The sequence below is a fragment of the Megascapheus bottae genome, chromosome 4 (assembly GCF_031878675.1).
Source record: "Megascapheus bottae isolate mThoBot1 chromosome 4, mThoBot2.hap1, whole genome shotgun sequence".
Lineage (NCBI taxonomy): Eukaryota > Metazoa > Chordata > Mammalia > Rodentia > Geomyidae > Megascapheus > Megascapheus bottae.
The window spans coordinates 3,951,343-4,074,121 of NC_143512.1; the positions used below are offsets into that span (position 1 = coordinate 3,951,343).

Sequence of the window (122,779 nt, forward strand, 5' to 3'; positions counted from 1 at the left end):
TCACCTTTATGATAACAATAAAAATAATGTAAACATGGTGTCGGTTTGTTCTCCTTTCCACAAAAACATTATAGATCAGAAATGTGAACAGTGGTTATGTCTAGGTGGTGGAATATAGACATACATGCTTTTCTGTTTGTCTCTATTCTAAATTTTCCATAATGACATTTATATGTAGAAGATAGATAGATAGATAGATAGATAGAAAGATAATGAATGGATAGACAGCCAGATAGTCAGGTGATAGACAGATAGATTAATCATTAATAGATAATGAATGGTTAAAAAGCCAGATAGATGACATTCAGATGGTTAGGGAAGATAGATTAGATAAATGATTGGATAGATGAGACAGACAGATAAATAGATAAGAGACAGATAGATAGACAGACATAGATTTTGCCTGTACTAAGTGCTACAGTAACAGAGACTATATTTTTAGACGTCTCCTTGCCTCTAAGGTCTCTCCCTTGTGTTTCTGTTTTCTCACCCAATCTTAACTTGGGCCACCCTGCTGTCTTCCCAGGTCCTTGGGAAAAGCTGAGCTGAAATGAGGCGCAGCAGAAGCCAGGACAGGGCCCAACCCACCACCCACCCAGGGGTCACCATACCCCGGCCATTGCCCAGGGTACGGTTCCAATTAGTGGGGTCCCAAAGCAGATCCAAAGGCAGAACTATAAACACCAGAGCAGAGAGCCAGCAACAGCTGGCTGGCCAATGGCTTCCATGAGCAGGGTGGCGTCCACACTCAGAAGTGGAGGGGGAAGCTAAACAAAGCTGGGAGCTCCACCCAAGAGAGGGCGACACCAGAGCCCTGTCACCTATGTACATGGGCCTCAACTTACCTGTCTGTAAAGTAAGGAAGAGAGCGAGTAACAGCCTAGGTGTGCCTTCTCTGCTCTACAATATCATAATGAATTCCTAAATCTGTGCGCTAGGCCTAAGGGCCCATATTTATAGATAATATATAAATACACAGTGTGTGATCATGTAAACATATGCACCATAAAATTATCCCTAATATGACTCACATGTTATTGAGCCATATTCTTTAATACTGCTTTTTTATTTTTTGTGCGGGTCCTAGGGCTTGAAGGCCTGGGTGCTGTCCCTTAGCTTTTTTTTTTTTTTGCCAGTCCTGGGCTTTGAACTCAGGGCCTGAGCACTGTCCTTGGACTTTCTCAAGGCTAGAGCTCTACCACTTGAGCCTCAGCACCACTTCTGGCTTTTTTCTAGGTATGTGGTACCGAGGAATCGAACCTGGGTCTTTGTGCATGCTAGGCAAGCACTTTAACCACTAGGCCAAATTCCTGGCCCCTGTCCCTTAGCTTTTTTTTTTTTTTTGCTCAAGGTCGGGTGCTCTACCACTTGAGCACAGCTCCACTTCCAGCTTTTTGCTGGTTACCTGATAGGATTATAGGTATGAGACACCAGTATCCAGCTATGATTTTTGTTGTTGTTGCTGCTGTTCAGGTAATTGGACTTGAACTCTGAGCCTGGGCGCTATCCCTGAGCTCTTCAGCTCAAGGCTAGCGCTCTACCACTTGAGCCCAGCTACAAAATACATTTTAAAAACAGCACTGGTGGCTCAGGCCTGTAATCCTAGCTACTCAGGAGGCTGAGATCTGAGGATTGTGATTCAAAGCCAGCCCAGGCATGAAAGTCTATGAGACTCTTAGCTTCAATTAACCTCCGGAAAGCGGAAGTGGCGCTGTGGCTCGAGGGGGTTAGAGCACTAGCCTGGAGCTGAAGAGCTCAGAGACAACACCCAGCAAGCCCCACAAACAGGAAAAAAAAAAAGTATTTTGTAATAATCATTTCCTACAATGAGAAAGGAGTCCATGTAAGGAGAATTTCCTGTAGGAAGGGCAATTTTAGAATTATTTCAGGGGAAACGAGGGGAGGAGAAACAAGAGGTTTGAGGAAAGAGGATTTCTAAGGTTATTCGGGGGAATTGTCGTAGGCTCCATGGTTTCCTCATTTGTAATCATGTCTAGGATAGTCCCAGCAGAGGACCAGAATAGCTCAATAGCTCTGCACATGGGATCATAGGATGCTAAGCAAAATGAGTTCCAAGATATGGAAACAAGAGGTTTTTCTTACCTATTGTTATCTTTAATGCACTCTATGAAGTTATTTTTTCTTTTGTTTTTCCTCCCCTTTGGCTTATCCCGAGTTGTCACTGTTTTTGACTCTGGTACCCTGTGATGTGAACCAAGGCAACAGCAATGCTCACTAGACACTAGGTTGGAAATGAACCTCACAGCTTGAGGGGAGGAAGTGAGGAGGGAGAGAAAGTGGGAGAAAAACGAGGGGTAACACTGTTCGACAAGAAATGTCCTCATTACCTTACTTATGTAACTGTATTCTTCTGTACATCACCTTTACAACAAAATTAAATGAAGAAGGAGGAGGAGGAGGAACAGGAGGAGGAGGGAGAGAAGTAGGAGGAGGAGGACGAGGAGGACGAGGAGGAGGAGGAAGAGGACGAGGAAGAAGAGGAGGAGGAGGAGGAGGAGGAGGAGGAGGAGGAGGAGGAGGAAGAGGAGGAGGAGGAAAATAATAATAATCCTGGACTGGCTGGGTACTGGTGGCTCACATCTATAATCCTAGCTACTCAGGAGGCTAAGATCTGAGGATCATGGTTCAAAGCCAGCCTGGGCACTAAAGATTGTGAGACTCTTATCTCCAATTAACCACCAGAAAACTGGGAGTGGTGCTGTGGCTCAATGGGTAGGGCAGTAGCCTGGAGCTGAAGAGCTCAGGGACAATGCCCAGGCCCAGAGTTCAAGCCCAGAACACACACACACATACACACACACACACACACACACACACACGCACGGCTGAAATAAGCAAGACTTGTCAGCCCCAGTAGCTCTCCCACAACAGAACTGTGAAAGAATCTGACAAAATAAAGATTCCTAGGCCCTTCCCAGAGGGTCCAAGTCAGAATCCAGAATAGCAGGCTCTGAATATCAGAGTGTTTGATAAGTACCTGGTGAGCTCCAAGGCTGGAAATCTGGCCTGGTGTGCATTTGGGAACCTCTGGCCCAGAGTTCCGCTGCATGAATACAATACATGTGGTGTAGGCTCAGATCAACTGACCACAGAGCATGGTCACTGTTAGGCAGCCAGCCACCTGGGCTTGGAGCTTGGAGACCCTTGGAAGGTCCTTGTTTAGTGTAGACTCTAGACCGCTACATTTGCCACCTGAGCTCAGGGCTGGGAGCTGCAAGGCTATCAAAACTTAACCTCCATGATTTATCTGCTAAGAATCTAGAATCTTGTACTAGAGCCTGGGATACCTGCCTAAGGCTCTAAACTCAAACTGCAACACCATTAAAAAAATTTTTTTTAAGTACCAAGAATATAGGAAGGGGCTTTATTTTTTCCTGGAAGCCAGTGACTCGTCCCTATAATCCTAATTACTCAGGAGGCTGAGAGCTGAGAGCACTGTTTGAAGCCAGCCTGAGCAGAAAGTCCTGAGAGACTCACATCCAAATAGCTGAGAGTAGAGATGTGGGTTCAAGTGGTAGAGCATCAGCTTTGAGTGGAAAATGTAGTGCCTAAGCCCTGAGTTCAAGCCCCAATACTAATGTGCATGCAAACACACACATACACACACACACACACACACACACACACACACACACACACACACACACACATACGCACACTCTTTAGAATCTTACAAGGGAATGAAAAACAGCCCAATCCACAACTGGGCATTTAAATAAAGCTTTCTCTAAAGGGAAATGACCAGAAAGTTCATGTTAAAAGATTAGCATTAGGGAAATGTGAATCAAAACTACAATCAGATACTACTTCACACCCACTTAGATGACTAGAATACAATAAATTAATGAAAATAAGTTTTGGTGAGGGTATAGAGAAATTAGCATCTTCACACATAGTTGAAGGCAAATTTGAGCTGAATGTTGTAGAAAATATTCCTCAACATGTTAAACATAGAATTCTATGCTTACCTAGGGCCAGCAATTCCCCTTCTGAGTGCATGCTGACCTAAGGAAACCTCCACCCACGCATGCGCAGAATGTCTCATCAGGTCACCATGCACAGATGCCGAAGGGAAAACAACTCAACTGCCATCAGTCAACAAATGGACAAAATGTACTCTATGATGTATTTTATCCAACCATTTAAAAATGTACATTTTATGGGGGGTATGGGGGGGAGGGTAATGGGTACCAAGACATGTGAAAGGGTATCAATGTATGTGAATTAATGCACCTTCTATCTGGCAAATATCATGTAATCCTTTTACCAATTACAATTTAAAAAAATGTGCACTTTAGGCTGGGCACCGTGGCTCAGGCCTATAATTCTAGGCACTCAGGAGGCTGAGATCTGAGGATCGAGGCTCAAAACCAGTCTGGGCACTAAAGACTGTGGAACTCTTATCTCCATTTTTTTAAAGTACATTTTAAATTGTGTAGGATATATATTGGATTCTTGACTGCTCTTCCCCTCTTCATTTGTCAACTCCTTTTCCTTTGACCCCACTTTACCCCTGTGCAGTCAGTACCTGCTTCCTGAATGTTTTATTTTTGAATTTCGACTTTGCCTTTCTAAGGAATTATGCTATTTGAGTTCTCTCTTGAACCTGCTGTATTTCAGTGAATGCGTCTGTATATTGCCCAACATATTTACTTTTAAGTTTATAAGCTAAGCCTAGCTTCTACGTATTAGGGGAAACATGAATCCTTTGTCTCTCAGGACCTGACTCACTTAACTTTTCCCAGGTCTTTCCATTTCTTTACAAATGGTATAATATCAAGAAGACTGAGAATTTTCTCTTTAAGACTTTTAGCTGGTTTTTTAATAGGGCTGTGGTTTTGGTTTAATTTTTTGAGCTCTGAATATATTTTGGATATGAGGCCCTTGTGTGATACATAGTTCTCTCATTCTGTGGGCTTTCTATTTATCATACTACCTATGCCCTTTGTCATGCAGAAACTCCTTAGTTTGATATAGTCCCATTTACCCAGTCATTCTTTGATTTGTTATGATTCTGGATCATTGCTTGGGAAGTTTTAACCTGTGCCAAGGAGCCCTAGTGCTTCCCCAACCACTTCTTGTAACATTCTCGGGTATCTGGTATTACACTGAGGTCTCTGCTCCACTTGAAGTTGATTCTGGTGCAGGGTGATACGTAAGGATCTACCTTCAGTTTTCTGCATGTGTACAGCCAATTCTGCCAGCACTATTTGTCCTATGTTTTTGGTTCCCTTAGCGAAGATTAGATGGCTATTGGTCTGTGGGATTATTTCTGAGTCTTCTATTCTATTCCACTGGTCTCAGTCCTATTATAATGATGCGTATAGAAATGAATGCCAAGAAATGGAAGCAAGAGGTTACTGTAGTGTTTTCTATTCTTCTTCCTCTTTCCTTTCTTCTTTTATTTCCTTGTCTTTTTATTACTATTCTTTCTGTACCCTTTGTCTTGTCTATGCTTACATGATTTCGGGAGGGGGAGAGGAAGCACAGAAATGGTGGGACATTCAAGAAGTAATGCACGGGGCCGGGAGTTTGGCCTAGTGGTTAAAGTGCTTGCGTAGCATGCATGAAGACCGGGGTTCGATTCCTCGGTACCACATACATAGAAAAAAGCCAGAAGTGGTGCTGAGGCTCAAGTGGTAGAGCTCTAGCCTTGAGAAAGTCCAAGGACAGTGCTCAGGCCCTGAGCTCAAGCCCAGGACTGGCAAAAAAAAAAAAAAAAAAAAAAAAAAGAAGTAATGCACCCATTACCTGATGAATGTAACTGTAACCCCTCTATACATTATCCCAACAATAAAATTTTTTTAAATTGCAGGAAAAAAAGAGAGAGAGAAAGAAATGGTTGGATAAAGAGTGATCCAATTCAGCAGTGAAACCCACTAGGCACTATACTGGAAATGATCTATACATCCTGGGGACAGCAGAATCAGGGAGGGAAAAAACTGGGAGAATGAGGAAGGGTGACAGGGTTCAAAAGAAATAAATTCATTACCTGGACCATGTAACTATAACCCCCTCTGCATATCACCTTTAGAGTAAAAATTTTTAAATCTACAAAAAAAAATCAAAATAAAAAAGGGAGTTTTGGCCTAGTGGTAGCGTGCTTGCCTTGCATGCACAAAGACCCGGGTTCGATTCCTCAGTACCACATTCATAGAAAAAAAAGCTGGAAGTGGTGCTGAGGCTCAAGGGTAGAACTCTAGCCTTGAGAAAGTTCAAGGACAGTGCTCAGGCCCAGGACTGGTCAAAAAAAAGGACTGAGGGAAGGGGTGAGGAGAGGGTTAGATGAGAATGTTGAAAGAAGCGATGTTGCTCTAGATATAGTATATTCATAAGCTGTTTTATTAACTGAAAACTCCTTTGTACAACTACATACTCATTATCTAATGAGAACTATCAATTAACTACCCAAAAAAGGACAGAAGTGGAGTCATGGCTCAAATGGTAGTGTTCTAGCCTTGAGCAAAAAAAAAAAAAAAAAAAAAAAAAAAAGCTCAAGGACAGTGCTCAAGCCTTGACTTCCACAAGAACCAACATACTCTTACACACACGAATGTAATTGTGTGTGTGTGTGTGTGTGTGTGTGTGTGTGCACGACAGTCCTGAGGCTTGAACTCAGGGCCTGAACTCTATCCCTAAGCCTGTCTGTACTTAAGGCTAGCATTCTACCATGTAAGCCACAGCAGCACGTCAGGCTTTTTCTGTTTATATGGTATTGAAAAATCCAACCTGGGACTTCACGCATGCTAGGCAAGCAATCTACTACTAGAGCACATTCTCAGCCCACAAATGTAAATTTTGGCAGATGCTACAAAATGGATGACCTTCGAAAACTTTAGGCTAAATGACAGAAACCAGACACCAAAGCCACATATTGTAGAATTCCATTTTTGTGACATGTCCAAAATAAGCCATCCATCGAAAGAGAAAGTAGTTGAGAGCAGCTCACAGGCTGGAAGCAGAGGATGGGGAAAACCACTGGTGGATATGAAATCTCTCTTGGAGGTGACAAAGTGTTCTGGAATTAGAAATGCTGGTTGAACAACTTTATGCACATGCTAAAAGACAACTGAATCCTACACTTGAAAGAATTACGTATTCAAAATTTAAAAATGGAGCTCCCTTGAATGTTGCACATGTATTTTTACTGTGGTAAATACATACAACATCGAATTGATCCCTTAACCATTTACAAGTGTAGAATTAATTGGCATTAAGTGCATTCCTGATGTTATACAACTATTGCTCCTATCTGTTTCCACACAAGAACTCTGGACCCATTGAGCGATAATTCCCCCATTCCTGCTCCCCCAGCCCCCAGAAACCTTGCATCTATTTCCTACCACTGTGAATCTACCTTCTCTAGCTATTTCCTGTATGTAGTGGCATACCATGTTCTTGTTTCTGGCTTATTTCACGCTGTACCATGTACCAGAACTTCACTCCCTTTTTAGTTAATGTTCCATTGTATATGTTCCATAGTTCATCTGGTTTTGGACAGTTGGTTTATTTTCTGTTATAATATTTAACTTTTTCTTGTCGTGGACTTGAACTCTGGGCCTGAGTGTTGTCCCTGAGCTCTGCTCAAGGCTACCACCACACCCCGTGAGCCACAGCGCCACTTCCGGTGTTCTAAGTGGTTATTTGGAGATAAGAGTCTCACAGACTTTAGTGCCCGGGTTGGCTTTGAACTGTGATCCTCAGATCTCAGCTTCCTGAGTAGCTAGGATTACAGATGTGAGCCACGGCGCCTGGCTCCTAATATTTAACTTCTTGAGGAAGCATCCCTTTACATTCCTACCAGCCATGTAGGAGGGATCCAAAATTCTTCACATCTTTTTCAAAATTTATTTTCCTGGCCAGACACTGGTGGCTCACAGCTAAAATCCTAGCTACTTAGGTTAGGGGTGAGGCTGAGAGATAAACACATAGTGGTACCAAGCCAGTCATGGCAAATTCTGGAGACTTTCCAATAACCAGTAAAAAAAAAAAAACCCAGAAGCAGAGATGTGGCTTACATGGTAGAATGTCAACTATGAGTGGAAAAAGCTGAGTGAAAGCTTCAAGCCGAGCTTAAGCTCTAGTACCAATGCATGAGCGCACACACACACACACACACACACACACACACACAGAGAACTGCGTGTAGTGATACATATTATTCCTTGTCCATTTTGCATAAAAGGCCTAGACATATGCTTAGCAAATATTTTCTGCCACTCTGTCTTACTCTCTTGACAGTTTCATTTGACCCAGAAAGACTTATTAATTTTTTTATTTCTGCTAGTCCTGAGGCTTGAACTCAAGACCTGGACACTATCCCTGAGCCTCTCAGAGCTCTAGCGCTCTACCACTTGAGCCACAGTGCCACATTCATCTTTTTCTGAGTAGTTCATCGGAAATAAGTCTCCCCAGGTTGGCTTTCAATTTGCCATCCTCAGATTTTAGCCCTATGAGTAGCTGGGATTACAGGCGTGAGCGACCACACCCGGCTAAGGTCTCATTTCTTTTAAAAGTCTAATAGTTCTAGCCGGGACTTTGGCCTAGTGGTAGAGTGCTTACTTAGCATGCATGAAGGCCCAGGTTTGATTCCTCAGTACCACATACATAGAAAAAAAGGTCTGAAGTGGTGCTGTGGCTCAAGTGGTAGAGCTCTAGCTTTGAGAAAACCCAAAGACAAAGCTCAGGCCCTGAGCCCAAGTCCAGGACCAGCAAAAAAAAGTCTAATAGTTCGAGCTTGGTGAGTATAGGTACATGAGAGGTATTCAACTATTCAGTGTTGGCCCATGCTGTCTTAGGGTAATGGTAGTCTTTTCTTAGAAATAGCTGGCGTCTCTGAGAATCTGGTTTGGTTTTTGAGATAGGGCTTCATTATTTGCCTGTCAGCCTCAAACTGCATTCCTATCTGCATCTCCCCAAAGTGGCTGGGATTACAGGCATGAGCTAACATGCTCTTTATTTTGACTGCTACAGATTAATAGCAGAAATCACAAAGTGTGTGTCTTCCAACTCTGTCCTTTTCCAAAATTGCTTTGGATGTTCCAGAGTTCTTGGAATTCCATATGACTCTCAGGATGAATATTTTCATTTCTGAAAAATAACATCCCTGTTGGAATTTTGATAGCACAAGCACTGTCTCTGTGCTCCTCACTAGACCCCTGGGCCAATTACACTGAATTTGCATATGCCTTAGGTAGTATTATCATCTTAACAATGCTAAGCATTCTACAATAAACACAGAAAATCATTTCCTTTACTCAGGTGGTTTTATAGTTTTGGCATATGCCTTTCATATCCTTGATTAAATTTATTCCTATCCCCTTATATTTTGATACTATAGATGGATAGACTCCATTTCCTTTTTGAGTTGCTCATGACTAGTGCAAAGGTATATACAACCGATTTAATGTATCCCACAATTTTTCTGCTTTTATTAGTTGTAATTTTTGTGTGTACACTCATTTTTTTTGTTTGTTTGCCTGTCCTGGGGCTTGAACTCAGGGCCTAAGCACTGTCCTTGGGCTTTCTTAAGGCTTAGAGCTCTACCACTTGACACACAGCACCACTTCTATTCCCCCCCCCCCTTTTTTTTTGGCCGGTCATAGAGCTTGAACTCGGCCTGAGTAATGTCCCTGTGCTCTTCAGCTCAAGGATAGTGTTCTACCCCTTGAGCCACTGTACTACTTCTACTGTTGGCTTTTTCTGTGCATGTGGTATCAAGGAATTGAACCCGGGTCTTCCAGGTAAAGGCAAGCACTCTACCACAGGCCAAACTCCTAGCCCAACTCACTCAGTTTCTTTCCCCTTTTTTTGTTGGTCATAGGGCTTGAGCTCTGGGCCAAGGCGCTATCCCTGAGCTCTGCAGCTCAAGATCACTGCTCTACCACTCAAATCAAAGTGCCACTTTTGGTTTTCTGGTGGTTAATTGGAGCTAAGAGTCTCATGGACTTTTGTGCCCAGGCTGGCCCTGAACCTTGATCCTCAGATCTTAGCCACCCCCCCTCCGAGTAGCTACAATTATAGGTGTGAGCCACTAGTGCCCGGTGACTCACTCATTTTCTAGATATGAACATGGCATTACCATGTGGAGATAATTTTACTTTTTCCTTTCTAAATAGGATGGCCTTTATTGTTTCCTTTTCCTTAGGGTACAACTTCCAAGGCTGTACTGATCAGAAGTTCCTGGATATAAGTGATGACTACAGAGTCTCTAGTTCCTGGTCTTAAATGTCCGTTTTCTAATACATACAATAGCATTAGCTGTGAGTTTCCCATACATGACCTTTTTTATACGGAAAGAAACCCATCCCACAGTTTGAGAAGTCACTAGTGAGAATATACTCATTTGTGTGTGTGTGTGTGTGTGTGTGTAAAATTCTTTTTCTGCATTGAGATGATCATGTGAGGATTTCTTCTTGTGTTATTGATGTGGTTTAATCCTCATTGGCTAATTCTCATTGGCTGAATTACCTTTACATTCTAGAATAAAACCCACTTGACCATGGAATATCATTCTGTTAGTATGCTGCTGAATTTGATTTCCTAGTACTTTCTTAGGGACATTTGCATCTGTATTCATAAAGAATACTGCTTTATAGTTTTCAGCTAGTCCTTGCCTGGCTTTAATATCAAGACAATAAATGAGTTAGAAAAAGTTCCTTCCTCTTCAAAAAGTTCACGAGTTTGAGAAAAAATGATGCTAATTCTTCCTTATCTGTTTGGAATTTACCAGCAAAGCCATCTTGGCACGGGGTTTTTCTTTGCAGGGAGTTGATTGGTGATTCAGTGTCTTCTGATTTGTTACAAGTCTTTCCAGCTGGTCTATTCTTGAGTCAGTGTTGGTGTAGGGGAGCCTCTGGGGTTTGCCCCTTTTGGCTTTTATCCAGTGCATTGGTGTGAGCTGTTCTCAGCAGTCGACATGCTCCTTTTCATCTCTATGGGGCTAGCAGTTACATGCATGTTTGGACAGTCCTCTGTGGCTGGGATATCCCAACCTTTCCATTCCAAGGGTCTTGGGAAGTACAATCAAATGGAACGAGTCTATCTACACCCAGTGGGCCTGGAGCCCTTCAGTCTCAGGCTCAGGACAAAATTGTCAGTGGTAATTCCCAGGGCTGAGGCTCAGCAGGAGCTGCCTCTGGACTCCTCACCACACCCCCCCAGGGCAGCCTCTGACACTCAGGTCCTATCACTGAACAATTTCTGGAAGAGCTGACAAGGGGGACCAAAATCAGGGACTTGAGACATCCCTCTGCATGTCCCCTGGTAGGAGGTCTCAGATTCATGAATACATTTAATTCAGGGCCTTGGGCAGCTCCCCAGGACCACCCAGGCCTGGCCTTGACAGAGGAAGGCAGGGCCAGGCTCAGAGAGCTACCTGGCGCTATCCCAGGGGCACATCACAGCTCAGCTCCCAGTGCCATGGCTCTTTCCCACTCAGGCCTGGGGCCAGGATCTCTGACAGGACTTCAGACTGTGGAGTACCCACGGCAAGGACTCCTAATGGCGACCCAAGCATTTCCTAACCTCGCTGGATCTCAGATTCATGCTGTGTACGGTGGGAATGGTGACCATATACAACCTGAGAGCAGTAAGGAGGATTGAGAGCCCGGAGAAAAGAGTGCCTGACAGACATAGGGAGAAATTCTCTTTACTTACCCCTTCTGGGTCATTTAATGATGTGACATTATATTTTTAACCCACTCCCACTTCCTGTAAGCCAAGTCTTCCTGAGGAGGCCATGCTGAAGAGCCAGTGAGAGGTTGGAGCGACAGTGCCCCCTGGTGGACACATCTCTAACTGCACCACATGGAGTACCAATCCCAAAATTCAGGTTCATTTTCTTGAACATCAGGTTATGGTCTTAAATAATTTAAGCGTTGCTACCATGAAAATTTATATAGCTATATATGTGATCGATACAAAATCTATCAAATATCTATACACACTATATATCTGCCTTAAAGACATCAATATCTATGTATCTATCAATCTGTCGATAATGTAGACTTACAGAAACTTCCCTGAAAGGGCTTGGAGATATGAGATAAGTTCTGATGGCTTCATATTTTAGAGTGTGGACACACCAGAGGTTATTTAGCACACCCCTGCCAATAGACAGCATGATTCCAGCATGATCCAGGATTTCTCCAAAGGACCAGGAGGGCTTGAAGGGCTTTTATTTACTGAACCCATTAGCATTACAGGACTCCAGCTGGAATGGATTTTCCCTGTTTCTAAGACTCTTAGGACTCCAAGATAGCAAGGAAGATGAGGAGTTGAGTTGGTCAAAGCCCAGACCCTCCAACAGAGCATGTCTATCTTTCTGTGGCTTCCTATGAAGTCTCTTAGGAAACTTCAAAAATTCAGAACTGGGGCTGGGAATATGACTTAGTGGTAGAGTGCTTGCCATACATGCATGAAGCTCTGGGTTAGATTCCTCAGTACCACATACACAGAAAAGCTGGAAGTGGCACTGTGGCTCAAGTGGTAGAGTGCTGGCTAGCCTTAAGTGAAAGAAGCTCAGGGACAGTGCCCAGACCAAGTTCAAGCCCCAGAACTTGCCCAAAACAAACAAACAAACAAACAAACAAACAAAAACCCACTTCAGAACCCTCTTATGCAGGCTCACTCCTTACCTGGCACAGCATTTGCTCCTGGTAGGGCGATGCCTCACGACCCCTACTGTGTTTCCAACTGACAAACCCAGAGGGCTCTGCAGGTGGGAGTTTGGTGGGTTCATTCTGACCCCATTTTTTCCTCTCCTGAATACTGCTGAGATTGTCTCTGGGGAATACTTGGTGGCCTCAGTCAATGTGCCCAATGCTTTCCGAGCACCAGGCAGTGTGATAATATACTCCCAGAGCTTCTGAATAGTAGATTTGTGGGGTGTGTTTAAATTTCCCCTAGGAAGATTTGCAAATGGCTAGCCAGGGCCTCTCTGCTGAGAAGGGCTCTGGTCCTCACCAGGACACAAGTCTGGCCCTTAATGAGGTTGGGAAGCCTAGAAAGCCACTTATTTCACCCAAAGTGCTCCTGGACAGTAACACTCTCTGTATTGGGGCCCCTGAAGGGTCCTTATGATTCTTCAAGCCAAGCAAGGGCTCCTGACCTGGAGTGTGCCCTCCTGCTGCAGGAGAGTGCCCTCCTCACACCTGCTGGAGCTGAGTCCCTGGAAAGGGACTGGGAATCTGTGCTGAATTCAGGCTAAGTCTCCATATGAGACCACTAACTCCAACTCCTTCCTCACCCCTAAAAGACAAGGAAAACAGGCGCAAAAACTCAATGTGACTTTGCCTCCATCATAAGACAGTAGCTGCAAAAGCAGCCCTGGCTGAGTCTCCTCAGTCCAATGTCTACTCGCCTGCATTCTGACAACCCAGGATGTCTGCAGGCTCCTGGTCCCAAGATGCTACATGGCTGGTCTAGCACAGGTTTCCATTTTCTGAAATGGCTGTGTACAACTCAGTAAAAATGACCTGGCTTGACACCTTGTGTCCACAGATTCAGGCCACGCATGCAAACCTCCCTTTCCCATCTTCCCTTTTGAGCCATGCACAAAGGCCAGACAGACAAACAGGACCCAGCCATACAAATAGAACCCCACTTTATTAGCAGTTAGTTCGAGATTGTACATTAATGGAGAAAGGTTCCCACTTTCAACACAACCCAAAACGGCTGGTTCAAGAGCCCTCATCAGGTGAGCTGGGTAGCACCCCTCTCACTCCCTCCCTCCCTCACAGGGAAGGGAGCCCCTGCCTGCTCCCCAGCCCCCCACCCCCTCTGGTCAGCCCTCTCCTCTCCCTAGGAAACGACATGAATTTCATGCACCAATTACAAAAGGAGCCCTCTAGCCCATAAGAAAAGCTAGCCCAGCCGCAGCAAACCCTCTCCACCCACAACCCTGTCCAGGGCCAGAGAAGGAGGAGGAAGCACGGGAGGGATGAAATTCTCACAAGAAAATAGTCACAGCTTCCCCTGGCCTCTGCAGTGACCTCACCCAAGGTCCATACCCATCCAGCCAAGAAGCTAAAAGCTCACTGGTGCCCTGAGCTAGTGATAACATCCAGCCTGGAACTAGCAACCCAGAGGCCTGGAGAGCCTGGAGAGCCTGTCCACCCCTTCCCCACCCCATCCCCACCCCATCCCCCCCGATCTATAGCAGAGCAGCTTCCTGCTTGGACACTGAAAATCCCTGCTGCAGGCATCAGGCTGCTTGCTATGGATTGGAAGATGAAGTGCTGGCAGAGAAATAGCTGTGGTTTATCAACTGGATCCAATTAGGACAAAATTTCCTAGCTCCTATCTGTAGCCCAGGGCTTGTCCCCACATACCACAGCTTGGGGGACGCCTCATCCTGTCCGTGCATGCCAAGGGCTTTTCTCTGGCCCAAAGAAAATCCAGGAACCAAAAATCAGAGAGAGACAGAGAAGGAGCGGGGAGGGAGACGGAGGAAAAGGAGGAGGAAGAGAAGGAGGAGGAGGAGGAGGAGGAGGAGGAGGAGGAGGAGGAGGAGGAGGAGGAGGAGAGGAGTGGTGGAGGCTGTGTTCAGAGCCTGTGGGCTATCCTCAGGCTCAAAGCAGAGAGCCCACTCCTCCAAACCAGAGAGTTCAGAATCTGACCTAGCCCGGTTTCCACTAGTGCCATCTCTGCCTTGCTCCCAGGCCACTGTGTGGCTGCCTTCTACATGGCTGCCTCCTCTCCCCACAGCTCCTTCATCTCTCACTGACCCCTCTTGCTGGCTTGGCCCACTGAAGGTGGCAATGAAGGGGCACTTTGGTGGGTAGGAAATGTGAAGACAGCAGAGAGGCATGCTCACCACTGAAAACGCAGAAGATAAGGAAGGCGGGTAACAGGAGCCCACGAGGAAATGACAGATCTGGAATGTAGGACTTCCACATGACATCAGGCCTTAAAAACGATGGCATTCAAAAGTCAGAATGAGCTGGGTGCCATTGCCTCACTGAGCCAGCCCAAGTGGGAAAATCTGGGAGACTCTTACCTCCAATTAACCACTAAAAAGAGGGAAGTGGAGCTGTAGCTCAAGTGGTAGAGCACCAGCCTTGAGCAAAAAGCTCAGGGACATCATTCAGGCCCTGAGTTCAAGTCCCAGGACTGGCACAAAAAAAAAAAGTCAGAAGAGGGAAGACATTTTCAGCCAAGCGATTTAAAAACAAGTACAAAACATAATGTGTGTACCTTAACTGGATCCAATTCCAAAGCCTGGTTTAAGTTAGTTGAAGGTCAATTGGAAAAGCTCTGAGGATACACTGGGCAGCAGATATGAGGACATTACTGGTCCTGGCTGTGGTACTGGCATCATGTAGAAGGCCCTGTCTCTTAGGGAATGAAGACTGAAGCACCGAGGGGTAAAGCCTCCTGACATTTGCAACTTGCTTTTAAACTAGGTCCAAAGAACTTGTATATGCTGAAGGAGAAAGAGGGAGGAGAAACAAATGTGGCAGAAAGCTAGTCATTTCAAGACTGGGTGCCGGGTTGTGTTCACTCCATCAAACACTTGGTGAAACACTTCTGTATTTGCTATTCCCCTGGGGACAGCCCATACAGAGGTCATCTGTGGGTCAGGCCAGCATCTTCCTCTTCTGGAGACCCACCACTGCCTCCCTGAATTCAGAAGTGCTGGCTGCTCAGAAGTTTCAGAAGTACTGAAACTTGAAAGGCCATCATCAAATGGTACACTCATCCTTTGGGAGATCAGATGACAGGAACACAGAAGGCTCTAGATGCTGAACGACAGGTAGCCACAGGGTACAGCGGCTGATCCATCTGCACTGACCGTGGAGTAAAAGCTGGAGAGGAAGGCAGAGTGGACAGTGGAGTGACCTGCACAATTCCTGTGTTCTCGCTCGCCAAATGCTTGCAACAATCCGTGGACACTGGAGACTGACATACTCCATTCGTGTCTGGCTTGCTCTTCTCAAAAGGGAGGCTCGTGTGCCCATTCGCTTTGAGGTCCTAGAACTCCCCTCCCTTTCCCTCAATACCTGAAGGTCCTGACAGGTCCTTGCAGAAGATTAGTAGGAAGAAACATAGCCACAGGGACCTACACAGAGAATAGGAGATAGGGCCAGCCTTCAGGCTAGAAGGGTCTAAGGAAAAACCTAGACTTTCTTCTCTGCTTTCATGAGGTCTCAAACCTGTCTGCTCCCACCTGAGGCCAGAGGCAGAGAGAAGAGGAGCTCCTGCTCCAGACAGCCAGGCTTGGTGTTCTGACCCCAGACCCCATACGCATTGGCAGATGGGAAGTAAGGCTCAGAACTGGTAGCTGGGAGATCACAGGCTCCAATTTGCTGGCGCAGCTTTGTGAACATGGCAAACAGGCCAGCCTCAGTCCTCAGGGCACTGTGCTCCTTATCCCTGCTGGGCCTATGACAGCCAGAGTATCAGGGTTAAAGGCCCCAACAGGAGGATGGCAGAACCAGCTCTCTGCGCACACACTCATCCTGCGAGCACCCAGTGCTCTTCTCCATCCCACCGAGAACACAAGAAGAGGACATCAGCTCAGAATGAAGACAGCTCAGGCCCCAAGAGGAAGGCCTGCCCCGGCAAGGAGGACACACAGGTGAAGCAAATGTAGATCTGAGAATGAGAAGGCTCCAAGGCACCTGGCTGGGATGGAGTGGTTTGTCCCTATATCCTGGAATGACTACAGCTGTGACTAAGGAAAGGTCAGGGCCCCAGGGATGGGCTCAGAGGCAGTGTGGCACTGGAAGAAGAGCACTGGACTCAGAATCTTGGGTCTTGAGTTCAATCAGCTCTGACATTAGCCAAGTAAGCCACCTTCCTACCTGGTCCTGCTCTATACCTGTCGAGGGACCCTTCTAAGCCCGAGATGCCAGTCTTCTGAACAGGGCAAGGCTCTCCAGGGCATCAGGTGGTAGAATTGGCAGTGGAAAGGGGCCCGAGAGACACCCCCAGCCTCAGTCACTTCACATTGTTAAAGGGGGGGGAGGAGAGCAGAACCCAAGCAGAAAACAGCCCAGGGATCCCGTGTCTGCAGGGCGCCTGGAGACCGTGGCGGGTCCTAGTGGGCATCCTCACTCCCACGACAGCTCCCAACCTAGCACCATGTGAGGGGCAGGGACAGGCCAACTCTGGGCCCAACGTTCTCATCCTAGCCCCGCAATTCCCTTTGACCACCCTCCCCCTAGGGCTGTGAATTCATGAGGCCAGAATTCTTGTACAGCTCATCTTCCCTGTTCCTGTCACCCCCTGATCCCCTGGGACAGCCCTGGGACAGCTGTGGCACTTGAGGGAGGGGACAGAGACCAGGGACACCTCTGTACTGACTCGTGGAGATCCAGACATGCGAAGATGCACCCTCCCTCCCTTCCACCTTGTTGTCTAGCAGTAAGAGGTGCCGCGCTTTGAGGCTGGGGCTTGCCATCATTGTGTATGACTGAATTAAAAACAAACCCAACCAAAAAAATATAATATATATATACACATTACATACATATATGTGTGTGCATATATATATGTGTATATACACACATACATATGTACACATACATATACACACACACACACATATATATATATATTTAACACAGTGCAACCCCAGCACCCAGGGTATAAACTCTGGCACCAAGAAAAAAAAACCAAAATATTAAAATACTTTAGCTTCTTAGTATTTGGGAGGTTAAGGGGGAGGTCTCTGGGGACCCTCAGCCACAGGTCACTGGGTGCAAAACTGCGGACATGTCTGCCAGCTCTGCCACGTCTGCGGGCCACAGCGGTGGGTGTGGGGATGGCATATGTACACAGGAGCAGGGGCACCGGCGGACCGCAAGCCCACCTTAGCCTTTCACCACAGGAAACACCACACGTCACATCCGGGGTGAAGAAAGGGGGCAGCCACGAGGCCCGGGGCTCTGGGCCCACTGGCTTGACACTGCCCCGGGGCCCTGCAGAACACCTTGGGCACTGGGTAGAACAGCGAAGCAACCAGAGGTTCTTTCTCCATTAAGGACGGTACGATGTGTCGGTGTTCTGCGCCCTCTCAAGGGGACACCCTCACATCCAGAGGCTGCCTCTGATGCCTCAGAAGGGCCTAGCCTGAAACACTTGGGGAAGTGTCCATGTCTTCCCCTGGCTTGGCAAAAAGGCCCTGCTAGGCTCTTCTCCCTGTTGTCTGCGGACAGGGAACTCTGGCAGCTAATACTGAGGAGATCCCTGCGGGAGCAGGGAAAGGCAGGATGGAGGAGAGGACAGGTTGGTGGAACACAGTGAGGGACAGGACTCCCTCTCACCGGAAAGTTGCCTTCCACCAATCGCACGTGGCCTCTGCAGCCAGGCTGTGAACGGAATGGACCTCTGGTGCCAGGGAGGTCCTGTGGGCCGCAGGTCCAGCAGCGGATGGTCAGAGGCGCTCACAGACCCATCCGGGCTTCTGCCAGCCCAGCCTGGGCCTCCACGGAGTATTGCTCATCCTGCTTGGCTGGCCTGGCACTCATCTCTGCAGGTCAGTCTGGCTCAGCTGAGGCAGCAGGATGCCCCTGCCGTCACAAGCTCACAGTGTCCAGTCTGCCTTCCACAGCCAAGGCTACCTGGTGTTCTGGAGGTCTTCCCGCAGCCAGGTGGGCAGCGTCTGGCCCATCTTGTAGAGCAACTTGGAAAGCTCGATGTTGTGGTCCCGGTAGTAGTCCTTCAGGAAGGCTCGGGACTGTGACAGAAAGGCAGGTCAGTGGAAGGCAGTGTTCAAAGGCAAGCGGGGCCCCTAACACGGTCCAACATGGAACTATTTAGGAGGAGGAGGACTAACCTAGAGCACGCAGTGTCAACACGCTTGCGACAGGAGAGAAAGAGCATTCATCAAAACTAGAGGTGCACAGGTTACAACCTTCCTTGTGGGTATTTGCACGCATTTCCACGAGGACAGCCCACCTTTCTATGGACCCCAACTCCAGGGACAGTGCCCATGCCATGGAAGCTTTCCCCACCACTTTCAGCCCCTTGCTCTGGATGCCCACTGCACACATGTATACCCTCCTGCACTCAGCCCTCTCTGCCTTGGGTCCTGGCCACTGGTATCCCGGTGCATGTCTCATCTGCCCTAGAGGAGTACCTACAGCCAGAGGGTACCATCTGCTTCATCCTCCAACCCCAGAGCCCCATCCTTTGAAGGTAGTGAAACCTGTCCCTCTCCCCCCGCCTTGCCTCACCCATATTTCCTCCTCCTCTCTTTCTGTCAGTACTAGATATTGTGCTTGCTTGACTAGTGCTTTGCCACTTAAACCAAGCCTGTAACCGTGCTGGCTTCAAACAAATCCTCCAGATCTCAGCCTCCTGATGAGCTAGGATTATAGGCTTGAGCCTCTAGAACCCAGCCATTTCCTCCTCTTGAACAGTGCCGCCTCCGACGCAGGCCCCCCTGCCCCCGCCCCCAGCTGCTTTGGACACCATGTCACCACTTACATCCAAGTCCATCTCTGGATATTTCCGGCCTTTGCTTTTGCCCAGACATTTGGTTTTTCCTCCTTCGAGCAGCTGGCACCAAAATCCTTTCTTTGGGTCAAACCTGTGGAAGTGGAAGCCCATGGGTGGGAGCTGGGGGCTTTGGCTCCCCACCTGTGGACCGCACCCCTGAAGAGGAAGCCTGTGTCCTGCCTAGTATTGCCCTGGGCTCCATTCTAGGCCTGGGCTCCACTTCCACAGCTGCCCTTCCCTGCAAAAGGGGCCTCCCATGCTCATCTCCTGCCCCATACCCTCCCAGGACTCATACATAATGAGGATGCTTCCCCTTGCACACAATCCTCAGAAGCGTTTTCTGAGCATCTTCTAACTCAGTGGTGAGCAGCACCTTTCTGCTCAAGAAGCCCCTTTACCAGTCCCAGCTTCACGATGATGACAGTGACACCGGCAGAGCACTTGCTATAGGCAAACTTAGACACAAGGCTTCCATTTGCATGCTCTCATTCAATTCAGCTACGCTGAAAGGATGGCAATTTTCTCCTATCCCCAAGCTACAAATGACACAAGTGAGGCTCAAAGCCTAAAAGACTGAAGCAGGCCACAGAAGAGTGCTGAGTCTGACTTCCTCACCCAGGCATCAGTGACACCATGGCCCATCCTTGTGGGACTGAGAGATTCTTGTTCCACCTTCCATCTCTAGTACAAAGAGGAGGGAATATTTTTTTGGGGGGATGGGTCCTGGGGCTTGAACTCAATGCCTGGGCACTGTTCCTGAGCTACCACTTGAGTGGTTCAAGGCTACCACTTGAGCCATGGTGCTTTTTTCTCAATGGTAATTGGCAATAAGAGTCTCATGTCTCATGGACTTTTCTGCCCAAACTGGCTCTGAATAGCAATTCTCAGATCTCAGCCTCCTGAGAAGCTAGGATTATAGATGTGAGCTGCCAGTGCCCAGCAAGAGACTATTCTTACTGTAAGACTTTCCCAAGAATGCAGCCATAGAGGGTGACTCACCCCTCCTTTCCTCAGGCCTTCAGCCTCTGGAACCTCTCCGCTCTGGGCCCCTCACACAGGCAGGCACTTATTTACTAGCTGTGTGGAGGCATTCTCCACACCTGCTGCAGCTGAGTGGGAAACCACACTTTTTAAGTCTAAACCTCTGTGGAGGCTGGCACTGCCCACTAATGCTCTAACCTACCTGACAAAACACTGTCAATGCTCAATCCAAACTGAACTAATGGAAGTGAACACTCCAGGACGGGCCAATCAGAGCAGAACAGGCTCATCACCTTAGCTTTTCTGAACAGCCACCAGCTCAGTGTGTGCCCTAGCACACCTTCACTAACGCCTAGGGGCCTTGGAGGCTCAGGGTTCCTCCACCGCTGTTGGTGTAGCTTGGCATGGGTGCATTACTCACGCCAAGGTTTTGTGGTAGTCGATGGTGTTGGTCACCCCGAGAAACTTCTGCACCGAGTCCATCACTTTGGCAGGTTCTGTTCGCAGCAATTTGCCATCCAAGACTAGAATCTACAAAGAAGGAAAGGGAGAAAGTGGACTAAGCAACCCTGGCTGCCAACGAGGACCTGGAGAGCTGAGTCGACTTCCTCCGGAACCCGGGAAGAAGTCCATGCCCAAAGCTGTCTTCTGTGTGCGAGCTCTGCTCACTGCTAGCTCCCCGGAGCCAGGCTGTCCACTCCAGAATTTATGTAAGCCTGCCCCTCAGAAACCTACAGCCTCTCCCTCCAGCCTGTCACCAAGCTTTCAGTCCATACCCCACCCTCTAGCCCCAACTGCTAAAGGCTTTTTAAAAAAGACCTTGTGTAGCCAAGAATGACCCAAGGTGACTTGAGCCCGGAAGTCAGCTACCTGAGAGATGAAGATTGGGAAACCATATTTTGAGGTCAGCCCTGGTAAGAGGAAGTAGCGCTGTGGCTCAAGTGATAGAGTGCTAGCCATGAGCACAGACAGGCTCGGAGACAGAGCCCAGGCCCTGAGCTCACGCCCTACGACTGGCAAAAAAAAAAAAAAAAAAAAAAAAAAAAAGTTAATGATATTCCCTCTCAAGCTATGTGGGGAAGAAAGAACAAATAGGAAGAGCCAGGGCCAGGCCAGTATAAAGCAAGACCCTATTGCAATCCCCAGTACCACAAAGGTGTGAAGGGAGACTTCATGCCAAGCACTGGTGACTCATGCCTATAATCCTAACTACTAAGGAGGCTGAGATCTAAGGATCAGGGTTCCAAGTCATTACAGGAAGCAAAGTCTGTGAGATTTTATCTCTAATTGACCACAAAAAAATTAATAACTAAAAAATAAAAGCCTTGAGCACAACAGTTCAGGAACAACCCCCAAAGCCTGAGTTCAAGCCCCAGGACCAGCCCAAAATACAGAAAGTAAGAAAGAAAGAAAAGGTTTCTTTCATGTGACCTCACCCTGTCACCATACCCTTTTGCTCTTCTTCTTCACTTCCCAACCAACCTCCGGGCTTTCTGGGTCCCCAGAGACTGAGATCAGCCCTCCAAGGGTAGGGGGAATGGCTACCTGGTTGGCGTGAAAGGCGCTGAGCCAGCGTTCGATGTGGGTGGCATACCAGCCCGGGACCAAGCAGCGGTTCTGGAGGGCCCGCAGCTTGGAGGACGTGTCGGGGCCAGCTGTGATCACCTCATGGAAAGTGTACTTCAGAGCCACTGGGTCATCGTGCGCCCGCTGGTGCTGCAGGCGAGAGAGAAGGGGGCCATGTCACACGGAGACAGCAGTGCTTGTGAAGGGGCTCGATCTGGGCCTCAGTCCCCGTACTGCCTCTCATTGCTGTTACGCTTCAGGAAAGTCACTAGCCCCAACATCTCAGTCCCCATCTCTTTTAAGATAACTGTTGGTCATTCACTCTCAGAATCCTGTGGCACCCACAATGTAAGCTGTTTTCTTTTTTCACTTCAATTTAGTTCAAAAGAAAAGTCAATGCTACCATCATAAAAGGAACAGGAATCACTGTCATACACAGAAGGCAGCCAATGCTAAACACAGGAAAAGCAAAGCAATGTTCTCAAATGCCAAGCAAAGATAAATATCTGCTCTAAGTCGTGTACCCAAAGCTCATATACTCTTTGTCGAAAAGGACACCAAACCACTCAGTTCTCCTTTATGGAAATCAGATTAATCAAGAAAAGCTGCAAGTATGAATTTACTGAAACATAACGCTGAAGGCCACTGACAGCAGTAGAATTTCCAGTCCAGAGCACAGGGACCTGTCCTCCTCAGCTGTCCACACTTCCCAGGGCAGGAAGACAAGGCAAAGGACATGAGAGCCTCTGGCTCTTCCTGGCCTCTCTGGGACAGGACAGCACCCTTCTTCTCCTTCCAGCTTTGCCTGGACCCTCCTGATATAAATGAGTCTCCTTTCTCCTTCTCTTAACTCTTGATCACAGACTGGAAGAAGAGAAAGGGGTTTAGATTTAGAAGACCTGGGTTCAAAATGCCACCCAATGAAACTTGCTGGATATTGATTTTATTACGTGTAGAGATACACACTCACACTGGTCTGTCTGTCTCCCTTTCTTCTGCCTTCTAGAAAACTGCTGTGGGGCTCCAGTGAGGTACCAGAAGTAGAGCATCATTGTGAGCACACAGCAGACCAACTGGACCCGTAACAGCTTCCTTGACACTGCCATCTCCCCGCAAGAGCAGAGGGCAGGCCTCTGCTCAGTGCCTGGCACAGGTAGGGAAGGGAAGGTGCCTGCCTGCTGTGCCCTCAGTTTCCTATAAAACTAGAGGCACGTTAATGTACTATGCTATCTCTCATCTCTTTTGCTGTCCCCTGGGTTATCTCATGTTGTTACAGTATTTTACCCTGTTATCTGATATATTGTATATATGTTTATTTGGTTATTTGAAATAGGATAGGGAAATGGGGACCAAGACAAGAGAAAGGGTATCCATGTTTGTGAAGTAATGCACCTTCTATCTGGTGAATATAATGTAACCCTTCTATTAATTACAATAAAAATTTATGAAAAAACAAAACACTAAAGGCACAGGGAAGGTGGACATCAAGGTGTAAGTCAAAGCTCTTCCCGCACGCTGAGGGAGTGGCTGGAGGGAGAGAGTTCTGAGGGACTAGGAGCCCAGAGGACCTGGCCCTGTACCTGCTGGCACTGCAAGGCACACAGCGAAGCCCTGCAAGCAGCCACTGGAACACACAGGTGAAGAGGCTCAAAAGTGGCCAGGCCAATACCCGAAATACATAAGGAGCTCAAAAAAAGTAACCCTATTTGAAATATGATGTAAAAATCAATGTTAATTAAATTCTTAAATAAAAAAACGTAACCCTTCCCCAAACTAATAAAGCAATCAACAAATGGGCAAACGAGCTGAAGAGACACTTCTCAGAAGAAATAAAATGGCAAACAGACACATGAGGAAATGTTTAACATCCTTGGCTATAAAGGAAATTCAAATCAAAACAATTTTGAGGGACTGTGAATGTGGCCTAGTGGTAGAGTGCTTGCCTAGCATGCATGAAGCCCTGGATTTGATTCTGCAGTACCACATAAACAGAAATAGCCAGAAGTGACACTGTGGTTCAAATGGTAGAGAGCTAGCCTTGAGCAAAAGGGGCTCAGGGACAGTGCCTCGGCCCTGAGTTCAAGCCCCAGGACTAGGAAAAAAAAAAATAAATATCTTTTAAAATGCCGGCAGGGATGTAGGGAAAGAAGAACCCCATTGCACTGTTGGTGGGAATATAAACTAGTACAACCATTCTGGAAGGCAGTTTGGAAGTTCCTCAAAAAAATTAAACAGGGGCCAGGAGTTTGGCCTAATGATAAGAGCACTTGCCTAGCCCTGGGTTCAATTCCTGAATACCACATACAAAGAAACGGCCAGAAATGATGCTGTGGCTCAAGTGGTAGAGCTCTAACCTTGAGAAAGCCCAAAGCCTAAGGACAGCACTGAGGCCCTGAGCTCAAGCCCTGGGACTGGCAAAAAATAAAATAAAATAATTAACAACAAAAAACTAAACATAGTGAGCCAGGGGTGTAGCCTAGTGGTAGAGTGCTTGCCTCACATGCACAAAGCACTGGGTTCGATTCCTCAGTGCCATATACACAGAAAAAGCTGGAAATGGCCTTGTGGCTCAAGTGGCAGAATGCTAGCCTTGAGCAAAAAGTGCCCAAGGACAGTGCCCAAGCTGAGTTTAAGCCCCAAGACTGGCAAAACAAGCAAACAAAAAACTAAACATAGATCTTCCCTGTGGCCTGGCTATACCACTCTTGGGCATCTACCTACAACACTACAAGTCAGGATACAGTAAAGGCACTCACACATCCAGGTTCACTGCTGCACCATTCACACAGCCATTATGGAAACAGCTCAGATGTCCTATAATAGTTGAGTAGATCAAGAAATGTAGTAAACACAACGGAATTTTACTTATCCATCATAAAGAATAAGATTATATCATTTACAGGGATATGAACATATCTAGAATGAGTCACCCTAAGTGAGCTCAGAGAGACAAATGGCATGTCTTTTCTCTCATCTGTGGAAGCTAGATCTAAAATACAACTAGACATGATAACCTATACAGGACTGGAGACACTCACATACACATAGACTAACGGAGAATACAGTTAGGGGAGAAACTCTCAAAGGGTTAACTTCTCTGAACATTAAGATACCATTTAACGGGGCTGGGAGTTTGGCCTGGTGGTAGAGTGCTTGACTAGCATGCATGGGTTCAATTCCTCAGTACAACATACACAGGAAAAGCTGGAAGTGGTGCTGAGGCTCAAGTGATAGAGCTCTACCCTTGAGAAAGTCCAAGGACAGTGCTCTGGCCCTGAGTTCATGCCCAGGACTGGCAAAAAAAAAAAAAAAGGAAAAAAGATATCATTTAATAAAATGAACCCCAGAAAATAGAAACATAGGATTTGTTGTTGTTGGTGGTGGTGGTATTTGTTTTGGCTTTTAGTTTGCTAAAGGGTCTGAGCACTGTCCTTGGGCTTTCTCAAGGCTAGAGCTCTACCACTTGAGCCACAGCACCACTTCTGGCTTTTTCTGTGTATGTGGTACCAAGGAATCAAACCAAGGGACTCAAGCACTCTACCACTAGGCTACACCCTTGCCCCAAATTGTGTATTTTTAAAACAACAAACTATATGTAGAATTTAAAGTGGCCAAGCCTCGCTGGCCAGGACTGTGGACACAGCCTAGATAACTTCAGGTTAAGGCCCACATGTCCTCCAATACCAAGAACAGCCCTGGCTGATGAGCGTGGCTGGGAGCGTGGCCATGGGTACTGGGGCCACTTCTGAAACCACAACTGTGGTAGTGCTCTGGGAGCCTAGCAGGTAAAAGAGGGGTGCACCCTCAGCCTCCACACCACGTCAGGAGGCCCAGTGAAGTGTACTGAGAAGAGATGGAGTCGGCTCACAGGGACGAAAGGGAATGTTTGGCTATTACACACTCATGAAGAGACTGGACTTCGTCCCTGGAGCCTGTCCTGCACTCTAGCTGTTTGCAGCACTGTAGAATGGTAGGCCTGTGTCTTGTCCTTTCCCAAATTCCCACTCAACCCACTGGGGTCCACTGGGGAAGCCACCGCCAGCTGAGCCCAGACCCCTTTCACCATGTGAACAGGCTATGTCAAGGTCTTTCCCACTGACACAGGAACGCTCAAGAAGCTGGGAGTGTGAGGTGGCCGAGAGCACCTCAGAGGCAGGATTCGTACTCACCCATCACCACATTCCAGATGCCTCATTCAGGGCTGCACACAGCCAGTGCTTAGTAAATATTTGCTGAGTAAGGCTCAGACAGAATCCATACTGACTCTGCACCCAGCCTGCTCACCTGGTACCACGAGTAGGCCCGGTCCGCTGGGTTGATGAGGATGGTGAGGATCTTGGCTTTGGGCAGGAGGGCTGCTGCCCGTCGTGGTGCCACTTCAGAATCAAAGTAGTTGGCGCTTTTCTCAAAGTAGAAGTCAGAGGTGGTGTTGGAGGGGATGGGGAAGAACTCCATGTACCTGCAGAAACCAGAGAGCGGGCCTGAAGGCATGACCGAGGAGGAAGAACATGGTGAGGGTCGCTGAGAGTAGAAATTCCTCAGGAAGCAAGCAGGCCACACTACCCCAACCAACCAGGACCGCTCTGGCAAGGAATGGCCATTTGACAGGCTCCTGTTCAAGTCTGCTCCTTTCAGTTGAGGCTACGGAGTCAGAAGAGTGGATGACACTGGGTGTGGCATGAGTATTGGATCAGGCGTGGGAGCTACGCCATCCTATCCTAAACTCTAGATGCTCCCACAGCCGTGCTCAGCGTGGCTCTCCCTGCAACTCAAGGGGGACCGGAGGAGAGAGGAGTGAGGCCTCTGAAGAGGAAGCTCTCTTTCCAGTCTGCTGGTGTGGACTTGATGACAAAGAGGACTGGCTTCTGTCACAGTACCCACACCCCTAACCTGCTGCACATGCCCAGGGCTTTCCAGACTACTGTCCCACCCCCCCACCCCCAGCTGATGACCACCATGGAAATTTAACCAATAGCCCAGACTCTTCCAGGGTACCTATGCATGTAAGGTAGAAGTGCCAACTGAGGATTCATGGGAAACAAGCGGCATCCCAATCAAGTGTGAAGAAACTCGACTCTTGTCTTGTCAAAGGAGTCCCAAGGACCCCTCTAACAAATCACCAGGGCTTGTTTGAGTCCATTAACCTCACTTATAAAATCAAGGAATCTTTCTGTCTCATTTTTCTGAATTTTCTTTCTAAAATCTAACTTGAGAAAGCCCGGAAAACAGAAGCTTTGTTTCCTAAGCTTATACCAAAGCCATTCGGCAACAAAAGTCAATGTCTTAATCTTGCAGTACAAATATTCACGGGCCTTGTCCCAGGCACGGTAGTGTATTTCTGTGGAAGATGTCACTAAGCAGAGAGCTCACACTGTATTCCCTTTCTAGACACAAACATACTGACTTCGTACTGATACATCTGGCCAAAAGGAGTTTTAGGTAAGCAGAGAAATGGTAGACATACAGAAATATGATAGGTGAGTGTATGGATAGACAGACACATGGGCAGATATACCAGGTGACAGACCAGATGGACAGAGAGCTGACAGGCAGATGAAAGACAGAAATACCAACAGAAAAAGACAAACACCCAATAAAAGGCCCATAATCTCCACCCAGAATGTCTAATAACAGGAATAGCAAATGAAGGTGATACATAAATTGAAAAGTAAAACCATCCCATGCTGGCCCACACACACTTAAGGTGACCTCTAGGGAAAATTCTGGTGGGGAAATTGTGACTCTACTCACTTGAGAAACCATCCAATACCTCTGGAGGTCTCCCAAGAACATCTTCTCCCCACATCTGGCCCATTACAGAGGGAAAAGCCAGCTCTTGGTTACACTACTTGGACTGTCACCAGAAGGCCTTGAAGTGTGGCGCATGCTCCTCCCCTCCTCTGGGACTCATATGCTTCTGTGCAAGCAAGGGAAGGGCTGAACTCCAAGTTTAGCAGTTTCTGACCCAGGTCATGTAGAAGGCCAAAGGACTTTCCTATCAATCACCCCATCTGTGATGAAGCTCTCTCACCAGGACTGAAGTATCACTGAGCCTTGTCCCTGTTTATAAAAACTTGTGCTGTGTGTGAGCAAGCACCAGCTGTTTCCTGTGTGGCCCCACGGGCCTCTCCAGAAGGCTCCATGAAGGCCTTCCAGTCCTGCATGGAGAGAAAGGCCCCCTTACCAGTCAATGCCTTTGTGGTAGTTGTGGCCATTAAAAAACTGGATCTCCTCAAAAGTCTCTGAGCTGGGGTAGTTGCTGCTTAGGTCTGGGTGCATGCCCAGGAACAGATAGAGGGCTGTGGTACCTGTAGAAAGGGAAGCAGCTGAGACCAGGGCTGAGCCCACAATAGAATCTGAGTTCTGGGCCTCAGTATCCACAATATTCACAAGGAGGTCCTAGAAAAGTGGCTTGTTTCTTCCAGGTCTTAAATTTCCACATGTGTACAAGAAACAAATTGTACAAAATCCAAGATGAGCATGCATGTGGACAACACCCCATCTTCTGTACCCCTTGCAGACATCATTAATCTATTACAGCATCTTCCACCAGAAAACAAGGACTTGACCTTGGAATCCTCTTACCATGGCGGCCATGTGAGGTTGACTAATGTCTCCTCTGGATCTCCTGCTGCTCCTCTCTAGCTCTGGACATCTACTCAGTCTGGCACTTGGGCCCAACCCAGGGAAGAGAGCTCTGACCATCCCAAGTTGTTAATGTGAGAAATGTGGGCGTTCATTCATTCATTTGTGTTAAGAGTCTTACTATGTCACTCTAGATGGCCTCAACTCATAATTCTCCTGCCTTAGCCTCGTGAGTGCTGGAATCACAGACATGCACCACACACAGTATTTGGCCAGTGTGAAACTCTTAAGAAGCCAAGAATTCCCATTCTGATGTGAGTTCTTAGAAGTGCCCTCCCCTTACTCATTTTCTCCCCTATTCTTCCTTCTACAAAAACCACTCATAAGCTTTGGAGTCATAAAAACCAGGTTTCATGACCTGGAGCCAACCTGCTTGATCGTTTTCTAACCAAGCATATTACAACAAGTTACTTAACTTTCTGAGCCTTGTTTGCTTCTCCCCCCACACCCCCCTGCCCCTTTCTTTTTAGTATTTTGAGACTATGTAGCACAGGCTGGCCTCAGACGCTCCATCCTCTGCCTGCACCTCCTGAGTGCTGGGATTGCAGGCATGCACCACTAATACTCAGTTGGAGTTCCCTGTATGTAAGATTGGAGCAACTACTAAGCAGCAGTATCAGTGCGTCTCCCCCTGCACCTCTGGCAGACATGGCTAATGGATCATTCTTTATCTGACACTATGCACACATGCAAAGCAGCTGATCGAGCTTCCTTTCTGCCTAGGCTCAGAGACTATCAGGAGGACCAAAGGAGAGCTACTAAGGCTGTGGTTCAAGACAAATAGGAGAATGCCAGACCCACACTCTGCCCCCTTCCAATCTCCAGTGATAGGCAATTCATGTTTACTTAAAGTTGACTCCCAGTGTTGGGAAAAGAAGGGCAGGTAGTCCCCAGAGTTTTGTGGCTTGAGGCAGCAAGAGTGGGGGGCGAGGGAGCAGATCATGGTAAAGAGACTTGCCTGTTTTCTGGGGGCCGATGATGAGGAGCTTGGGGAAGCGATCACATGTCTTCTCCTTGGACCAGATGTCTTTGTGGCGTTTGTCCTCACAGGGGTCCTAAAACAACGACGGAATAGGGAGGCCCAGACATCCATGATGAAACAGATTCCCACACAGCAAGTCTGTGGCCCTCACCACAGGCACAATGCCCACAGATGCCCTCATCACACCCTTACCTCTGGACATTAGCCATGACAGGCAGGGACTTGGTGTCATGTCCCTCACAGAGCCTGGCTAAATACCCAGCTGTGCAGCTAGCACTAATAGAACCTCACTGGTCTAGCAGTGTCTGAACCAGGGGTCAGTGAGCTTTTCCTCCAGAGTTCAGTAAGCCTCTTGGGAAATATTTAGTAAACACTGGAGGTTTTGGATCCTGCCTAGTCTCCCCTCTGTCGCTATGACATGACAACGGCGCCAACAGTACTCACAAGGAGGAGCAGGGGTGGGGCTGCTGCCAAGAAAACCTTCTCTAGAGAAACTGGCCACAGAATAGATTTGATCCAGGAGCTGTGGTCTGTGGACATCTGGTCTGAACTATGAAACTGCCACCAAGTCTGGTTCCTGCTTCCCACGTTTTTTGTTTTATTTTGTTTTGGTTTTTTTGGGGGGTGGTCAGTTGTGGAGCTCGAACTCTGAGCCTGAGCATTGTCCCTAAGCTCTTCAGCTCGCGACTAGCACTCTACCACTTGAGCCACAGTACCACTTCTGCTTTTCTGGTGGTTAATTGGAGATAAAGAGTCTCATGGACTTTTTTGCCTGGGCTGGCTTTGAACTGCGATCCTCAGATCTCAGCTTCCTGAGTAGCTAGGATTACAGGCGTGAGTCACCCACACCCAGCTTGCTTCCAACTTATAACAGCCAGGAGCTGTAGACTTTCCCTAGGACAGCTCCAAGCCACCCACCCCTAAGTCTTTTCCAGTGGTATCAAGCAAAGGAACATGAAAGGCTGCAGGGGAGTGCCCAGCCAGGGCTCGCACCCTCCACACTCCAGCCACACGAGATCATCTGCAATTCTTAAAAGCTGTCTTTTCCAAAGCTGAGTATGAAGCTCAGAGAAGGGAAGTGTGTACACAGGTGTACGTGTGCACAGAACACCCACACTGGTGGGCAAACAGTCATCTGAGCTGCTACTCGAGAGGGTGTGGAATGGAAAGGAGAAGGCTCAACCCATGCTGAAGCAAGGCACAAGGCTACCCTAACCCACCTGCCAGAGGGGGTCTTTCTCCTCAGAAAAGATCTGGAAGTACTTCTGAGCCAGCTGCACCGGGGGCAGGGTCTGCAGCCGCAGGTTGGTCCAGGAGTTCAGGAAGCGCACGAGGTGCTTAAAGGTGTACAGACCCAGGCGGTCATTCCCGTAGTTGGACAGGTGTGTCATGAAGATGCTGATCTGTTCCAGGAGCAGGGAGGGAAGCAGCGGCCAGTTAGCACCTACCTGCACCACCCTCACCACTGATCCCACTGGCTCTGCCTCGGACTGCCCAAAGACCAGGGCAAGGCACACTGGGGCCATCAGAAACCTCAGTGGGATAATATGTGTGGCAGATGAGGAGAACAGAGGATACTTGGAGCCACAGCTCCACTTCTGGTTTTTGAGTGGTTAACTGGAGATAAGAGTCTCATGAGGATTTTTTCCCCTGGGCTGGCTTTGAACCATGATCAGCCTTCTGAGCAGTCATCCATGCCCCGCTGATTACTTCCATTTCACAAACCAGGAGACCCAGGAAGCTCAAATGAAGATATGTGTTTGTGTTTGTGTATGTGTATGTATGTATATGTGTGTCTACATAAGTCTTGGTGCACACAAATGTGCATGTACAAGAACACATGTGCACCCGAAAAAGAATATGCACAGAAATGTAATAGTTCTGTAAAAAAGTCCATGAGTATGAAATGCAGAAAAGTAAAGTTCTGAGGTCTTCCCCCAGCGCAAGCAGCAGAGAAAGGGCAGGGCTGGGATGGGAGAGGAGATTTCCCAACTGCCAGGCTCTCCCTCTGACCTCCTGCTCTTCCTTCCTCATCCCAGGAAATCCCTGCACCTGCTAAGAGGCACCAAGCAGCCCCCACCCACAGCAGCAGGCTACACAGGACTCACAGGATTGAGGAGCACAGTAAGAAAGAGCTCGCCCCCATTGATGATCTTGTCCAGTTCGCTGGAGCCACCAGGGTACTCGTTGTAGAAGATGGTGTGTGTAAAGAGGCCACAGGTCTGCCGAGGGAGGACCTGGGGAAAGGCAGGAGAGGAGCTGTGATATCACAGGCATGGGTGGTGGTAGGCGGGCTCTTTCCCAGGTCAGAGCTACATCTCCTCAGAAACATGGTCTCCAATGGCCATACAGCCTTCCCCCTGGGGACCCTTGTTCCCAAACACTGCAACCTGTGACACTGCCCCAGGTGAACACGGGCCCTTGTCATTTCACTGATGTCCCCGGCACAGACAGAGCAGGCTCTAGAGTGGCAGAAAAACTTTCTGAAACCTAGACCACTTGCAGCAAAGATTCAGTAACATGGCTCTACCAGTGATTTTCTGCAGGTAATGTCAGCACATTGCCTGGTCATGCTCATAGCATGCATGAGCAGTCTCCCTTCTGGAAGGCAGGCTATAAGAGAGCTGGAATGGGCCTGTTTTGTCACCAATTAGTGCTCAGCATCAATGTCTCTATATTGAGAAAGTACATAGATGGGTGGATAGATAAATGGTTGGATGGATGGGTTTGTGGACAGATGGACAGATGGATTGATGGACACAGACAGCTGCCCGTTTCCTATCATGATAACACATCCATCTAATGACTCAGGCCAGAAACCTTAAGAGCCACTCTTGACTTCTGTCTTCTTCCTATATCTTACATACACCTGGACAGACCTAGTAGCTCCACCTTCTAACAAGTCCGATTATACAATTACATTCCCATCCTGCACTAGGATCTCTCTCTCTTCTGGGGGGCCGCAATGGCCTCCTAACTTGTTTGCTTGCTTCTACTGTTGTACCCTACTCTCTAAATTCCACTGAACGGGCACGGGAAGGATGAAGGAATGTTTTTTGTTTTTTTTTAATGTAAGTCAACCTGGGTCCCATTCGAAGCCCTCCCACGTCTGCCCAGTAGCTGAAGCCCATCAATGGCTACCATTCCATAGCCCTGTGCCTTCTGGCTTGTCAATGGGCTGACAACTATCATCTGCCTCTCCCTTCCTCCCCTCCAGGCACACTGGTCTACTAGTTGGTCCTCAAACACACCCAGCACAAGCCTGCCTCAGGGCCTATGCACTTGCTGTGTTCTGTCTTCAATGTTCTTCCACAGGTAACAGCATGGCTTTTCCCAGGAAGACTTTCCCTAACACTTACTGACCGCCCCTCCCCTACCTCCCTTCCCAGCCTCAGGTCCCTCTCCTCAGGGACCTATCATCATCTGTCATATACTTTACATCTCCATCAGCACATTATCTATTGCCATTAGAATTCCAGCCAGGTCTACAAGGCCAGAAACTTGTCTGCTTTTTGTACTTTTATGTCCCCAATCCCTGGAAAAGGAATTACACATTGCTAAAGCTCAAGAGTTTGTTTTGTTTTGCTGCTGCTATTGTTTTGGTGGGGAGGGTTGGTCGTGGGACTTGAACTCTGGGCCTGGGTGCTGCTCCTGAGCTCTTCAGCTCAAGGCTACCGCACTATCCCTTGAGTCACAGCACCACTTCCAGTTTTCTAGTGGTTAATTGGAGATAAGAGTCTCATGAACTTTAGTGCCTGGGCTGGCTTTGAACTGTGATCCTCAGATCTCAGCCTCCTGAGTAGTTAGGATTACAAGTGTGAGCCACTGCATCTGGTCTCAAAAGTTTTTAAGTGAGCAAATGGGTCTAACGGGCCATCCCATATCCTCATAGAAATCCCCTTCAGAAGACTGTCCACTCCTAGATTCTGTCCCAAGTGGGCAGACTACCACTGACAGATCCATCTGATGGATCCTCAGATGGCCAAAGGGGCAGCATAATCTGGCCTGTGGTACCTGTGCCAGCTCAGCACAGCCCTGCTTCCCAGGACAGCACCACACGAGCCTGCCTCCCACCATTCCCGCCACCCGCTGCCAGGCCACTTGCCATGATGCCATTGTGGATGAAGCCTCGGCGGTAACGGGCTGGCTTCAGGTGGGGGTACTCCTCTGTGCTGGTCACGCGGATGTTCCACACCTGCTTCCATGCCTCATACAGCTGCACATGCACAGGGTACACGCCCGAGTGATGGGGTGCCACTGCGTACCCCATGTCTGTGGGAATGCCATGCTCCTACGGGGAGGACAGCAGAGCAGGATGAAGGTGGGTCTTTCCCCTTTAGGCCCTATCCTCCCTTTGTTCATGTGAAAGAAAAACCCGAGGCAAGTATAGCAGGACAGATGGTCTCTGCTCTTACGATACCCATGGGAGATCAAGGCCCAGGAAGAAAAGGGATGTGGCTAGGATGTCAGACTGAGTGAGGGCCAGAGCTGCATCTCCCCCTCCCAATCCTTCCAATTTGTAAGAATCACACACCCTGTAGAGCAGGTCGGGAGGGGAGGGGGGAACCTTCTGCTCCTCTTGCCCCTAACTGTCCAGGAAGCAAGCCCAAGTGGGTCTACTGAGTACCTATCCCTTTCACTAGGTACCTCTTCTAACTTTCCAGAGTCACTCAAGGTGGTGAGAGCTTAATACCATGAGAGACACGGGACTGGATTTAAGAACTCATGTGCCCTGTGAGTCTCAGTTTCTTGATTATAAAGTTTGTCTATTCTCTTGAGGCTTTCGTGTGCGTGCATGCATACCTGTGTGCTAGTAGTGGGCCTTGAACTTAGGGCCTAGGTGCTGTCCCTTATGGGTTTTTTGTTTTTGTTTTTGTTTTTTTTGCTCAAGGCTAATGCTCTACTACTTGTGCCACACCTCCACTATGACTTTTTGGTGGTTAACCACAGAAAACAGTCTCATGGACTTTCCTGCTCTGTCTGGCTTTGAACACGGATCCTTCGGTCTCAACCTCTTGGCTAGCTAGGTTTACGGGCCTGAGCAAGTGAGCAAGTAGCTTCTCAAGGCTTTCTGACTGCTATAAAGGCAGCTTGCCCCAGGTCCTGGAATGGGGATGGGGTAACAATCCATCCAATAGAACTGTAAAAGTCGCAAGAGGCCAGCAGTAGAGGCCCCAGCCCAGTCCCAACTTTGGCCCCCTTCCCACTCCTCCGGCTCTGCCCTGTAGGGAATCTTACTCACGACAGCGAACTTCTTGTTCAGGGCCATCTGCTCAGCCAGCACAGACTGGTTGTGGAAAAGGTGGGGCTGCATGTGGCTCCACATGTGGGGGAACCACCAGAACTCCTTCACATAGGACAGCAGCAGATCATCCCCAGCATCCTCAGCATCAGTGCCTGCAGCACAGCCCGGGGAGCATTCAGTCCCTTCAAAGGAGCCCCAGGGGAATACACAGCCCACCCAGGAGCAGGGTGGACGAGTACAGAACACACAGCCCTACAGCACAGTCTACACTGCTTCCTGCTTCACCAGTGTCCTCCTTGGCTGAGACCTTTTCTTCTCGGGGCCTTTGGAGTCTGGAAGTCAACAATCCCAAGCCCAAGCATTCCCTCTAGTTCTCTCGTGTCTGTTCTGACCCTACTGCAATGATCCAAAAGGGGTCCCTCACAGAATGCTAAACTCTATCTCATGTGTATTATTGCAACCACTTACAGCAGGCTAATGGGTAAGAATATAAGAATGCAGGGGCCAGGAGTGTGGTCTAATGGTAGAGAGCTTGCCTAACATGCACAAAGCCCTAGGTTTGATTCCTTCATATCACAGAATTCTACAGAATACCACTGATTCCTTGGTATACACAAAAAACTGAAAGTGGTACTGTGGCTCACGTAGTAGAGCGATAGCCTTGAGAAAGCTCAAGGACAGTGCCCAGGTCCTGAGTTCAAGCCTCAGGACTGGTAAAAAAAAAAAAAAAAAAAAAGCTGGCACGGTGGCTCATGCCTGTAATCCTAGCTAGTCAGGAGGGTATCTGAGGATCAAGGTTCAAAGCCAGCCCAGGCACAAAAGGACCTGAGGCTCTTATCTCCAATTAACCTCTAGAAAATGGGAAGTGGGACTTGGCTCAAGGGTAGGGCGGTAGCCTTAAGCTGAAGAGCTCAGGGACAGGGCCCAGGCTGAATTCAAGCCCCATGACCCACCAAAAAGAAAGAAAGAAAGAAAGGGGGGGAGGGGGAGAAGGAAGGAGGGAGGGAAGGAAGGAAGGAAAGAAGGAAGGAAGGAAGGAAGGAAGGAAGGAAGGAAGGAAGGCAGGCAGGCAGGCAGATGAGCTGGGTGCTGGTAGCTCATGCCTATAATCCTAGCTACTCAGGAGGCTGACATTTGAGAATCTCGGTTCAAAATCAGCCCAGCAGGAAACTCCATGAGATTTAGCTCTCATTAACTACCAGAAAACTAAAAGTGAAGCAGTGGCTCAAACCACCAGAAAACTGGAAATAGAGCTGTGGCTCAAAGTGGTAGAGTGCTAGCTTTGAGGGGAAAAAAAAAAGTTCAGCACCTAGGCCCTGAGTTCAAGCCCCACAGTTGACCAAAAAGAAAAGAAAGAAATGCAGGTGACCAGGCATGTTCCTGCTTGGCCTGAGCTATGTCACACGTTCTGTACGTATTCTCCCGGCACCATTTAATTGCTGATCGAGGTGGTTCCATCTAGATGCCAGAGAGGCTATTCTCTCTCAGTGAGCAGAGAACAGGGAGGGGGAAGCCAGCGCAGTTGGCTAATCCATGGTTATTCACCTGCCCAGCCCCACAAGGCAACATGGGAGGAGTTTGAAAGAGCCTGGAGAAAAAGGCAGGCGTGAGCCAGCCCCTCTACCTCCAAATGAAATCAGGACCCTGGTCCTGCCAGTGGCTGGGTGACTACAACTACAGGGCACTTCTACTTTCTATGCCACATACTTCTGTAATGTTCTTAGAACTTAGCTGGTTTTTTGCATACACACAAATAATACAAGTCATTTTAAATGGTGGGAAGATAAGAGAAGACACCCCGCCGAGGACAGCACAGCCTGAACAGCCAGGAAGGGTACACGGGAACCACTGGAGCTGTTGTCACCATCCCCACATGCCCTCTGCATGGGCCTGGGCCTGCTCTTGTGACCTACTAGCATTGGGGGCCTGGCCCAAGAGGGTCAGATTTGTTCCTGTGTGGCCAGCAAGCCAACCTGGGCCCTGTGGCAAGGCTTCAAGGGGTAGCTATAGAGAAGGCTCTGGAAGGTACTGGTCAAGCTGGAGAAGGCCTCTTACCTGTGTGGAAGAATTTCCCTGAGTAGCCCAGGTTGAAGGTGAAGTTTGGGATATGTGTACGTAGTTCATTCTGTGTATCAAACAGGGCCTAGGAAACAGAGGAGAAGGGAAGGGGTGGAAGGATGTCAGGAACTCCCACACCTTCCCTGAGGCCTGCTCCAGCAGGACCAGCCACAAAGCTGAAAGATTATGAAGAATATTCAACAGGCAATTCAGTCATGGGACTCACAGGTGCAGTGGGAGTCTTTAAATTTCCCCGATTCCATCACTAGACATCATATGTGTCCATAAGTACATGCAATTGATGTTAAAATAAAAAACAACCCCAAGTTTAAAGACTTTTTTAAAAAGGTAACAGAGCATTCAGCCATGTACAAGTCCTGTCTACACAGAGGGCTCACGTCTGTGTTGGTTAGCACAGGTGCACCCCACAAAGCCAGACTGTGCTACAATCTTCAGCACTACAAGACCAGGACTCCCTCCTGGCTCTGCTGAATCGGTTCAAGACTGTGCCTTGATTTCTTCAACTGTGAAAAAGGACAATATCTCTTGAGAGAATAAAATGAGGAAAACTGGTGGTCACTGCCACCATCTGTGGTCAGAGCCTCTGTGTCTTTGTGAAAGGTTTTCTGCACCCAGCACAACACGAGGCTGGCGTTAGGATCCTGAGCATTCCAAGGGTGGACTGCATGTCTGGGCTGTAATGGCCCACGCACACAGCAGGCACAGCAGGGAAGTGAAGGGATGTTACCCTGTGGAACACGCATGCAGCTGAACTGTAGGCTGCTAGGAATCCGGCAGGAAGCTGCTTTCAAACCAACTCCAGATTGTATGCTGTCACCACGAGCATCTGACCAAGGCCAAGCATGCCTGTTCCAGCTGAGTGGCGTTGGGCACATTATTTCACCTCTCTGAGCCTCAGTGTGCCCCTTTGTAATATGACCAGGCTGCCTTGAGAACCAAATGAGGTAACACACAGAGGGCTGAGTAGAGCCTGGCACTTACCATACCCTGAAGACGTAGCTTCTATGGGTTCTCTGTAAGTTGTGCCACAAGCCAGAACTGTACACACTAATGAGGAGACATTCACAGCTCTAAGGAAGAACACAGTTGTCCACTGTGTTTGCCCCTTCTGGCTCATAAGCATGTTGAAGGGCAAGGAGATCCTGCTGCAGAAGTGTTTTGATATCTGCACTCTGCTAAGCGCCCGCCCAGAAGAGGGCGCTTCGATTTGTACGCTACTGCAGACCTGGCTTCTGCATGCTATCATACCTCTCATGTCAGAAATAGGGAAAAGCAGAGAAGAACTTTGGGAGTCTGGGGAAGGAGGGCCAGGAGTTCAAAGCCAGCCTGAACTACATGGTGAACGCCTGTCTCAAAATAATTAAGCAGAAGAAAGGGGGGAAAAAATAAAGTCAAGCTGAGTCTGGTGGCTCATGCCTGTAATCCTAGCTACTCAGGAGGCTGAGATTTGAGGATTGCAGTTCAAAGCCGGTCTGGGCACTAAAGATGGTGAGACTTATCTCCAATTAACCACTAGAAAACCGGAAGTGACACTGTGGCTCAGGGGGTAGGGCAGAAGCCTTGAGCTGAAGAGCTCAGGCACAGGGCCTAGGCCCAGAGTTCAAGTTCTGTGACCTGACAGCAGCAGCAGGAGCAGAGAAGATGATGACAACAACAACAACATGGGCAATAATAATGCAGCAAGTGCAGCAGCTACACTTCCTAGACCACAATGTCACAGGGAACTACCTGCCCTGGGCCTGGGTTCAAGCAGGAGAGAACCAGATTAGGACACTGAACGAGCATCCTACAGAAGAAGTGGGGCAGTCTACTTTATCAGAAGTCAGAAGTGGCATCGAGAGAAGATGTTCAGATGGCAGGCTCAACTGTAATAAACTTGTCAATTTTCCTTCAGCAAGAGAGTCCTTGAGGAAATAAAATGTCAGGAAGAAACACAATGCGTAAAAGCAGATCAAAGTCACTGGCCTGTCCAGCTTCAGCAGCCTTGAGAGCTGGGAGTAGGGAGGGGAAGGCGGGTGTTTTGAGGTTGCAGCCTGGAGGGTGGGGCCCCCTTCCTTCACACCAGCCGGCCAGGCAGTGCTGTGTAGTGAACCCCAGGTGCAGCAAACAGCAGAGTAGTTTCCAGCTGAGGCTCAGTGACGGGAACTTGCCCAAGTTGCCTAATCAGGGCCACAATGGGACTGAACTGACCAAATTAGGTCCCAGCTTGCCACCGTAGTGCCAGCTCCCTACCACCTCCAGTCTGCTCCTTTCTTCTTATATCTGGGATATGAGGAGATGTAGAGCCCCACCTGACCAAGACAGGACCCTTATTTTCAGATCTCAGGTCAACCCCACCAGGAGACTTAAGTGCATGAAGACCACAGCACAGCAACCCACACTGTGCAGAGGGGAACGGTTTCCTCTCTCGAGTCCATGTAAAGCCTCTTGGAGCAATGAAGAGGGGTTTTGGTTTGGTGCTAATATGTTTCTAACACTTGCTAATCTCCTGTAAGGAAGACACCCGGTCAGCAGACAGCAGTGTCTTAGAATTTAATCCCCTGTTTTGTTTCCATTGGATTTATTGTTATGGCTGCCCTCTGGCATAGCAACCCACACGGATACCCACTTCCACTAGCATGCACCACTTCCACTTGCAAATAACTTCCTGTAAAATGCTGAGTAGATGAAAACTGAATTTTAAATACTGCTTAATAGCCTTATCCCAAAGCCTTCCCTTCCCTTTCACATGGACAGTTCACATGTGAGAAAAACCTTGCTGTTTGTTAAATGCTTTTACATACAGTTCTGTTAGTAAACACTTTTGAATTCAATGTGTACATTCCACTACTTGTATACACCTCCATCAAAATACATTGCCTGTGGGATTCAGGCCATGTGTGATGACATAATCCCAGGTAGGAGGCCATAGGTAGGAGAACACTAGTCTAGTGCAGGCAATATGTATATAAACACATACATATATATATATATATATATATATATATACTATACTACACAAAATAGAACTCAAGCCAGGTGCAGTGGCTCACAACTGTAATCCTAGCTACTCAGGAGGCTAAGATCTGAGGATCAAAATTCAAAGACAGCCCAGGCACTAAAGACCATGAGACCCTTATCTCCAATGAACCACTAGAAAACCGGAAGTGGCACAGTGACTCAAGGGGCAGGGTGGTAGCCTTGAGCTGAAGTGCTCAGCCATTGGTCAAGATGGAATGGTGCCCAGGCTGGAACCACGATCCCCCCCTCCCAAGTAGCTAGAATGTTAGGCTTAGTCCACTGTGCCTGGCATCGGGGCTTTACCAACAGGCAGCCCAGGGGCCAGGCAGATGAGGAAACGCCCCCCCTTACCTTCACATCTTCCACCTTCATGCGAGTGCCCTCTTTGCCCACAAAGATGTCATCGATGTCCACCAGGATGTAGCGGTCCAAAGGCAGCGACAGGCGCTTGCCTGTGAGGAAGGCCACGGCATCCACAAAGACAAGCTTGTGCAGCCAGAAGTTGAGATTGTTGCCAAACAGCACGCGCTGGATGCCGTCATGGAGGCCCAGGTCCTGGACCACTGTGGCATGCAGCGCGGCATGCAGGCTGGCGTCCGCACCCAGGTGGGGAATGGACTCCGAGGACCGTGTCTTGGCCAGAAGCACCGGCTCGTACGTAGAGTGGTTCGACTGGAACACGGTCCAGTCCTCGCCAGGCAGCACGCCCTTCTCCACTTCGCTGGGCCGTGTCACGTAGAGCAGCGGGGACTTGGGATTGATGCTGCAGTCTTTCAGGCCCAGGTTTGAGTGCAGGAAGAGGGGAAAACCTTTGAGCTGTGCACTCAGCAGGCTGTTCTCGTTGGCCTGCAGCCAGAGTGAGGTGGAAGGGAAACAGCTGTCAGGTCCAGAACCCTATGCAAGCGGAGCTCACCACATCCTGGCCCTGCTCCACTCTCCCCAGCCAACCTTCCCAGTAGTCCTAGGACACGCATGCTGTCATACCCACTCCACAGAGAGGCCGACTCACACACTGCAAAGTCTAGCAGCTGACAGACTGGCAGACTACCGGGCTTCCTGGCCTCAAGCATGCTGTGTCCCTTCTCCAGCCTCAGTTTCCTCTGCCGTGAAGCATGCATACCACTGAGTTGAGGGAGGAGGGTCAACGCCAAGGAACTGAGCCAGGCCTGTGGCCTGAGCACAGGTTCCCTCAGTCCTCACATCCATCTAGCTACAACAAGAGAGGAAACTGAGGCTTGGCTTGGAAGCTGTTCTGAGCACACAGTGACCCCACTGTTCGGAGCCAGGTTCAGTATCCAGGTTTTCTGAACATGCTTTGGCCACGCAGCCCCTTCTTCAGGAAAAATCTGAAGTGAGTGCCAATGCAGAAGACCCTCTGGGGCAGGGGGGCAGGGACATGCTTCTCCCCACAGGAGCACGGGCCCCTTTGACCCTCACAGGCATGGCTCCTAGCCCATCCAGTGCCTGCTGGAGGTGATGAGTCTGGTCTCTGACTCCCTCCATGGCCTGCAGCTGCCCAGCTCCCTGGGGGTCTAAAGACAGGACCCTGAGCACCCCATCATCTCCTCCTAGCCCCAGAGCTCCTGCTCCCTCACGGCCTCCCTCACTCTCCCAGCCACCTAGGAAGGAACAACTGGCTCTTGATCCTATGTCAGTTGCATTCCGTTTGTGCTGCAAAATGCCTTAGCCTCCAAAACCCAGCACATGACTGTAGTTTATTAGTTTCTTTTGTTCATTCCATTACCCTTCATATGTTTTGTGCTGTGAGGAAACAATGTTTATAGTACTCAGTGCAGTGTACACACTGAGAAAAACAGACATGACCTCTGCCCTTATGAACATTAAAACTTTGCAAGAAGGGAAATATCCACTACAGCCACAGGAACAAACATCAAAGTCCACAGAGCACGTTACAGAACAGAAGTTCCAAGCTGTGGACATGTTGGTGCCTGGCTGTCAGCTGGATCTGGAGGCTCCTAGAAAAGGGACTTTGAACGAACATTTTAAGAATGAGTAATCCACTGAAGCAGACGTAGGAGCCACGTCCAAGAACAGTAAGTACAAAAGGCCTGAGGAAGGAAAAGAAAAGGAAGGAAGGAAGGAAGGAAGGAAGGAAGGAAGGAAGGAAGGAAGGAAGGAAGGAAGGAAGGAAGGAGAAGGAGAAGGAAAGGGAAAGGAAGAACAGGAGGCCAGCAGAGTGACCAAGAGGAGGAGATGAATCAAGAAAGGCCAGTGGGTTCCAGACCTGCAGAGTGAAAGGGTTCAGGCAGGGATGGCAGGTTACCATTTGCATGTTAGAAGGGTCTGTGCAATGCCACTTGCAGAGTAAGAGTATGGGGTAAAGCAAAAATGGAAGGAGGGTATGGCACAATGGGCTTAGAGAGCAAGGCAGGTCATGTTCAAGGCAGACAGTGGGGTAGTAGTGAGTGGTAGGATCTCAGTTGAGCTGTGCTATCCCAGAATGATGTCTTTTGCTAGTCTCCTCCACAGATGGTCTCTCTTTTTTTATCCCTGCAAAAGTTGTGGAAGGTCTGGACTTGTGAACTGTAACAAGAAAAAAAACTGAATTCTCCAAAGGCCAGGCAAGACTGTCTGTCAATTCCTCCATCTGGAGCCAGCCTCAGTGTTTAGACTCTGGGTTAGCCCTACCTCAGAGGTGCTCTACCCCAGAGCCCAGCTCCTTACCACCCTAAACCAGGCCTGACTTAGGGTGAGGCCTGGCCTGGACTGTGTGTGGGCCTGACCCATGTCAGGCCTATAGACACACTGGACGATGAGGGCTACAGGGTTGCATTTCACTGTGCTGACCCAATGCTGACTGCCAAGCACTCACACACCAAGGAAGAGAAAAGCCACGCTGCTGATAACTACCCAGCCAGGGAAAGGAAGGAAAGCCTGGGCATCACAGAGACCTACCCTACGGCAGGCTTCGGCTGCACTGGACTGAATCCCAATCACTCCTCAGCGCCAAGTGTCCACACAAGGACTCTGACTTTTCCAAAGGGACCACTCCAGCAGAGGAAGCAAGCCAGCCAAGAATGGGAGACGTAATCGTTAACTGCCTGGTGTCCTGAGAAACCCACATCCCTGTTCTGGGCCTCAGCTTCTCCAGTGGACAGATTTCTCACACAGTCTCCTCTGGTCAGATTAGAAGCAACAAGTTTTGTTATCAAATCTTACAAGTTTACAAGCTATGTAACTCTGGTAAGGCCATTTCACTTTTTGGGCTGCAGGTCCTAACCTGAAAACAAAATACCTGTTTCACAAGTGGTTGTAGAAACTTAACACTATAACACATGAAAAGCAACACTGGGGTCTACTACATCCTAAGTGCTCCATGAATGATGTCAGGAGGCCTTTGCCCAACCTCTGCCATAGTTCAGATCCAGGCATTCTGCTTCTAACAGTGAACCCAGGGTCTGGAGTTTCAAGCAGCTGTCTCCACAATGCCCTGAAGTATCTGACCTGAAGCCCACCTCTCAGAGAGTGTGGAGATGCACCTTGACCACCAGGGGGCGCACAGGAAAAAGTCCAGGTGGGTAGAAAGAGCACAGAAAGACTCTGAGCAAGTCCTGATCTATCTTCATGAGCAAAGAATTGGGGCTGTCTAGAGTCCCTGCTCTATTGAATCAAGTGTACCCAATGCCTGGTCCCAGAGACTGTGGATGTTCCCAGAGGCACATGTGGCCTCAGATGCAAACTTCTACTAAGTAATGGGTCTCATCACACAGTGGTTAAGACAAAGACCTCTTGGAACCAAACTACTCAGGTTCCTATCAGAGATAATATTTGGTTGAAGTGTGGATTTGATCGCATTTCTTAACCTCCCTCTGCCTCAGTTTCCTTCTCTCTTAAATGAGGATGCCATCTACTTGCCTTGGTTTATTAGTACGAAGTGAATTAATTTGCGTAAAGCAGGCAGGCAGTATGTGGCACTGCTAGAGCTCTCAATAAATGTCAGCCATTCGGACGATTTCCAGGCCTGGGGCTCTGAATCAAAGTAATGAAGTTCATGGCAGGAAAGGATACAGAGACCAGGAAAGAAAGACACACACACACACACACACACACACACACACACACACACACACACACAGAGTGTGTATTTCTGTGAAGCCATAAACCAAGCCAGCAGTCCCCAGAGGGTAGGTGCCCAGTAAAAGAGATCAAGCCAGCCGGAGGTGGTGGCTCACACCTGTAATCCTAGCTACTCAGGAGGCTGAGATCTGAGGATCAAGGTTCAAAGCCAGCCAGGGCACAAAAGGACCTGAGACTCTTACCTCCAATTAACCTCTAGAAAACAGAAGTGGAGCTTGGCTCAAGGACAGGGCAGTAGCCTTGAGCTGAAGAGCTCAGGAATAGCACCAAGGCCAAGTTCAAGCCCCATGACTCACCAAAACGAGAGAGAGAGAGAGAGAGAGAGAGAGAGAGAGAGAGAGAGAGAGAAAGAGATCAAGCCCGCAGGGTAGTGGTAGTCCTTGTTTTCCAGGCAAACAATGAATGGTGCATCGGTATATGGAGACCACTGTGAGAAGCCCCCACTAGGCCAGGACTGCCCAGCTCCAAGCAGAGGGCCTAAAGCAAAATGCACAGGATCACTTGAATCACTTGAGAAGCATGGAGCCCAGCCACTTCCCACTGTCCCCTAACATCAAACAAGGGTCTGCGCTAGGACCTGTGCACTGCGCCTTGCCCCTTTAGGCCACCTTTATCATCTTATCAAAATGAAAGTGAAATGCCTTCACAATACCTCTTTGTCAGTCTCCAGCTCTGCTCCCTTTTACATGGATCATCCCTGGCACACCCTATGATTTATCTATGCTGTGCCCATCACCCATCCCACTCCCATGAGGCTCCTCCTATACCTATACCATAAGGCCCCAAGTATTGTAAGTGCTCAATAAATATATAAGTACTCCAATGATGGACCGAATGTCCCCAAAGCACCCAAGCAGAATCAGTCCTAGCTCATGTCCACTCTCATGTCACATGACCACAGCCTCAGGATGCCCACCATTTATAGCTCCTGCCTTTTTTTTCCAAAGAACACCTTCTTATGACGCCCTTCAACAAGGACCCCAATGGCAGTGGTGGTTCTGAGAGTCCACAGAACTGGGAGCAGCTTCCTGCCTGCACACTAAGATTCGGCCTCCTTTCTCCCAATGCAAGCTGGCTGTGGTTTGGGAGGTTTGGGCCACGTCCCACTGCAGCTGGGTGACCCCACCTGTAAGCTCAGATAAGTAACTGAACCCTAAGCCTTTGACTGCTTGTCTGTAAAATGAAGGCGCACACCCTTCCTCTGGGAAGATTGCCATGGTGGCTTCCAGAGCCCCAGCGGAGCATGCCCTGTCTCACCTTACACCGCCTCATTCCCCCTCCTCCTCTAGGCAGTGCGTGCTGTGCGCTGCCCCCAGATGCAAAGGGCCACGCAGCCTGATCCTTGTGCAGCACTCACCCACTTAAGTCTTCAGGACAGGCCTGGGAAGCGAGTGCTCGAATGTGCCCATTTCACAGATGAGACAAGCCAGCCATGGGCTAGCGGGTGTGGGGTGGGGCTCCAGGCTGCGGGGAGCCCTGTTCCTGCCTACCTTGAAGAAGCCAATGATGCCCACGCCATAGGCCACGCAGTACTTGTCCAGCAGCTCTCGGTTCCAGGCATCCAGGTTGACATACTTGAGGATGTTCTCATAGACGATGAGGGCAAAGCGGCCGCGGCCCTTGTCGGTGAGCGTGGGCATGTCCCCCTTGCCAGGGGCAATCTCTGTGCGGTACTTGAAGCGGCTAGACTCCAGGATGGCCACCACCTCCTGGCCCAGCTGTGAGTAGAGACTTTCCACGAACACCAGCACCAGTGGGTCCGTGCGGGAAGGGGTAACGGCCTGTATAGGCTTGAGTGGCAGCAGGCGGCTGGGGGCCACAGGCGGTGGGTCCCCACAGTCAGACTCCGGGGCATCAGCTGAGGGCTCGAGGCCCCGCTTCCAGCCATATAGGTAGTAGGCAGAGACGAAGACGCTGAACACGCAGAAGATGAACAGCAAGAACAAGACAGCCTGTGGGGACAGGTGTCGACACAGCCTCCGGAGGCATGCCACAGCAGGCATCCTGGTCCAAAGACCTCGGCCACAGGAGGCCCAGCCTGCCTGCTCACCCCAGGCCCCACACAGGCGATGCAAGGGTAATCCACCAACCCAGAAATCCACAGGGACTTAGGAAGAGAGGCTCTCCGTGGGCAGCAGAGCGGAGTACTAGAGCCCCTGGCCCTTCCGGCCAGCCAGGGGCGCAGTCCGCAGGCTGGTCTCGCTCCTTCCTTCCTCTGCGCCCCTTTATGTCACCATGGCAAACCCCGACGTGGTCCTGCACAGAGCAAAAGTGCCCCAGGGTGTCAGGGCCTCCAGGGGTTGCTGGACAGCAGTCCACAGTCTGCTGGGCAGGCCTGGGGGTGCCACATGCCGCTCGCCCAGTCGGGCCCGCAGGGTTGGTTAAGGCTGTGGAGAAAGCAGGAGAATCAGAATGGGGACAGAAGAGGGCAAGCAAGCCCTGATCACCACATTCAAGCACTGCTGTTAGACCTGCTGACATGACGGGGCAACCAAGCTCTTTAACGCCTGAGCCTCATTTCCCTTGCATGAAATGGTACAGATAATAAATAGAACTCATCTCACAGTGGGTCGGAAGGTGAAGCCCAACAATGTACAAAAAATAAAACACTTAGAGCAGCACCTAACATATGGCATCTAAACACATAGCTATCATTTGCCCTTACTATGAGCTCAAGACTAGGTTGAGAAAAATCCAGAAAACAGGAAGGACGAACACTAAACAATTCTAAGACCTATAAGTAAGAGGTAGAATTAAATCTGGACCAAACACCACATCTTCCTCTCCTTCTTCTGCCTTTGTTTCTCCTCCCCTCTGCCCTCTCCTCCCCACCCCACACCATTCCTTCCCCTCCCTTCTTCTGCTCTTGCCTCTTCTCTCCAAGTTTCTCTGTCTGGATGACCCACCATCTCTATCAACAGATGAAAGGACCGAGTCTCCAGCAGAAGCAGCCAAGGCTCGACGCTGTGGGAGAAAGTCTCAGTGAGCTCCTCTGGAAGATGAACTCCCCTTCTCTGCGGCTGTAGTCAAGGTTAACTGAGTAAATGTGGCTAAGGAGCTATCACCATGTGCTCAAAAAGCAGCCCAGCACTGTTCTTCCTCAGGCACATGCATGCAGGTGCATGTGGCAGTGGGATACCAGTGACCCAAACGCCTGCCTGAGTAATCCAGGCAGCCAAGGGACAGGTGAGGAGTCGCCGGCACATCTCGCCTGTCTACTCAGCAGCCAGACTGAGTTGCCATTTCAACCCTCAGCTTAAACTTCCTATCAGGCTCTGCCATGACCAGAACAAGCTGACAGGGACCCACATGCAAAGGGCCTGAGTGGCACTGTGGCTCAAGTGGTAGAGCACTAGCTTGAGCAAAAGGAGCTCAGGGATGGTGCCCAGGCCCAGAGTTCAAGCCCCAGGACCAGCAAAAATAAAAAACAAGGAGCCTTGCCCCCAAGCATCCTTAAACATGAGTCAAAGGCACAGGATGAAATATCCCAGAAATCTATGTGGAGCTTTCCGACAGCCAATCCCAGCCCTGCTTATAACGACAATACACAGCAAAGAGGGTATTTAGACCATTTCTTTTTTTAGTGGTTCTTAGAAGCTGTAACAATGCAATGGTGGAATTCTAGACAGACATCAAAGAATAAAGAACACTTAACACATTGTTGATGTGGGAAGCAGTTATAAAACAGTCTGTATACACGGTCACAAATGTTTGAAAAACATTTTGTTAAACATTTTTTATGTGTAGGTTAGACACTGGTACTAAATTTTATTTTCAAAAACCATATTAACATGGATTGTCTCCGGGTGATTTTTAGTTTCTGTTTGTTTATGAAATGAAGTTTAAGAGCAGATTTTGTCCCACCTGGGCTGTGATGTGCTATGTGTCCCTCCCTGGGCTTCCTGCCCGTTAGAGGGGGCTCTTCTGCCCTGAGACTCTATACTACAGTCTCTTATCTGCCACCCTCTGGGAAAGCACCTCTCAAGAAGGCAGGCATTTACCAAGCCACAGAAGGAGTGTAACAGCTGGGGAAGGGAAAAGTGTTTGGGAGAAACCAAGGGTATGTACTCTCTGGAGGGGCTAGAGGGCCAAGGAAGGCTTCCTGGAAGAAGTGGTGTCTCAGCTGCCAGACAAGAATGCTGGCCAGGAAAAGAAGGAGGAAGGCACAGGCCACTACCTGGAGATAAGGGGCCATGCGGTTGGTGCCTTCCAGGGATCCCCTACAACTCTAGGTAAGAGAAGGGCAAGATGGAGCAGGTGTTCTGGCAGAGCCATGAAGGCAGGAGTAGCCAGTCCTGTTTCTGCCCAGGGTGTGCCAGCATTTACTTATCACTGATAAGGGCTGCCTGCAGCTACAACTAGACTGGCCTGCAGGCCTGAGCCAGTCAGGAATACAACAGGCAGAGAACGAGGGGTTTCCTGATGGTGGCCTGCCCATATCAGCCACTTAGCCATTAGGAGAGGAAGAGTGTTTCTGACCCTCTGTCTATTTTATATTTGTGTATGCCAGACCCTGGGCACTGTCTCTGAGCTTCTTTTGCTCAATGCTAACTAACACTCTACCACTTGAGCCACAGAGCCACTTCCAGCTTTTTCTGTTTATGTGGTACTAGGAATGAAACCTAGGACTTAGTGCATGCTAGACAAGCACCACATTCTCAACATCCTCTGTCTACTTTATTAACAGCCTTTCTATTAGTTAATGATGCAATCCACATCCTAAAGCATTGGGGGCCCCAGAAAGCTGTGGGATTCTGACAGCATTTTTAAAACATGCATGTTAAAAAAAAAAAAAAAAAAAAAAAAAAAACATGACGCCAGGCACCATAGCTCATGCCTAGCTACATAGGAGGCAAAGACCTGAGGATCGAGGTTCAAAGCCAGGCTGGGCACTGAAGACTGTGAGACTCATCTCCAATTAACCACTAGAAAATGGGAGTGGGGCCATGGCACAAGGGGTAGGGTGATAGCCTTGAGCTGAAGAGCTCAGGGACAGCAACAGCGCCTAGGCCAAGTTCAAGTCCCACGATCAACAAAAAGAAAGAAGGAAGGAAGGGAGGAAGGAAGGGAGGGAGGGAGGGAGGGAAAAAAGAAAGAAAAGAAAAACACGATTGCCAGAGATTGAGGTAGTAATGGGCAGAGAAATTCTGAGAACAGTGAAATTCCTCTGAATAGTTCTGCAATGGTGGGTATGTGGTCCAAACCCACAGATTGGTGCAACACCAAGACAGGCATATGGTGATACAAGCCTGATTAGGATCATAAGTCCCAACCAAGCCAGCCTAGGCAATACGACATCCTGCCTCAAAAAGTAATTAATGGAAGGCCAGGAGTTTGGCCTAGTGGTAGAGTGCTTGCCTAGCATGCATGAACACCGAGGTTGGATTCCTCGGTACCACACAGGTAGAAAAAGCTGCAAGTGGTGCTGAGGTTAAATGGTAGAGCCCTAGCCTTGAGAAAGCCTAAGAACAATGCTCAGGCCAGCCAAATTCAAGCCGCAGGACTGGCAAAAAAAAAAAAAAAATGCTGGGATAATGTATAGAGGGATTATAATTACATTCGTCAGGTAGTAGGTGCATTACTTTTCATACCCCTTCTCAATAACAAAAAAAAATTTTTTTGCCAGTCCTGCCATGAACTCCCATTGCTTCTTCAACATCCTCAACTCATACAGCAAGGTGGAGCATATTTCTCCGGCAGCCCTGGAATCAAGCAGGGGCAATGCTGGCTCCGAACAGGAAGAGCAAGGGTGAGCAGGGCAGGAGGGGAGGTGCCTGCTCTGTATATTCAGGGTCTCCGTGGGACCATGCAGCTGCTGCCGCCTCATCTCCCTGCACACCTAAGAAGAACCTCCATCAAAGGAGGCCATGACCTTTCTTGGGAGACTAAGGACACAACTCTGGCAAAACACAAGACACAGAGAGCAAAACAGCTCCTGGTCCCAGAGATCATCAAATATCCAGCGATGAGGGAAGAGCCAACTGCTTGGTAAAAATGTGCTGACCCCTCAGCTTGCTGGCAAGGGGCCTCTGTACAACCTCACTGCCCCCCACCCAAAACCCTCCCCAGATATTCTAGGCTCTTCTCTCCCCTTCTTACCCTTAAGAATCCCTATGTCTTGAAGAATACAAATCAGAAGACTCCTAATCCCCCAGGAAGCACCTGGGCCTCAAGCATGGCTAGGCTAGGCCTTGTAGCTCCCTACTGGAAGCCCCCATCAGCCCCTCCCCCAAACCACAGCTTACCCAGCCAGTCTCCCATCTTGGCATTCAGGCTTTCCCAGGCAAAGTTCCCATTTCAAGCAATGCTTCCCCTAACCACTCGGGACACTTACTCATCCTTCCCATCCCGGTTTCAATGTCAAGGCCTCTCTGAAGTCATCTGCAACCACCCCACCCTCCTGCCCCAGACCCATCTCTCAGACTCCACCAAGCCCCTCTCACAGTACTGAAGGCCCAGAGGACATGTTCTTTGGCTTAAACAGCATTTTTCTTTCATTTAGAATTGGCTATGAAGGGCCCGGGAGTTTGGCCTAGCGGTTAAAGTGCTTGCCTAGCATGCACAAAGACCCGGGTTCGATTCCTCGGTATCCCACATACACAACCAAGCCGGAAGTGGCAGAGACAAGACACAACCAAGCCGGAAGTGGCAGAGACGAGACTGCAACAAGCGACAGAGAGCAAGCAAGCGGAGCCCAACCGAGTGGTGGCCGGAGCGAGCGGGGCCAGAGCGAGCAGGGCCGGAGCAGGGCCAGAGCGAGCGGGGCCGGAGCGAGCGGGGCCGGAGCCAGCGGGGCCGGAGCCAGCGGGGCCAGAAAGAGAAGGGGGCCAAAAAAAAAAAAAAAAAAGAATTGGCTATGAACACATTAAAATCAGTTTACCTAAAAGTCAGAACTTCTAAATTCTCATTAGCGAGGGTGCATTCCAATGACACCGGACACACTATCAGTCCAGCTGTGAGCAGTGAAAGCACTGGTGGTGCTCACTGTACAGGGAAAGTCCCTTGTCAGTACAGCCTCTCTGCACCCCTCACAGTTCCACAAGCAGCCCTCTGCCCTCACTGGTCCTCTGGACCAGGACTGGCAGGCATCTGAGCTGTGGTCCCTGAAGAACTCATACTTTGCCCTCAAAGGCACAACAAGCTCAGTCTCTGTAATGCTTTCAATAGCTCTGGGTCTCCTTCCTAGGATCCATGAATTCAACTGAAGCCTATATAGGACCTTTCCCCATTTCTAATTCTAGAAAACTTGCTCTGTAAGAAGGCCTCATTTCTAAGGGTCCTGGGGAGAATTGTGGGGAACAGAGCACTTTTGGGTAGGGAAGTGGGGTAGGGAATGATTTTCAACTCTAGAGCAGTGGCATTAGTTACCGTGGTATTTCCCGAAAGTGCAGCGTTGCCATGGCGTCTCCATGACAACCAGAGCATCTCATTCATTATCTCTAGCACCTTGGCAGGAAAGGCTGGGACTGGGAGAATACAGTGGGAGCCTGGCTAAGGACTGAAGGCTTCAGTGGCTGAGTTCCCTCAAGTTTTCCCAACCAAGGGTCTTCTGTAGTTCTGGAATGTTCGCTTTGATGAGGTCTGGGTTCCAATTTCAGATCTTCCACTGACAAGCGGTCTGATTTTAGGTAAAGGACACAGCTCTCTGGGCTTCATTTTCTTCAACTTTAGATGTGGATAATAATAGTTGTAAGGATAAAATGAGAAAAGGTATGAAAAGTGGTTAATGTAATGCCAGGGTCAAAGAAGATGGCCAAGGTATGGTACCAAAATGAGGATAATTGTGATCATGTTAGTCTTAGATTACAGAAGCCCCTGATTTCTCCATGTCATGAAGGCATGAAAGCCTAATTGCGAAGTCAAGAAGAAACTGGTCAGAATGGAGACTTAGTGGTCCAGGTGGCTGCACCAAGTCACTTTACCTTGGAGTCTTCTTCTGCTCATCTATGCACTGGGAATAAACAACAGCTACTCTTAAATTCATACCGTGAGTCCTCAGTAGGACCCCACCCTGGGAACAGTGGGAGCTTCCGTAACAAACCATGACACTGGAGGCTTGGGGAGGATAAAGCAGGCGAAGATGATTTCCTGAGGGCCTCTGGGTGCCAAGTGCTTGGGAGGGCCTGTCATGAATCCTAGCCCTGCCCTAAGGTCCTGTGGTCTGTGGGAGGTAATAGCACCAACTGGTCCTGGGAAAGGGGTGTGTCTTCACTATCCTCCACTCCAGCCACCCCCAGGACAGCAGTTCAGTGGCCACTGCCATGATTAAGGCCCCAAGACTGGCTGAAGACAGCCTGCTGGGCTTTGAACCTTAGCTTCATTATTTTTAAGCCTTATGACCTTTGCACAAATCTCTCAACTTCGGAGCCTCAGTTTCTCTTCCACAGGAGGAAAAGTGTTTTGGTTTTAACCTGGCTTTCGTTATTGTTTTTTTTGTTGTTTTGTTTTTTTCCCCACTCAAGGGACAACCTCCAAGATTTTGCTCTATTATCAGCGTGGTACAAGGTAATAAAATGATTACCTATTTAACAGATTTGAAAACTGAGGCTCAGAAAGGAACCTGCCCAAGGACAAATATCATATCAACAGCAGATCTGGAAGAAAAAAAAAGAAAACAGGAAGTCAGGATGAAGCCAGACAGGAAGAGTAAGAGAATGAGCTCTAGGAAAGAGTGACAGGCTAGACATCACCTAGTGTTTGAAATGGGCAGATGACCTGTCCAGTTCTCTCAGTCTGTTTAGCAGCAGTGATGCTCAGACTTTCAAGGAAGTTTGCTAAAGGCTCTGGGACATACTGCTTTTAGGTCCTGGAGCAATGCTGACCAGGGTACTTGAGGGAAAGCACATTTTATTCCAGCCTGGGTCATTCCTGATAATGCCACGCACCCACCACCCTGAGAACATACCCAAACCATGTGCCATGAATGCACAGACAAGTTCTTTATGTCTAGACATGGACGCACTGAAAGCTGGCCATGGCATGCAGGCCATACAGATCTGGAGAGCTGAGAGAAGCCAGTGCAGGAAGAGCCCTGCAGGCAGCTCTGAAGCAAGCCAAGCAAGCGTGTGAACGGTACGGGCTTAGGCAGAGACCTAGAAGGACAGGGTGGCGGGCAGCTGCAGGCCCAGGGACTTGTAGTCCCACAGACACCCAGAGCCACTCCCCACAGCTGGCCCATTGCCTCCCAGCCTGTCACAATCACCCCACCATCCAGCCACACCCCAAACCCACCCACTCTACCAGCCAGTCTGCCTCGGCCTGCCCCACCCACAGCAGCCAGTGCTGTGTAGAAAAATCCTCCACATTTGCTTCCCAGCTGTGCAGGAGTTTCTCTGCACAATTACACCCCTGGGAGGCTGAGCCCAGAAGCAAATCCCTCCTCTGCTGGAATTCATGAGCCCATCCCCCACCACCCCCCACAGTGCCTTTCTGGGCCTGGCCTAGAGCCAAACTGCCACTTGTCAGTCACCCCACCAACACTAGGGTCACAGTCCACGCTGTAGCAACGGAAACCATATAATGACACTGAGGCACTAGGAGAGGAAAGGAAAGGACCCTAGCATTGTGCCAGCAGAGTGGCCCATTACCCCCCACCAGCCCCATTCTTGTCTATTAAACCACTCGCCCATCCCCCTCCCCGGCAGTCACAGTAGAGAGTTAGTCTCTGCCTGATGTGAATCAAAAGTCCATGCTGAAAGTCCTCTGCATCCCCTGTGCTGTGCCCAGCATCAAGTGCTCTCAGAGCTCCAACCCTGGGCACCTAACTCCGCCAAAAGTCTTCCAGGCCAGAGTAGTTTTGCCCACAGGAGGGGCTGAAACAGCTGCACCCTTACCAATTATCTCCCCCTTTTCTGAATCACACAGGTCTAAAGGCACTATAATAGCCACTGCTGTTTCTTAGACACTACTTTTGCAGCTTAGGCTAGTAGTTCATCCCTTCAAGAGTAACATGAGCTGGGCACAGTGGCTCACGCCTGTAATCCTAGATACTCAGGAGACTGAGATCTGAGGATCCTGGTTCAAAGCCAGCCCAGGTACTAAAGACTGTGAGATGCTTATCTCCAATTAATTACTAGAAAATGGGAAGTGGTGCTGTGGCTCAAGGGTTAGAGTGGTATTCTTGAGCTGAAGTGCTCAGGGGCAGTGTCCAGGCCCAAAGTTCAAGCCACATGACCCACAGGAAAAAAAAAAAAAAGAGAGTAATATGACCTCTATTCTCCCATTCTACAGATAAGGAACTAAAGCCCCCAGTGGAAGGGGAACTGGAAATCTCAGCACAAAGCCTGGCCCATTTCCTTCTCAAAGGCACAGTCCCCTCCGCTCACCTGACAGCCACACTGGCCAGGCACCCTGCATGTCCCATCTCTGCCCCCTCCCCTCCTTGTAGTGGCTTGCTCTGTTTTTGTTCCAATTCATGTAGTGAGTGTTTAAACATCACAAGCAGCAGCTAATGAGCCTTCCTGGAAGCAGCCCTGCAAGTTCTCCATCAATCAACAGGCTCACCAAGCATGAAGGGCTACATACTCCCTGGTTCTCAACTCAGGAATTTGTTCTGGACTCCCTGGCACGCAGGAAGGTCTGAGGGAAAACATAAGGAATCTCAAGGCCCCTTGATGAGACAGCGTGTTTTTTTTTTCAGTGGGATTGAGTGGAGAGCTTACCTTTGTACCAGCTCTGAAGAGAGTTTGCCCAGCAAATAAACAAACACAAAGCCCTATGGGAGAGTATGTGTGAGGAGCAAGACAGGTCAGGACCAGCTGCTGACCCAAGGAAAGCTCCCCCATTCCCACTGGGGGGGGGACTGTTTGTTCACTTCCCAATCCCAACTTGGGCAACCCCCCAAATCTGCCAAGGACAGTCAATCCACCCTGAATTGTTTTCTTAGGTCCAGGCACTCAAAAGGAAAAGAATATTTCCTTACAAAAATTATAACATCAGGCTGGGAACATGGCTTAGTGGTAGAGTGCTAACCTAGCATGCATGAAGCCCTGGGGTTCGATTCCTTAGCATCAAATAAACAGAAAAAGCTGGAAGTGGTGCTATGGCACAAGTGGTAGAGCACTAGCCTTGAGCAAAAGAAGCTCAGGGACAGACTAGCCCCCCCCCCAAAAAAAAAATCATAACATGATGTCCCTTGTTGACAGTGTCTTTCGAGTTCCTGTTCATCACTCCTCTGTGCAATAAGCATACCTGCCTGTCCAACTCAAAAATACTTGCTGTGTACTTGGCTCCAAGAGGACAAGACACTGACTTAAAGTCACACAGCTGGGTGGCAGTGGACCTGTAATGACTCCTCCAGCCCTCCATGGAGGCCTTGTTCATACGCCTGTAGGTAATCTCCTCAGCATTCCACAGCATTCCTGAGCCAGGAACACGGCTAGGAAGAGGCTCCTCCAGGCCACAGGCCTAGGACTGCTGACCTAGCTTCTCTAGCCATGGTGAAACTTCACTCCCAGCTCCACTGAAAGCTTGAGCAGAGGCAGGCACCATGGCTTCTAGAAAGTCAGAGAATCAGTCAGAGACCCCCACCAGCCCAAGAAAAGGGGCTCACCTCATGTCCCAGTCAAAGGTATCATACTAAGGAAGAGGTGGGGGCAGGAGCCAGGGTCAGAGATGGCAGACCTAGGCCAAGGACAAAGGTGACTAAGTATGTTTCATGGGCTTGGTCTGTGCCAGGCACTTGCCAGTCATTAGCTGGCTATTTGTCATTTGCTCCTAAGGAAGTAAAGATCATTTTATCCCTGAGCTTCTTCTACTTCCAGAGAAGCTGGAAACAATGTCCACTCAGCCCCTACCCCCAGCATGGCCAGTTCTGGGCTGGCAGCCATCCCGAGAAGCAGGCACACTCGATTTCACAGAGGCAGAACAAGCCATGTACAGAATCCACATCCTCTCCCCAGCCGTCCCCGGGCTGTGGACAATAAAGAGGATGAGAAGACAGGGTCCCCTGAAGCCAGTTAAGCCCCAACAGCCAGGAAGTTAAGTATAGAGCTCGGACAATAAGAGTTCCTCTGAGCCATCTCAAACCCCTCACTGCTCCTTCTCTAAACCTGTTTCCTCCGCCGCCGCACAGGTTGTGTATAGATCCGAGCAGAAGCTGGGGCCTGTGGAGTCACAGAATCTGTTGAGAAGTTTTGTGACAGTTGCTACAAGACTCTTTACAGACCCACAAAATCCAGGCCCCACCAAAACCAAATTTGGAAGCTGGTCAGGGGTGCCTCATGAGAGGAGGCCCTGCTGTCATGGTATCCCTGGAGCTGAAGCCACAAATGCCTCTGGGACATCTGAGTGGCAACTGAGTGCTCCAGAGCTCACTGTCCCCTGCATAAGCTCTCAACCCTTGGACCTGTTGGCTCCAGGTGGGTCTGTGGATACCTGGCTATCCCAGCTGTGAGAGAAATGAAGCCCTTCTCCACCTCCCTTTGTCACCTCCTCCTAACTCCTTCTCCCTCAGCAATCTGTCAGGTCAGCGCTGGGAGCTGCAGAACCTGCTTCTGATCCTGATTACACAGAGCCCTGGCCAGTGCCAGGAGCCAGTTACACACTGAAGGCCCCTCCTGGGCTGGGCTGTGCACACACACAGCAGGTGTGGACACAGTAAGAGACTAAGTACAGCAGAGAGCACGGGAAAGAGTAAGGAGACAAAGGGGAATGACAAGACGCACCACAGCTCCAGGAGTCCAGGCAGCCGCTGATCAGCAACTCTGCACTTGGCTGTGGCCTCTCAAGGACTCCACACTCCTTACTTACTAATCCCAGAGCCAGGACAAATGGCATTTCTGTCCACCCAGTCCCTCCCCGGGAGGGAGGGGACTAGCAGAGAGGGAGGTGGCTCTAGGGCACTCTGAGCCACCAACTATATTCCCGGAAGCCTCCTGCTCCTTACCCCATCCTTTCCAGGAACTCTAGCTGCTATCTTCTGGACCTCAGAAAGAGCAAGTGCTCCCCCAAATCTGTCTAGGAACAGCAGAAAGGGCCCACCTGGAGGTACCTTGCTTGCTAAAGGACAAAGTCTGTCCCCAAACAGAATGGCTACAGTCCTTCCACACCCAGGTGAATTCCAGGATTTCTTTGCAGGGATCAGCAGAGTGCTTGCCTAGCATGCATGAAGACCTCAATTTGATTCCTCAGTACCACGTACATAGAAAAGGCTGGAAGTGGAGCTGTGGCTCTAGCCTTGAGAAAGCCCAAGGGCAGTGCTCAGACTCTGAGCTCAAGCACAAGACTGGCAGCAAAAAAAAAACCTCATCTGAAGGCTGGGCACAGTGGCTCACACCTGTAATACTAACTACTCAGGAGGCTGAGATCTGAGGACCAAGGTTCAAAGCCAGCTCCAGAACTAATGTCCATGAGACTCTTATCTCCAATTAATCACTAGAAAATGGGAAGTGGGGCTGTAACTCTAGGAGTAAATTGGTAGCTTTGAGCTAAAGAGCTCAGGGACAGTGCCCATGCCCAGAGTTCAAAGCCCCATGACACACACACACACACACACACACACACACACACACACCCGCCACACACACAAAAATCATCTGAAAGCTGGGAGTTTAGCCTAGTGGTAGAGCGCTTACCTAGCATGCACAAAAACCCAGGTTCGATACATAGAAAAAGCTGGAAGTGGTACTGTGGCTCTAGCCCTGAGAAACCCAAGGACAGTTCTCAGGCCCTGAACTCAAGCCTAGGACTGGCAAAAAAAAAAAAAAAAAAAGTCATGTGAGCATCTGTGATCTCAGCTCTTGAGATACTGAGGCTGAGAATCAAGAATTCACAGCCAACCTGACCCTGTCTCAAAAAAGAAAAAAGGAAGCGAGAGGCCTGGCTTTAGCGATGGGAAGATTGCCCAAAGGATACCCCCCAAATCATCCAGCTGTAGATAACTTAGGAACATTGGAAAGCCTCAGGTGCAGTGGCTAGCAGCAAGGGAAAGTCAGGCAGCTGGGATGAATCAGAGCCAGAAAAAGGCCTGGAGGCATGTGGAGTCACGGAAACCCCCTAATCTCCTGGAGGCCTGGTGGGCAAACATGAGACCTGCTGAGACCAAGCAGGCCCACATGAAAGGGGCTGGTCCCTCCTGACTTGTGGGGGGGGGGGCCTCAGCACCACAAGAACCAACAGCAAGCACCTCGAGGCCTGGGGGCTTAGCACACACCACTGGAAGCCCAATTGCGAAAGTGGGCAAGGTCCAACTCCTCTAAAAATCAGAGGTAAGGGTAGAAAGAGAAAGCAAAGAGTACCAGTGTGACAGGCCGCAATTTGAAGCCAGCCTGGGCAGGAAAGCCTGTGAGACTCTTATCTCCAAATAACTATCAAAAAAGCCAGAAGTGAGGCTAAGATGTAGTTCAGTGGCAAAATGCTTGCCTAGTGCTAGCAAGTACAATGTCCTGGGTTCAATCCCTAGTACCAAAAACAAATATGCGTGTGTGTGTGTGTGTGTGTGTGTGTGTGTGTAAGCCAGAAGTAGAGCTGTGGCTCAAAGTGGCCTTGAGTGAAAAGCTCAAGGATGGTGTCTAGGCCCTGAGTTCAAGCCTCAGGGACAGGCACCAAAAACAAACAAACAAACAAAAACCAGCTCAGTGAGGAGACCAGTTTGCATGCTGGATTAGGCACTACCCAGAACCCTACCCAGGTTAGAAAAGCAAGTAAATACCATTACAGAAATCCTTCCTCCTCCTTCTCCTCTTCTTCCCTTTTCCTCTCCTCCCAATCCTCCTATTCCTTCTCCTCACCTGCAGCAAGTGCCTCGGGAGATTCAGAATATCTTACTCCACTCACAGCTTAGACCTAATCTTCCAAGATCTAAGGCAAGCACTGGTTGCAATGACTTACTTTGTGCACCTGTAAAATGGAACTGGGACAAATGATACTGTGGGCCTCAAGAGCCTCAGCGGGATGCTGATCTCCAGCACATCTGTTCACACTCGCTCACCTCACAATGCTTTTCTAACTGCTAGGCCTCATGGTAATTGGTTAATGGGGGCTAAGCTATTTGCTCAAACTCCCATTGGGAAACACTTCACTGAGCTCTGAATCAGCACCTCTCTTGCTCTTAATCCCCACATTCCATGGTATCAACCACTGGCATCCCCAAACCCACCAGGGCCTGGAAATGCCATTTGGGTCTTTGCACCTCCTACATGTTCAAGTATATAATGCTGGGACTAAGGTGTGAGGCAGCCAGGGACAGGTGGGAAGGGAAAGCCGTGTAGGCACAGGCGATTCTCAGACTGACCAGCCTGCAGCCACACCAGCTGCCCACCACTACAGTCACAAAGTCCCACCACTTACCAATTTTAATTGTTACGTTCTTACAAACCTTTCTCCCAGGCACTATTTGGGAATCACACGGCAGTTTCATAAAAGCTCAGGAGGGATTTCTTCCTCCATTCTTGGAAGAGATAAGTAGGTTCTCAGAGAGCTAGTGACTTTCCAGAAGGCACCGAGACACCATGTTTGAGAAATGCCTGAGGGTTGGGTCTTCCTAGTCATGGCAGGCCAGCTGGGCCTGATAGGCCAGCTCACCAGTGAGTGCTTTTCAGGGCTCACTCAGCAACACTGACACTTTGTGTCACCCAGTTAAGTGCTCCACCCCAGTCCTGCTTTCAGGAAGGTGGACGTTATACCCAGGGTCACAGGGCTTAGAAGGGGCACAGTTAGCATTCAAACCCAGGCTGAATGGCTCCTGAGCCCAGGACCTACACTTCAGCGATGACTGCTTTCTGGAGGCTTCACCACAAGCAGTGGCAGGAGGGGACGAGAGGCCAGACACATCAAGTAGTGTGTGTGCCTGGCAGGGCACGGCAAGATTACGATAATAGGAGGATAAACAAGTTCGTGAGGAGCCCACAAGAGGGAGGCTGTATAAACGTCTGGCAGTAAGCCAGGCGTCTGGGCAAGGGACACAAGAACAGAAGGAGGTGACAGATATAAGGAGGATGCCATGAGAGACCTTAGTCAAGTGCCTTGCTCTCTCGAGACCAGCTGTTAAGGAAAGCCCCTGGAATACCTCCAGAGCCCCCTCACTCCCTCTAAAGGCGCTTGGACCACGGGTGAACAATATCAAGCCATGCCCTGCCCAAAGCCCCAGAGACTCTAGATGTCCTTGGCTGCCCTGGCATAATGCAACTGCTATAGAGAGGCTTACAGAAGCACAGGGCTCAGCTGGCAGGCCCGGCACCAGTGAAGTATGGGTCTTGAGGGGGGCACATTCCATCCGTTCACATGCTGCCCTCTCCATGGCTCCACTGGAGACAGCACCACCCAGTCTGAGCCCAGACCAGAAGCTGAAGTCACATTCAAGTGCCCAGAGGAATGCCATGCCATACCGGTCCTACCCAGAATGCTACGTGCTTATTTTGGGTGGGTCCTGAGCCTGAACTCTGGGCCTGGGTTCTGTCTCTGAGCTCTTTGAGCCACATTGCCACTTACGGCTTTTTCTGTGAGTAAACTGGAGATAAGAGTCTCACAGACTTTCCTGTGATCCTCAGATCTCAGCCTCCTGAGTAACTAGGATAATAGGGATGGAGTGCCTAGTGTTTTCAATATCTTTTTTTTTTTTTGTATGTGCACTGGTCCTGGGGCGTGAAGTCATGGCCTTGGTACTGTAGGCCCTGAACTTTTTTGCTCAAGGCTAGTGCCTTACCATTTGAACCCCAACTCCATTCCTATGTTTTTGTTGCTGTTGTTTGTTTTTCAGATTTTTCTGTTCGTCATGGGGCTTGAACTCTGGGCCTGGGCGCTGTCCCTGAGCTCTTCAGCTCAAGGCTATCACCCTTCCCCTTGAGCCACAGTGCTACTTCCGGTTTTTCTAGCAGTTAATTGGAGACAAGTCTCACGGTCTTTAGTGCCCAGGCTGTGATTCTCAGATCTCAGCCTCCTGAGTACCTAGGATTACAGGTGTGAGCCACCACACCTGGCCTTCCAGCTTTTTCTATGTATGTGATACCGAGGAATCGAACCCAGGTCTTCGTGCATGCTAGGCAAGTACTCTACCTCTAGGCCAAACTCCCAGCCCATTCCTCTGGGCTTTTTTGTCTGTTTTTTTTAAGTAAGAGAAAACAATGGAAGGGGTGACACTTATCAAAATGCACTATACTCATAACCTGACTTGGGTGGAGAATTATAACCTCTTTGTACAAGTACTAATAATTTTTTTAAGTCAGAGTCTTGTCCAGACTGACCTCAAAATTCTTTTTTTTGGTCAGTTGTGGGACTTGAACTCTGGGCCTGGGTGTTGTCCCTGAAATCTCCAGCTCAAGGCTATCATCCTACCCCCTTGAGCCACACCGCTACTTCCTGGTCTCAAAATTCTGAACCCAAGCAATCCTCCCCCTCAGCTTCTTGAGTGCTGGGACTCAGGCATGTATCACAAGAACCCTGTGCTGGTAAGTCTCCTTGATGTCACCATCCCTCCAAGAGCCTCTCTGCCGTCTCCCTATAGCTAAGCACTGGGATGTACAGACAAGGTCTCTAGAGGCTGCCATGCCAAGTCACAGAGGATCCTTAGGGAGGGAAGCAGCAGGGATCCCCTAGGACCAGCCCTAGCCCTCAGCCCTCCTTCTCTAGAAGGTGGATAGGAACAGGGACTTGAGAGGATGACCCAGTCCTAATCTCTGTCCTCACAGCTTTCATCAAACCACTTGTAATCATGCTCACACTCAGTAACTTCCCATGCCTTCCACCACCCACCAAGCAAAGCCGCTGAACCTAATGGGCCGCAAAAGCCGTGGTTACTGATGCCCTCTGTGAACTGGGTGCCATGTGTCAGGGACATTTATTTATTTATTTTTGTCAGCCACGGGGCTTGAACTCAGGGCCTGAGACTATCCCTGAGCTCTTTAGCTCAAGACTAGAGCTCTACCACTTTGAGCCACAGCTACACTTGTTTTTCTGGTGGTCAACTGGAGATAAGAATCTCACTGACTTTCCTGCCTGGGTTGGCTTTGAACCCTGATCCCCAGCTTAGTCCTCTGAGTAGTTAGGATTACAGGCATGAGCCAGCAGCGCCCACTGCTGCCAGAGGCCTTTGATACATGCTTTCCTTACATTCCTCATTTAGCTGTCAAAGTAACCTGTGAAACAGGCATGATGAATGGCCCATTTTTCAGATGGCAAAGTTGAGCTCAGTGAGGTTTTGTCACTAGTCCAGTGGAGCTGACACTCATATGTGCCTGACTCCAAGCCCAGATTTCTTTTTTCTTAGAGTACTGGGGTTTGAAATGAGAGCTACCTTGTTAGGCAGGTGCTCTACCACTTGAGTCACACCTCTAGTCTTCTGTGCGTATTTTTTGATGGAGTCCCTGATTTATGGCCAGGCCAGCCTGGTCTTCAATCCTACTAATGCTCCCAGCATAACTAGGATGAAAGGTGTATGTTACTGTCTCAGCTTTTCATTGGTTGAGATGGGGTCTTATTAACTTTTCGTTCAAGCTGGTTTTCAAACTTCCTGTCCACCTAAGAAGCTGGGATTAGACAAGTAAGCCACCATGCCTAACAAGCCTAGATTTTTTTTTTTTTTTTTGCCAGTCATGGGGCTTGAACTCAGAGCCTGGGCACTGTCCTTCCTAAGCTTTCCCAAGGCAATCAGTCTACCACTCAAACCACAGCACCACTTCCAGCTTTTTCTGTGTACTGAGGAATCGAACCCAGGGCCTAGATTCTTCTTAACACTACGTTCTTCTAGCTCCACAGAACTCTGTGGCCAGCTCTGCCATGCACAAGACCGAGAGCTCTGTTGCCCCTGAGCCTGAGGCATCCAGTGTCCCCTTGGAGTTGTCCCGTGCCCTCCCCCAGGAGACAAGTAAGACAGAAACCCTTCAATCTCCACCACAACCATGAGTCTCCTCTATCAGGGAGGAAATGAAATGCAGGAGGAGGTTTGCAGCGAGGAAAGATTTGCACTCCCATAGTAGACTTTCAGAGTTGGGGATCCCACAGGGGCATGGAGAGCCCAGGATCCATCTCCATCAGCTGGTGTTGCTCCCTGACTAGCGACTGCAAACCCGCTTGTCAATAGCCCAGCCTTGTCTTTCAGTGACAAGGCTGTCCTTCCAGTTCCTCTAGTCAGACACCTGGCATCTAATCCTCACCCTGCCCCTGGTGCCCATCCCATCACACAGCTGTGTCCTCACTCATCTGGTCACCCTGCATTCCTCTAGCACTGTCCAGTCTCTTCTCCCTGTGGAGGTAAAGGCAGGCCAGTCCTCAGCCGCAGGCCAGGCAGCTTCCCCTCCACTCAGGCCCAAACAAAAGTCTTCCAATGGACAAGAAGCCCAAGCTGGGTTCCATCCCACATTCTCTGCCTAGTCACACAGCCTCCTTGCTGCCCCTCACCTCAAGGCCCTGGTGTGGCTGCTCTATCCTACAGCCAGGACTTGCAGCTTTTCCTTGCCTCTCTTCCACAGTCTGCAACCCCCTTCCCAGAGAAAACCATCCAACATGGCTCTCAAATCACACTAGCTATCCCCTACAACTTTTGATCTTCCGTCTTGCTCCCCAGCACAAATATTCACTTGCAGGCATACTGATTCCATCCCACAACTAGCAGGGAAGCCCTTAGTCCAACATAGGGGCATGGTCAGCTCTGTTCACCATTGTCACAGTTCCTAGAAAAAAGACTGGAGCAAAGTCAGTGTTTTGTTTTGTTTTTAAGTGTGTTGGATGAGGGATGAGGCACTCTTACTTCCCTCTTCCAAACCTACCTTTGCTCTCCCCTGAGGGCTGATAGGACACCCAAGCCAGCTAAAATCCCAAGGCTCCACACGATCAAGTTCAGACCAATCCCCAGTACTGTACAAGACAACCGACAAGCTCACGGCTTGAATTCGTGGTCAGGAGTGGAGCTGACCACACATCTGTCCCTGTCTGATCTCTCTACGGCTTCTGGTTCCTGACATGCAGGTGCCCAGAGGGCTTCTCTTCCCAGTCCACCATTGCTGCCCCATGCCTGCAGCAAGAGGAGGCAAAGGAAGGAGGCCAGGGCCACGCAGGCCCTTTTCCTGTTGTCAGCAGAAGGATGATAGAAGAAAGCTTTGTTCTTAGAAGAAGTTAATGCCAGTGCCAGGCGGAAGAGGGCATGGAGACTGCTGGCCTGTAGAATAAAGTTCAAGGAAAAACAAAGGAGGGGGGGGGTGCTTGAGAGGTCATTCACACACCCAACCAAGTCCATGCCTCGGGGTGGTTCTGCCCTCGCAGGCCCTGGCTTCCATGTCCTCACACACTGCCAATGATTGTCCCTTGGTGATCTGTATGTAGGAGAGCTGAGGACAGAGGAGCATGGCCTTGCCCAGGGTCAGAGTCTTGGATTCCGGTCCAGTTTTCCACACACTCATGCATGACAATGGTGAGTACCTCAGTTCACCCACATAAATGTCTTCTTCGGGCTTGCACTTGCCAGGCTTACGCCACAGAACCACACAGTGAGAGATCACAGCCTAGGACTGGGTCACTATTCCCCCAGGCCAAGTTCTCCTCTGATGCCACAGGAGTAGCACCTGCTTTCTGCAGCCCAGGTTTCTAGCCAGCCCCCTCTAGATCCAGGTACTCCTCTCCTGAGCTGGCACCTAAGGTACTGGGAACTCTCTCGGGCCTGGCTGAGGTAGGACAGGAACAGAGCCACACCAGTAGACATGACATGCCTGATGTGACCTGCTTTGTGTCCTGTGATAGCTGTGGTTAGCATAGCCACAATAATAGGAACTCAGCAAGCTGATAAAGAGAGTGAGAGACCCCTGAAGTAAGCCAAGGGTCCTCCCTACCATCCCAGGGCCCCAGAAACTAAGACATGGTCCTAAAGGTATGTATGGTGTAAAGGCCCCTGGTGTCTGGCTCTTCTGGGGAAGGAGAGGTGGTCTCTGGACTTCAATCTGGCCTAAAGAAACTAGAGGAAGGCCGGGAGTTTGGCCTAGTGGTAGAGTGCTTGCCTAGCCTGCATGAAGACCCAGGTTCGATTCCTTGGTACCACATATATAGAAAAAAGCTGGAGTGGTAAGGAGAATCAAGTGGTAGAGTGCTAGCCTAAGAAAGCTCAAGGACAGTGTTCAGGCCCTGAGTTCAGTCCCTAGGACTGGCAAAAAAAAAGAAAAAGAAAAAGAAAAACACCTGAATATTTGTATTATTGTGGCTCTGTTCAGAAAATCCAAATGATAGGATCAGCCAAGGTACAGAACCACAGATGAAAAAGATATGATGTATGAATACATGTGTATGTGCATTCATACACATTGATAGAATATTACCCTGTTATAAAGAAAAACGAAGTCATGTCATTTGCTGGAAAATGGATGAAATCAGAAGACATCAAATTAAGCAAGACAAGTCAAGCTCAAAAAACAAAAACAAAAACAAGAAATCGCTGGTGCCGGTGGCTTACGTCTGTAATCCTAATTACTCAGGAGGCTGAGATCTGAGGATCACAGTTCAACGCCAGCCCAGGCACTAAAGTCTGTGAAACTCTTTTCTCCAATTAACCACCAGAAAACTGGACTGGAAGTGAGGCTGTTGCTCAAGTGGTAGAGTGCTAGCCTTGCGCTTAAGAGTTCAGGAACAGAGCCCAGGCCCAGAGTTCAAGACCAGGAAAGCAAAGAAGAGAAAGAAAGAAAGAAAGAAAGAAAGAAAGAAAGAAAGAAAGAAAGAAAGAAAGAGAGAGAGAGAGAGAGAGAGAGAGAGAGAGAGAGAGAGAGAGAGAGAGAGAGAAAGAAAGACAGACAGACAGACAGGAGAGAGAAAGACAGACAGACAGACAAGAGAAGAGAGAGAGAAAGAAAGAAGGGAAGGAGGGAAGGAAGGAAGGAAGGAAGGAAGGAAGGAAGGAAGGTAGGTGATCGTGATTCAAAGCCAGTACAGGCAAGAAAACTCCAATGAAACTCTTATCTCCAATAAACTACTACTCAAAAATTTCAGAAGTGGCACTGTGGCTCAAATGGTGGAGTGCTCACCTTGAGCAAAAAAGCAGCTCAGGGCCAGTGCCCCCCATCCCAGTGTACAAGCCCCAGGACCAAAAACAAAACAAAACAAAAAAAAAAAAACAAGAAATATATATTTTTGCTCATCTATGGAAGCTAGAACTAAAAGACATATATATTCACAGACATGAACATATGTATTTATACCTGCATATATAATTATATACGCATAAACATAGAACATGTATACAGATAAAGGTCTAGGAGAAGGAAAAAGGGAAAAAGACATATAAAAGGTGAATAATTTTGAAATCCATTCTAACTATATATGCAAACAGCATAAAGAACTTCATGAAATCTATTCATCAATCAGGTGAGAAAGAAAAAAGAAGCAGATTCTGTTGGGAGGGGCGTTAGTGAGAATTGGGCTAAGGAGGGTGAAAGGATAGACTGTGGGAATAGACTGTCAGCAAGTATGAAAGCAGATCAATGAAACTTCTTCAAATTGTATTAGGAAGCAGGGAAGGGATGGAGTGACTGATTAAAATACATTATATTGGGACCAGGAGTTTGACCTAGTGGTAGAGTGCTTGCCTAGCATGCACCAAGAACTGGGTTCGATTCCTCATTACCACACTCATAGAAAAAGGCTGGAAGTGGTGCTGTGGCTCAAGTGGTAGAGCACTAGCCTTGAGAAAAGTCCAACGACAGTGCTCAGGCCCTGAGCTCAAGCCGCATGACTGGCAAAAAAAAATAAAAATTTAAAATGAAAAAAAAAACACATTATATACATGCATGGAAATGTCACAATGAAATTCAACCTTCTATGACTAATATATGTTCATTTTTAGAAAACTTGAATGGACAGACAGCTGGACAAGAATCTGGTAAGCGTAATTTACGGGGAGAAGCCTGGCACAGTAAACTAAATGCCAGCATGGATGTTTGCTCACCTGCACCCTCCTTCTTGCCCCAGGATTCACAAGTTAGCACCAAGTACTTCTGAGAACTGCTGAGCTCAGCTTGCTCCTTCTCAATCTCACCCAAGCCCCTGTGACCAGGCCAGCTGAAGGGGAAAGCTGGTATAAGTGCAGCAACACTATCTGGGCTCCTACCTGCCACTTAGACAGACTGAGTCTGTAGCTAATCCCCAGGAGATTATCTGGGGAGAGGATTGCAGGCCCTGGGCAGGCTGAGCGAGAGGTCTCTATACCACATGGAACCTTCACTCCTGGCAGGAACACACACTGCCATGCCTTCCTGCTACAAGAAGCACTTATTATGCTCCTGCTGCAGACACAATCCTAAACCTAAACACAATGCTTCAAGACACAGAACTGGTAACTCATGATTGTAATGCCAGCTACTTGAGAAGCCCAGTTCTGTGAATCACAGTTGAAGCCAGTCTAAGCAGAAGGCTGAGAGATTCTATCTCCAATTAACCAGAAAGAAAAAAAAATGTGTGTGGCTCAAGTGGTAGAGTGACAGCTATGGGTGAAAGAAGCTGATTAAGAGCACAAGGCCCTGACAAAACAGAATAAGGGGCAGGCAAGCAGTACACTACAAGCAAGAGAGGAAGTTATGTGCCTTAAGGACAAGACTGCAAACTCAGATACCTCAGGGACCCAGACATCCAGTAGCGGGCTGGAGACAAAAAAAGTGAAGTGCAGGGGCCAGGAGTTTGGCCTAGTGTTAAAAGTGCTTGCCTAGCATGCACTAAGACTTGGGTTCAATTCTTCAATGCCACATAAACTGAAAAAGGCCAGAAGTGGTGCTGTGACTCAAGTGGTAGAAATCTAGCCTTGAGAAAACCCAAGGGCAGTGGTCAGGCTCTGAGCCCAAGCTCAGGACTGGCCAAAAAAAAAAAAAAAAAAGCAAAGTGCATAAGTCTCACTGGCCACTGGAGAATGTAGGCCGAAGGTTTTTCAATATTCTGGCTTTGTAGTACAGCCAGAAGTCTGGATTTTTATGTAAAATCTGTTGGCAACCAGTTCAATATTGGACATGGACCAAACAAAAGCTGCCCATGGGGTAAAGGTGGCCTGCTAGTTTGTGACCTCTGTATTCTTAAAAGGTACAGAGGACACAGAATGGAGTTCTGCAGAAGCCCACTTTCAGCGTCTGAAGTCCCAGGGGAGGCTTCCAGGAGGAAGCGGCTCAGTGCTGGACAGCATGGATGGAGAGGAGGGGCTGGGTGCACAGGACAACCAGGGGCCCAAGCCACCTAAGCAGCCTGCCATTCTTTCCCTCCCCAAAGGAAGCACAGAAGCTTTAGCTCATCAGCTCTGTTCCCAGGTGACGGGAGGAGGGGCTCTCCGCCCAGCAAACCTCCAGACTAAATCAATAGGTGGCGGAATAGCAGGGGTCCGATTTCAGACCTGCAGCTTGAGGAAGCCAGCTAACTGCAGCTCTGCGGGGGAAGGGAAAGAAAGAGACAATGCAGGGATAAAATGAGGTTGAGGATCTTGTCCTGTCTGGCCAGTCTGGCTGTTACATAACCCTGCCACAGGACAAAGTCAGGGAGGGCCTGGGCAAGGAGTCTCAGAATGGAGAGGACGCCCCCTTCTGGTCTGCCCATGCTAATCTCTAATATATATATATATATATATATATATATATATATATATATATATATATATATATGAGCTGGGGAGGAGACTTAGACCCAAGGTAAGGCACTTGAAGATCACACCATAAATTAGTAGCAGGATGAACTCTTACTGAGTTTGTCCCAGGCACTAGGAGAAGCTCTTCACCTGCACAGTCTAAATTAAATATCCTTATTTTTTATTTTATACAAGGGGCAACTGAAGCAAAAAGTAACTTGTACAAGGTCATAAAGCTCCTAAGTGGAGAAGCTGGACTAAAACCTGGAAGCTGGCTTTTAAGCCACCACTCTGAACCACAGTGCTACAGGGCCCTGGGCTCCTTTCTGCCCTGCCACACAAGGCCACATATCTGTGAAGCCTCAGGTACCTGCGGCCCCTGCCTGCACCCCAGCTCGTCACAGGGATGCCCAGGCCCCTGCCGTCCTAGCAAAATGGATAGGATTCCTTCTGCAGAAAAACAATGTTCAAACTTTGGTGGTTCACAGCTGTAGTGCTAGCTTAAAGGCTAAGATCTGAGAATCATGGTTCAAAGCCAGCCCAGACAGAAAAGTCCATGACACTCTTATCTCCCAATTAAACACCAAAAAAAGCTGGAAGAGGAGCTATAGTTCAAGAGGTAAAGTAGTAGCCTTGAGCACAAAATCTCAGGGACAGCACCCAGGCTCTGAGTTCAAATCCCGGGACCAGCACACATACAAAGAATGTGCAGAAATAACTTCAGGGGCACAAAGGATACCCACTGCAAGATGGACATGGTAGTGGGGGGGACCCGGCGCAAGATGCAGGGGTCCAATTACAAAGTATTCTATAGAAATGAAGCACATGCTGGGGTGTGGTGGCTCACGCCTCTAAACCTAGCTACTCAGGAAGCTGAGATCGGAGGATCAAGGTTCAAAGCCAGCCCAGGCACAAAAGGACCTGAGACTCTTATCGCTAATTAACCTGTAGAAAATGGGAAGTGGGGCTTGGCTCAAGGGTAGGGCCTTGCGCTGAAGAGCTCAGGGACAACACCCAGGCTGAATACAAGCCCCAAGACCCACAAAAAAAGAAGGAGGAGGAGGAGAGGGGGAAGAGGAAAGAAAGAAAGAAAGAAAGAAAGAAAGAAAGAAAGAAAGAAAGAAAGAAAGAAAGAAAGAAAGAAAGAGGGAAAGAAAGAAAAGCAAGCAAGCACATATAGGAGGAGAAGGCACACCCAGGCCCTCTAGACCCCCTACAGACATGGAGCCCTTCATCCACAGACGTGGGCACTGCTTGGTGCAGGGCCTACTCATCCCTGAACGACTGGGAGAGCAGAATGAATCACAACACATGGCCTGTGCCTTGTACCCACTGGGTATGAGTCATAGCTCCCAGCTGCTGGGCAGACGGTGCACAGCTGGGTCTAGCATCTGGATGGGGGTGGCATTACCAGGCACTCTACCCCTTTTCCTACCACAAGGCCTGAGGCAGGATGTGTTAGGGAAAAAGAGGTCCAGTGAAGGCAACTCAGAAACACTTATTCAGAAACACAGAAGGACTATCAGGCCCAGCTGGCTGCATTAAGACCAGGCCTTATGCAACGTCTATAGAACAAGCATTTCCAACGGGTCCTGCTACAGCCACTGCCCATTCTCCAAGCCCTGTGGGTGAAAAGACGAAAGACCTCTTCCAAGGCCAAGAAAACCAGGGGTTCCAATCCCCAAGCCCTAAGTGACATCAGGCAGCCCCTCCCACTTCCCAGCCTCCCTATCCCCAACTGTAAGACGAGAAGACTTTCAGATGAAGTCCTGACCAGCTTCAAAGCCCTGAGTTCATAAACAATGCAACCTGACAACCTCCCAGGACCCTGGGGTCCTGCTTTCAGAGTTACATAAACATCCTTTAGAGAAACAAAAGTCAAACCTGCAGACATTACTTTTTTTTAATGGATCTCAAGAAGCCCTTTTTATAGTTCAGCTTCCCCCTTCCTACTTCCATTGTTCCAAATATCCTCTCAGGATCTAGAAAATGCATTTGGTTTCCGTCTGGCCTTCTTGATGTTCTTCCCTGTGGAAGCTCCCACACCCCTTCTTGGCAGCCTTTTCCCAGGGCACTTCCAATTTTGCTCCCTGCATCCCTCTAGGCCACCCTCAGGGCTACAGGTACCAGGGTGCCAAAGTAGGATGGGAACAGCTGTTTGGCAACAAACCATTCCCTGGGTGGAGTAGAGACAATACTGTGTTAGGGGCCGGGAATTTTGCCTAGTGGTTAAAGTGCTTGCCTAGCATGCATGAAGACCCGGGTTCGATTCCTCAGTACCACATACATAGAAAAAAGCCGGAAGTGGTGCTGAGGCTCAAGTGGTAGAGCTCTAGCCTTGAGAAAGTCCAAGGACAGTGCTCAGGCCCTGAGCAGTTCTGATACCCTGTGCAGCCTGGATGAGTCCCTGCTCCTGCCCGGGCACCAGTCCCCCAGTGGTGAGAAGAAGGGTTCTTCCACTGTCCGGGAAGCCTGGAAGTACCTTGGGGACATGGGGACATGTGTCCACTTGGGAGTTAGCCACTGAGTAGAATCTGGTCTTCACCATCCCACTTCTCCTGCCAGAACCAAAGGACAGGCACCTACTCTTATCTCCCTGACAGCTTGGAATCCAAACAGACAGTAAGAATGTCTGTTAGTGGAGGCCCCAGCATGGGCCACCCCAACACAATCAGCGCTTCCCCAAAGTCCAATTGATTCATTTGACAGAATATGTATGTGGAAATATCTTCAACAAACCATTCTCAGCTGTGCTACCCCCACCAGCCTTCTTCCAATGACATCATGCTTCTCAACACTTGTATGGGATTTTATACAATTCCTATCTCTAGCCCCATATGGCTTGCAGAATTGTTACAGGGATTACTGGAGAAGAGATGGTGTGGAAGTGCCTAGCAAGCACTGATAAGCCATCAATACATGTGAGTGGCAATTATGATTATCATTAAAACTACTGAGATGTTTAAACCTACTGGACTGCTGACAACTAAGGCCCTTTAGCCCTCTTAGCCCACATCTGGCCACTGCAATTACTTACACACACACACACACACACACACACTCACAAACATTCTCTAAGGAAAACCCACACTGCCCAACCTCTGTGCTGGCCTCAGACCCAGAACACAGCTGGCTTGTTCCTGTTATCCATCTTTATCACCCACAAGTGCGCACACACACACACACACACACACACACACACACACACACACACACACACACACACACACACACACACCGGCAACTCCTAGCTCCCCAGTACTGTCTTCCTCTGCACTGTCTCCTATCATCATGGTATTTCCAAGAGTAAGGGGCTCCTAATCCTAGAGCTCATGTGATTAGCATGTGGTTCAGGTCTCACTCAGACCTAAGTAGGCTCTAGGTAGGAAGTTGTGGCTCCTTCCAGATAGGACAGACAGAAACTGGGCTTTACTATGGGTCACCCCACAGTCTCTGCGGGTCTGATAGTGATGAAAATAGGAAAGCCCAAAGAAGAGACACACACTTTTCTGTGCCAGTAGATCTTATGCTTCCTGGCATAAGAATCACTTGAAGGATGTCTTAACCCCGACTACAGGACCCTTTCCTCTGAGAGCATCTGCCTCAGTAGGTTAGGGGAGGGCTATGATGACAGGTGTGAGCCACTGCTGCCTGGCTTAGTAATTTGCCCTTTTAACAAGTTCCCAGGGGCCGGGAGTTTGGCCTAGTGGTGGATTGCTTGCCTAGCATTTCCAAAGACCTGGGTTCGATTCCTTGGTACCACATACATAGAAAAAAGCCAGAAGTGGTGCTGAGGCTCAAGTGGTAGAGCTCTAGCCTTGAGGAAGTCCAAGGACAGTGCTCAGGCCCTGAGCTCAAGCCCAGGACTGGCAAAAAAAAAAAAAAAAACAGTTCCCAGGTGATGCTAGTGCTGCTAGTGTACAAGACAACTTTGAGACTCACTGGATTACCCTGTAAGTGAAGTAGGGGGAAGTTCTGTGAGCAGACAAAACTTTTAGTCCTACAAAGGCAGGAACGGGCTAGGCTCCCACGCTCACATGGTAAGCCTAGCTACTCAGGGGGCTGAGATCTCATGATCACAGTTTGAAGGGGGCGGGGGTAGAAGAATGGAAGTGGAGCTGAAGCTCAGTTAGCACGGCTCTAGCTTTGAGTGAACAAGCTTAAAGGACAATGAGTGCCAGGCCTTGTGTTCAAGCCCCAGTACCGGCACCAAAATAAAAACGGATGAACAAGGAGTGGTGCAGATGTGAAAAAGGAGAGCAAGCAGGCAGAGAGCACAGCATGAGTAAAAGGCCTGCTATGACAACACGCACGTCTCACCCAGTCTTTGCCTGGGCAGGTAGCGAGCTATGTGTAAGCAAAGCTGGTGGTGCAAACCAAAGGTGTCTACTGCTAAGCAATGAGGCCAACAAACCATCTACCACCACCTGGGGACCTGCCCAGACAAGCCAATCCTTGGCCAGCTTGGAAATGCTGATGATCCAAGCCCTCCCTTGTGGAGCCAGACCTCCAGGTCTGAGCAAGACCTGAACCACATGCTAATCACATGAGCTCCAGGATTCTGTTCCTACTTCCAGAAAAATAGAGAGCTTGCTCACTGCAGACACATGCCCTGCCTGCTGTGATAGTTTTGTTATTCCTTCCTTACACTAAGTTGAAGCCCTTCTCTCCTGAACCAGCTCCCCACTGAATCTGTTTCATGGGACAAGGAACTGGCCAGAGAAGCCCCAGAAATCAGCAAACCTAGCAGTGATCCCTGAATCCAAACTTCTCCAGGCTCAGCAGCGCCTCCATCTAAGCATTTGCTGCCCCATGGATGAAAGGGGATGCTATTTCCCACTGCTGTGGGATCAACTGAGCGTCTTAAGATTAACAGTACCAACCACATTAATTCGAACTGTTACAGGTTCTTACCTGTAAGAATCTTCATTGTAAGGCTGGGTGCAGTGGCTCACACCTATAATCCTGGCTACTCAGGAGGCTGAGATCTGAGAACCACAGTTCAAAGCCAGCCAGGGCACTAAAGAATATGAGATTCTTATCTTCAATTAATCACTAAAAAATGGGAAGTAGGGCTGTGGCTCAAGGGGTAGGATGGTAGCCTTGAGCTGAAGAGCTCAGGGACAGGGCCATGGCCCAGAATTCAAGTCCCATGAGACCCACAGGAAAAAAAAAATCTTCCTTGTATTTCTTTCTAAAGGTTTGAGTTCAACTATCCCTTTTGTAGATAATGAAGAGCTCAATCCTTGCCCCAAGTCACACAAACAGGATGTTCCACAGGGATGTGACCCAGTCTGCATGGCTCTTGGCCTCACTTCCTATCTTGACTCTGTTTGCATCTCCTAGTCACCATCTCAAGATCAAAACCATGCTGCATCCCCTGCTACCATCCACTCTGTCTTCCCAGGGCACAGGGAGGCTGGGCAGGAGGTCTCATGTGAGAAGGAGGTGGGTCCCGGGTCTCAGGGATAGCCCTAGGGCCACCAGGCAACTCACCTGACATGAGTCTCAAGGCAGAAAGACAGTGAAGCCTGTGAACTTGAGCATCCCTTTTTAAATTTATTTTTGAATTGGTATACATTACTATTACAAGGGAGATTGGTGTGATAGCTTCAAAGATGTGTACAATGTACTTGGAGCAAGTTCAGCTCCCTATAAAATACTCCTTTTTCAGTTTTTGGTGGATTTCCTTATGCTAGCTTTTGTTTTGTTTTGTGCCTGTACCAGGGCTTGAACTCGGAGCATGGGTACTGCCCTTTCGCTTTGTCAATCATGGCTGGCACTTTTATCACTTGGGCCAACACCTTCATCTCTGGCTTTCTAGTGGCTAACTGAGGCTCAGAAACTCTCTAGCCTAGGCTGACTTCAAACCACAATGCTCAGCTTCCTTTGTAACTAGGACTAAAGATGGAGCCATTGGTGTCCTACCTAGTTCTGTTCTTTGAGACAGGAGCCCATGATATAGCCCAGACTTCCCTTGAACTCTTGGGTCTCAACCTCCTGAGTGCTGGGATTACAGGCATGCACCTCCACACTCAGCTTGAATTTGAGCATTCTAACCTGGATGACAGAGTGAAGGGAGAGAGGGCATAACAATGGGAGGAAATGCTGCCAGCCTTCCTGGATGAAGGCTGTGGTTCTCGATTACCATACAACTGCTCTATCTATCCAGGCCTCCGTTTACTCATCTATACAAGTCTCCGCCAACCACTAAGCATAACGTGCAGAATCTACCCTCTCCCCACAGATTCTGGGGGGTCTCTCCTCCTTTGCTAAATGAACAGATGGCTCCCATCTGTACACAAGGAAAACTAGCTCTTTTTTTTTTTTTTTTGGCCAGTCGTGGGGCTTGACCTCAGAGCCTGACCACTGTCCTTGGGCTTTCTCAAGGCTAGAGCTCTACTACTTGAGCCACAGCACCATTTCCAGCTTTGTCTATGTATGTGGTACTCAGGAATCGAAGCCTGGTCTTCATGCATGCTAGGCAAGCACTCTACCACTAAGCCAAACTCCCGGCCCACCTTTGGGCACTTTATTCAAGGCTAGTGCTCTGCCACTTGAGCCACAGTGCCACTTCTGGCTTTTTCTGTGTATGTAGTACCAAGGAATCAAACCCAGGGCTTCATGAATGCTAGGCAAGCATTCTACCACTAGGTCATGCTTTTGGCCCCAAAACTAGCTCCTTTGAACTGTTTGTATCTACTGAATTCTTAGTGTCAAGTACTGAGTTACTCAATCTCTCTTCCAAAACAGGTCTGTTATTATTCTTATTTTGCGGCTGAGGAAGCCGATGACCAGGGAGATTTAGGTATTTTGCCCTTATAACATAGCTCATAGCGCTCACAGTTGGGCACCGCTCATAGTTGGACACTGATGTCTTACGCCTGTAATCCTATCAGAGTCTGAGATCTAAGGATTGAGGTTCAATGCCAGTCCAGAGAGGAAAATACATGAAATCCTTTTCTCCAATTAACTACCAAAAAGCTAGAAGCGAATCTGTGGCTCAAGTGGTAGAGTGGTATCCTTGAGCAAAAGAAGCCAGGGCTGGCACCAAAACAATAAAAACAAAAATAAACCCACAGCTCATGTTTAGAGATGGGATTTGAACTCAGGACACTAGCCTCTACTCTGCAGTGTTGCTCATCCTTCTAGTAATGGGCTGCAGGCAGTCCTTATCTCTGTCCTACAGATCATAGAGATGAGATATTCCCTTAAGGCAGGAATGCAAGGGCCCCTGGAGACTGGAAAAACAGCAAAGAAAGCAGCAGCAGCGAAAGCAGCAGCGCAAGATCTGGAAAACTGGGAATGAAAAAAGTGACACCGAAGCACTGACCAGAGTGTGACTGATGGAGAGGCCTGGGCATGGCGAGGGAAAGGGAAAGAGGCAGGCAGTAGCTCGGTACTTCAGACAGCTGGGCCATCTCTCATATCTTCCTTTCAAATAAATGAGTGCTCCTTCACCAAGCATTTTAAAATTTACATTAACTCAATTTATATCGAACAATGAGATGGCAAAATAACACAGAGTCTCTTGCACTAGAAAAGAACTTTGATAGCAGACTGACTGTAGCCCAGAGGCCATATGATCCAGCACCTAATCTTCCAAACTCCAAGATCTAGGATGGGCAGAGCTTTGAAACTGTCCCCCACGCAGGAGAAAACGCTTGCTGAAGACTAAGGCTCTCCTCCAACTTCTACAGCAGAGAAGAGGAACAAATCTGCTGTCCACTCCATCTTTCTCTCCTCGCTGCCTGCTGGATACCTATAATCCTAGCTACCTAGGATTGGGGCTCAAAGCCAGCCTGAAAGTTTGTGAGACTTCTGTTTTTTTGGCCAGCGTTAAGTACCATAACTGAGATTCTTTTGCTCACTACCACGTGAGCCACAGTACCACTTCCAGCTTTTTCCGAGTAGTTTATTGGAGATAAGCATCTCATGGACTTTTCTGCCCAGGCTGGCTTCGAATGGTGATCCTCAGATCTCAGCCTCCTGAGTAACTAAGATTATAGACATGAACCACCAGCACTCGGCTTGTGAGACTCTTTATCTCCAATTAATCTCCAAAAGGCTGGAAGTACAGTTGTGGCTCAAGTGGTAGAATGCCAGCTTTGAGAGAAAAAGCCAAGGGACAGTACTAGTTCAAACTCCAGTAATGGTACAAAAAACAAAAACCTTTCCCCCCAGCCCCTACAGGCCTTATGTGACTACAGTTTAGACCAGAGAGACCGGCCCTTTTCACCCACAGGGAAAAGCAAGCAGAAGGTTCAAGTCCTCTGTGAAACTCAGCCCTCTACAGCCCTGGCTCCAGCCACCTCTCCAGACTTTCTGAGGGGAAAGGCTGAGTGCACTGTAAGCATGGCCCTTCAGGCAGAGTGGGATCTGCAGAGCAAGTAGGTAGGGAACTTTCTGAGACATGCAGGAAGAGTGGCTCCCCAAGCTATGAGAAAAGCAGGGCCTGGACACACACCAAGCATTACCCAGGTGCTGAGATTCTTGGGTAAAAGGGGAAACAAGAGCAGTCACCCAGGCCAAACTCTGCTGGTCATTCCTCTCATCTCTAGGCATACCACTAACTAACTGGGGGGCCTGGCCTACTCCCAGGCAGCACAGTCCCAAGTTAGCTTTCCTGGAGTTGTCACCTTTGATGCTAGCTCTACCCGCCAAACCCCCACCATGTGCCAGGCATTGGTGGTTCACACCTGTCTGGCTACTCAGGAGGCCATGAGACTCTTTATCTCCAATAAATCACACACACACACACACACACACACACACACACACACACACACGCAGAAGTGGAGCTGTGCACTGTGCCAATGGCTCATACCTGTAATACTAGCTACTCAGGAGGCTGAGATCTGAGGTTCAAAGCTGCTCAGGCACTAAAGTCCATAAGACTCTTATCTCCAACTAACCACTAGAAAACTGGAAGTGGCGCCGTAGCTCAAGTATAGGAGCAGTAGCCTTGAGCTGAAGAGCTCAGAGACACCTCCCAGGCCCAGTGTTCAAGCCCCACAACCAACAACAACAAACACGATGGGTGACTCATGCCTGTAGGTGGCTCATACCTGTAATCCTAGCTACTCAGGAGACTGAGATCTGAGGATTAAGGTTCAAAACCAACCAGGGCACAAAAAGACCCAAGACACTTATTTATCTCCAATTAACCTCCAGAAATGGGAAGTGGGGCTTGGCTCAAGGGTAGAGTGGTAGCTTTGAGCTGTAGAGCTCAGGGACAACACCCAGACCCAGAGGTAGGGCAGTAGCCTTGAGCTGAAGAGCTCAGGGACAGCACCCAGGTTAAGTTCAAGCCCCATGATCCCCACCCCACCCGCGCAAAAAAAAATTGGAGCTGTGGCTCAAGTGGTAGAGGGCCAACCTTGAGAGAACTCAGCACCCAGGCCCTGAATTCAAACCCAAGTACATACATATGCATATGCATGCACATGCACACACACCTTAGTGAACCAGCTACAAAGTTCTCATCCTTCCCATCAGTCCCAGTGTGTGATCCAGCCCTGCTGAATCCAAGAAAGTAGCTTCTCTAGACTGCTGGCTTTGTCACCATCCTTGTCTAAAGGACCCTGTGGAAAGCAATACAAGGGCACAAAGGGATCCAGCTGTGGGTTCAAATTCCAGCTCTGCAAGTGATTACACCCCTCGAGCCTCCACTTCCCCATCTGAAAATAGGGCAGGGGTGGGGTTGCCAGCAGCAGCTACTTTGGCCGGTATTGTGAGATTTCAATAGGGTGTCTGTAAAGAGCCTGGCACAGTGCCTGACACAAGGCCTAGGAACAGGCTTCAACTCAAATAGCCGCTTACAACCCTCTGTCCTCTCTGCAGGCTACAGAATAAAACCCAAACTGCAGCAGCGTGCTGTAGGTTCCCCATAATACAGTCTTGTCCCAGTTTGGCCCCTCCCATAGCCCACGTCTCATAAACATCCCCCCCTCCAGGAAACCTTGGGGACAGCAACAACAGAAGGCGCTTCCTTCCACTGACCTGCCACAGCTCTCCATCACTGGCCACAGCTCACATCCTGCCCGAAGGCCCTCACTTGGATCCTTGTCTTCCCTTCCCTGCCAGACCAGGAGGCTCTTCAGCCAAACCCCAACAGTATCTCACCCCATTTTATGTCCCTTGTCACCCAGGCACAGACATTTTCCATACTCATTTAACAAATAACCCAAACATTCCACTTCGGGCAAAGCATGTCAAAGCCCTCCAAACAGTCCAGATATTTCAAGCCATACTCAAACCGAATTCCAATCCAGCAGACGTCTGCCCAAGCTCTAGAGACTTGCAGAACTGGCTTTGGTCCCAAAGCATAAACACGTGGCCCAAAGCTCAACCAAGCAGGACCTGAGCCCAGGATAGCGAGAGCTTTGGGCTGCTGAGCCCTGTTTCTAAGTTTCTCAGACGCAGAGTGGGTCCATTAGTTCCTGGCCCAACCCCAGTATGTGATTTGTCATTCTTGACCCTTTCCTCAATTGAAAAATCACACAACTGTCTCTCACACACCCCATGTGACAGGAGGTTCGCTAGGCATCTTCTCCTGCTTGCTGGCTCTTCCTTAACCTGTTCATTCTTCCACAGGCCTCTCCCCTGGCTCTGCTCACAAGGATAAAGTAAGAGGCTGGGAATGTGGCCTAATGGTAGAGTGCTTGCCCAGCATGCATGAAGCCTGGGTTAAATTCCTCAGTACCACATACACAGAAAAAGCGGGAAGCGGCTCTGTGGCTCATGTGCTAACCTTGAACAAAGAAGTTCAGGGACAGTGCCCAAGCCTTGAGTTCAAGCCCCAGGACTAGCCATAAAAAGGGATAAAGTGACCTCAGGACCCCTTTTCACCCTTTCAGCCCCTTTATCCCTCACATCTCTCAATATCCAGCTAAACAGTAGAATTTCTATTCTTCATCCTAAAGCTGACAGTGGTATCAGCCCAGGAGGGTTCCGTATACCCAAAACTGAACTGGGCTGCATGTGTGTGTGCGCAGACTTTCCACCTCCAAACATGTGGTCCACTATCTGCCCCACCCATCACACGCCCCTCAAGCCCTAGGTTTGAAAATGCCATTCATTAAACAGCAATTTGGGAAGTGTGCTGTAGCTCAAGGTGGCAGAGTGCTAGCCTTCAGCAGAAAAGCTCGGGGACAGCGCCCCAGCCATAAATTCAAAAAACAAACTAACAAACCAAAAAAAAAAACCTGTAATCTTAGCTACTCAGGAGGCTAAGATCTGAGGATCAAGGTTCAAAGCCAGCCCCCAGCCCGGGCACAAAAGGACCTTTCCTCCAATTAACCTCCAGAAAACGAGAAGTGGGGGGCCAGGAGTTTGGCCTAGTGGTTAAAGTGCTTGCCTAGCATGCATGAAGACCCGGGTTCGATTCCTGGGTACCACATATAGAAAAAAGCCAGAAGTGGTGCTGAGGCTCAAGTGATAGAGCTCTAGCCTTGAGAAAGTCCAAGGACAGTGCTCAGGCCCTGAGCTCAAGCCAGGACTGGCCAAAAAAAAAAAAAAGAAAAGGAGAAGTGGGACTTGACTCAAGGGTAGGGTGGTGGCCTTGAGCTGAAGAGCTCACTGACACCGCCCAGACTGAGTTCAAGCCCCATGACCCATAAAAAAAAAGTCTGAGCTGGGTCAGGGGTGTGGCCTAGTGACACAGTGCTTGCCTAGCATACACGAAGCCCTGGAACCACATACACAGAAAAAGCTGGAAGTGTCGCTGTGGCTCAACTGGCAGAGTGCTAGCCTTAAGCAAAAAGTATAGCCTTGAGCTGAAGAGCTCTGTGACAATGCCCAGGCCCAGGGGTAGGGCAGTAGCCTTGAGCTGGGATAGCACCCAGGCTGAGTTCAAGCCCCAGGACTGGCCAAAAAGAGTCTGAGCTACCCTACCAATTCCCTCCTGGGCTATCTCCAGTACTGTTCTGGCGATGCTCAGAAACTTTGAACATACATATTTCCCCCAGAATGCTGGGATTCCAACACTGACTCAAGGTCCAGCCCTGCTATTAGCCTCACAAAATTTTGGGGGGAGAACTTTGAAATCCAGCTTTTGCTTAGCTGAAAGCCCTGGGGCCAAGTCACCCAAGAAAGAGCACATTTGGGCTAGGTTTCTATCCGCCTAAGAGCTCCACCACTGGGCCCTACCTCTGCCCCCTGCTGATGGGAAAGTCACCTAAGTCTAAATGCAGATGAAAGGCTCCCCTGTCCCCTGGGTGCTGGGGAGAGGCCTGTTGACAAGGCCACCAGCTGTCCCCAGCCGCAGAGGCAAGCTCCTCCCTGCACCACCCACACTGGAAGAGCATTCCCGCTGGCCACCGGGCCAGCACAACTTGGACCATCATGAAGCCCCAAAGCCAGGCTCCATCTGACCGCCCTGCTGCTCCAGCTGTCCACATTAACAAGAGCCAGGACACACGATCTCACCCAGGCAAGTGCCAGGCAAAAAGGAGCCTCACCTGGGGTAAGGGTGATGGGGAAGGGAAGCAGGAATCCACACAACTGAAACCATGGGCCCTGTTCTAGGGAGACCTCAGGATGAAATTCTGGGCTGGGGAGTCAAACCCCAGCTCCACCACTCTGTACCTCTGTGCCTCAGTTTCCCTCGGTAAATGTAGCTTAAGAGTGATGTGGGGAATTAAGATAGCATAGGCATAGCAATTAACGAGCCCAGGGCCTGGCATATAGTAAACCTGAAATAAATACTTGTTGAATATCAGCATATGAACATTTACTGAGGGACCATGGTCTTATTCCTTCCTCTCTGACAGAGATTTTATTTTTCCCATTTCACAAGTTAAGACAAACTCAGGTTAGGGTAAGGTAAGGAACCAACTCAAGGTCACACAGCTGGGAAGTGACAAACACCTCAGTCTGTCTGACCTTCTAACCAGAGGACAGTAAATACTGCCCCAGAACGTTCTCTCCAGGGAACAACGTGTGTGTGTGTGTGTGTGTGTGTGTGTGTGTTGGGGGGGGGGGAGTCCGATGACCCCCGGCTTGGCAAAGGTTCCTGGCTCCAAAGAGCCAGGTGGAGAGCCCCCGCGTCCTACAGGCGTCCCCTCCTGTCGCCGGTCCCAAGGCATTAAAGAGCAGCATTGAAAGGGGAGTGCTGGCCCTCGAGAGCCAGGGGGAGGAGGGGAGCCAAAGACCAGGCCGCTGGGAGCCGGGAGAAAACCGGTCGGGCTGCCTGCCCCTTCCCGGAGCCGGGACCCGGCCTCGCACCCCCTCCCTCGCCAGACAAAAGTTTCCCCTGTTCGGGCGCGAGGAGGGGGAGGGGGCATTCCTCGTGAGTGACATTATCCGTGACCTGCGGCCGCCGCCTGCCCTCGCCCGCACCCCGGCCGGCCTGGGGCCTCCACGCGGCCCCCCACCCCTTTGTCCCCCCCACCCGCCCGCCCGGCGCCCGCCCGAACCAAACTTGCGCCGCCGGCCGCTCGGGCCCCGCGCGGCCTGCACGCCGGCTCCGGCTCCGCGGGCTGGGCGGCCGGGAGACGAAGCCAGTCCCGGTCCCCGCCGGCCTCCTACCTGCCGCGGCCGGGGCGCCGCCGGGGAGCGAGGTTCCGGACGCCGGGGTCCTCCCCGCCGCTGGCAGGGGTGCGTGGAGCCGCCGGCCTCTGGCCCGGGCCGGGGTTAACCCCTCCGCGGCCGCCTCCACCGCTCCCACCCCCGCGCCGCGGCGGCGCCGCCGCCCCACGCCGGTGCCCAGCCCTCGGGCCCCGGGCTCCGCGCCCCGCGGCGAGCAGGGGTCCTCCGGAGGATGCAAGTTGGGGCACTGCCGGGCCGCTCGGGCTCGCGGAGCAGAGGGGCGGACCCGCCTGCCAGGGTCTCCCCCACCCCCAGCCCGCCTCCCTTCACCCCTCCGGCCCCGCGCCTACCTCCCCGCTCCGCGGCCGCGGCGAGCGGTTGCGCCCCGGCGAGGGCGCGTGAGTGCGGGCCGAGGACGCGCGGCGAGGCCGGCCGGGCGGGCGTGCGGCGAGCGCCCTGGGGCGGGGGCCGGGGCGGGACCCGGCGCTGCTATCGGGGCTGGATTTCTCGGCTTCCACCCGGATTCTCTCTCGGCTCTCCCGGCCGATTCGGTGCCGCTCGGCGACCACGTGACGCGCTGCCTTTGACCCCGGCCTCGGAGCGGGTAGGGGGCGGGGGCCGTGGGGGTGTCGGACGCGGGACCCGCGCGGGGCGGGCGGGCGGGCGGCCGCGGCGGGGCCTCCGGGGCGGTGACCCCGCGCACACACCGAAACAAAGCCCGGAGGAGACCAACAAGTTATCCGGGGTCAGGGGAGGAACGGCGCTAGGGGTCGGAGAGGCGGCAGGGGAAAGAGGGAGACAAAGACGCGCGCCGCCGCGGCCCCGGGCGTCCCGGCCGGGCCCCCACCACAGGTCCCAGCCACAGTGACCCCTCTTGGGCAGGACCTTCTCCCACCTCCCCCACTTGCCGGCCCTCCCAGGAAAACCCTTTTCCTCTTCCGCGATCAGCCGGCTCACTGACTGGTTTCATTGTTTGCTAGGATGTCATCTCCCCTAAGTGGCCAGACAGACCGACGGACAAATCGCCTTTCCCACGGCGACTGCTTCCCACCCTCTGGGGAATCCCATCCCGCCCAGCACCCTGCGAGCCGGGCACGGTCGGGACAGTGGTCCTCCGGTGCAGACGGAGCACCGAGGCCCAGAGGGCGACACGACCAGCGGCTCACAGCCCCGAACAAGCCCACACAGCTGGTGCTGCGGTCTGACGGTCTCCAGCCCAGGGCCCTCTGCCCTCTGTGAGCCAACCTGTAAGACGGGGCCAAAGTGGAGGTGAGGGTGGTGACTGAACGCTGTAAGGACCTCACCAGTGACAAGGCGTGTCAGGTCTTCCCCAGCAGATCCTGATTTTGTGCTTCTGGGTCAAGGCTAAAATCAATCTGGGGAACAGACTGAATTCTTATGGACCTTCATAGGCTCCAAGGGGTGTGTGTATGTGGCTTGAACTCAGCACCTGGGCACTGTCCCTTGGCTTTTTTGCTTAATATACTATTTGAACCACAACTCCATTTCCAGCTTTTTTAGTGCTTCATTGAAGATAACTTTTTTTTTTTTTTTGCCAGGGCTGACTTTGAACTGAGACCCTCAGACCTCAGTTTCCTGAGAAGCTAGGATTACAGGTATGAGTGGCAGTCTGCTTTCAAGATTATTCATTGTAGGAGCTAAGCACAGGAAATGTAAGAGCAAAGCAGAGTACAGAGAGGGCAAACAAAATACTTGAAGTACAACATACCCATCCTCACCCCTCACCCTTGTAGCAAAGACTACTCTCATTCTTGGGTTTCTGTTCCCCATTGGTACTTTCCATGGAGAGATGATGGGACCAGGCTTCTGACTCCTGTCTGTGCCCATGTGACTCCCCTGGGAGCAGCACACATAGGACTGAGCCTAAGGATGGTAGCTGCAATTGCAAAATCTGCAGGCCACGCATAAATGAGACTTTGATTTTCTAGTACATTCTCCAGCCACCACCAATTTGGCCATGGTTCATGACATACATAATAAGGGGATTTGGAGGAAGCAGCCTAAGAACCAGATCAGGGAGAAGACAGTAGATGGGATTCGGAGGGGGAGATGAACACTCCCAGCCCAGGAGACAACCTGTGCACAGGCCACAAGGAAGTGGCCCTGGAAACGTTGTGTCACCCTGTGGGGGAGAGCAGAGGATGTTGGCAGGAAAGAGTGAGAAAGAAATCAATGTGTTGGGGGGGGTCAGAAGCAGAGGGCTACTAGCCGTGGGCAAGGTGGCTCCCTGGACTAGCCTGGCTCCTTTGGGCCTGGGAGTAAGCAGTAAAGGTGACTGTAAAGATGTGAAGGAAAAGGAGGGTGACATGTGCAATGAGCTAGCTGATCAGGGGTCAGGTCAAGGATCTGTGCTCCAGTCTTAGCTGAGCAAGCCAGTGTCCCGGCAGTGACTCCACATCTCTGACAGACTTTCCTACTTCCATGGGCTTCAGAGTTGCTGTTCCCTCAAGCTTCTCAGCTCAGGGTCATCTAGGGAGATGTAAGTCAAGGCCCAGGCCCCACCAGGGAGTGGGCATAGGCGATCTAGATGTGACAGAGGATCTGCTTTTTTTTTTTTTTTTTTTTTTTTTGCCAGTCCTAGGGCTTGAACTCAGAGCATGGGCACTGTCCTTGGGCTTTCTCAAGGCTAGCACTCTATCACTTGACCACATACACTTTTTCTGTGTATGTGGTACTGAGGAATCGAACCCAGGGTTTCATGCATGTTAGGCAAGCACTATACCACTAGGCCATACTTTCAGCCCAGAACCTGGTCATTTCTTCCCATACCCCCAAATTCTGAAGAAAGCTACTGCTTCTCTTCTGAACTTTCATACCAGGCCCTTCTTCAAACTCAGTTGACTCTCACGGACTCAATCACCATGTTCCTTCCAGAAACCTAATATTGCACTTTGCCCATATCTCACCCATGAATCCATCCTATTGGTCCTGGTTGCAATGTATTGGGCTTTCCCCCCTCTCATCCATTGCTATTTCTCTTTGTTACATCACTTTATCAACTTCCAGTCAAGGAGATGGACTCCAACCAGACTTCTTGGGTTTGGACACTGCCACGTGTAAACACAGTGAGGTTGGTTGGCTTCCCAGCCTGTCTGTGCTCAATTTCCTCATCTCTAAATGCAGGTAAGAAGCTAGGTGCCAGTGCTTCATACTTGTAATCGTAGTTACTTAGGAGGCTGTGATTTGAGCATCATAATTTGAAGCCAACCCAGGTAGGAAAGTCCTTAAAACTCCAATTAACTACTAAAAAGCCAGAAGTGGAACTATGGCTCAAGTGATCAAGCCCAGACTTGAGCGAAACATCTAAGGGGGAAACACCCTGGGCCTGAGTTCAAGCCTCAAACTAGCATAAATTACTTAATAATTAATAACTGTGTGTACCTCCTGGGGCTGCTGTAAAACTTTAAATGAGTTAAGTATGTAAAGCCTGTAGTGTGTAGGGTAGAGTCCTCCATTTCGTAAGTATTATGAAAACATTAGTGAATTGATTTGTTCCTAATCTCAGGTTAAACTTCATTTCTTCCTAGTCTTTCCCTTAACCCTAGATCCAGCATCCAGCCCACAGCTCCTGGTGATCACTTCACGTATGGCTCACCACTCTCCCAGTTCCTTGCACACTCTGTGGGCAGAGCTGAATTTGTCTCAGGCACCACTGAGCCCAGTATAAGCACATAGCAATTAGCTTATATTCACTGGCTAAACTGATGAAAATTAACATTCATTGCAAAAGAGAAGTCACTATCATCTTGTACAAACAAAATGTTCCCCGATGACACCTGAATCCGTCCTTCATTTGACATTTGTTAGTACTTCTTGTAGAGTCCAGGTAGAGAGAGAGATCTGGATGAACAAGACAGATGTGGCCTTTATCCTCAGGGACTGACTGTCTAGTCTACTATTGACAGGCACATGTAAATACACAGGACCATATAATCATGTTGTTTGAATGTTCCAGCAATTTTGTTGACCAGGAGATTTAAAGTGATTTACAACAGTGAAAGTAAAAACTAACTGGAAAAAAAAAGCTAAAGAAAATGTAATTGGTAATACTGTGGGTCACATGGTAAGAGTGCTAGTTTTTTTTTGTTGTTGTTTTGGGTTTTGTTTTGTTTTGCATGGGGCTTGAACTCTGCGCTGAGCTTTTCAGCTCAAGAATACCACCCTACTCCTTGAGCCAGAGCACCATTTCCTGTTTTCTAGTGGTTAATTGGAAATAAGAGTCTCATTGACTTTAGTGCCTGGGTTGGCTTTGAACCACAATCCTCAGATCTCAGCCTCTTGAGTAGCTAGGATTACAGGTGTGAGCCATCGCGTTGGCTAAGGGAATAACTAGCTTTGAGCACAAAGCGGCCCAGGGACAGTGCTCAGGCCCTGAGTTCAAGCCCCACAACCAACAACAACAAAAAAAAAGTGGCCCTTTAAAGCTTTGGCCCACGGGGCCGGGAGTTTGGCCTAGTGGTTAAAGTGCTTGCCTAGCATGCATGAAGACCCAGGTTCGATTCCTCGGTACCACATACATAGAAAAAAGCCGGAAGTGGTGCTGAGGCTCAAGTGGTAGAGCTCTAGCCTTGAGAAAGTCCAAGGACAGTGCTCAGGCCCTGAGCTCAAGCCCAGGACTGACAAAAAAATAAAATAAAATAAAGCTTTGGCCTGGGAATGTGGCTTAGCCTAGCAAACATGAAACCCTGGGTTCAATTCCTCAGTACCACATAAACAGAAAAAGCCAGAAGTGATGCTGTGGCTCACTGTGGTAGAGCACTAGCCTTGAGCAAAAGAAGCTCAGGGACAGTGCCCAGGCCCTAAATTCCAGTCCCAGGACTGGCCAGGGGGGGGTGGGGGGGTGGGAAAGAAACTGTAATTGATGGCTAGGCTGTGATGGTTCACACCTGTAGTTTTAGCGACTCAGGAGGATGAGATCTGAAGATTGTGGTTCAAAGCCGGCCAGGGAAGGAAAGTCTGCGAGACTCTTATCTCCAATTAACTACCTCCAAACTGGAAGTGGCTCTGTGGCTCAAAGTCATAGAATGCTAGACTTGAATTTTAAAAAAAGTTCAGGGACCGTGCCCAGGCCTGAGTTCAAGGCCCACAAAAAGGAAGGAAAACACACACATACACACACACACACACACACACACACACACACACACAAACATAAACAAGTTTGACTTTTGCATTCAGCAAAACTATCTTTGGAGCAAGAAGACTAAGGTGCATCCCAAATACATTCTGACCAACTCCTCTGCCTGCATAACTCCTATTCAGTCTTCAGTCTTCAAAGTCCCACGTGAACTGTACTCCCAGGAAAACTTTGTTGTTCCTGCTGAAAGTTTGAATGGATCCTGATCATGACTCTACTTATTTCCTGAGACTATAGCAAGATTCCTCAAGAAGAATCCAAATGTCATGTCATTTACTTCTTTAAAAAAAAAAATAGGTAATTCAGTGAATGTATAACTACATGTGATTTCACATTTGGACTTTAGCAGAGGCAGAAAATAGTCTCTGTGAGACCATGTGACCTGATTTGTGGTTTGGAGAACATGGGTCACCATAATTACAGCATTGACTACATGGTGTAGCAGTTTCCTCTTTCTTACCACCCCCCCTACAGTCATACATACATACATACACACACACACACACACACACACACACAAGTTTTTCAAAGACAAGGAATATTTTCCTTTTTACAAGCCTCAATATGTGTTGAACAGGAGACAATCTGTAAAACGGTCAGGTTTTCCATTCTTCAAATGGAAAATGGATAGGAAATGTTTAGGATGGGGGTGGCAGCACCTAATAGGTGTGTGTCACCCTCTTTATGCAGAGAGCATAAAGTGCAGAGATGCAAAGCAAGTTCTCCAGGCTCACACACACAGCAGTGGCAGAAGAGGCTTCAGTTCCAAGTGCATACAAATAAACAATTAAGTTCCCAGAACTACACTCTACCACAGCATTCACTGATAAGGCTGATTGCTTTCTTTCTTTCTCTCTCTCTCTTTCCCTCCCCTCTCCCCCACCCCCAAACTGAGGCTTGAACTAAGAGCCTGGGTGCTGTCCCTTAACTTGTTTACTCAAGGCCGTCCTTCTGCCACTTGAAACACACCTCCACTTCTGGCTTTTTTGGTAGTTAATTGGAGAAAAGAGTTGTGTAGACTTTCCCTCCCAGGCTGGCTTCCAACCAAAATCCTCAGATCTAAGCCTTTCAATAGCTAGGATTACAGGCGTGAGCCACCGGCACCCACCGAGGCTGCTCTTTGAAGAGCAGCTGTACAAGAGGGAGGGGCAGGGGGAGAATAGAAAGATGCACATCTGGTTTCCCCAGATCACCCCTGGAAAGCTCAGATCCCACTGGCATAACCTCTTCCAAGCCTTTTTCCTGCTTTGTATTTTAAAAATATCCATTCTATATACCAAATTCCTGGGGGCTCATAGCAGCCCTAAGATATAGATCACAGTGTATCAGAGCCCATTTTACAGAAGAGAACAGAGTTTTGGCCCACCAGCAGTGCAGCCCACTAGATGGGGGGTGGGTGGGAGGTGGGGCAGGGGAAACAAGCAACCATTACACTTTAGGTTTAACTTGAAGGAGATAACCCTGAGAGAAAGGGAAAGATCTTTAAAATCCTCCCATCTAGAGAAAAAGGCTTCTACAAACAAATGTAAATCAGTTGATTTCCCCTTTTACAGTGTCCATTGTAATGCACCAATTACAAGCTGACAAAGGAAAAAGAAAATACCACCCAGGACCAGAGCTTCTTAAGTGGACTTTAGGGAAGAGGCTGAAAGTTCCTGGAGGGCAGAGTCAGGTGCAGGCCTAGAACTGAGGAGCAGTGGTAGAGCCCCTAGCAGAGCCAGTCAGGCCTGCAAGGAGCTGAGGGGGTGGGGAAGGAGATGCCATGTGCCTTCCCTTCAAGTTGTGCATTCTCGGCACTCATGCGGCCCATTTTGGTTTTTGGTTTTGTTTTGTTTTGTGTTGTTTTTGTTTTGCTTTGCAGACAATGGACAAAGCAAGCCATCTCCCCCTGAGCTATAAGCCCAACCCAGCCTGCCTGCCTTCTTTCTTTATCTCTGTCTCTGTCTCTGTCTCTGTCTCTCTCTGTCTCTCTGTCTCTCTCTCTCTCTCCCCCCCCCCCCCCTTTCCCCTTTTGTTCTTATGGTGGTACTGGGACTTGAGCCTAGGAGCTGTTGCTTAGCAGTTTTGCTCAAGGGTGACACTGTACCACTTAAGCCACAGCTCCACTTCTGGTTTTTCCCTGGCTAATTGGAGATGAGTCTCACAAACTTTCCTGCCTAGGCTAGCTTTGAACCGAGATCCTCAGGTCTCAGCTTCCTAAGTAGCTAGGATTGCAGGCAATTCCAACTATTATTTTTGTTGTTGTTGGGGAGATTATTATGTTTTACTGACAATGGCTGGAACCCAGGCAAGTCATCTGTCCCTGAGCTTTGTCCCCATCTCCAGCCCACTTGGTTTATTGTCATTATTCTCTGGGTAACATCTGAGTTTACCACTTATGAACTAATCCAATTTGTATGTGTGTGTGTGTGTGTGTGTGTGTGTGTGTCTTTTTTTTTTCTTTTTTTTTTTTTTTTTGCCAGTCCTGGGCTTGGGCTCAGGGTCTGAGCACTGTCCTTGGGCTTTCTCAAGACTAGAGCTCTACCACTTGAGCCACTGCACCACTTCTGGCTTTTTTCTACCTGTTTGGTACTGAGGAATTGAACCCAGTGCTTTGTGCATGCTAGGCAAACACTCTACCACTAGGCCAAACTCCGGGCCCCAATTTTTGTTTTCATAGCTATGAAGACACTGAGGCCCAGGGAGGGTATGGGAGAGCTGCTATTGTCCAGAAAGCAAGTTCAAGTCTAGACTCAATAGATTCTAGACTTCTAGGCTCAGTCTAGACTCCACTCCCGGTCTAAGCATAGACCTTGATATGAAGTTGGCTGCAGACTGGCAATGGTGCCAGCTCTTCTGTGTTTGTTCCCAATAGGTACAGAGATTCCTTTTATTCTAAGTTCTTTCACTCCCAACTGCCTAGCCTCAATCAGCACTGGAGCAGGGGTTCAATTAGGGGAGAGTGAGGAAATAACATGGACACACACACAGAAAATTGTCACCCTCATATGTCATATATGCTACTCAATCCTCAACCAACCTCCTTTTCTTCAAATCTACCCTCCATCCAGTGCATAAGAATTTTGAAATCTAATAGTTCTCTTTTAGAATCCAGCATCATCTCTGGCTTACTATCATCTAATGTGGCTTCAATTAATTATTGTAGAATAGGGATGACAACAGTTAACTCACTTTTTGTCAGCTGTGGGGCTTGAATTCAGAGCCTGGGCAATGTTCCTGAGCCCTTTTACCCAAGGCTAGCACTCTACCTCTTTGAGCCACAAAACCACTTTTGGTTTTCTGGCGGTTAACTGGAGATAAGAATCTCTTGAACTTGAGCCAGGCGTGGTGGCTCATGCCTGTAACCCTAGCTACTCAGGAGGCTGAGATCTGAGGATGGAAGATTCAAAGCCAACCCAGGCACAAAAGGACCTGAGACTCTTATCTCCAATTAACCTCTAAAAACTGAGAAGTGGGGCCTGGCTCCAGGGTAGGGAAGTAGCCTTGAGCTGAAGAGGTCAGGGACAGCACCCAGGCCAAGTTCAAGCCCCAGGACCCACAAAAGAAGGAGGAGAAGAAGAAAAAGAAAGAACTGTGACCCTCATATCTCAGCCTCCAGAGTAGCTAGGATTACAAGCATGAGCCACTAGTGCCCAGTTGACATTTTTGTTGAGAAGATTAAATAAAATAATGGAATCTGCACACTCGTGGCTCACGCCTGAAATCTGAGGGTAGCATTTCAAAGCCATCCTGGGGAGTAAAATCTGTGATATTCTCGATCGCCAATTAACTACAAAAACAAATAAACATACATACATACAGGAGTTTGGCCTAGTGGTAAAGTGCTTGCCTAGCATGCATGAGGACAGGTCAAAGCCAGCCTGGCAGAAAAGTCCATGATACTTTTTCTTTTTCCTTCCAGGATGGGACTCAAACTTGGTATCACACCTTCACACCCTTTGTCTGGGACTTTACCACCTAAGCCATGCCTCCAAGCTCCCATGAGACTTGTATCTCCAATTAACCACTAAACCGCTGGACCTGGCCAAGCTCAGTGGCTTACTCCTATAATCCAAGCTACTCAGGGGCTCAGATCTGAGGATCAAGGTTGAAAGCCAGCCCAGGCACAAAAGCACATGAGACTCTTATCTCCAATTAATCTAGAAAAACGGGAAGTGGGCCTTGGCTCAAAGGTAGGGTGGTTGCCTTGAGCTGAAGAGCACTGGTACAGCGCCCAGACTGAGTCCAAGCCCCATGACCGACCAAAAAAAAAAAAAAGCTGGGGGCTGGGAATTTGGCCTAGTGGTAGAGTGCTTGCCTAGCATGCATGAAGACCCGGGTTCGATTCCTCAGTACCATATACATAGAAAAAAGCCAGAAATGGTGCTGAGGCTCAAGTGATAAAGCTCTAGCCTTGAGAAAAGTCCAAGGACAGTGCTCAGGCCCTGAGCTCAAGCCCAGGACTGGCAAAAAAAAAAAAAAAAAAAAGCTAGAACTGGGGCTGGGAGTTTGGCCTAGTGGTAGAGTGCTTGCCTAGCACGCATGGCACAAGTGGCAGAGTGCTACAGAGTGCTAGCTAGCCTTTAGCACAGAAGCTCAGAGACAGTACCCAGGCCTTGAGCTCAAGCCCTAGGATTGTCATGAGCACGCACCTGCATCTGCATACACACACACACACACAGCTGAAACTGAAGCTGTGCCTCAAGTGGTAAAGAACCAGCCTTGAGCCAAAAAGCTAAAGGAGAATACAATGTCCCATTCCCATAGAGCCCGTGGGGTAGCTGCGATTTAGAAGCCTTCAACTTTACTGCCCCTACCATCTGGCTCAGCCTGTGGGGAGAGGGAATGGGGGTGGGGGTACCTCTCCATGTGGGGGTGCCTCCAGCTGTCTCTCCAGATCATCAGTTCTCCATCCATGTGCACTAGCCTGGAAGGGAGACTCCTGTCCTCCAGCTCCCTGGGGGAGGGGCGAGCCTTGGTTTCTGTCCACTTTGGAGAGCATCAGGGAGTAGCTACAGCAGATAGGGCTGGCGACTTAAAAAAACAGATGGAATCCCTGAGAGGGGGATTGGTTTCCATTTGGCTGCAGCCTAGATTCTGAGGACCTGGGAGGGAGAAGTCAGAGACCCACAGTCTGGAGCTTGGACAAAACAGATCTCCCTGAAATCATACAATACATGCCTCTCACAGTGTGGATGGGGAATTGTAGGCCCGAGAGTAGAGGGGATTTCCCATAGTTTCACTCTGTCAAAGGAACAAAATCGATCTAGGTACAAGTGGTAGAGCACTAGCTTTCAGCAAAACAGGTCCGGGACAGTGCCTAGGCCCCAAGTTCAGATATTAGTGATATAATAATTATTATTACATTTATTAACCACCAGAAAACCAGAAGTGGCACTGTGGCACAAGGGGAAGGGTGGCAGCCTTGAGCTGAAGAGCTTAGGGACAACGCCCAGGCCCAGAGCTCAAGCCTCAAGCCCCACAATTGACAATTTAAAACAAAAAGAAAAAACTCCTTTCTTGATCCTATGTTCCTGCTTCCATCTCTGTCTGAGGGGAAATATGAAGGCTGACATGCCAAGATGACAAGAGGCTATGGCAGGCCCTGTAAGAGCTGCATCTGAGTGGTGCCTTTCAGGTTTTGAGATGTCTCAGTCTGTTCCAGTTGCTATAACAAGTATTACCAACTAGGTGCCTTATAGACAACAGAAATTTGTTTGAGGCTAGGAAATCAAAGGTAAAGTCTCCAGCAGTGTCTGTATTTGCTGAAGGATTTCATATCCCTCTTCCTGAGTCTTCAAAGGTATCTCTCATATCCCTCTCCCTGGGAATTTAGAAGGCACCTAGATGGTAATTTCTTTTTTTGTGCCAGTCCTGGGGCCTGAACTCAGAGCCTATACACTATCCCTGAGCTTTTGTATTTAAGGCGAGTACTCTAAAGCCATAACTCCACTTCCAGCTTTTTTGGTATTTAATTGGAGATGAGTCTCACAGACTTGCCTTTCTGAGCTGGCTTTGAACCACGATCCTCAGATCTCAGCCTCCTGAGTAGCTATGTATGCAGGCATGAGTCACCAGTGTCTGGCTCTGGCACCTATTTTCTTTTTCTTTTCTTTTTTTTTCCAATCTTGGGGCTTGAACTCAGAATCTGGACACTGCCCTCATCCTCAAGCTTTCTCAAGGCTAGCACTCTACCATTTGAGCCACAGCACCACTTCCAGGAATCAAACTCAGAGCTTTGTGTACTCTACCACTAGGCCACACTCCTGGTCCTTGGCACCTACTTTCTTTTCTTTTTTTATTTCCTTTTTTTTTTTTTTTGGGTGGATCATGGGGCTTGAACTCTGGGCCTGAGCACTGTGCCTGACCTCTTCAGCTCAAGGCTACCATCCTACCCCAGAGTCTCAATGCCACTTCTGATTTTTTAGAGGTTAATTGGAGATAAGAGTCTCAAGTCCTTTTGTGCACTGCACCTATTTTCTAAGGGCACAAATTCCACTCATGAGGATTCTGCCTATATGAACTAATCATTTCCCAAGACCTATCAAGTCCTGACCTTGGGGGTTAAGATTTCAATGTATGGATTTGGGGGCCACACAGATATTTAGAACATATAGCATGTTCACACCAAGCCCAGAAATGTCCTGGTTAGAACCTCTTGAACCCAGACCACAAGTTTCTTCAGGGTATGAGCTCAGGTAGCAGCCTTGGATACAAGGAGCTGGAGCTGCATGCCAGATGGGGAGGGTGTCAGCTGACAGTAGAAAGCTTCTGCATCCGCTCCATTATCTAGATTGAATTCCACTTCTTTAGCTTCTACATCCACACAAGAGCCCACGAGAAAGGCATGCAGATAAGAGTCTTGTAGACTGCTGTGCAGGCTGGCTTGGAACTGCAGTCTTCAGATCTCAGCCTCTTGAGTAGCTAGGATGACAGACAGGAGCCACTGGGGGCCCATGTAGTATCAGATCAGATCTTTGTCACTGTCGCCCTTGTCAAAGGTGAGAAACTGAGTCCTACAGAGAGGCCATACTTTGTCTTGGTCCACAGGCAATTTAGACCATTGCGAGTCATTGGCTCAGTATCCCTCCCACTCTGCTTTTGAGCACCTGATGCTTTGCAGCCAAGGAGACAAACACAGCCACATTTTCCATGGCTAGCTCCAGGCTGGGCTTCCCCTCTGAGGAAAGCCCCAAGGTCAGGAGAACTGGGAGGAAGTGACAGAGATCCTGCTGTAGAAGTCGACAAAAAACAGCTCAGCTTTATGCCTCTAGGGACCTAGTTCTGCCAAAGCAGAGGTGGGAGAGGGAGCTGGGGGTGGGGGAGTCCAGCAGAAAGGCAGACCTGAAATCTAGATTTGGAAAAGAACAAATATTAGTGTGAGATGTGTGGTAAGTAAGTACCCCAAGCAGCTGCTTTGTTCACAGCTTCTCCCAACTCCCTATATTGTTATAGGTGCAATGCCAATACAAGCACATCCACTTAGGCCTTAAAATGCTGAAAAAAAAAAAACCAAAACTCCCTTAATTTTCACTCAGGGCCACTTCTAGAGCTTATCAGGCTCTACCTGTCACCCTGTGGGGTTATATATCTTAAGTATATATTGAATAGATGAATGAATAAATACTGTTAGCTAAAAACAGGTTTTGAACTAGTAGCAGGAGACACAATTTTCAGGGCAATCTGTTTTACATAAACATAGCAATAATTAGCTGTCCTGAAGTGCTTTGTTAGAAACTCTGTGTGTGTGTGTGTTATATTGGGACTTGAGCTTAGGGCCTGAGCCCTACCTCTTAACATTTTTTGCTCAAAATTGGTCCTCTACCACTTGCACCACAGCTCCACTTCTGGCTTGTTGGCGCACGTGTGTGTGTGTGTGTGTGTGTGTGTGTGTGTGTGTGTGTGTGTGTGTGTGTGTGTGTGTGTGTGCCTGGGCTGGCTTTGAACTTCAAGCCTGAGATATTAGCCTCCTGAGTCATTGGGCTTATAGGCATGAGCAACTGGTTCTAGCTCACTTTGTTAAGAGCTTGTATCAGTTCTCTCACAGCACTATGAGAAAGCTGGATTGTTACCCACATGTTCCAGATGAGGAAGCTGAGGCACAGAGAGCCTAAGAAGCCCAGAGGTAAGCCCAGATTTAGAACCAAGCATCCTGACCCCAGCTTTCCTATGGCTCTGGGGCTCTTTGAGTCCCTCTTCTAGGTTTCTCAGACAAGGACCTGTGAGGTTATAGGTCTCCTTCTCCAGCTGGCACTGCTCAGGGCACAAAGAGTTTCAATGGCTTCTGCAAGCCAATCTCTGGTGAGCATATGCTGAAGATGAAGTGGCAGAGACCAATTGTCTGTAGCTTCCAGGCTGCATCCGGCTGCAGGACAAGGCAGGAAATAAGGCATCAGGAATTTTGGCTCCAGCTCTTTTGTTCTTCTCCAATTCATCCTCCCTTTCCCATGACCCATCTTCTGGACCTCCTTCTTTCTTGCCCAACCATGGGCCTTGAGCTAGAGGTTCACCTCTGGCAGACTTTCCAGACCGAGGACAACAAGCTGGAGCAGGGAATCCAGGGACTGAGTAGAGTGCTATACGCTGTCAGGGATTAGTACTTCTCTTCCCGCATTGGCAGATCTGGAGAAAGCCTGCCGTGGAGCGGGGGAGAGGGTAGGGTGTCAGGAGTGTGCAAGCTACTTACAGCTATGTACCCAAGAATTTTCACCAGGTGCCGGTGGCTCATGCCTGTAATCCTAGCTACTCAGGAGGCTGAGACCTAAGAATCCTAATTCAAAATCAGCCTAGGCAGGAAAGTCCATGAGACTCATCTCCAATTAACCACCAAAAAGCCATTAAGTAGAAATGTGGCTCTGGTGGAGGGGTGTAAGCCTGAAGCAAAAATGCTAAAGAATAATGTTCAGGCCTGAGTTCAACTCCCGTTACTGCCTCCCCACCTCCAAAAAAAAAATCTTCAGGCCGGGAGTTTGGCCTAGTGGTTAAAGTGCTTGCCTAGCGTGCACGAAGACCCGGGTTCAATTCCTTGGTACCACATACATACAAAAAAGCCGGAAGTGGTGCTGAGGCTCAAGTGGTAGAGCTCTAGCCTTGAGAAAGTCCAAGGACAGTGCTCAGGCCCTGAGCTCAAGCCCAGGACTGGCAAAAAAAAAAAAAAAAAAAAAAAAAATCTTCACAGTGATCCTGTTGGATTGTTCTCAGCCTTCAGGTTGGAGATGGGTAGTTATGATTTGAGGCGGAGCAGGTTTAAATGACTTGTTAGAGATTATACAAACATTCAGAGCAGTGGGAAAGGTTTACCCAAGTCTTCAGAGATTGTAGGATAGGAATAGCAACTATTATTATTGCAAATATTTTGTGTCTTTATGTGTGTGGGGGGGGTGGGGCAGAACACATGTCAGCCCTGGAACTTGCATTCAGGGGCTAGGTGCTATCCCAGAGCTGCTTTCTTCTTCTTCCTCCTCTTCTTCCTTTTCCACTTCTTTTATTTGACTTCCAGGGTTGTTTTTTGTTAAGTGGAGATAAGAATCTCATTAAGGTTTACCTACTTTCTTACCTAGGCTGGCTTCAAATCTCAATTCTCAGATCTTAGCCTACTGAATAGTGAGGATTATAGGTATGAGCTGGAACAACTACATTTGTGTGTGTGTGTGTGTGTGTGTGTGTGTGTGTTTTGCCAGTCCTGGAGCGTGAACTTAGGACCTGGGCACTGTCCTTGGATATTTTTTGCTCAAGGCCAGCGCTCTGCCACTTGAGCCTCAGCACCACTTCTAGCTTTTTTTCTATGGATGTGGTACCGAGGAATTGAACCCAGGTCTTCGTGCATGCTAGGCGAGCATTCTACCATAGGCCAAACCCCTGGCCCATTTTTTCTTTCTTTCTTTCTTTTTTTTTTTTAATTTTTTTTTAAATTTTTTTTTTTTTTTTATTTTTTTGGCCAGTCCTGGGCTTGAGCTCAGGGCCTGAGCACTGTCCTTGGACTTTCTCAAGGCTAGAGCTCTACCACTTGAGCCTCAGCCCCACTTCCGCCTTTTTTGTATGTATGTGGTACCGAGGAATCGAACCCGGGTCTTCATGCATGCTAGGCAAGCACTTTAACCACTAGGCCAAACTCCCGGCCCTCTTTCTTTCTTTTTTTTTGTCGGTTCCGGGGCTTGAACTCAAGCCCTGAGCACTGTCATTGGGCTTCTCAAGGTTAGAGCTCTACCACTTGAGCCACAGCACCACTCCTGGCTTTTTCTATGTATGTGGTACCAAGGAATCAAATCCAGGTCTTCATACATGCTACGCAAGCACTCTACCACTAGGCCAAACTCCCAGCCCGACAACTAACTTTTTTTTTCCAGTTCTAGGGCTTGAGCTCAGGGCCTAAGCATTGTCCTTGGGCTTTTTCAAGGCTAGCGCTCTACCACTTGAGCCACAGCACCACTTCCGGCTTTTTCTATGTATGTGATACCAGGCAATCGAACCCAGGTCTTCGTGAATGCTAGGCAAGCACTCTACCACTAGGCCAAACTCCTGGTCCCCTGACAACTAAAATTTTAAGCATGTATTAATCCTAGCAAGGGATTAAACCATGATAGTTCCACGTGTACTGTCACAAATGTTTTTCAGGCTTTGGCTCTGCCAAGAGAGTTCACGTTTCCTTCAATCCTTGCAATTATAAGCAGTGATCCTCATTTCACAGATGAGGAAACTGAGCTTCAGAAAAGCAACTCACCTTCGCAAAGTCTACTTAGTCATATAGATTAGTCAGAGGGTCAAAGACAAATGTGCAACTTCAGTTTGCCTGGCTCCAGTCTCAGGAAATACAAAGTAAAGCAGGGCCACCTCCACCTAGAGGAGGGGTCACTCTGACTCCCAAAGCCCACCCCACAACAAACCTGGCCCCACCCACCTACTCATGGCACTGTTTCCTTCCTGCCTACATCTGCCTGGGAACCCAGAAGGCAGGAGGTTCTAGAAAGTAGCAGGCACTACAAAGCCACCCTACAGGCCACACAAGTGGGTGACCATGGTCCACACAGCAGCAGCTCCTCCTGGTCTAGGCTAATATAACACTCTGGCAGTCATAGATGAGCTGTGCCCATACACACACAGCTCTATCCACCCACTCCTTCATTCTTCCACTGACCACCAGCCAAGAGGCCCTCATATTTCTACAAATAGAGACACCCACTTCTTTTGTCAACTTCTCCAGCAAACCATCTACATAATCTGTAGACACATGCAGGAGTATAATGCAGAATCCAGATGAAAATGTGTGGCTCAAAGCCCAGTGCCAATGGTTCATACCGTAATCCTAGCTATTCAGTAGCGCCAAGATCTAGGATTGAGGTTTTGAAGCCAACCCAAGCAGGAGACTTTTATTTCCAATTAACCAGCAAAAAAAGAAGTAGAGCTATTGCTCAAATGGTAGAGTGCCAACCGTGAGTAGAAAAAACTAAGAGAAAGCATCCAAGTCCTCAAGCCCCAGTATGGGCATCCAACAAAAAGAAGAAAAAGGGGCCAGGAGTTTGGCCTAGTGGTAGACTGCTTGCCTAGTATGCATGAAGATCCAGGTTCGATTCCTCAGTACCACATACATAGAAAAAAAAAAAAAAAGGCTGTAAGTGGTGCTGAGGCTCAAGTGGTAGAGCTCTAGCCTTGAGAAAGCTCAGGACCTGAGCTCAAGCTCAGGACTGGCAAAAAAAAGGAAGAGGAAGAGGAAAAAGAAAAGGGATTTGAATCAGGGAGAGTAACAGAGAGGGTGAAATTGATTTGGATACATCGTATATATGCATGGAAATTTTGTAATTAAAGTCCCCTTCTGGGCTGGATGGGCTCTTGCCTGTAATGCTAAATACTCAGGAGTCTGAGATCTGAAGATCCCTGTTCAAAGCCAGCCCAGGGAAGACAGTCTGTGAGACTTATCTCCAAGTAACTGCCAGAAAACAGGAAGTGGCATTTGGCTCAAGTAGTAGGGTGCTAGCCTTGAGCTGAAGAGCTCAGGGACAGCATCAATACCCAGAGTTCAAGCCCCATGACCGGCAAAAAGGAGGAGGGGGTGGGGAGAAAGTGTCCCCTTATCTGACTGATGTAAGCTAATTTTTTTTTTCTTCCCATTTTCTGGTGCTTTTTTGGAGATAAGAGTCTTATGTTTAGTGCCTGGGCTGGCTTTGAACTGCGATCCTCAGATTTATGCCTCCTAATTAGCTACGATTAGAGGAGTGAGCCACTGCACCCTGCTTATAAGCTAATTTTAAAAAAAAAGAAAAAAGTTTCAGGACTTCAGAGCATTCAAACAAACACAGGAACTTACCAGATTACAGAAGTTGCACATTTATAACACCAGCTCTGTCCCCAACCTTTGTCCATCTCCTCCTCCTCCCTCTTGCTCCCTGCACTCCCACCCTCACTTTACACCTTCACACCTTCATCCTTACTAATGCTTCTCCCCATCTATCTATCTATCTATCTATCTATCTATCTATCTATTTTTTTTTCTGCCAGTCCTAGAGCTGGAACTCAAGACCTGGGCACTGTCCCTGAGCTTCTTTTGCTCAAGACTAACACTCTACCATTTGAGTCATAGTGCCACTTTTGGCTTTGTCTGTTTATGTGGTACTGAGGAATTGAACCCAGGGCTTCATGTGTGCTAGCACTCTACCACTAAGCCACATTCCCCAGGCCCCAATGTTCTTCTGCATAACTATCAGTTCATTGTTTAGTATTCCTCTTCCCTGCTGGGGTGTCAGCTTGTGGGAGCAGAGCCATTCTGAGCTGTTCCTGGTACATGATGCGTGTTCAATAGCTGTGAGGTAGTGAAGGAATTAATGAATGGACACAGACACCCTCCCACTCCTATGGCTCCTCCCACCCATCTCTACAACCCAGTACAGACAGCTGACAAAACAGAGAAGCCTTGAAACAGGCCAGTTAGAAGTCTAGAGGAAAAGGAAGGAGGCATAGGAGGAAAAGAGAAACAAGAGGGAGACCAAAAAGTGAGAAGGTGTTGAGCCTGATGATAATCCCCTCCTTCCTTTATTAGGGAAACTGATAATTACTATGAATTCCTGGCCCTTTCATCCAGGCTGGTGGGGAGGTTTTGAAGATGAAAGATTGGAGGAAGGTGGGAGCTCTTGGTTCCAAGGCTTCACAACCACTAATTAAGCTTGGTAGTCCCTCCAATTACTCCTCTCATCTCCCAAGGATGCTGTGTACCCAACTTCATGCCTTTCCAGGTGGAAACCAGCAGGTGAGTGATCGTGAGCCTAGTGCCCCTCCTCCTCCCCCCTCCTAGACCTAGGAGATAGGGAGTAGCTGCAGCTGAGGGGTGGGGCTAGAAGCCAAGATAGCGTAGGTGCCAGAAAGAGGAACTCCACACCAGGGGGTTGAAATTCAGGAGCCCTACCCCCAGATGAAATTACAGCCCCATCCCCAGGCTGCCTGACCCCCCCCCCTCCCAGCCCCATCCCAGGGTCTGTAGGTCGGTGTTCTACCAGATGGCAGAGGGCTGCCGCTGGGAATGGAGGATCTAGCCAGACAAAGACAACCAGCAAGTCCAGCTCCTCCACTCTGGGTTAGTCCTGGTCTCTGCCATCTATCCTCAGGGTCTGTTTTATCCCATCTATCTTGAAAGAGGCTAGCTCTTTCTGGCAGCCAGACCTACAGTGACTAGGCCCTGGCGGCCTCCAGCAATGCTGCTGCCAAGAGAGAGGCAGGCTTGAAGAGATCTCATCTGATCCTTTCATTAAACATGATCTAGAGGCTCTAGAGGTCACAACAGCAGCCTCAATTGGCCCCAGGAGCTCCAACTGCCCATATCACAAGGATAACTCCAAACTAATTCCACCTTTTACCTAAGCAGGATTCCTTCAGGCATGCCCACCAAGGTGAATGTCCCATCATGCACCCAGGATCAAGACTGCATCTGGAATCAACCTTCACCATTGGATTCAAGTCATCTGAACACACTGCAACCTGCCTCCAAAGTCACTCTCAGGTCTGGACATTGGGGGTGAAGAGTGTAGCTCAGTGATGGAGCTCTTGCCTGGCATATACCAGGGCCTGGGTTTAGTCACCGCAGAAAGTAAATTAAAACAGTATAAGTAATTTACATGGATATTGTTCTGCATCATGGTGAACCATCACCCTCCCCCTTACATAGTCAGCTCGCACTTCTCCTGTTCTCATCTTTGCTTCCCTTCTGCTATTCTGACAAAGCTAGAGCACACATGTGTGCATTTTGTGTACGTGTGCGTGTGTGCTCCCGTGTGCCAGTCCTGGGGTTTGAATTCAGGGCCTGGGCGCTGTCTCTGAGACTCTTTTTACTCCAGGCTAGCACTTTACCACTTGAGCCACCACACCGCTTCTGTTTTTTTTTTTCTGAGTTGGAGATAAGAGTCTTAAGGGTTTTCCTGTTCAGATAAGCTATGAATCATGATCCTCAGATCTCAGCCACCTGATAGCATAAGCCACTGGTGCCAGGCTGGTGTGTGTGTGTGTGTGTGTGTGTGAGTGTGCGCGCGCGCGCGTGCACTTTACTGGGGTTTGATCTTGCTAGGCAAGTACTCTTTTTTGGGAGCAGGGGGGCAGTGCTGGGGCTTGAACTCAGTGCCTAGGCACTGTCCCTAAGCTTCTCTTGCTCAAAGCTAGCACTCTGTCATTTGAGCCACAGTGCCACAGTGCAACTTCTGGCTTTTTCTGTTTAAGTAGTACTGGGGAATTAAACCCAATGCTTCATAAATGCTAGGCAAACACTAAGGTACATTCCCAGCCTACTCTATCATTTCAGTCATACCCCCAGGGTATTGCACATGCCTTTTTGTTTGTTTTTGTCAGTTGTGGGGCTTGAACTCTGGGCCTGGGCACTATCCCTGAGCTCTTCAGGTCAAGGCTACTGCCCTACCCCTTGAGCCACAGTGCCATTTCCGGTTTTCTGGTGGTTAATTGGAGATAAGAATCACATGGACTTTAGTGCCTGGGTTGGCTTTGAACTGTGATCCTCAGATATCAGCCTCTTGAATAGCTAGGATTATAGGCCTGAGCTACCTGTCTGGTAATGCTTATTTTATTTTGTTTGTTTGTTTGTTTTTGCCAAACCTGGGGCTTGAACTCTGGGCCTGGTCACTGTCCCTGGGTTTCTTTATGCTCAAGACTAGCCTTCTACCACTTGAGCCATAGGGCCACTTCCAGATTTTTCTTTTTTCCCCTTTACTTTTTTTTTTTTCCTGTGGGTCATGGTGCTTGAACTCAGCCTGGCCATATCCTAGGGAGGATATCTTGATCAAAGTCAGGGTTTCCTTTTCTTCCCTCCCTTCTTACCCCTGCTCTCACTGGAGGCCAGGACACTCCAGTGTGCACTCTGCAGCAGCCCAAGGTGAGGCCGGCCTCCTGGGGCAGGTGGGAGTCCGGCGCCATCTGGTGGGCACTTTGGCAAGAGCAAGTGTTTTCCCACCCCGTTGGGTCCTGGTAGTCGGTGGTGACTGGACCCTGCTCTGCCTTTCCCAAAACCAGAGCTGGGCCTCTGTGTGCAGAGGGCTATCCCTCTGGGTCCTGCACAAAGCCTCACCCTGCCTGTTGAGGACCATCCTCCAGTCTTTGAGCTGACCTCCACCATTCCCTCTCCTCAGCCACCCAGACCTTCTTCCAAATCCCAGAGAGACCCAAGTTTTCCCTTTTCTGTGGATCTTTGCATGCCAGTCCTCAGACAGGGGATTTCTCACACCTTTTTTCCCCCCTAGGTCAAGGGGCTTAAACTCGGCCTGGGGGCTGTCCCTGAGCTCTTCAGCTACCGCCCTACCCCCTGAGCCAAGGCACCACTTCTGGTTTTCTGGTGGTTAATTGGAGATAAGTCTCATAGACTTTAGTGCCCGGGCTGGCTTTGAACTATGATCCTCAGATCTCCTGAGTAGCTAGGACTACAGTCGTGAGCCACTGCACCTGGCTCCTGGCACCTTTTCTTCCTTGCAGGCTTGGCACCTCCCCAGATAGATCCCAAGCCAGAGGTGTCCAGCTGCACCCCACTGTACCCCCCCTCCCCCCACAGTCATCCTCAGTCAGAGTTCTGTGGCAGCAGGCTCTGATACATTATTTCTGCGTGGTAAGTGCGGTGGGTCTCGGGCTCCTAGAGCTCAGCAACAAACGGTGCTGTATATTAGAACTGGTAACAGCCAGAAGATGGATATGAGAATGCTGCCAAACCTGAGCCATCTCCACACACTTATTTTGTTGTTGTTGGGGTTTTTTTTTTTTTTTTTTTTGCCAGTCGTGGGGCCTGAACTCAGGGCCTGAGCACTGTCCTTGGATTTTTCATAAGGCCAGAGCCCTACCACTTAAGCCACAGGACCACTTACAGCTTTTTCTGTGTATGTGGTACTGAGGAATTGAACCCAGGTCTTCATACATGCTAGGCAAGCATTCTACCACTAGGCCAAACTCCCAACCTCTCCACATGCTTTTGCATGGGGGTGGGGGAAGGCAGTCCTGGGGCTTGCACTCAGGGCCTAGGCAACTATCTCTGAGCTTCTTTTGCTCAAAGCTAGCCTTCTACCACTTGAGCCACCGTACACATTCCCAGCCCCTCTCCAGATGATACTTTCACCATTCTTCCCCTAGAGTATGTCCTCAGCCTAATACTCACCTGCTGCCACACTCACACACACACACACACTACAGCAAGCATGGATGGGGAACCCAGCCCAGCTACGACTCCACAGAAGCAGCCAACGCTGCCAAGCAGGCCCAAGACCCAAGGCCAACTGAGTTGCTGTTGAAATAGCTCACTCCTTCTGGCCCACAGCTGCTTCTTCCAACCTTCCTTCCCTCCCATTGGCAAAACTATTCTCCAAGGGGAGGAGAGGATGGAGCCAACAGGCAAATGAAATGGGAACTGGTGCCAGGAATGGAAAGCATGGGGCTCGTAGGTTCTGCTTTTTCAAGGCTTATGCCCTGTGACCTGCCTGGTACATGGCTGCTGCCACTAATCCCACTGTGCTGTCTGCCCATCCCAGCTCCCTGAAAACCCTGGGCACTAATGCTGGGGGGCTCTCCTTAGGTCCCTGCACAAATTCCCAAGGCCTTCCACTGCCTCAGGGTCTACAGACCTCTGCAGCAGAATCTCTTCTGTCCCCCATTTTTCTCTCATGCATTCACTTTGTTCAGGTTGTCTCCTGTAGCTGCCACATCCTTTGCAGGCCCCTCAATGGTGTGTGTGTGTGTGTGTGTGTGTGTGTTGGGGCTTGAACTCAGAACAGTTTTTCATAATTTTTAAAAATCAGGGGCCAGAGACGGGTGGGGGTGTGTGGGGGGGGGAGGGTAATGGGTACCAAGACATGTGAAAGGGTATCAATGTATGTGAATTAATGTACCTTCTATCTGGCAAATATCATGTAACCCTTTTATTAATTACAATAAAAAATTTTAAAAAAAATCAGGGGCCAGGAGTTTGGCCTAGTGGTAAAGTGCTTGCCTAGCATGCATGAAGACCCAGGTTCAATTCCTCAGTACCACATACATAGAAAAAGCCAGAAGTGGTGCTGTGGCTCAAGTAATAGAGTACTACTCTACTGCTCAGGCCCTGAGTTCAAGTGCCAGGACTGGCAATAAATAAATAAATAAAAATTTAAAAAGAACATTTGTTATTTGGGGCAAGGAGTTTGGCCTAGTGGTAGAGTGCTTGCTTAGCACGCACGAAGATCTGGGTTCAATTCCTCGGTACCACATACATAGAAAAAAAGCTGGAAGTGGTACTGTGCCTTAAGTGGCAGAGCTCTAGCCTTGAGGGGAAAAAAAGCCCAAAGATAGTACTCCAACCCTAAGTTCAAGCCCCAGGACTGGCAAAAACAAAGACAAAACAAAACAATTTGTTTTCTGAGCTGTGAGTTTGGGCTAATGGTAGAGTGCTTGCCTAGCATGCAGGAAGACCTGGGTTGGATTCCTCAGTAGCACATACATAGAAAAAAGCTGGAAGTAGTGCTGTGGTTCAAGTGGTAGAGCTCTAGCCCTGAGAAAGCTCAGGGACAGTGCTTAAGCCCTGAGTTCAAGCCCCAGGACTGGCAAAAAAAAAGTATTTTTTGTTATTAAGGTGATGTACAGAGAAGTTACTATTTCATAAATCAGGTAATGAGGTAATGAGGACATCCTCACTTCTTTTTTTTTTCTTTTTTGTCTATCATGGGACTTGAACTGAGGACCTGGGAGCTATCCCCAAGCTTTCATACTCAAGGCTTGCACTCCACCATTTTGAGCCAAAGTATCATTTCTGGTTTTCTGGTAGTTAATTGGAGACAAGAGTTGCATGGCCTTTTTTGCCCAGGCTGGCTTCACACTGCAATCCTCAGGTCTCAGCCTCCTTAGCAAATTGGATTGCCTGCGTGAGCCAACAGCACCCTTCTCTTTTTGCTTCCACATCTTGGGAAAGCAAAGGAAGGAGAAGGAGTGAAAGCAAGATGTCATCTTGCCCAACCTGCATTGTCACTTTCAGTCTGTCGCCCTGTCCTCCCTAAAAGACAAAGGATATGACTTCCCCTCCTCTAGGCACAAAACCCCTATCACACCTTCTTGGAAGGCCTGGCCTGGACCCAGTCACCCTCAGTCCATTGGTGCTTGAACTCTTCTTGACCCTAACCCGTTGTTCCCACTGCTGTGTACTGTCCCTCCCCTCCCCATCTCCCTGTCCTGGTTCTGCCTCCAGCTACCCAGCTCCAATAATCTGCTCAGCCATTACCACTGTTCTTTTGTACTCGCCCTCTCTTTCAGAGTCCCTTTCCCAAAGAGTCTCTTCTTGGTAAAATCACAACAGTGAAGTCCAGCACCCTAATAGTTAATTCCCATCCCACCTCTGCATCCATGAAGCTGACTTGGCTGGAGGAAACATCCACCCACTAACCTCAAGTGGACCCAGTGCTGCTCAGGAACCATCTGCTATCCCCAGCCTTAGTACCAACCTCCTGAGCAGATCTTCAATTTCTCCCTTGCCTCTGTGTAGCCTCATGTGTAGCCATTGCTCACTTCCCCCTGGAGAACTTGCTCGTGTTCTTACTCCCACATGTGCCTCTCCTCTGCATCTTCCTTCCTGTCAGCACACATGCACTGCCCACACTCCTAAAGCCATCTTTCCACCCATCCCTCAAGTGCCAGTCCTCACCTCCCCTGACCACTGCCCCCCCCATAACCCCTCTCTTTTGCCAGTCCTGGGGCTTGAACTCAGGGCCTGGCCACTGTCCTTGAGCATTCCCAAGGCTAGTGCTCTACCACTTGAGTCACAGCATTATTTCCATCTTTTTCTGTGTATACAGTACCAAGGAATCGAACCCAGGGCTTTGAGCACTCTATCATTAGACTATGCTCCTGGCCCCTTGAAGGCACTTTTTTTTTTTTTTTGCCAGTCCTGGGCTTGAGCTAAGGGTCTGAGCACTGTCCTTGGACTTTCTCAAGGCTAGAGCTCTACCACTTGAGCTTCAGCACCACTTCCGGCTTTTTTCTATATGTGGTACCAAGGAATCGAACCTGGGTCTTCATGCATTCTGGGCAAGCACTTTAACCACTAGGCCAAACTCCCGGCCCGGCACTTTTTTTTTTTTTAATGTTTGTTTGTTTGTTTGTTTGTTTATTTATTTATTGCCAGTCCTGGGCTTAGGCTCAGGGTCTGAGCACTGTCCTTGGACTTTCTCAAGATTAGAGCTCTACTACTTGAGCCTCAGCACCACTTCTGGCTTTTTTCTATGTATGTGGTACCGAGGAATCAAACCCAAGTCTTCATGCATGCTAGGCAAGCACTTTAACCACTAGGCCAAACTCCTGGCCCTTGAAGGCACCTTTTTTTTTTTTTTTTTTTTTTGCCAGTCCTGGGCTTGAGCTCAGGGCCTGAGCACTATTCTTGGGCTTTTCTCAAGGCTAGCACTCTGCCACTTGAGCCACAGCACCACTTCCAGCCTTTTTCTATGTATGTGGTACCGAGGAATCAAACCTGAGTCTTCGTGCATGCTAGGCAGGCACTCTACCACTAGGCCAAACTCCTGGCCCTTGAAGGCACTTTTATCAAGGTTCCCAATGCTCATTCTCAGCCCTCATCTTACAAGACCTCTCTGTGCACTCACCCAGCTGTGCAGTCCTCTCTGAACTCCATGCCTCCATTAGCCTTCTGGGGCATGCCCTCACCCACCTCAGCATTCACTGATTCCCCTTCTTAGAAGCCTCCTCTTGAAGCACGTTCTCTCTTGGTTCGGGGCTAGGTAAAGAACCCAATGCCAAGTTCATGCTAGGGAAATATTCTGCCCCTACACAACACCCCAGCCCTGTGTCCTGCTCTTACATAGCACAGAGAGGCTCTCACTTCCAAACAATCTTGTGATTTTAATTACCATCTACATGTTGAAGACTGCCAAATATACATGCCAGCCAGGGTCCACTCCTCAACTTCAGGTTCATCTGTCCCTATAAACTCATCCACATGTCTACCTGGATGCATCATCCAAGAAACTCAGGCCAGGAAGTGGCTTTGTGGCTCAAGTAGTAGAGCGCTAGCCTGCACTGAAGAGCTCAGGGACAGCACCCAGGTAAGCCCCAGGACAGACAAAAAAAGAAAAAAAGAGGAAGGAAAGAAAGGAAGAAAGAAAAAGAAAGCTGGGTACAGTGGCTCATGCCTGTAATCCTAGCTACTCAGGAGGCTGAGATCTGAGGATCACGGTTCAAAGCCAGTCCGGCACTAAAGACCTTGAGACTCTTATCTCCAATTAATCTCTAGAAAACAGGAAGTGGGGCTATGGCTCTAGGGATAGGGTGATAGCCTTAATCTAAAGAGCTCAGGGGCAATACCCAGGCCCAGAGTTCAAACCCCATGACCCCCACCCTCCCCAAAAAAGGAAAGAAAGAAAGAAAAGAAAAAGAAACTCAGGCACAAGACTGAATATCTTGCTGAGTATTCATGCTTGTAATCCTAAATACACAGGAAACTACAAGGTAAGGAAGGTTCAAAGTTAGCTACGGAAGAAAAGTCTGAGACACTAATTTCCAATTCATCAGCAAGAGACAGAAGTAGAACTGTGGCTCAAGTGGAAGAGTGCTTAGCCGTGAGCAAAAAAAGCTGGAAAAAAAAATAGCATGAGGCCCCGAGTTCAAGTTGGGATAGTACTGACAAAAAAAAAACAAAAAAAAAAACAGGGGCCAGGAGTTTGATGAAGTGGTAGAGAGCATGCACAAAGACCCAGGTTCCATTCCTTGGTACCACTTACATAGAAAAAAGTCAGAAGTGACGACGTGGCTGTAGCCTTGAGAAAGCCCAAGGACAGTGCTCCGGCCATGAGTTCAAGCCCCAGAACTGGCAAAAACAAAAACAAACAAAAAAAAAAAATAAAAATTGGAATGTCTGATTTCTCCTAAACACCTGCCATACTCTTTGCCTTCCCAATTCTAGTAGTTGGCAGCTTTCAATTATTTATTTCAGTTATTCTAGTGTTATCATTGGCAATGTTCTTTCTCCACATTCCAGATTCCATAGGACATCCTTTTGGATCCATTTTCAGAACAACTTGGTCTGCCCCCCGCCTTTTTTTTGTGGGTCATGGAGCTTGAACTTGGCCTGGGCGCTGTCCTGAGCTCTTCAGCTCAAGGCTACCTACCACCCTACGCCTTGAGCCAAGCCTCACTTCCCTTTTTTTTTTTTTTGCCAGTTAAGGACTGAACTCAGGGCCTGAGCACTGCCCTTGGGCTTTCCTCAAGGTAAGTGCTCTACCACTTGAGCCACAGCACCAGTTCTGGCTTTTCTATATATGTGGTACCGAGGAATCGAACCCGGGTCTTCGTGTGTGCTAGGCAAGCACTCTACCACTAGGCCAAACTCCCGGCCCCACTTCCCATTTTCTAGAGGTTAATTGGAGATAAGAGTCTCAGGTCCTTTTGTACCTGGGCAGGCTTTGAACCTTGATTCTCAGATCTCAGTCTCCTGAGTAGCTAGGATTACAGGCATGAGCTACCATGCACGGCTGGCCACTTCTTTCTATACCTGCAGATGCTACCTTGCCCTCACCTACCAATTTTCTTTTTCTTGTCACAGGGCTTGAACTCAGGGCTGTATGCTATCCCTGAGCTTTTTTTCACTCAAGGCTAGCACTCTACCACTATGACACATAGTTCCACTTCTGGTTTTCTAGTGGTTAATTGGAGATTAAAGTCTTGTGGACTTTCTTACCTGGGCACAAAAGCTCAGGGATAGTGCACAGACACTGAGTTCAAGCCCCAGGATAGATAGAAAGAGAGAAAGAATGAAAAAGAGAGAGGCGGAGGAAGGGAGGGAGGGAGGAAGGGAGGGAAGAAGGAAGGGAGGAAAGAAGGAAAGAAGGAAGGAAGGAAGGAAGGAAGGAAGGAAGGGAGGAAGGAAGAAAAGAGTACACACTTGTGATTCCAGCATTAGGGAGGCTAAGAAAGGAAAACTGCAAGTTTCATTCCAGTTTGGGCCACATAGCAAGTTCCAGGTCAGTCCTGGTTGTATGTGGAGACACTGTGTGTGCGTGTGTGTGTGTGTGTGTGTGTGTGTGTGTGTGTGTGTGTGTGTGTGTGTGTGTGTGTGTGTGTTTGCATGTGGGCTTTAATTCATGGCCTGGAATTGTCCCTTAGGTTTTTGGGGTTTTTTTTGGTGGGTCATAGGGCTTGACTCTGGGCCTGAGTGCTGTCCCTGAGCTCTTCAGCTCAAGGCTACCACCCTACCCCTGGACCTAGGTATTGTCCCAGGGCTCTTTACCTACACCCTAGAGCCACAGCCCCACCTCCCCTTTTCTAGTGATTAATTGGAGATAAGAGTCTCACAGACTTTAGTGCCTGGGCTGGCTTTGAACCGTGATCCTTAGATCTCAGCCTCCTGAGTAGCTAGGATTACAGGCATGAGCCACCAGGCCTGGCTTTCCCTTAGGTTTTGTTGTTCAATGCTGGCACTCTAACACGAGCTATAGCTAGTCTCCTTAAGGTTTTGGTGGTTAATTGGAGGTAGAAATCTCGTAACTTCCCTGCCATGGCTGACTGTGAGCTGCAATCTTCACATCCTAGCCTCCTGAGTAGCTAAGATTACAGACAGGAGCTGTTAGTGTGACTTGTTAATTTTTTGTGTGTGCATATGTTGGTCCTGGGCTTGAACACAGGGACTCAGTGCTGTCCCGAACTTTTGTGCTCAGGGTTAGCACTCTTCCTCTTGAGCGACAGCTCCACTTCTGGTTTTTTTGTGGTTAACTGAGATGAGTCTTACGAACAGTCCTGTGCAGGAGGATTCAAACCTTCATTCTCAGGTCTTAGTCTCCTGAGTAGCTAGAACCCCAGGCATACAACACTGTGCCCAGTTCATGCTTTCTTTGTATTTGAATGGTTAAATAAACAACAATACAAGGCCAGGAGTTTGGCCTAGTGGTAGAGTGCTTACCTGGCACTCATGAAAACCTAGGTTTGATTCCTCAGTATCTCATACATAGATAAAGCTAGAAGTGATGCTGTGGCTCAAGTGTTAGATCTCTAGCCTTGAGATCAAGTCCTAGGATTGGCAAAATAAACAAACAATAATATAGACACATAAACTAGTACCATTAGTAGCACATGTAATATGGGCTGGGTTTGGTGGTACATATTTATAATCTCAGCATACAGGTGACTCAAACAAGTGGATTTTTTTTTTTTTGCCAGTCCTGGGGACTGAACTCAGGGAATGAGCACTGTCTTAGGCTTTCATCAAGGCCAGTGCTCTACCACTTGAGCCACAGCACTACTTCCAGCTTTTCTATGTATGTGGTACTGAGGAAACAAACCCAGGGCTATGTGCATGCTAGGCAAGCACTCTACCACTAGGCCAAACTCCTGGCCAAACAGGTGGATTTTGAGTTAAGAGGCAAGCCTGGGCTATATAGCAAGACCCTGTCTCAAAAACACACCCACCAAAGATGTTTGCTTGCAAGGAAGATGATTGAACTCAGTTGCTGGGACAGAGAAGAGAAATACTGTTTGTTGGGTTGTTTTGGGCATACCTTTTGATAAAATTTCTTTTTGTCAATAAATTTTATTCAAATGATAAAATGAGCTATGTAATTTCAGGGTAAGGATGGGGGGGTGGAGGAGAATGAAGGAAGGAGGTTTTACTGATTAGGAAGCAATGTACTCATGACCTGAATTATTAAATTGCAACCTTTTGTACTACTACTTAAAAGAAAAACTGGGAGAGTGCAAAGGAAGGGATGATACTGTCCAAGAAGAAATGTACTCTTAGCTAGGGACTGGTAGCTCACGCCTATGATCTTAGCTCCTTGGGAGACTGAGATCTGAAAATCAGGGTTCAAAGCCAAGACAATCTTTTTTTTTGCCAGTACTCTAGCTTGAACTCAGGGCCTGGGTGCTATCCTTGAGCCTGTTTGTGCTCAAGGCTAGAGCTCTACCACTTGAGCCACAGCTCCACTTCGAGCTTTTTCTGAATAGTTGTTTTTTTTTTTTTTTTTTTGCCAGTCCTGGGCTTGAGCTCAGGGCCTGAGCACTGTCCTTGGACTTTCTCAAGGCTAGAACTCTACCACGCCTCAGCACCACTTCCAGCTTTTTTTTTTTCTATATATGTGGTACCAAGGAATCGAACCCGGGTCTTCGTGCATGCTAGGCAAGCACTTTAACCACTAGGCCAAGTTCCTGGCCCCTTTCTGAATAGTTTATTGGCTATTAGAGTCTCAAACTTTCTTGCCCAGACTGGCTTCCAAACTGTTATCCTCAGATCTCAGCTTCCAGAGTAGGTAGAATTTCAGATGTGAGCTACTGATACCTGGCTGTGAAACACTTATCTCCAATTAATCACAAACAAAACAAAACAACAACAAAAAACTGGGAATGGAGCTGTGGTTCAAACTGGTAGAACACTAACCTGGAGCACAAAATCTCAAGGACAGAACCCAGCCCTGAATAGAGGCCATATAATCAACAACAAAAACAAAAAATGTACACATTACCTCACTTATCTCTGTATATCACCTTTATAATTACAACAAAAATATTTAATAAGGGCTGGAGGGGTGCCAGTGGCTCAAGCCTATAATCTTAGCTACTCAGGAGACTAAGATCTGAGGATTGCATTTCAAATCCAGCCTGGGCACTAATGTCCATGATAATTTTATCTCCAGTTAACCACTGAAGGTGGCTTTGTGGCCCAAGTGGTACAGTGCTAGCTAGCCTTGAGCTGAAGAACTCAGGGACAGTGCCTAGGCCCGGAGTTAAAGTCCCATGACCAACAAACAAAAGAAACAAAAAAAAAACGAAGGAAGGAAGGAAGGAAGGAAGGAAGGAAGGAAGGAAGGAAAAGAAAAAGAAAAAGAGCTTGGAGTGAAGCCTAGTGGTAGAGGGCTTGCCTAGCATGCATGAAGCCCAGGGTTCAATTCCTTGGTACGACATAGACAAAAAGGCCAGAAGTGGTGCTCAAGTGTTAGCTTTGAGAAAGCTCAAGGACAGTGTATAGGCCCCAGGACTGACTAAACAAATAAGCCAGGTGCCACTGGCTCATGCCTTGTACCCAGGGGGCTACGATCTGAAGATCATGGTTCAAAGCTAGCTCATGCAGACAGGACTGTGAGACTCTTATCTCTAATTAACCACCAGAAAACTGGAAGTGGTGCTGTGGCTCAAACTGCCTTATGCAAAAGAGCTCAAAGACAGTGTCTAAGTCCTGAGATCAAGCCCTAAAAACCCACTTAAAAAAAAAAAAAAACAAAACAACAGAAAAACCCAGAGTTTAAGCCCCATTACTGACATAAATAAATAGTAACAGAAAAATCTGCTAACAATGGCTACGTATGTAATCCTGCCTACTCAGGAGGCTAAGATCTGAGGAGCATGATTCAAAGCTAGTTTGGGCAAGAAGGTCCATGAGTATTATCAATTAACCATCAGAAAACTGGTAGTGGTGCTGGTAGAGCATTAGTCTTGAGTGAAATAGCTCAGAGATGGCACTCAAATCCTGAGTTCAAGCCCCATGACTGACAAAAAAAAGGCTAAAATTAAAATATTTGTTTTAAAAAATGCTACAGTGGGGCCGGGAGTTTGGCCTAGTGGTAGAGTGCTTGCCTAGCATGCACGAAGACCCGGGTTCGATTCCTTGGTACCACATACTTAGAAAAGGCCAGAAGTGGTGCTGAGGCTCAAGTGGTAGAGTTCTAGCCTTGAGAAAAATCCAAGGACAGTCTTCAGGCCCTGAGCTTAAGCCCAAAACTGGCAAAAAAAAAAATGCTACAGTGGGGCCGGGAGTTTGGCCTAGTGGTACAGTGCTTGCCTACCACGCACGAAGTCCTGGGTTTGATTCCTTGGTACCACATACACGGAAAAAGTTGAAAGTGGTGCTGTGGTTCAAGTGGTAGAGCACTAGCCTTGAGAAAGCCCAAGGACAGTGCTCAGACCCTGAGTTTGAGTCGTAGGACTGGTTAAAAAAAAGAGCTACAGTGGCACTTACAGGGGCACTGGTGGCTCATACCTTAGTCCTAGAGACTCAAGAGGCTGAGATCTGAGGATCACAGTTCAAAGCCAGCCTGGGCACTAAAGTGAGTGAGACTCTTATCTCCAATTAACCACTAGAAAACCAGAAGTGGCTCTGTGGCTCAAGGGCATTGAGCCGATGAGCTCAGGGACAATGCCCAGGCCTCACAGTTCAAGCCTCACGAGAAAATTTAGAACTGATTCTCTTTTTTTTTTCCTTCTACCTAGTTTTCTATATTGTGTGAGTTGTATATAGGAAGTATGGCTGGTAGGGGGTGGACTCAGGGTCTTGTAATTGCTTGATCTACTGCTTGAGTCACCCTTTCCCAGCCTTTTTTTGTTTTTGTTTTTGCTATAGTTGTTATTCTGAATAGGGTCTTGACTCTGTGCCTCATATGGAAACCCTCCTCTGTATAGCTGAGATTCTAAGAGAAGTACCATGACTAGTGTATTGATTAAGATAGTGTCTACCTTTTTGCCTATGTTGGTTTCAAACCTCAATCCTCCCTATCTCTGTCTTGTGGCTAGCTGAGATTATAGTCAGAATTATGCTTAGACATCTCTTTTATTTCCTGTTCTTCTTTTTTTCTTTTTCTTTTTGTTTGGCCGGTCATGGAGTTTGAACTCAGGGCCTGAGCTTGTGCCCCTGCTCTTTCTGCTCAAGGCCAGGGCTTTACCACTTAGAGACACAGCTCCACTTCTGGTTTTCTGGTGGTTAATTGGAGACTAGAATCTCCCAGGGGCCGAGAATGAGGCTTAGTAGTAGAATGCTTGCCTAGAATGCACGAAGCCCTGGGTTTGATTCCTCAGTACCACAGAAAAAGCCACTGTGGCTCAACTGGTAGAGTGCTAGCCTTGAGCAAAAAATGTTTAGGGACATTGCCCGGGCTCTACATTCAAGCCCCAGGACTGGCAAAAAAAAAAAAAAAAAGTCTCACAAACTTTTCTGAATTCTTTTTTTCATGGGTCATGGGGCTTGAACTCTGGGCCTGGGTGCTGTCCCTGAGCTCTTCAACTCAAGGCTACCGGGGGAGCCACAGTGCCACTTCACAAACTTTTCTGCCTTGAACCATGACCCTCAGATCTCAGCCTTTTGAGTAGCTTAGGATTGCAGGCCTAAGCCACCTGTGCCAAGCCTATTCTTTCTTTGTGCTCCTGGTTTATGGGTTTCCCATAATTAACTGCTTTTATAAAGGAGAAAGATAACATTGTTTTCTTGTTGTTTTTTTTTTGTTTTTTGGTTTTTGGTTTTTTTTTTTTTTGCCAGTCCTGGGCTTCAGCTCAGAGCCTGAGCACTGTCCTTGGACTTTCTCAAGGTTAGAGCTCTACCACTTGAGCCTCAGCACCACTTCTGGCTTTTTTCTATGTATGTGGTACCAAGGAATCGAACCCGGGTCTTCGTGCATACTAGGCAAGCACTTTAACCACTAGGCAAAACTCCCGGCCCCTTCTTGTTGTTTTTGAAGAAAAATTTCCCTAAACTAAGCTGAAATCTTTGCTAAAAGTCAATTCCAGCATAAAAAAGTTTATGCTACTCTGAATTATCAGTTCTCCCCCTCCTTCTCCTCTTCTTCCTCCTCTTCCTTCTCCTCCTCCTCTTCCTCCTCCTCCCCCTTCTTTTTCTCCCCTAAGTCCTGAGTAGTGCTCTCAAGCTTTCTCAAGGCTCTCTACCACTTGAGCCACAGCACCACTTCCAGCTTTTTTCTGTGTATGTAGTACCGAGGAATCAAACCCAGGGCTCTGTGCATGCTAGGCATGCACACTCAGGGTCCCTTATCACTTTGTTTTGCTTAAAAGGTTTTATGCATCCAATATGTAGACTGCATTATACAGGTTATATCCATGTGTGCCTGGGTGTATGTATATTGCATCTTTTGTTTGCCAAGCTGTGCTGGTTACTTGTAGCAGTATCCACAGATTCCCAATTCAACTATTTTTTTTTGGGGGGGGAGGGGGTCATGGAGCTTAAACTCAGGGCCTGGGTGTTGTCCCTGAGCTCTTCAGCTCAAGGCTGTCCTACCCCTAGAGCCACAGCCCTACTTTCCCATTTTTTAGTGCTTAATTGGAGATAAGAGTCTCTCATTCTTTAGTGCCCAGACTGGCTTTGAACCGGCAATCCTCAGATCTCAGCCTCCTGAGTAGCTAGGATAACAGGCCTGAGCCACCGAGCCAGGCTTTAACACTGTTATTAGACAGAGATATATAATTGCTCTTTTTTTTTTTTTTTTTGCCAGTCCTGGGCTTGAGCTCAGGGCCTGAGCACTGTTCTTGGACTTTCTCAAGGCTAGAGCTCTACCACTTGAGCCTCAGCACCACTTCTGGCTTTTTTTTCTATATGTGGTACCAAGGAATCAAACCCGGGTCTTCATGCATGCTAGGCAAGCACTTTAACCACTAGGCCAAACTCCCGACCCTATAGAATTGCTCTTAAATGTATAATGATCTTGGGGGTGGGGGTGGGAGGAGGGAAAGGGAGAAAAACATGGGAGATGGGTAACAATGTTGGAGAAGAAATGTACTCACTACTTTTTTTTTTCTTTTTTTTGGCCAATTCTGGGGCTTGAATTCAGGGCCTGAACACTGTTCTCAGGCTTTCCTCAAGGCTAGGACTCTACCACTTGAGCCACTGCACCACTTAGGTCTTTGCACGCTAGGCAAGCATTCTACCACTATACCAAACTCCTGGCCTTCACGATCTTTTTGTTTTGTTTTCTTTTGTCAGTCCTGGGTCTTGAACTCAGGGCCTGAGAACTTCCTTGGGTTTCCTCATGGCTAGAGCTCTGCCACAGCACCACTTCCGGCTTTTTCTATGTGTGTGGCACCGAGGAACCGAACCCTGATCTTTGTGCATGCTAGGCAAGCACTCTACCACTAGACCGAAATCCCGGCCCTACTCACTTCCTTACTCTGTAACTGTGACCCTCTGGACATCACCCTGACATAAAATTAGACGTTTTTAAGTGTAGAATGGTCAGAATTCCACAGATGTGTGGTCTTATACAGCATCCTTTCTCTGTACAAAGGAAATCAAAACAATCTACTTGATAATACTGTGCCAGCTAAATGCACATGCACTTCTGACGACGGGTTGGTATGCATGTACCCAACAGCTCCTTCTTGCTTTGCCCAGTTCGGACTACAAGGTAGGAAAAGGTTGTGATTCCCCTCCGCGCCACGAGGTGCGCTGTGATTTCCAGGCGCAGGCCCGGAGGCAGGACGGCGGAAGTTCCTCTACCCGCGGCCACCACTGTCTTGGAACCGCGCCTCGCCTGCGGTTTATTCGCTTCCTGCAGTAGCACCAGCAGTCCTGCAGGCAGTGTATCCCGATCCCTACCTCTTCTGCTTTCCTTCTTGCAGGCCACGTTCCCCGGGGGCGAGTCTTAATCTTTTTGGATACCATTGAGGAGGCGTCTTCCGGAGTCGGCCGCGCCCGCTGACCTCAGAGGCACTTCCGGGACACGGAAGTGACCCGTCGCCCCGCCTCCTCCCGCCCTCTCTTTCCGGTGGCGGAGTCTGGTAGCGACAGCGCGCAGGTAAGAGGCCCGGGCGTGGACAATCGGGTGGCATCGGGTGGCATCCTGTGGCCAGGGGGGCTTTCGGGGTCTGAGGCGCGAGCCTGGGGTCTTTCCGCCGAAGCCAAGCGAGGTTCTAGGCGAGGGACGTGCGGCCAGGCGACGGGCATCCCGGCCTGCCCGGAGTCAAGTTGGCGCCGGGTCTCGGAAGGCGCCCTCGGTTTGGTAGAGAAGCCGGTGGAGTAGGAGTGAGCGTGGGTCTGCCCCTCGGCCCCCGCTGCGTGTTCGGGGGGGGGTGCTCCTGCCTGCCCCTCCACCCCAGTTTCTGAGTGATGGTGGGCCGGCTCCTGACTGCAACTTTGTTTCCCCGTCTGGAAAGTAGGAAGAGGAATAGCAACAGTCCCGTGGTGTTGCAGGGAACATTCCAAGAGCGACTGCAGAAACAACTCCGGCCCTCTCGGATGTTTTTAGATCAGGATTCATCTTGTTGCTAGTCGGTCATACCGTGTGCGCTATGCTCTGAAGGCCAGATGTAAAGGGTAGGAGCTTTAGATTAGTGGGGCCTCCCGAGGCTTTTCCAGACGGAACTTTGGATGTCTCTTCTGTGGCACCTTGTAATTCTTAACCCACTGGATTGTGCTCATTAGTCTTAAGGAACAGATGACATTGATTGCCCAAGGCCTCCGCTGTTGAATCAGTGATCTAGACGTGTGTGCGCCTTGTAAAGCAGGCGCCAAGAGATACCTAGGAACTCCTAGAGGCAGACGTTCATGCCGAGGGTGGATTTGGTTCATCCTGACACGGCAGAGCATGTGGTTCCCCTGGTCTCGTTTACAAGCTGTAGTCTGATTTCATGGGAACCCTTGTGAAAGTGCCCCCTAAACATATTCAAGCATTAGAAGGCTCTGAGGTTTTCTTAGCCTTTGCATTCGTGTTTCCAATCCTGTGATTGGGTTGGTAAGGCCAACTTAGGTTGGGGTTATTTGGTCTTACAAACCCTTTGGACTTCTGGGATGGATCTGTACCAGTAGACAGTTTACTGGGTTAGATACCTTGCTAAAACAGTAGTGGAAAGGAGTTAGGAGATAAATTGGGGAAGGGACATTTAGATGGGCTTTGGGAGGTTACTGGTGGGGCACAGTCTAGATAGGGTTGAATTGTAAGCTTTTAAGAGCTGGAGAATGCAGAGCATGGGCTTTTCTCAGGTAAGAGGTCTTAAGAATACCATTGTCAGGCTGGGAATTTGGCCTTAGTGGAAGAGTGCCTAGCATGCATGAAGACCTGGGTTCTGTTCCTCAGTACTGAATTCATAGAAAAGGAACTGTGGCTCAAGTAATAGGCTTTTCCTCCAGGCTAGTGTTCTAAGGACAGTGCTCAGGTCTGGCAAAAAAAATAAAATACCATTGGCACACACACATATTGGCCTTATATTGATTGTTCTTTTTGCCTTTGGGGATATAGTTTTTCTGGCTTCTGGTGTCTGAGAATCAGGAAACTCTGGGAAATGCTCCTAGCATTGAAGTATGGTGGGTAGACTGAGAATCTCTGACTTTATTCTCAGCTTGTATATTGAAAACTAAGAAACAGAAGTTTATTTGCCCGGTTTTTAACGGCCATCCAAAGATGAAAAGCCAATGTGATGTTGTTTCACCAGTGGGAAGTTAATGTTTGTGGTTTATTGCTAGAAGCTTAGACTTGTCCTAAAGCTGCCCTTAGCTTATGTTTTTGGAAGTTTCTGGAGAAAAGTTCCTTATGGGACATGACTTGTCAGGAGGAAATGAGGTTGGAGATAAGGACACAAAGGAACAAAAACCTAAGGTTTACTTAAGTAGCTAAGGAAAGAGGGTTCTGTAAACCTTTGTTAACACTGAAGTTCTTCCTAGAAATGGCACCTCGCAAGGGGAAGGAAAAGAAGGAAGAACAGGTCATCAGCCTTGGACCACAGGTGGCAGAAGGAGAGAATGTGTTTGGTGTCTGCCACATCTTTGCATCCTTCAATGACACCTTTGTCCATGTCACTGATCTTTCTGGCAAGTGAGTACCTGAGTGGAAAGGCTTAAAACTCCACTGTCAAGCTGGGCGTGGTGGCTCAGGCCTGTAATCTTAGCTACTCAAAAGGCTGAGATTTGATGATCAAGGTTCAAAGCCAGCCCGGACACAAAAGGACATGAGACTCTTATCTCCAGTTAACCCCTAGAAAATGGAAGTGGGGTTTGGCCAAGGGTAGTGTGGTATCCTTGAGCTGAAGAGCTCAGGGACAGTGCCCAGATAAGTTCAAGCCCCATGACCCACAAAAAAAAAAGAAAAGGAAAAAAAAAAAAGCTTCAGCTGTTAAAAGGCAGAAAGAAGAAATAATCCAGAGACTGGGAAAATTGTAAAAAAAAAAAAAAATGCATGTTTGCTAGCCATGTACTGTGGCTCACGTTTGTAATCCTAGCTACTCAGGAGTCTGAGATCTAAGGATCAAGGTTCAAAGCCAGCCCAAGCACAAAAGGACCTAAGAATCTTATCTCCAGTTAACCCCCAGAAAACAGGAAGTGGGGCTTGGCTCAAAGTGGTAGGATGGTAGCCTTGATCTGAAGAGCTTGGGGACAATTCCTAGGCCGAGTCCAAGCCCCATGACCCACCAAAAAAAGAAAGAAAAAAGAAATACATGCTTGCTCATTTTGGCCTCCTAGAGTGAGCAACCTTTCCAAAAGTTGTAAAGCATATTGTGTCCTTGTAACCTTGACTGTCTTGATTTAAGTACCCCATAGTGGGGGGACAGCAGTGGATTGTACCTTAGCACTGCCTACAGGCTCTCATTGCCATGGATAAACTTGTGACTTTCAAGTTTTGTTTTCCTGATGTGTAAAATGAAGACAATAATACAAATGTCACCAGGTGACTCCACTAAGCTGTAAGCCCTGTGAGGACAGAGCCGCTGTGTTTTTGCGCAGGATTGAAATGTAAGCTCAGGTCGATCACCATCTGCTGCACTTGGCCCTTGGCATTCTTTATTCGCTAGGACATGCTGAGCACTCTGAATCCTTGTCAGATAATAATGACTGCTTTTGTCCTCAGAGAAACCATCTGCCGGGTGACTGGCGGGATGAAGGTGAAGGCTGATCGAGATGAATCCTCTCCATATGCTGCCATGTTGGCTGCTCAGGATGTGGCCCAGCGGTGCAAGGAGTTGGGCATCACTGCCCTACATATCAAACTTCGGGCCACAGGTGGAAACAGGTACAGAAGGCTGAAATTGGGTGGTATATGGCCACTGGGTATGGAAGCCAGAACACCTGTGTTTGAGACTAGGCCTTCTGTTATGACCTAGAGTGAGATACTTTAGGGATATATGAGCACCCACTGCCTGTTGCCTCTGTGCTAGATTGAAAGTCAGACTAGCTTGGCTAATGCCTGTTAATCCTAGCTACTCAGGAATCTGGGATCTGAGGATTGCGGTTTAAAACCAGCCCAGGCAGCAAAGTCCATTAGACTCTTCAGTAAACTACCAAAAAGCCAGATGTGGAGCTGTGGCTTAAGTAGTGGAGTGCTAGCCTTGAGCAAAAGGAGTTCAAGGGAGTTTAAACCCCAGGAGTGGTGTGCCCAAACACATAAAAGTTAGACTTTCAGAGGGCTTGTGGTTCCCATTTACAACTGCTAAGAAGCAAGAGCATGGAGTTGACAATGAAGCAAAGCACAGATGATCTAGGAATCCCTTTCTATTAGAGGATGGGAAAGCTAGAGACAATGATCTTGGGGCAGATTTGAAGGAAAGAGTAGTGTGAGTGAGTGAGTGGTCATTTTGGCAGAGGTAGAACCTTGCTGGGTCTGGTGAAACAAGGCACGGATCTGAGCCTTAGCTGGACTTGAAAATGCATGAGTCACTAATACGAATTTTTACTTATTTATTTTTTTTGGTGGGTCATGGGGCTTAAACTCTGGGCCCAGGTGCTGTCCCTGAGCTCTTCAGCTCAAGGCTACCACTCTACCCTTAGGCCACGGCGCCACTTCCCATTTGGTGCTTTATTGGAGATAAGAGTCTTATGTTTAGTGTCTGGGCTGGCTTTGAACCTCGATCCCAAGTAGCTAAGATTACATGTGTGAGCCACTGCACCCAGCACTAATTTATTTATTTTTGAGCCGGGCCTGGGCATTATCTCTGGGCTTTTTTTCCCCTAAGGTTAGCATTTTAGCTCTTGAGCCACAGTTCCTCTTCAGCTTTTTAGTGATTACTTAGAGAAATCTAGCCTTGAGGGGAAAAAGAAAATCTCAGGAACAGCATCCACTCCTTGAACTTGAGCTCCAGAGGCAGTACACATAAAAGAGATAGCCATAGCAGCCCGCTAATCCTTAGTTATATAAGTATGCCCTTTTCCAAAGTTTTCATAGCTATGAAGTGGGGCTTTGTGTGGCTCAAGGGGTAGGGTGGTAGCCTTAACTTTCATATCACTGAACTAGCTGGTGTGAGATCTTAGAATTCCCATTGACTTAACTATTAACAATTCTTGTCTAGGACCAAGACCCCTGGACCTGGAGCCCAGTCAGCCCTCAGGGCCCTTGCTCGCTCAGGGATGAAGATCGGGAGGATTGGTAAGTGCTCCTGTTGGATAACGCTCATTGTTTTTATGATTTGACCCTCAGAGCCTTGTGATGTGCTCACCAGGATACAAGCCTGGTCTATTTTCTGTTGTTGAAGGGAGCTGCAAAAAGCACAGTGAGACCTAAGCTCTGAATATCTCTGTATCTGTGATGTGACTAGCCTTCCCCTCTGCCTTGAACATCAGTGCTATTTCTGAATCTGGTGCAGCTGCCTAGGTCTCTGCCTCCAGGGTATCTGTGAGATATGCCACAAGTGACAACCAAGCATGCAGGAGGAAGGGGCAGTAATTCCTCGTGTCACAGGGTCTCCAGACCCTTCAGAGCTCCTAGAAAAGAGGTGTTCGCTCTGTTGGTCCTGTGTAGTATCCTGATGCTAGTCTATAAAGTTCCATCCATCTGGCCAGGACTAAAAGCTATTTCGGCCTCCTACCTATTAAGGAGGCATCCATGGTTGCCCAATGGAAAGGCGTTTCCGGTAGGGAGCCAGTTGGGTGGTGTCAAGAATTTGGATGTGTGCCCTTCCTCTCCTGCCATCCCACGGGCCCTCTTGTGGCACATTTCCCTTTCTGGTACTTAGTTGAGCCACTAGGGCAAAATTGGAGGTCTTGGGGCAGCCCTCAGTCACGTGTTGGGAACGTCAGCGTCTGCTGCTGGCTGGTTAGCCTGTGGCCTGAGGAGTGCTGGGCTTCCTGTCCAGCTATGGTTGACGACATTTCCTTCTTCCTTCCCCCACAGAGGATGTCACCCCCATCCCCTCGGACAGCACCCGCAGGAAGGGAGGTCGCCGCGGTCGCCGTCTGTGAACTGGACTCCTCAGATTATTTTCTGTTAATAAATTACCTTCCTGTGAGCTACTTCGGCATTAGTGTTTTTTGTTTTTGTGGGTCATGGGGCTTGAACTCAGGCTGGCCCCTGTCCCTGAGCTCTTCATCTGAGCCAATCTCCACTTCCCGTTTTCTAGTGGTTAATTGGAGATAAGAGCCTC

General features: G+C 48.7%; 2 protein-coding genes across 2 annotated transcripts; one reads left to right on the forward strand and one right to left on the reverse strand.

Moving 5' to 3' along the window:
- Nucleotides 1–14,515: 14,515 nt before the first annotated feature.
- Nucleotides 14,516–82,558, reverse strand: Ndst1 (N-deacetylase and N-sulfotransferase 1). The gene is made up of 15 exons (XM_090331224.1): nucleotides 82,455–82,558; nucleotides 45,557–46,453; nucleotides 40,320–40,814; nucleotides 36,945–37,032; nucleotides 34,887–35,041; nucleotides 33,750–33,935; nucleotides 31,753–31,881; nucleotides 30,865–31,047; nucleotides 29,621–29,717; nucleotides 28,202–28,325; nucleotides 26,302–26,476; nucleotides 21,997–22,167; nucleotides 20,873–20,982; nucleotides 19,459–19,561; nucleotides 14,516–18,706 (listed from the first exon to the last, which is right to left on the reverse strand). The coding sequence occupies exons 2-15, from the start codon at nucleotides 46,067–46,069 to the stop codon at nucleotides 18,587–18,589; spliced, it is 2,649 nt and encodes an 882-aa protein (XP_090187350.1). The 5' UTR covers nucleotides 46,070–46,453; nucleotides 82,455–82,558; the 3' UTR covers nucleotides 14,516–18,586.
- A 34,573-nt stretch (nucleotides 82,559–117,131) lies between these two features.
- Nucleotides 117,132–122,648, forward strand: Rps14 (ribosomal protein S14). Its single transcript, XM_090331226.1, has 5 exons — nucleotides 117,132–117,231; nucleotides 119,094–119,244; nucleotides 120,274–120,435; nucleotides 121,709–121,785; nucleotides 122,530–122,648. Exons 2-5 carry the CDS (start codon nucleotides 119,096–119,098, stop codon nucleotides 122,595–122,597), a joined length of 456 nt encoding a protein of 151 aa, XP_090187352.1. The 5' UTR covers nucleotides 117,132–117,231; nucleotides 119,094–119,095; the 3' UTR covers nucleotides 122,598–122,648.
- The last annotated feature ends 131 nt before the right edge of the window (nucleotides 122,649–122,779 follow it).

What these genes read in the sequence shown, in the direction of transcription:
- Ndst1 (XM_090331224.1), bottom strand. Translation starts at nt 46,069, where the DNA reads ATGCCTGCTGTGGCATGCCTCCGGAGGCTGTGTCGACACCTGTCCCCA. An exon ending in TGAACAAGAAGTTCGCTGTC is followed by an intron (nt 33,936 to 34,886) that starts GTGAGTAAGATT and finishes TCCTCCCCGTAG; the next exon opens with GAGCATGGCATTCCCACAGA. An exon ending in ATCCAGAGATGGACTTGGAT is followed by an intron (nt 18,707 to 19,458) that starts GTAAGTGGTGAC and finishes TTTCTGTCACAG; the next exon opens with TCCCGAGCCTTCCTGAAGGA.
- Rps14 (XM_090331226.1), top strand. Translation starts at nt 119,096, where the DNA reads ATGGCACCTCGCAAGGGGAAGGAAAAGAAGGAAGAACAGGTCATCAGC. An exon ending in GTCACTGATCTTTCTGGCAA is followed by an intron (nt 119,245 to 120,273) that starts GTGAGTACCTGA and finishes TTTTGTCCTCAG; the next exon opens with AGAAACCATCTGCCGGGTGA. An exon ending in CGGGCCACAGGTGGAAACAG is followed by an intron (nt 120,436 to 121,708) that starts GTACAGAAGGCT and finishes ATTCTTGTCTAG; the next exon opens with GACCAAGACCCCTGGACCTG.